The sequence below is a fragment of the Sus scrofa genome, chromosome 17 (genome assembly GCF_000003025.6).
Source record: "Sus scrofa isolate TJ Tabasco breed Duroc chromosome 17, Sscrofa11.1, whole genome shotgun sequence".
Lineage (NCBI taxonomy): Eukaryota > Metazoa > Chordata > Mammalia > Artiodactyla > Suidae > Sus > Sus scrofa.
Genome location: NC_010459.5, coordinates 14607296 through 14744600, shown reverse-complemented (window position 1 = coordinate 14744600; position 137305 = coordinate 14607296). Strand labels below are relative to the sequence as shown.

The 137305-nt window shown below is 43.1% G+C and overlaps 1 protein-coding gene and 1 non-coding gene across 6 annotated transcripts; both read right to left on the bottom strand.

The window, feature by feature from the left end:
- On the bottom strand, window positions 38519-133878 carry C17H20orf196 (chromosome 17 C20orf196 homolog). 5 transcript variants are annotated; one of them, XM_021078200.1, is made up of 4 exons: window positions 133684-133796; window positions 131702-131739; window positions 125037-125217; window positions 38519-39417 (listed from the first exon to the last, which is right to left on the bottom strand). In XM_021078200.1, the coding sequence occupies exons 2-4, from the start codon at window positions 131729-131731 to the stop codon at window positions 38969-38971; spliced, it is 660 nt and encodes a 219-aa protein (XP_020933859.1). In that variant the 5' UTR covers window positions 131732-131739; window positions 133684-133796; the 3' UTR covers window positions 38519-38968. The 5 variants fall into 5 exon arrangements, 3 of the variants coding, with proteins under 3 accessions (XP_020933859.1, XP_020933857.1, XP_020933858.1); XR_002340114.1 differs by lacking the exon at window positions 131702-131739 and having other exon boundaries at window positions 133684-133822; XR_002340115.1 differs by lacking the exon at window positions 131702-131739 and having other exon boundaries at window positions 133730-133805.
- TRNAD-GUC lies at window positions 51738-51810 on the bottom strand. The gene has a single exon. It is a non-coding gene; the product is annotated as a tRNA-Asp (tRNA).

The window sequence follows — 137305 nt, the reverse complement described above, 5'->3', positions numbered from 1 at the left end:
CAGCAATGCCAGATCCAAGCCACGTCTGAGACTTACACCACAGTTTCCGGCAACGCTGGATTCTTAACACACTGAGTAAGGCCAGGGATCAAACCTGCATCCTCATGGGTGCTAGTCAGATTTGTTTCTGCTGAGCCACAACAGGAACTCCCCATAAACCTATCTTAAGTGAAGATAGAAACTTTAAAAATTTTTTATTTTTTATTTTTTTTTTTGTCTTTTGTCCTTTTAGGGCCGCCGCACCCGTGGCATATGGAGGTTCCCAGGCTAGGGGTCTAATCAGAGCTGTTGCTGCCAGCCTACGCCAGAGCCACAGCAACGCCAGATCTGAGCCGCATCTGTGAGCTACACCACAGCTCACAGCAACGCCAGATCCTTAACCCACTGAGCGAGGCCAGGGATCGAACCCACAACCTCATGGTTCCTAGTTGGATTTGTTTCTGCTGAGGCACAACGGGAACACCATAGAAACTATTTTTTAACCCACTAAATTATGAGTAATGCAATTCCATATAGCTTGCATGTAGATACATGCAATAATAAAAATTAACATCTAATAAAAATTATTAATAAAACAATTAATAAAAATTAACATTTCTCAAAATAGGTCGAAAGATAGAGCTATAACGATTCAGGTGTGACAAAACAGGGAATGTTCCTCCTCAATTTGTAGTTTGCAGAAAATTGGAGGTACTAGATGAACAAATGCTCTTATTTGTTCATACTGGAGAGAAAGCAAGACATGGATAGTGAGAACTGGTGGGGTAACTATGATTCTGATGAGAGGATGAGAGAATTAGGCTCTTGACAAATCTATGATCGCATATCGACATATCACATGGTAAAGATCCAGAAGGGAAAGTGCTTGCTGGTCTCTCATATGTTCCTCCTCCCAGCACACACACACACACACACACACACACACACACACACACACACACACACACACACACACTAGCAGACACTACTGGTTTTCTACCCATTTCCTTAATTTCCCTCATTCTTACCATCTTGGCACACACCAGCTTGATATCCATTGGCCAGGACCTGCATTTCTTTGCCTGATGGCTTTTTCTGGCCACCAGAGCCACTGGTGCTATGCAGATGGCAAGATGGAAGTGCTGAGGAGTTGAGGCCCCCAGGAGCAGCCCTCACGCAAAGGTGAGGAGTATAAACACCCCAGATTCAAAGCTCCCTCAGAAGTGTGTGTTCTCTGTAGGCCCGAAGATTTTCCCAGTGGTACTGACTTTAGTTCACACAGTGGAAACTTTCTTGATAGAAGCTCTTTATCAGAGTTCACATCGTCGGTCAGTGGTAATGAACCCAACTAGTAACCATGAGGACTTAGGTTTGATCCTGGGTCTCCCTTAGTGGTTTAAGGATCCGGTGTTGCCGTGAGCTCTGGTAAAGGTCAAAGATGCGGCTCAGATCCCACGTTGCTGTGGCTATGGATTAGGCCAGCAGCTGCAGCTCCAATTTGATTCAACCCCTAGTCTGGGAACTTCCATATGCTGTGGGTGTGGCCCTAAAAAGAACCACCCCCCCAAAAAAAAAGAAAAAAAAAAGAAGCTCTTTATAGCTGATCTTTCTTTCCTGTTTTGCTTCTCCATGTCTCCAAGTGCTCCAAAATAATTGCTTTCAGTCAAATCTTTATCTCAGGGTCTGAATGTGAAGGAAGCTGAACTATGGCATATATATATATATCCACAAACCTATAACAGGCTGTTATAGAATTTTTTTATTATGTCTGACTTTTGGCCGAAACCTCAAAATGAGGCAGCATGGGTTTTAAGTACCTATATGTTTCAAAGAGAGGAGCCAGTCACATTTCTTTAAGACTTGTTAACAGGAGGCCAAACGGGCACAGTGGATGTCACTTATTGTGTGAGGAAAACTACAAATACAAACTTAGACATGCACAACTATAAAGGGACTGGTTGGAGAAAGAACTTTTTTTTAAAATTTATTTTTTTGTTTTTTTATGGCTGAACCCTAGGCATATGGAGGTTCCCAGGCTAGGGGTCCAATCGGAGCTACAGCTGCTGGCCTATACCACAGCCACAGCAACGAGGGATCTGAGCCATGTGTGTGACCTACACCACAGCTCACAGCCACACCAGATCCTTAACCCACTGACCGAGGCCAAGGATCAAACCTGAGTCCTTTGGATTCTTTTCTGCTGAGCCACAATGGGAACTCCCAAAAAAAACTTTTTGAGGAGAGCTTGTAGAGAGCCCTGTACTGTTTCATAATGCTTCCTTCCCATCTCTGCCAAATGAGGCACCACAAGAAAACAGCTCCCGTAAAGTGGGGGTGTCTGCAGGAAGGAGACTGACATCTCATTTCCTCATTGGATGCTTGCTCTGCTGCAGAAACCCTTAGACTCCCTCCAAGGCCACTAGAGGAGGGTGGTAAGGAGATCATAGGGCAGTTTAACTTGTGTCCCCAAGAGTGTGAGGGTTATGTGAGCAAGGTAGAGATAGGCTGGAGGTTGGCTGGAGGTCAACTGGAGCAGCCTCCGTGGCTAGCTGGGGAGAGAGGACAGTGGTGGCTGGAGCATCTGCATGTCCAGAGTTTTTCCCTGGGCCAAGTGGACTTCACAGAATGTTGCTGGTCTCAAGTCACCGCCCCCCGCCATCACCCCCCCCCACCACCAAAAGGCCCTGCTTGAAGGAGGAAGGGAATCCCTGGGATGTGCTAATGATGGTAGCTGAGAGGCATTGTGAGAGATCAGAGCACAGTGCATCACCCCTGTCAAGGCCTGGGAGAATGAGGAAGTTGCCATGGAGACTCAGAAGAAACAACAAAGTCCCCTGTGAAGGAATTCCCTTTGTGGTGCAGTGGTAATGAACCCAACTAGTATCCATGAGGACTTGGGTTCGATCGCTGGCCTCACTCAGTGGGTTAAGGATCTGGCATTGCTGTAAGCGGTGGTGTAGGTCCTAGATGCAGCTTGGATCCCGTGTTGCTGTGGCTGGGGTGTAGGTCGGCAGCTGTAGCTCCGATTCAGCCCCTAGCCTGGGAACTTCTATGTGGTGTGAGTGTGGCTATAAAAAGAAAAGAAAAGCCGTTGTTTCTACCTGAGATATTGTTCAAGGATCAGGAAGGGAGCTTTGTGAGAAATGATTGAAGGCAGCTGTGAGGGAAGATTGAAGCTGTTTCCCGAGTGGAGCTTCCAAGTTCTACACGTTCAAATGGCTTAAGTGTAACAGAGGATAGACAAATGCTTGCACATTGTTTACACATATGAGTACTGCAGTATAGGGGGGAGTGCTCCAATGGGACCAGAAATCATGAAGAAGTCTCAAGAGGTAAAACTGATGGGTACAGAGTAAAGGAGAAAAAGCACAGCTCCTAAGATAGGGCTAATGCAAAAGATGGGAGGTGGTTTGGAGTTGTGCCAAGCCCAGAAGCAGAGGGGAAACTGGGGTAACTGTGGAGGTGTTTGACTGGGGTTTCTAGTGGAAGCTCAGAGGTGGTTGGTCCTCCCTCCTCCAGCACTTGTACCAAGTAGTGAGTTAGCAGAGAAGTAAGGATCTGTATCCTGTTCTGTTGGGTGCTTTCCACCCCTTAGGAGCAACCTCTTTCCATCTCTGATGGCCTGATGTCCAGGAGACTTTTTTTCCTCTTCTCCTGAAAAAGTCTTCTCTGTATAATACTCTTCAAAAAAAAAAAAAAAAAAAAAGGATTTTTTTTGGAAGTTTGGATTCATTCCAAAATATGTGTTTCAATTTGTGGAATTTCCAGCACCAAGTCAGAAATAGCAGTCATGACCTGGAACTCACAATACCTTCAGGCCAACACGTCTGATACCGGAACCAGTCCTGTGCTAGTTGTCTTGAGGTCTCCCTTTCATATTCTGTCCGCTGAATTCCCCTGACCCTTCTTGCCACACTCAGCCTCAGGAGTCATATCATGTAAGTTGGTTCTGCCTCATGATTCTGAGATATCTGGTGGACTTAAAAAGCTGTCTTTGCTCTGAGAGGAGGCATTCTTTTGCTGATGCTGCATTTTTAATTATTTATGGTGAAGATTAGAGCATACTAACTCCCAGGCAGGCCTCTCCAATACAAAAATGTCTTCTGTAGATGTAAACTCCAGGAAAACTCCATGTAGGCTAATTCCGGTTTTATACCTATGAATATTTTATTTCCCAATATTTCATAATGGTCCACAAGGAGCCATTACTGCTAAGTAAATATGCATAACCAGAAACCTCCCAAGATGTAATTGCCCATATATTTGTTCTAGGTAACAAAGATGTGTGAGATATAGATAGATGGATAGATAGAGATGGATATCATATACAAATACGTACGCACACACAGTGAGGCACTTCTTATCTATACTGATAACTGTTTACAGTAATTATTAAAGGATTGTTCTCCATCTCTCTCTCCCCCCCACTGTAACTTTTCTTTCTTTTACATTCACTGGCAAAGCTGAGAAAAGAGAACCAAGTAATATTATACTGTCATGTAAACACAGTATTGTTTGAAACTGTAAATGATCAGTGGTTGGGCTCTTTTAGAAGGAGTGTTATCCTATCAAGTATGAGAATAAATATTGGAAGAGTATGGTGGAGGCAGACCTCATAGCTAATTTACGAAAGGAGGAAGAATCTTTGCAGGCATAGGACTCACAGGGCAAAGTGGTGCCAGGGTTCTGCAGACTAAAGCAAAAGTCTCAGGGTTCATCAGACCTGAGTTGTGAGCCAGCCTCTAGCCTAGAGGTGGAGGAGGAAGTGATGGGCATCTGAACGATCCCACTGAATCTTTAGCCCAAGGAGAGATTGAAGAAAAGCCAGATCATCATAAGGGACAGGAGCAGCTTCAAGGGAAGTGGTTGAGTCACCAAAAAGTGAACTGAATTCCCCCTGCTCCTGAATTCACCCCAAAAGCCATGAAATTGGATAGACAAAACTTCTCCAAAAGCTAGAGCAATGGTTTGTTGCATAATAAGCAAATATTTTCTTGTGAAACTGGACATTGTTTTGACAGTGGAAATGTAGAAGGAGAAAGAAATCAAGAAGAGTATATTAAGAGAGAGTGTCCCCCACACGAGTTCCTACCCTCTGCTCTAGGTGTTCTTGGATGCTGCTACTTCTTGATCTGAGGGAAAAGGACACAAAGAGGTGATGCAAGCCTCAGAGGAGGCATGGAAACGCCTAGTCCTCTTTTCCATTTCTCTTGGTCCCTCTAAACAAAAGGGTGACTTCAAAAGAACTTTGGGAGGCGAGGAGGAAGTAACTTGGGGACCACGTTCTCTCTTCTTGTCTTTCTGCTCTAGAGTAAGCATCCGAATGACCTAGCTTCCATCGTCTTCCTGTTTCAGTAGCTGATAACATCCCACCATAGTAGCTCTAAAAGCAAAGTGGGAATTTTAAAATGCATGATTACAAGGTGCTAATGAACAGTGGAAGGCTCCAAACCAATATTACCCCTGGGGCCATTTCAGAACAATTTGCCCTAGAGACATCCAAGGAGAGAAAATCTACCAGCAGAATGTCAGACATAGTGAGAGGTTGCCTGGGGACCCACTTCAGTTAAGAAACTTCTCAGAATCCCTCAGCTCATAACCTGAGTCATGTCCACCCAGTGGACCAATTCTGCTCTCATGCCTCATGGAAATAATAATTCCCAGAATTATATTCATGAGTTGGTGGGGCTGCTGAATAGACATTTCTGTGAGTATTGCAAAGTGGGTAGTGAGAAGGGCTCCCAGAACTCCTGGGAGGAGGGTGTAGATCTTTTCTTACCTTGGTTCCCTGACAGCACGGATCCAACCTCAGTGGTTAAGGAAATATTGATCTCGAGGTGTCATGTGACTGCCTCTGCTGATCCCAGCTATCCAAAACTGGCACACTTTACCCTGTGCCTATGGGCTCAACCTTGTCTGAATCTTAGGACCTCTCCTATCCTCTATTAGGAGAGATTCAGAGGTCAGCATCAAGCCACATTTTCATAGGGTTGGGCTCAATCTGGAGTTACTAGTTACTTGCCTGTAATTAGTTGTCTTCTTCTTCTTCTTTTTTTTTTTTTTTTTGTTTTTTAGGGCCATATCCTTGGTATATGAAAGTTCCTGGGCTAGGGGTCGAATCAGAGCTGCAGCTCCTGGCCTACGCCAGCCACAGCAACTCAGGATTCAAGCTGCGTCTGAGACCTACGCCGCAGCTCATTGTAACTCCGGATCCTTAACCCACTGGGCAAGGCCAGGGATCAAATCCGAATCCTCATCGATAATAGTCGGGTTCATTACCGCTGAGCCACGATGGGAACTTCTGTAACTAGTGTTATTTCTGATTCATCTCTGACTTGTCCTCAGTCACCTGTGATTATAAATTATATAATGTATGATTGAGTTTGGTACCTCATTCTTATAAATGGTACCTCCATATTTTTAGGTGCTTTGCTGCAAACCTCAAGGTCATCCTTAATTCCTCTATTCTCTCACAGCCAATAGTTAATCTTCACTCACATGGCATATAGAAATTCCAGGGCCAAGGGATCAGACCTGTGCCACAGCCTCAACCCAAGCCACAGCGGTGACAACACCAGATCCTTAACCTGCTGAGCCACTAGGGAACTCTTTCTTAATTAAAAAAAAATTTTTTAGTTAATCTTTTAGAAAATCCTGAAGACTCAAAATTGAAAATAAAGAGTTCCCTAGTGGCTCAGTGGTTAACAAAACCGACCAGTATCCATGAGGATACGGGTTTGATCCCTGGCCTTGCTCAGTGAGTTAAGGATCCGGCGTTGCTGTGAGCTGTGGTGTAGGTTGCAGCTGCAGCCTGGATCCTACATTGCTGTGGCTGTGATGTAGGCTGGCAGCTATAGCTCCTATTTGACCCCTAGCCTGGGAACCTCCATATGCCTTGAGTGTGGCCCTAAAAAGACAAAAGGCCGGAAAAAAAAAAAAAAAGAAGAAGAAATCAAAAATAAGTCCAGGATCTAACTACTGGTTTACAGCTCTAACTATTACAGCTGCTGCTCCAAGTCTCCATCATCCTTCAACCAACTAAACAAGTCCTCGCTGCTCAGTGCTCTCCCTGCCTCCACTCTAGTCTCTTTATAGTGCACACTTCGTATAGCAGCCAGACGGGGAATGAAATGCTTGTGTCCTGTCACTCTTCTGTTCAGAGTGCCCCAGTGGCTCCCACCTCCATCACAAGCCCGCTGTCCATGACCTGGCTCCTTTTACCTACTCACTTCTCCTCCCACGTGCCCTGATGCACTCCGCTCCAGCCACACAGGCCTCTATGCTCTTCCCAAAACATCTCAAGCACCCTTCCGCCTCAGGGCCTTTGCACTTACTTACTGTGTCTGCATTCAGGGCCAGAGATCCACACACTCCCTCCCTCCTCCAGGGCCTGGCTTCAATGCCACCTTTTCGGTGAGGCCCTCTCAAACTTCGCCCCTTCTCCTTTGCCAGCATTCCGAATCCTTCTTCCTGATGTATTGTTCTCCAAAGCACTTAGCACCCCTAGGAAAACAGCACACTTGTTTTACTCATTTTTTGCTGCTTACCTCTCTCACTAGAATGCAAGCTCCATGAGGGCAGAGGGCAGGTCCTTTTCATTCTGGACTCTATTCCTGGCACCAAGAACAGGGCCTGGCACAGAGTGGCTGCTCAGTGCATGTTGTTGAGTGAATGACTGATACACAGCCAGATGTGGGAATCCGTATTAGAGACATTCAACCAACAGGAGCGGGGGCGGGAGGGTGGTGGTGGTCTACTTTTGAGAACATTGAAACTCCGACATTGGGAGTTCCCTGGTGGTCAAATGGTTAGGACTTAGCACTTTCACTGCTACTGCCCAGGTTCAATCCACAGTCTGGAAACTAAGATCCCATATCAAGCTGCTGCACACTGCACCCCAAAATAAATAAATAAATAAATAAATAATAAAATAAAACATGTGGCATTACTTTGCTAGGTTAAATTCAAAAGTTAGATTATTTTTAAAAAAACCTACTCAATTATGTTCCCTGGCATTTACAATGTTTGGGTATTTGCTATGGGCTACAGTTATTCTTTTTTTTTCTTTTTTCTAGTGCCACATCCATGGCATTTGGAAGTTCCCAGGCTAGGGGTCTAATCCAGAGCTGTAGCCACTGGCCTACACCACAGCTCATGGCAACTCCAGATCCTTAACCCACTGAGTGAGGCCAGGGATCGAACCTGCAACCTCCTGGTTCCTAGTTGGATGTGTTAACCACTGAACCATGACGGGAACCCTGGCTACAGTTATTCATAAATGCTACTAGCTGTGTGTTTCTTTTCTTCTTTCTTTCTTTTTCTTTCTTTCTTTTTCTTCTTTTTGTCTTTTTAGGACCACACCTGCAGCATTGGAAGTTCCCAAGCTCCGGTTGATTCGGAGCTGCAGCTGCCAGCCTACACCACAGCCACAGTATCACTGGATCTGAGCTGTGTCTGTGACCTACACCACAGCTCATGGCAATGCCAGAACCTTAACCTACTGAACAAGGCCAGGGATTGAACCTGCATCCTCACAGATACTAGTCAGGTTCATTACCACTGAGTCACAATGGGAACCCCTGCTGTATATTTCTTATTTATTAAAACATTTTAAGAAATCCATAATTATGAGTAAAGAATTTCTAATTTTTACCTTCAGGTCCTAACAATTAATATTTTTTTTGAAAATGATAAAGACTACAATGAATGAGAAGTTTTTTGAGAGAATAAAAAGGTTAATGAGAGTCTGTTCTGAAAATTTACCTAGGTTCAGTCTTGTTCCTGGAGGGCAAATGATGGTTTCCTAGAGGCACTGGTTTCTATAGGAAGCAGATACTCAGTAAATGTCACAGGCTAAAGAAGCCACGGAGAATTGTTTTCATTTGCCTTGTCTCCGTGTTCTTAATTTCTTTTAAAACATCATTTTGCCTTTGTCTTGGTTGATGGAGTCAGCTCATTTGTCCATGGAGGCGTAAAAGAATGTGGCAATCTGAGCTGCCCTTTGCCTGTGGGATCAGCAGTCTCCCACTCTGAGGCCCAAAGCACCCAGGGCCAAATAGCAAGATCTGTGGCTTCCTGTGTGCCAACTGTAGGTTTCCCAGCCCAGACCAATTTAGGTGGAAAAAGATGTGATCCAATCATATCAAGTTCTCCAAGTGCAGTGATTGCTCTCTTGAGAATGGATTATTCTTTATTGTGTCTGCAGCAGATGGCTTCTGGTCCTGGGAGGTTGGCAAGCACAAGCCTGAGCTTAACTACTTCAATTCAAGTCAAAATGGAAGCCTCTTCAGCTTCTACTAGCAGAAACCAAAGTTGTCCTTTGTAACCAGGACAAAGCCAGCAAAGAGTTCACAATGCTTAAACTTTAATTATTTTTTGTTTGTTTGTTTGTTTTGTTTTTTAGGGCCACACATGTAGAATATGGAAGCTCCCAGGCTAGGGGTAGAATCAGAGCTGCAGCTGCCAGCCCATGCCACAGCCACAGCAACAGAGGATCTGAGCCGCATCTGTGACCTACACCACAGTTTAACGCCAGATCCTTAACCCTAGGCCAGAGATCGAACCTGCATCCTCATGGATACTAGTTGAGTTCATTGCCACTGAGCCGCAATGGGAACTCCACAACTCTTAAACTTTAGAGAGTTTGACAACAATCATCCTTTGTTCCACTCACATTTACATATGTGGCTAGAGGAGAGGGGAAATAAAATTAAATTTTAATTTTAGATTAAATGGACCACTCATTCTGATGTAACAAACATTTTCATACATGGCCTGTGATATTATAATTTATAATAAGAAATTTAGATTTTGTCTCTGTCCCCAGTTTCGGCACAGATCTCCTAAAACCTTTAGTATTTCCTAAGTAAGAGCAATAAATGTGTCTTGATATTCACAATAAACCCCTTTTGCCAGAGTTCACGTTAAGAAGGTGACTTTTGAAAGCATCTCAGGATGACGGCTGGTTGCTCAGGGAACCAACCACATGATTGGAGGTTAGAACTTTCAGTCTCATCGCCTGACTCCCAGGGAGGGGAGAGGGGCTGGAAGAAGAATCCGTTCATCAATTATGACTATGTAATGAACCCTCCATAAAACCCCCAAAGGACAAGGTTTGGAGTGCTTCCAGGTTGATGAACCAAAATGCTTCCATGGGCCATCACGGCAGGCCCTGGACTCCATGAGGACAGAAGCCCCTTTGTCTGAGACCTTGCCTTGAGCATGTCTTCATCTGGCTCTTTATTTGTGCCCTTTAACATCTATTGTAAAAACCTTGGAATCTAGTGGGTAAACTGGTTTTCTGAGTACTGTCAGCAACTCTAGCAAACTAATCGAACCAAAGGAAGGGTTCCTGGGAACATATGATTTATAGTCAGTGAATCAAAAGCATAGTACAAACTGGACTTGTGATTGACACCTAAGGTGGAGGGCAGTCTTGTGGAACAGAGCCCTCAACCAATGGGATCTGATGCTATTTCGGGGTTGAGAGTGTCAGAATTGAGTTGAATGGTAAGACTCCCAGTTGCTGTCCTAAAATTGCTTGAAGCCTGGGGAAACCCCAAGTCTCCTTCCCTCCCCCCAACTTGAACTGGTTCCTCAGAATCTTTTGGCCATAGGAGGGGAGAATTGAACTTATATTTTAATTTTAGGTTAAGTAGACAGCTCCTTTTGATGTAATAAACATACTCTGAGCTGCTAATTAGACGTACAGGTAGATGTAGACATAAAAGATGTAGCTTATGTAGATGTAGATGCTATTATAGATGATATGGTTTATATAGATATTGTAGATGTTGCTGTCATGACATAGATGTAAATGCTAATGTAGATATATAACAAAAATACAGGTGTAGATAGATATCAACATAGATGCAGATGTGCTTGGCAGAGCTGTAAACATGGATGTAGACGATATAGATGATATAGTTAAAGTTTTCCAACCTCAGCAGTGATCTTTTGGGCTGGATAATTCTTTGCTGTCAGAGGCTGTCCTGTACATTGTCCTAGATGCCAGGGGCACTCTTTCCCCCACCCTCAAGCTGTGACAATCAAAAATGTTTCTGGATGTTACCAGATGCCTCTTGGGTGTAAGAGTTGCCTGGGTTGAGAACTAATGACATAGATGATGTAGATATTGATGTAGATAGAAGCATAGATGTATTTTTTTTTTTACTCTTTTTAGGCACACCTGCGGCATATGAAAGTTCTCTTCCACCTGCGGCATATGGAAGTACCTGGGCTAGGGGTCAAATGGGAGCTGTAGCTGCTGGCCTAGGCCACAGCCACACAGCTATAGCCGCAGCAATGCCAGATCTGAGCCACATCTGAAATCTTGTGTTGCAGCTTATGGCAATGGTAGATCCTTAACTTCTCATCAAGGCTGGAGATCAAACCTGCATCCTCACGGACACTATGTCAAGTTCATAACCTGCTGAGCCACAGTGGGAACTCTAAGCATAGATGTAGATGATGCTGAAGATGAACATGAAAATGCAGTTGTGGATGATAAAGATGCAACATAGATGTAGGTAAAGTGTATGTAAATATAGCGATAGATGGTGATATAAGAATACATATAAATATACATACATGTAGATGACTTTTTATTTTGTTTAATTTATTTATTTTTGGGGGGGTCTTTTTGCCATTTCTTGGGCTGCTCCTGCGGCATATGGAGGTTCCTGGGATAGGGGTCAAATCGGAGCTGTAGCCGCCGGCCTACACCAGAGCCATAGCAACTTGGGATCCGAGTCTCATCTGCAACCTACACCACAGCTCACAGCAATGCCAGATCCTTAACCCACTGAGCAAGGCCAGGGATCGAACCTGCAACCTCATGGTTCCTAGTTGGATTTGTTAACCACTGAACCAAGATGGGAACTCCTAGATGACTTATTTAATGTAGATAATGTAGATGGTACAAATATAAATTTTTTGATCTGGGTAGAAAAATGTAAATGTTAATGATGCAGATATGGGAGTTCCTGTCCTGGCTCAGTGGTTAACGAACTTGACTAGGATCTGTGAGGATGCAGGTTCGATCCCTGGCCTCGCTCAGTGGGTTAAGGATCCGCTGTTGCCATGAGCTGTGGTGTAGGTTGCAGACACGGCTCTGATTCCGTGTTGCTGTGGCTGTGGCGTAGGCTGGCAGCTGTAGCTGCAATTTGACCCCCAGCCGGGGAACTTCCATATGCCGTGGGTGCGGCCATAAAAAGCAATAAAATAAAATAAAATAAAATGATGTGGATGACATAGATTAGGTATAGGTGATGTGATAGCTACCTAGATAGATCAATATAAAAATAAATTTCCCAACTTGAATTTAAGTTCTTTGAAATTTGCATATTTTCATATCTTCCAGAGTAATTTGGAGGTGTTCATTAATGACCTGTTGATTGTTTAATTAGTCCTACCACTTAAGAGCTAATAAACTTCTCTTTGATATTTCAAATATGTTTTCTATGAAGAAAAGAGATTATCTTCAGGAAAGTTTGTGATAATTTAAAACTCCAAGTTATAAATAAATGCTTGTGGATATACGTTTAATACACTTAAAAATATCCTGCACATATTTTCCCAACATTCTGTTATGAAAAATTGCAAACATGCAGAAAACTTGATAAAAATTTACAAATAAAGACATATATTGGAGATCCCTTTGTGGCGAAGCAGAAATGAATCCGACTAGGAACCATGAGGTTTCGGATTCGATCCCTGGCCTCGATCAGTGGGTTAAGGATCTGGCGTTGCCATGAGCTGTGGTGTAGGTCAAAGATGCAGCTCAGATCCTGCGTTGCTGTGGCTGTGGCCTAGGCTGACAGCTGTAACTCCGATTAGACTGGTAGCCTAGGAACCTCCATACGCTGCGGGTTTGGCCCTAAAAAGCAAAAAACAAACAAACAAACAAACAAGACATATATACACACCACTTAGATTTAACATTTACTAATCTATATCTTGCCATCTATCCACCATTTATCCATCCATTACTCCGTATTACTTATTGATGTATTTCAAAGCCTAAATACATTTTTAATTGATTTCCTGGAAGACTAAATTCCTGAAAAGCGACTTTTGACTTTATATAATTATATACGATTACCTTACATATGATAGTCATAGGATACGTGGGGTGTTCTGCAGAACAAGTCCTTGCAGTGTTTAGGAAGTCAGCCGGACATTTGTTAAAAGTTTGGAGCTGAAATTCAAGCAAGGATAAGCCCAGAGCTTATTAAGGAGAAACACTGAGAATAGGGAGGCCATGGCATTTTTCTCGCCTCTCTTTTGGGAGAGTTTTCAGACCATGACTAAGCAGCTTCCTGTCAGGAATGGTTTAGCGTAGTGTTGCCTGAAGGCAAAGACGCTTCCCTGATGATCTATTAAGGTCCTTTTCAATGGAGCCAGCCGATTCTGAGATCTCCCAGGCTCTACCAAAGGCTAATGATCGGGGTGAAAGAAGAAAAAAAAATGATCAAAACCGGAAAGACGTCAGACTTTAAGCTATCCCTTCATTAATAAGAGGTCACATCAGGCTCAGATGGCCTTTCAACTCCTTCGGTGAATCTTGGTAGGATGTTCATACACCAGACAACTGAGTAAATGTTTCTGCTTTCACCCAGGTCCCAGCCTTTCTTCGCATTAAGTTGCCAGCTCACAGCTGACTGACTCACAGTTTGTGCTGCGGCCATTCATAGTCCTAAAGGAATTTGACCTTTTCCTTGGAGATGAGAAATACTATATTTCATCAAGATCACAGAGAGACACCAGTGAGTGATGGCGTGGAGTGAGATCTTAATTTTCTGCTCAGGAATTGAACCTAGGCAGCCTGGTTGAAAACCAGGAATCCTAGCCACTACACCAGCTAGAGGCTGGAAGCAGAATTGCCCTGACTTTTGCCCCCCGTTGAAAGCAAGATGGTTTCAAGGAGGCAAAGACTGAAAATGGGTATAAAGTTTGTTGTTGGAGACACAGTACAATGTGTGGGAGAGCACACAGAGAAGTAGTTTAATTCAGAATTAAAGAGTAATACGCACCCTAACGAAGAGGGCGGGGGTGGGAGTCCCCCCTCAATGAGGAGCGCACCAGAGAGGTGATTTAAATTATTAATATAAGACAGTTCCTCTGGGAGTTCCCGTCTGGCGCAGTGGTTAACGAATCTGACTAGGAACCATGAGGTTGCAGGTTCGATCCCTGGCCTTGCTCAGTGGGTTAACGATCCGGCGTTGCCGTGAGCTGTGGTGTAGGTCGCAGACTCGGTTTGCATCCTGAGTTGCTGTGGCTCTGGTGTAGGCTGGTGGCTACAGCTCCGATTAGACCCCTAGCCTGGGAACCTCCATATGCCACAGGAGTGGCCCTAGAAAAGGCAAAAAGACAAAAAAAAAAAAAAAAAAAAAGACAGTTCTTCTGGGTCTTTGTTTACCTTTAGCCAATTATCTTGTTTTATTTCTCACATCTGACTAGACACAGGCCCCTCCCTAATATGTGTGCACATCTTTTGGCAAAGATGGATTCCAGAGCAAAGGGTGCCAGGACGGTATCAGGACTTATTATGGCCTGGCACCCCCTCCCTTTCTGACCCCTAGGAGTCTTATTGTGCCTGTGTAATTGGGGAGATCTCCTTGACCCCAGGAATGATAGAAGTGGTCACCTTATCTTTCCACCCCAGCAGAGTTCATCTCCTGCAATTAACTTTCTCCTTGAAGTGTCAAAGAGAAACAAGGCCCCATTTGCTTGGCCTAACAAGTCCCAGCTGTTCTCAGTCCAGGGGCCCATCTACCTCCTACCTCATCTACAAGCCCCAAACTCATCATGTTTAGCAAATTGAAAATCTCTCCAAAATAAGGACCTGTCTAAATTGGAGTTGCCAAGTATCTAGAATGCTTGCCGAGTGCATGGAAATGACAGTCCTTCAGTCAGTGAGATTTATTCAGTTATTCCAAGGCTGTGGTCAGGGTCTGAGCTGCTAACATGTTACCAGGCAGGGCTGAAAGAGGTTTGCACCACAGAATGACCCCATAACTCTGGAGAGAAGAGCTACTGAACAATAAATAGTGAAATTCAGTTTGGGGGAGGCAAAGGACATACAGCTCCTGGTTGATTCTGGGAAGATTTACCCTGGGCCTTGAAGGGCTGGGGAACAGAAAGTTTGTCCACAGGTCTGGAGGATGAGAGAACACTGCACAGCAGAGGCTCAGGAGCCCCTGCCTGTATCACCCTGGGCCTTGACATTTTGTACACACCAGCCTGACTGTCAACTGCCAGCATCTGCCTATTTGTCTAGGCTTTGTCTGGTGGTTTGGGTCTGCTCTGCCCAGACACACAGCAAGCCAGAAGTGCTGGAGATTTAGTGCCTTCCTAGCTATAGCCTTTGACCACAGACAGGGAAATGCTGCTTTTATACCCTAGTTCCCTAACTCTTTGTACCAGACAACTGCACTGGCCCCCCGAGTTTCTCCAATAGGGTCATGTTCTAGTGACCACAGTGGCAACTTCCTTAAGAATGCACCTCCTAGGAGTTGCTGGTGGCTTGACAGGTTAAGGATCCCGTGTTGTCACTGCTGTGGCTTGGGTCACTGCTGTGGCTCGGATTTGATCCCTGGCCAGGAACTTCTGCATGTTGCAGTTATAGCCAAAAAAAAAGAATGCACCTCCTATTGGCTTCCTTCTCTCCCCTCTCTCAGTTCTCCACTCCCTTACTGCAATAAACCATTCAAACTTGAATTTGTGCCTCAGAGTCTGCTTCTGAGGGAACCTAAAGTAAGACACACAGGGATTTCCCATCATGGCTCAGTGGTTAACGAATCCGACTAGGAACCATGAGGTTGCAGCTTCGATCCCTGGTCTTGCTTAGTGGGTTAAGGATCCGGTGATGCCGTGAGCTGTGGTGTAGGTTGCAGATCCCGAGTTGCTGTGGCTGTGGTGTAGACCAGTGGCTACAGCTCTGATTCGACCCCTAGCCTGGGAACCTCCATATGCCAAGGGTGCGGCCATAGAAAAGGCAAAAAAACAAAAAATAAAAATAAAAATAAATAAAGTAAGACACACAGGCAGTGGACAAATGCTCTGAAGGTCCCTCTGGCTCATTATTTTCTATCTTGTAATCCCTTAAGGCAATCAGAAAGCAGAGAAGACAGGCCCTCCAAAATATCCCAACACTTTTACCTTAGCCCAGAAAACTCAAGGACATCTTTCCCTGGGTACAAAAAAATTCTGTGCCTTTGGGAACAGTGACAGCTCTGGTTTCATATTCCTTAACCCCGCAATACCACCTCCCTTCATAGACTCTGAGAGCCATCAGAAATACACTGAGAGAGAGCAGTGGCAGAACCCTAGCTGTTGCCTCAACAAATCTTCTTCAGTCTAGCTCATCTCTGCCCCAATGTGATATTGATATATAGCAACATGAAATAATTTCAAGTGCAAGTCCAATCACTAATGGAATCCTTGTCGAAGTTTTCATGCCTTGGAAGCCACTGGGCTCACACTGAACGTCTGAGAGAAAGTCAGGTGGACAGACTGATCTTTGGTTGTCCCCCCTGCCCCCCGAGAAATTAAGCCAGGAGACAAGCACTGAACCATTAGGACACAGAAGACCCTGTTTCCCCTTCAATAGGGTTAAAGCTTTCCAAAACAGCACTTGGAATAGTGCTGTTTGTCTGGGGATGTAATCCATTTTTGAAGACAGTAGGAAATAGCTCCATGTTTTCTAGACATAAAATAACCACCATTGTCTATGTCTATACACTAACAGAGGTTCAACCCAGGAGGGGTCGTTTGCCATTGTGGGAAGATAATTAGCATCCTAAGGCCTTTTTGTCTGTGATGTGGGTCATGGAGGGAAGAAGGTTCACTTCCTGCTTAGACGTTCAGTGTGAGCCCAGTGGCTTCCAAGGCATGAAAACTTCGACAAGGATTCCATTAGTGATTGGACTTGCACTTGAAATTATTTCATGTTGCTATATATCAATATCACATTGGGGCTTAGCAAATCAGATGTTCCCACCCAGGATTTTTAATTTAGACTCAGGGACAGCTTAGAATTCCACGGCAGCAGAGGCATCAGGGGAATTGTATGACTGTCCCCTGGACAGCTTAGAATTCCATGGCAGCAGAGGCATCTCAGGTCCTGGCCTCTGCTGTGGTGATGTCCATCAGCCAGAGTGACAGCAGGGCCAGAATTGGGACATTCAAGTCAGACTGTCTCTGCAGAATGACTTTAGCTGTTTTTCTACTGCCCACCCTCTCTCTGATTCTGCCTGTTTTAAAACCTGGTTATCCAGCCTTCTGGTCAATTCTGTCAGCCACTCATTATCCTTCCTCTAGAGTCAGCCCGAGACTACTTCTGTTATATGCAATCCAGAGCCCTGAGGTTCACAGAAAGTGATATCCCCTAGTGTACAGAGTCTCTCCAGTAGGTCAGAAACCTGGCTTGGGTCCAGGGGCAACTGGCTATCCACATAACTAATCAAGGGGGCTTTACCTCCTTCCCTGCAAAATGCTTGATTGCATAATTGTTAAGTTTCCTTTCCCGTTCTAAGACTATGATTCTCCTTGAAGTATTAGACTGCAAACCCTCAAAACTGCTTGAGTTTCTGCATTCGTAGTGGTAAGGAGAAGGTTTTTTTGGGGGAGGGGGATGCCTTTATTGAAGCCCACAGGTGGATCTGGTTCAAATCAAATAATTAAAGAATATCTCAAGTCTCTATGTATGCATATGTCCCCAAAGAGGTGATTGTATTTGGTAAAGTTTATTTGGGGCATGTCAAGGCCAAGGAAATCCATGGTTCATCTAACAACGTTCATAGGTGTCTGCTATATAAATGGTCCCACCGGACACAAAGAATCTGAGATGATAATCCATCTCAGTACTCAGTACTGAACAATTTTGTACTCAGTAATCTGAACAATTTTGTAGCCATGAAAACAGTCCAGGGAGTTGGAAATGTGGTCATAGCATGCATAGATCACTGGGTTTGGTGGAGAGAGTAGAAGTTATCTGTTTTTAAGCCCTCCCATGGTCACCCTATAAAAAATTCAGAGAAAACCCAATTGAAATATCACTGGTCAGGGAAACGCTTGCAGTTAATGGTAAACAAACCTATTTGGAGAACGGTTCAAAACAGGTTTTAAAGGAGAGGGAGACTCTAATAGGTTGAAAGAGGCTTGAGGTATGTCACCCCAAAGCAAAGGTAGATCCTTGTTTAAATCCTGATTCAAATAAAACTGAGAACATGGGCTGTGTATTAGAGGGTATTAAGGAGATAAGGATCATTATCTTAGGGGTATTAATGTTACTGTCATGTTTTTTTCCCCCCAAGTCTTCATCCATTAGAGATACATGCTGAATTTATGGGTGAAAGAAAAGAATGTCTTGGATTTGATTTAAAATACTCTAGCACAGTACCACTCAAAGTTGGCCTGCAGATCAATGCCAGTTTGCAAATTGTGTGTTGTCTGCGTTAAGTGCAGACGTTGGCAATGAGTGTTTACACATTGTTATAACACATTGCATTGTCATGGTATCCAAGCATGGACCAGGGTAGAGCCCAGTTTGGTTATTGTTGAACTTGCCTGGTGAACTGCACATGGCATGAGCAGGAGCTTCAGGCACTGGTGCATGACAGATTGGAAATTAAATGGAAGCGTTCTCACCACTGATAGCTTAGGAGAAGTGCTTTAAGCGATCCCATCATGGCTCAGCAGAAACGAATCCAACTAGGAACCATGACGTTTTGGGCTGGATCCCTGGCCTTGCTCAGTGGGTTAAGGATCTGGTGTCCTGTGAGCTGTGGTGTAGGCCAGCAGCTGTAGCTCCAATTAGACCCCTAGTCTGGGAAACCTCCATTTGCCGTGAGTGTAGCCCTAAAAAAGCAAAAACAAACAAATAAAAAGTGCTTTAACTCACACACAAAGGGGGCAGGGTGGATAGAGATAGATGAAAAAGAACCACAGAAAGTTGATGACTCTAAAATTAGGTAATGGGCACATAGCACAATTCTCTTTACTTTTGTGCAAGTTTGAAAATTTACATAATTTGATTGATTAAAAAGTTTTAAAACATCCAGCCTGTTAATGGAGATATTTTAAATCTGTACATTTTCAGTGCGTATATTTATACATAAACATAAGTATATATGTATAATATGTATGTATTTCAAATAAAATGATATAGAAATGACAGAGAATACATAGCTCAAATAGCTTATATAACACATGTAACTTTATTTCACAGAAGTCTTAGGCAAACAGTAATTTGCTAGATCACAAGCTTGGTGAGCTTTTATTGCATAATTATAATAAAGTGATTATATAATAAATGTCTTGAGGCCAAGGATCCTTTGAGATACCACTTCTGTGTCTCTACATTTACGGCAGAGTAAATGGTCCTTAATGAACACTGGCTGATAGGCTAAACTCAGGAAATGAATTGTTAGGAGTAGTTTAATTCTCCATGCAATCACAACACACCACCCAATCAATCTGAAAATCAGTTTCCTGAATCCACCCTCACGGAGATTTGTCATGGAACATTTGAGACTGAGTGGGACTTGGAGCTTTGCTAATGTCCTCATTTTGCAAAAGGAAATGAAGGCCAGAGAAGTTATATGAGCCTCGCTGGATATCCTGATTGTTAATGGCAGTGTTGTCGCCTTTGATGCCTACAATTGGACTGTTTCTTCTGCCATGATGTTTCTCAGAAGGTACAAATCTACTTCCCATTCCCTGATTCTTGCTCCTGGTTTAAAATTATCTTGCTCCTGGTTTAAAATGATATAGAAATGACAGAGAATACATACGGTTTCATAATGCCATTTGCAGCAACATGGATGAAACTAGACAGTCTCATACTAAGTGAAGTAAGTCAGAAAAAGAAAGACAAATACCATATGATATCACTTATATGTGGAATCTAAAATATGGCACAAATGAACCTGTCTACAAAACAGCAAGAGACCCACAGACATGGAGAACAGACTTGTGGTTGCCAAGGGGATAGGGAAGGGAGTGGGATGGATGGGGAGTTTGGGGTTAATAGATGCAAACTATTACATTTAAAATGGATAAGCAATGAGGTCCTACTGTATAGCACAGGGAACTATGTGCTAAAACATGATGGAAGATAATATGAGAAAAAGAATGTATATAAATGTATGACTGGGTCACTTTGCTGTATTGTACAGCAGAAATTGTAAATCAACTATACTTTAATAAAAACAAAAAATTATATGGTTTCAGTTGTAGGAAAGAGAAGGATGCTGTCAGCCTGGTTCTGTTACTGACCAGGGTTCTTGACCTCCTTAATCAATAGAAATGATTGATTTCTAATGGCCTCCTTAATCAATAGCCCAGACAAGAAATTCAGGCAAGCTTTACTGGGGCTCTTGCTGCAGCAGGGGGGAGCAAAAACAAGTAACAGATTCCCTTGCTCACTCCTTGGTGGGGAGGAGGTGAGCTTGTTCCTTATATAGAGTGAGGGTAGGGGCGAGTCCAGAGGTCAGGCTGGAGTGGTGTCTTAGATGGTCTGCCCATCCCCATGGTGGTGCTGAATGCAGGGATCATGAGCAGTACCCTGCTTTTGCTCCCAGCTGCTCAGAAGTGGCAAATGGCTTTTTGGTCTTTGTGTACCTTGCTGTTCATATTTTGCCCCAACTGCTCATGCATGTAGTTATTTTTCATCCCTTATAGTTTCTTTGTATTTTGTTGTTAGAGGAGATGTTTGTCCAGGTGCAAGCACTGCAGCAAAGTGTCCCAGGTCCCAGGTTTCAGCCTGTTTCAGCTCCACGAGGAGGCTACATAGGAGAAGTGACTACAGGACAAGTTCGTGGCATGATCAGTATTTATCCAGCACGGATCTGTGCCTCTGGCCTTCTCTTTGGGGAAGGAAGATGTACACATGTTAATAGTCAGAAGATGGTCCTGCTGTGTAGGATTAAAGCATAAACGGGTGGCTTTTTCAGAGCCGTGCAGCTGTAGAAGGGATGGAATGCTTTGGAGGCCATAGCACTTGGATGTGAGGTCTGAGAACCGAGGAGAGGGCAGAACACCTGGGGTACAATAGCACAGACCTGGGTTCGTGCTTCACCCTGTTGGTTTTGAAGAACTTAGAGGTTTCTCTGGGGAACAGGACAGCATCCAGTACTGACTGGACTTAGAATGACCAGTATGGTAGCAATAGTGTGTGGGAGGAGCTGGCAGCAGGGAGAACCCTGAGGAGAGCCTACGGAGATGAAAGTGTGGAGCAGGTGATGGCAGTGGGAAGAGAGAAAAGGCAGATGTGAGAATATTTTCTTTCTTTTTAGTGCTGCACCTGCGGTATATGGAAATTCCCACGCTGGGGTCAAATTAGAGCTGCAGCTGCCAGCTTACACCATAGCCACAGCAACACCAGTTCCCGAGCCGCAGCTGCGAACTATACCACAGCTCAAGAAAATGCCAGGTCTTTAACCCAGGGATTGAACCTGCATCCTCATGGATACTAGTCAGGTTCGTTTCTGATGAGCCACAACGGGAAGTCCCAGATGTGGGAATTTTGATTTTCAAGTTAAAAAAACAAAACAAAACAAAACTCTAAACCCAACACCCCCCCACCCCCGCCAAGAAGATTTTGTAATATACCGGGTGCTTTCCTAACTCCAGGCAAATCTGACGGCATCCGAGCATCCTGAATTAGGTATTATTATTATTTCTGTTTTACAGATGAAGAAATTGAGGCAAAGCAAGATAACATACTGATAACATGCTGATAAAGGGTCAAATCAAGGTTCACACCCAAGCAGTCTGGCTGCTTGTCTCAGCTCTTCACCATGATTCAGGCTATAGTGAATTAAAGACATTGAGAGGTAAAAGTCACGACCAAGCCACACTTTAACAAGCCCAGGTGATTTAGAAAATGTTAACGCCATTGACAAGTTAGATACATTAAATGAGAATATTAGCCTGGGGGAAAGCGGGGTCTGTACACTTGGTTTTAAATACATTTTGTTTTAAGTTGGAAGGCCATGTCTGAGTAGAATGGCCTCTGGGAAACTGCAGCTATAGGACGGGAGCTCGGGAGAGATGTGGTTGTCAATTTCTTTCTGTCAGCACTTAAAAATGTTCATTCTGACCTCTGTGATTTCAGATGAGAAATCTGCTGTGGTTTGAATTGGCATTTGCCTGTAAGAAATGCATCATCTCTCTCTGGTTGCTCTTAAGATGTTTTTCTTTACTTTTCAGAAGTTTAACTATAATTCTTATTTTGGCTGCGTCTGGCATGAGAAAGTTGCTGGGCCAGGGATTGAACTTGTGCTACAACAGTGACCAGAGCTACAACAGTGACAACACCAGATCCTTAACCTGTTGTGCCACCAGGAAACTCCAATTATGATGTATTTTGATAAGGCTTTTTTTAGATTTGTTCCATTTCAGGTTCACTTAGCTCTGGAATCTGTAGGTTTCTGTCTTTCTCCATTATTTCAGCCATTGTTTCTTTTCTTTTTTCTTTTTCTTTTGTTTTTGTTTTTTAGGGTCGTACCTGTACCATATGTAAGTTCCCAGGCTAGGGCTAGGGGTCGAACTGGAGCTACAGATGCTGGCCTACGCCACAGCAATGCCATATCCAAGCCTTGTCTGTGACCTACACCACAGCTCATGGCAACGCTGGATCCCCAACCCACTAAGCAAGACCAGGGATGGAACCTGAGTCCTCATGGATACTAGTTGGATTCTTTTCCATTGCACCACAACGGGAACTCCCATAGCCATTGTTTCTTTGCATATTTGTTTGGTCCCACAATTTTTCTTGTCTCCTGCTGGGATTCTGATGATATAGATGTTAGAGCTTTTGTTACTGTCTCACAGCCCACACCTTGCTCCCAGTTCTTTTAGCTGTTTTCCAGATTGAGAAAATATGAATTGTCCTCAAGTCCAATAATTCCATCTTTTGCCATCTTCATTCTACCAATAAGCTCATCCCATGAGTTTTTTTTGTTTGTTTTGTTTTGTTTTTGTCTTTTTGTCTATTGAGGGCCGCAACCCACGGCATATGGAGATTCCCAGGCTAGGGGTCTAATCGGAGCTATAGCTGCCGCCTACGCCACAGTCACAGCAACACCAGATCTGAGCCGCATCTGTGATCTACAACCACAGTTCACAGCGCTGGATCCTGAACCCACTAAGTGAGGTCAGGGATCAAACCCAAAACCTCATGGTTCCTAGTTGGATTCGTTTCTGCTGTGCCATGATGGGAACTCCCTTTTTTTTTTTGAGTTTTTTATGTTAGTGGTTGTACTTTTCAGTTCTGTAATTTTCACTTCGTTCTTTTTGTAAATTCTATTTCTTTGCTGAGGTTTTCTATTTTTTTCATGTTTCTAGGGATTTCATAATTACTTGCTGAAACCATTCTATGGTGTCTGCTTTAAAATCATTGCCAGATAATTCCAACATCTGATTCATCTCACTGTTGATGTCAGTTGAATATCTCTTCTCACTCGAGTTGTGATTTTTCTGGTTCTTGGTGTGACAAGTGACTTTTTAATAGTATTCTGGACATTTTGCACACAATGTTAGGAGACTCGATCTTATATAAATCTTCTATTTTAGTAGGCAGCCATTCCATTTAGTTTCTTTGTTTTTAAGTCTTGCTTTTTTTTTTTTCTTTCTTGGATGTGCCTATGGCATATGGAATTTCCCGGGCCAGGGATCAAATCTGAGCCACATGTGCAACCTATGCCACAGGTGCAGCAATGCTGGATCCTTAACCCACCATGCAGTGTGAGATGGCGGGGAGGGATGGAACCCACAACACCACAGAGACAAGCCGGATTATTAACCCACTCTGCTACAGCAGGAACTCCAAGGCTTACTTTTGTAGGCTATCATTTCAATGGCAGTTTAGTTTCCTGAGCCCTTGCAATGTTGTTATGGTCCACTCTGTTCTTCTGGCTCTGCTTGAGCTCCCACTAGATCCCTACATGTGATGCTTACATGGGTAAAGGTGCTTCCCTGGGCTATTGGGTATCATTAGGCAGATGTAGGGAGATGCCCTGGGTCATGTTCTGTCACTGCATGGAGGGCTGGAGCCTACTGGCACTACTGGTGCAAGTGGAGCAGCCTGCCTGCTGTCACCTGCTGTGGGGCAGTGGATGAGCTTGGTACCTGGTTTCTGGTTCCACTGATGTAGGCAGACTGAGTCCACTGCTGCTGGGGGTGGGGTTGGGCATGGGGATTGGTTGGCCCTCTTGCATTTTGCTGTTGCCACTGCTATCGGCAGATCAGTCTGATGCTGTCTGTGACTGTGGGATGGGAGAGAACTCAGAAACTCATTTTCAATTCCTGCTGCTGCTGTGAGCGGGTTGGGTCTATTGTTGCCACTGGGTGTGAGTCTCCACACTTAAGTCCTTGCTATGGTTCTCTTTTCCTGGTCCCTGCTCCAGGGAGAGAAGACTTTTCTTCTTTCCTCCTTTCCTTCCTTCCTTCCATCTCTTTCTTTCTTGGTTATTTGCTTTCTCTTATTTTTTCTTCCTCTCTCTCACTTTCTTTTTTGTCTATTATTTGGGGGTCTGTCACCTGTTGTTGGTTTCAGGTTGCAGGCTGGCTGGTGTCCGGGTTCTATGGAAAATAAAAGAACACGCAGAGAATTCACCGTGTGTTATGCTTAAGTCATGACATCCTCAGCCAGCCCACTCTCTTCGTTCCACCTTTAGAGTTCTTGTGTGACTGTTGAATGTTCTCCATGGCTTTTAGTTATATTTAGAGGGGAAGAGCCAGGAAAAATGAGTCCATGTCATCTTCTCCTGGAACTGAAAGTTGCCTCAGGATGTTGAGCACATGTTTGTTAGTTTAAGGCACTGCTGCCTGCTGCTGTAAAAAATCGCCACAACCTTAGTGGCATAAAACAACACGAATCTAATATCTTTTGTTCTGGCGGTCAGAAGTCCCATAATGAGTCTGTGGGAAAAATCAACATATTGGCAGAGCTGCATTCCTTTGGAGGCTCTGCAAAGAACCCGTTCTTTGCTTTTCCAAGGAATGCTTTCTGAAACCCCTTCCAGCAATGGCATCACTCTGACCTCTGATTCCATCGTCACATCTTTTCTGACTCTGATACTCCTGCCTCCCCCTTATAAGGACCCTTGGGGTTTTATCAGGTTCACCTGGGTAATGCAGGATGGCCTTTCCATTTCGAGATCCTTAACTTAAACCTACAAAGTACTTTTTGCCACAGAAGGTAACATATTCTCAGGTTTCAGGGATTAGGACGTGGACATCTTTAGGGGCAAGTCATCTGCGGACCACTGTCACGATATTTTTGGGTTGGCTTGTTACAAAGCTAATGGATACGCCTTTGCTCCCAGCCCCCCCAACTCTCTTCCACAGAAGCAGCAAGAGTTACGTTTCTTCTGCATGTCTCCAAGGACATTTTATGCATCTGTCGCTGAAATTCAGCCTCTCTCTGTCGGTGCCAAACTGAAACACAGGGAGAGTTTTGGGCAGAGGAGGAAAAAGATAGATTTTTATTGCTTTGCCAGGCAAAGCGGGGTTTGCACTAGGCTAACACCTTAAAAACTGTGCACCCCCTTGGAAAGAATTTCAAGGAGTTTTATAGTAAAAAGGAGAAAAACAGGTTTTCAGATAGGAATCAGGGCTGAGATAAGCATGCACTCTTCTTTCATTGGGGGAACCTTAGTCATGAAAGCTGGAGTCAGGACATCTCAGCGTGATCCTGATGGTAGCCTTCTGGGTTATTGCCTAGAAATAGAATACTTGCCAAAAAGGCATATTGATCAGAGAGTAGAACAAACCAGGAAAGTTCCTGAAAAACATCACATGCTAATAATCTTTAACCCACAGGCAACTGTGCTCAGATGTCTAATCTTTAGTTTACAGGTAATTGTGCTTAGGGTGCAATTAAGTCGGGAGAACGACAAGGAAAGCCACTAAGGTGTTCCATTTTAAAGTATTCATTTCTAAAAGAAGCCCAAGGAATATAACTTTTTTCTCTTAGGTGTCTAAGACGCCTATATTATTATGTGTATTCCTTGAGAGGGAATCAGGATCCTGCCCCAAGGCTGAACTATTGCTTCTGGACTGTTCCTTCCTTGTCTTTGCATCCCCTTCCTTCTCAGATCAGCAACTGTCTGAATCTGCCCCTAGGAACTCAGGGAAGACCTTGGTGGTTGAATGAGGCCCATTTCCTAAGAACAAGAAGTATGGGACCCAGAAAGGCTTTTGTGCCCAGGACCCCCAGGGACCCTGCTCAGTTACACATCCACACACACTTCTCTTCTGCCTCCATTTCCTCCCACACAAATGGTAATTTACTACATAGGCTCTTTCTCCCAATTAATAAGAGCGTTCGGAGATATTTCCACATTAGAATAAAAATAGCTTCCTAAATCTTTTTATAGCTCGATGGTAGTCTGTGATGTGGATACGCCATAAATTCATTTACCCATTCCTTCCTGTGGGACATGAAAGGACCTGCTGGAATTTGGGACAGTGGTGGCTGACAATGGCCTTATTTTCAAGGGAGGTGGGTGCTAGTCACAGTCATGGCTGAGCGGGGCTTCAGCTGAGCAGCAGTGATGTAGAGACCCGATTAGAAAGGGATAACAAACTGGTGAGCACCTCACAATTTCACTGTGCTTGTAATTTACACAGTGCTTTCAGACATATTTTATATTCATACATATTGAATATAAAAAGATCACTAACGGAGTTCCCGTAGTGGCGCAGTGGTTAACGAATCCGACTAGGAACCATGAGGTTGTGGGTTCGGTCCCTGCCCTTGCTCAGTGGGTTAAGGATCCGGTGTTGCCGTGAGCTGTGGTGTAGGTCGCAGACGTGGCTCGGATCCCGCGTTGCTGTGGCTCCGGTGTAGGCTGGTGGCTACAGCTCCGATTCGACCCCTAGCCTGGGAACCTCCATATGCCGTGGGAGCAGCCCAAGAAATAGCAAAAAGACAAAAAAAAAAAAAAAAAGATCATTAACTTATGAGAACCTCATAAAGACTGTGAGACATAACAATCACCTGTTATTTGGACTTGGAGAGTAGATGTATGGTTGCCAAGGGGAGGGGAAGGGAGTGAGATGGATGGGGTGCTTGGGGTTAATAGATGTAGACTATTGCCTTTGGAACGATTAGCTATGAGATCCTGCTTTGTAGCACTGGGAACTGTGTGTGATCACTTATGATGGAGCATGATAATGTGAGAAAAAAGAATGTATACATGTATGTGTAACTGTACAGCAGAAAACTGACAGAACACTGTAAACCAGTTATAATGGAAAAAAATAAAAATCATTAAAAAAAAAATCCCCTGTTATCTACAATTTGGAGATAAGTAAATTTAGGCCCAGAGAGGTTGAGTGACATGTTTGGGGACGCACAGCAGCAGAGCCATCTCAGGGTCTTCTGCTTCCAAATTCTAGCATCGTGTGTCTTAGCTATTTCCTAGGCCCAGAAGATGGGAGCAAAGGAAGAGGAGGAGCTAGACAGAAGGTAAACAATTAAATAAAGGGTTCTGAGTTGTATGCATGGGTATATGTATATATGTGTGTAACTTTTTTTTTTTTTTTAAGATAAAGGAAAGCTGTAAATACATGATGGAAGTGGGAGAGGGCTGAGGATACAAGACAGTGGGAAGAGAATGGGAAAAATCAGAGGAGGGTTATCCTTGCTACCAGGGTGCTTAAACCAGAGCATCTGAGACTTCCACACCTTATGTCTAAATGGGCCACACATTTTTTTTTTTTTTTCCCAGAGCTGCACCCACAGCATATGAAGGTTCCCAGGCTAGGGGTCGAATCCAAGCAGTAGCTGCCGGCCTATGCCATAGCCACAGCAATGCCAGATCCGAGCTGCGTCTGTGACCTACACCACAGCTCATGGCAACGCTAGGTCCTTAACCCACTGATCTAGGCCGGGGATCCAACCTGAAACCTCATGATTACTAGTTGGGTTCGTTAACCACTGAGCTACAATGGGAGGTTGATGCATCAAGCATCAATCAGGATCCCCGGGGCATCTTACAGGGGTAACTAGAATGCTTTCACAGCTCGAAACACAGGAATTACATTCCCATGAAATAACAAAGTGTGCTTAGGGCATCTGACATTAAGCTGCAAATGCTGAAGGAAATACAGGAAAAAACAACAGAGGAAGGATCCTAAATCTTGTTCCATGTGAATGCACCACCTGGTGAGGCAGCAGTTGGAAAAGAGTCTCTTGGGTGGATTTGCAAAATTCTTGTTTCAGCTGCTCATAAAACCGCTTTCTCCAGTGCACAGCTTTCAGGTACTTAAGAAAAAAGCAATGAAAGAAAAAGGCCAGTGGGTTGCAAAGAGATAAAGAGAACTGACTCTGGTCCACAAGCTATTTGCTTAGAGAACAATTTATTCCCAAAGGGCTGTCATTCAGGTCTCCTTCACACGGTTTCTCTGAACTGAACTTGCTCATGGAGGTTGTGCTCTCTGACCTGTAGGGAACGTGAGTAGAAAGAAAGTGGAGTCTGAGAGAGTCGCCCCCCTGCAAAGTGACCTAGGAGAATGGGAATAGACAGGAAAGGAATTTAAAAAATATTTTGTGGCATTCCCGTCATAGCTAAGTTGTAATGAACTTGACTAGTATCTTTGAGGATGTGGGTTCAATCCCTGGTCTTGCTCAGTGGGTTAAGGATCTGGTGTTGCCATAAGCTGTGGTGTAGGTTGCAGATGCAGCTCTGATTCGACCCCTAGCCTGGGAACTTCTATATACAGCCCTAAAAAAAAAAAAAAAAAAAAAAAATTGCGTCAAAGTGCAGACAAAAGACAGCTGGTTTGTCATTTATTTGGATGTACACAAACCAACATGCAAATAGCTGCTCTGTCTTGCTTCCATTGAAGTACTTTATTTTTATTTACTTATTTTTTCTTTTTGGCCATGCCTGCTGCATGCGGAAGTGACCCGAGCTGCTGTAGTGACAACATCAGATCCTTAACCCACTGAACCACAGAGGAACTCCTGAAGTATTTTGAAGTTAATTACAACCATTAAGACATTACACTGCTGAATCCTTCAGTGCACAGCTCTAAACAATATGGGCATTGTCCTGCATTTTTTGTTTTATAAATATGTGAGCGCCCATGATTGCTAGCCTGGACGTGAGCCAGATAGAGCTCATGTTCCTTTGGTGGGGGTGGGAGATGGAGAAGTGCTGGTGCTGTAGGACTTTATGGAAGGTAGCCCCCCCAACAGGTGGAGGAGGGGTGGGAGGGAGCGGTCCCAAAGCCTCTCAGAGGAAGGCCCACTGTGGGTGGCCCTGGTGTGGGAAGAAGGACAGCTTTCTGGAGCAGAGAATGAGAAGGCTCACTTGGGGTTAAGTATGGGCTCTGGCACCACCTCCACTACCTGTTGGCTCTCTGCGACTCCATTTCCCCATCTGTAAAATGGGGCCAATAATAGGGGTGTTCAAAACGATGGTTGACACTTAGGAAGAAATCCACAGTCCTACCCCAAAACCTGTTGGTTAAGAAGGTGGCATGTTGAGCAACTGAGATGCCACTGTGGCTTCAGCAAAGAGAGTAAGGGTGAAGCAACGGGATGGCCAAGACCAGCTACTAGACGGAGGGCAGCGAGATGCATGGAGAGGGTCTGTGGCAAGGTTGGGTCTATATTTTTAATTTTTCAGTTACTTATTTAATTGCAAAGGTGATACTTGCTTTTATTTTGGACTGCCCATGGCCCCACATCTTTGTTAACACTGAACAGGATTGATCTTTGCAATTTCCTGCCAATCCTATAGATTCTAAAATGGCAACACATTTTAAAACCTGCATTTCTGTGATGGCTTACATCAAGTGGCTATTCATTCATATTGTCAACTGAAAAAAAAAATGCACAGTCTAAAAGTTGCGAGTTATGTTTGTTTTTTTCTTTTTAGGGCCATACCTGTAGCATATGGAGGTTCCCAGGCTAGGAGTCTAATTGGAGCTATAGTTGCTGGCCTACGCCACAGCCACAACCAACGCCAGATCTAAGCCGCCTCTGCGACCTACACCACAGCTCACGGCAATGCCTGATCCTTAATCCACTGAGAGAGGCCAGGGATCAAACCTGCAACCTCATGGTTCCTAGTTGGATTCATTTCTGCAGCGCCACGATGGGAATTCCTCGGTTATGTTTTATTCAGGGAACCTGCTGAGGATTATAGCCTGGGAAATAGTCTCTCAGCTCTGAGGAACTGCTCCAAAAAGGTAAGGGAGGAACAGATATATCTAGATATAGATATAGATACAGGTATAGACATAGATATAGATATAGGCGTTTTGCTGAAAAAAATCCTTAACACGTACGAAGTTCCTGTGTGGCTGAAAACAACAACAGCAACAAACAAACAAACATGTTGAATATCAAAAGATTACTGCTAATCACAAAAAATAGGCATCTCAATGATGTTAGTGCTTTGGTACAGGAAGATGCAAGAGTCTCGGCTCATCTCTTTTGATATGCACCTTAACAATCTAGGGAGAGTATCCTGTTTTCCTCTGTTCTGAATCCCCTCAGGGCTTACTCTCAGGCTGGCTGCAGTGGCTGAGGGCTTGGCGACTGCAATAGTCATTGTTTACTAAAATGCCAGGCAGCAGGTTTTGTCCACAATATGCATTCTTCTTTTTATCGTCAATATTTATTGAAATATTTATTTGCATTTTTTCCATGAAGTACTTATTCATGTTCATAGTTCATTTTTCTGTTTGCCATTTTAGCATTTGTTTACAGAAACTCGTCATATATAATTATGACATTAAACTCTTGTTTTTTTTTTCTTGTTTCTTATTGTCTGAGAAATTTTCTTCTCCAAGTCTGTCTCTTGTCTTTCAAGATTGTTTTTTATTCTTTTTAAAATAAAATTCTATTATTATTATTAAGATTTCAGGAGTTCCTGTCGTGGCTCAGTGGTTAATGAACCCGAATAGTAACCATGAGGTGGCAGGTTTGATCCCCAGCCTCGCTCAGTGGTTTAAGGATCTGGTGATGCCGTGAGCTGTGGTGTAGCTCACAGACTTGGCTCAGATCCCACATTGCTGTGGCTGTGGTGCAGGCTGGTGGCTACAGCTTGGCTTTGATCCCTAGCCTGGGAACCTCCATATGCTTCTGGTGTTGCCTGAGAAAAGACAAAAAAAGAAAAAAAAAAATTTCATACATAGAGGAGTTCCTGCTATAGCACAGTGGGTTAAGAATCCAGCTGCAGCAGCTTGGGTTGCCGAGGAGGCAAGGGTTTGATCCCTGGCCTGGCTCGATGGGTTAAAAATCCAGTGTTGCTGCAGCTGTGGCTTAGGTTTCAGCTGTGGCTTGGATTCACTCCCTGGCCTGGGAACTTCCTTATACCATGGGTACGGTGATAAAGTTAAAGAAAATAAAATTTCATACATAGAAAAGTAGAAAGACTAGTGAATCTCCATAAATTCATTACACAGATGTGGTAACTGGTCTTTTTTTGTTTTGTTTTGTTTTATTAGGGCCGCACCTGAAGCATGTGGGGGTTCCCAGTCTAGGGGTTGAATCGGAGCTGTAGCTGCTGGCCTACACCACAGCCATAGCAACATAGGATCCGAGCTGCATCTTTGACCTACACCACAGTTCACAGCAACGCCAGATCCTCAACCCAATGAGCGAGGCCAGGGATCGAACCTATATCCTCATTGATGCTAATCAGATTCGTTTCTGCTGAGCCATGATGGAAACTCCAAGATGCGGTAGCTGTTAACATTAGGTCATATTTGTTTTATCTTGTTTCTGTTGAAGTATTTTAAGTATTATAATTTTTTAAATTTAATTAAAAATTATAGATGTTAAGACATTTACCCCAAATTCTTCAGGATATATCTCTAAAAATAAGGACTTTTTCTTATAAAACCACAAGACCCATTGTCACCTATTTATGATATTTTTCACTCAAATTTTTTTTAATTTTTTTGTAGTCAAAGCTGTCAGTATTTTACTGTTTTGCTTTGCTATTTATTTTAGGAAAAGCTTTCTCATGCAAGATTATAAAAACACCTTTATTGTTACCTTGAGGAGCCAAATACTCTAAGACCACTTGCTAAAAACTCTAGCTTTTCCTTATGGATTTGAAATGCTACCTTCATCATATATTCAGTTTCCATCTGCATCTATATCTATATATGGGCTGAAATCTTTTTGTCTGTTTTTGTTTTCTAGTTGCTTTAAGCACTGTGGAGTTAAATTTTTTTCACATTTGACAAGGCTAGTTCTTTTTCTTTCATTTGCTGGCTATTCATGCTTATTTGGCTTTTTAAAAGGATTTGCACTATGACTGCAGGGTAAAGAGAACAGAAAAGGTAGATGTGGGTTGTCTTGATGGAAATTTCTTGCAGTATTCTAGGAGAGAGAGGGTAGAATAGAGAATAGAACGTGGAAGATACCAGAGATTGTATTCCAAATTTCAGTCTTTTTCCAGTAAGCTACTTCTATAATTACTGACACAGTTATATGCTATCTACACTATTATTAAACTTTTTCACTAATTCAATTCACTTTTTTTTTTTTTGTCTTTTTAAGGCCGCACCCACAGCATGTGGAAGTTCCCAGGTTAGAGGTCAAATTGGAGCTACAACTGCCAGCCTACGCCACAGCCACAGCAATGCAGCATCTGAGCCATGTCTGCCACCTGTACCACAGCTCATGGCAGCACCAGATCCTTAACCCACTGAGTAGGGCCAAGGATTGAACCCTCGTCCTCATGGATACTAGTAGTGTTCATTACCGCTGAGCCACAACAGGAACGCCTCAATTCACTTTTAAATTTTACTTTTTTCATTTTTTAAGGTTTTATTGAAATACAGTTGATTTACTGTGTTGTGATAATTTCTGCTGTATAACAAAGTGATTCAGTTATACATATACACATATCCATTCTTTTTCAGATTCTTCTCCCATATAGATTATCACAGAATATTGGGTAGAGTTCCCTGTGCTATAGGGCAGGTCCCCATTGGCCAGTCATTCCACAGACCACACTGTGCATATGCCAGTCCCAAACCCCCAGTCCATCCCTCCTCTCCACCTGTCTCCTTTGGTAACCATAAGTTTGTTTTCTAAGTCTGTGAGTCTGTTTCTGTTCTGCAAAGAAGTTCATTTGTATCCTTTTTTAAGATTCTGCATATAAGTGACATCATTTGATGTTTGTCTTTCACTGTCCGATTAACTTCACTTAGTATGATAATCTCTTAAATTTTAAATATTTATATCGTGTATCCAATAATATCTGTAAAAGCATAGATCAATCAGATACAGTAGTTTTGTTTTTCTAAAATATTAAGCTGAATAGATAACAACAAAGATAAATATTGTTTGCCCAAGTAGCACCTAAAATTTTTTCATGTACTACCAGTAGTTTGAGAAATGCTGGTCTGGAGTTCCCGTCGTGGCGCAGTGGTTAATGAATCCGACTAGGAACCATGAGGTTGCGGGTTGGTCCTGCCCTTGCTCAGTGGTTAATGATCCGGCGTTGCGTGAGCTGTGGTGTAGGTGCAGACGCGGCTCGGGTCCGCGTTGCTGTGGCTCTGGCGTAGGCGGTGGCTACAGCTCCGATTCAACCCTAGCCTGGAACTCCATATGCGCAGGAGCGGCCAAGAAATAGCAACAACAAAAGACAAAAGACAAAAAAAAAAAAAAAAAAAAAAAAAAAAAAAGAAATGCTGGTCTGAGCAAACCAGATCTTCATTCTTCGAACCAAATCAGTTCTTTGCAGATGCAAATCCACTCAGCCTGGGCTGGCTTGTAATATGTTGGATGCTGGTTGACAGGTGGGGTTCAGTTTATAAAAAACTTCCAGATGTTCATTTATAAACACTTTTCTGTGTGATCCAATCAAAAGTTTAAAAAGTAATGTCAACCAGCTATGACAGAAGAAATAAAAACCATTAGAAAGAAATAAAAATTAAAAGTTTGAAAAGTAAGCTTTTAAAGTTTTTAAAGCATTGGAGTTCCCACTGTGGCTCAGTGGATTAAGAACTTGACATAGTGTCCATGAAGATGGGGTTCAATTCCCGGCCTTGCTCAGTGGATTAAGGATCTAGAGTTGCTGCAAGCCGCGGCGTAGGTTGCTGATGTGGCTTGGATCTGGCCTTGCTGAGGCTGTGGTGTAGGCTGGCAGCTGCAGCTCTGATTCAGCGCCTAGCCTGGGAACCTCCATATGCTGCAGGTGCGGTGGTTAAAAAGGAAAAAAAAGTTTTTAAAGCATCACTACATTATTTTGTGCTAATGACTGATAATAAGATCTCTTATATGTGCCCTTACATATGTATGTAGGTCATGCAAAGAAACAGACTAATGGAGTGAACAAACTTAAACCACGGGTAGCATTTCTCTTCCTTATGGTTCTGAGGGGCCTGCAGGCAAGTCCATCCTCATGCAGACCTCTGAAAAGGGCTGCAGATGATATCCTAGATAGAATGTCCATAGGATGGTAAGATGTCGGTAAAGTGACCTGTAGGGCAGAATTAAGACAATAATACCAGAGACCAGAGCCTTAATTTGTATTCCTTCGTTTTTATTAAAGGTAAACAGAGATAAACGGAAAATGCCACCCTAACCTTATGAAGATCAAATTAAAGAGTGAGATTGCAGAGAATCAAATATTTTGTACTGACCTGTCACGAGCACTTACTCAGATACAAGCAAACACATACCACACTCTTTTTTTTTTTTTTTTTAACCCTAAGGTGGTTTTGGCTTTTAGACTTCTAAATTCTCTGCTTTCAGGGTTTACCTTTTTTTCTGAGCACCCATAGCACTGATATTAACAAGAGTTACAAAGTCACAGATACTAAAATCTCACTGCCAAATGCAAGCTGCTGCTCCCCAGCATGGAGATTCAAATAACTTGTGTCTTTTGTCCACTAAAAACAGTATAAAATAATCCAGTTCCCTTCTGCTGGTAGCCATGGAAACTAATTTCTAATATTTCAGTGACTGAATAATGATAAAAACTAAAGCGTTCCAAGGGCAGTTATGGATTTGCTTCACATCAAAAAACAATAAAGTTTGGAGTTTCTGCTGTGCCACAGAGGCTCTGGTCTCTGCTGAGCTGTGGGTTCCATCCCTGGCCCAGCACCGTGGGTTAAAGGACCTGTTGTTGCTGCAGCTATGGCATAGTTTGCAGCTGCGGCTCAGATTCAGTCCCTGGCCCAGGAACCTCCATATGCCATGGGTACCGCCGTAAAACAAAAACAAAAACCCCAAACCAAAAAACAATAGAACTAGCAACTTCAAAATTCAACTTTCACGTTTTCAATTATTTCACTATTATTTAGGGGCCACGTGAATAAGAGAAAGATGCAGATGACTGCTTCTCAGAGGAAGATCTTGAGTTTTGTTTTCTCTTAGGCCTGTTCATTTCCTGCTTCCTTCTATTTAGGTCTCCTTCCAGAGCCTGCATTTTGAGGTGGAAACTGTTCCTGCCTCTGAATGTCCTACAACTAGAATCCTTATTATGTAAGTCCTTTTTTTTTTTTTTTTTTTTTTGCTTTTTAGGGCTGAGCCCGAAGCATATGGAAGTTCCGAGGCTAGGGGTCAAATGGGAGCTGCAGCTGCCCGTCTACACCACAGCCATAGCAACTCGGGATCTGACCCACATCTGCAACCTATACCACAGCTCAGGGCAACACCGTATCCTTAACTCACTGAGTGAGGCCAGGGATTGAACCTGCATCCTTATAGATTATAGATACTAGTCAGGTTCATTACCACTGAGCCACAATGGGAACTCCTAATTCCTGACTTTTTTTTTTTTTTGTCTTTTTGCTATTTCTTGGGCCGCTCCCACGGCACATGGAGGTTCCCAGGCTAGGGGTCTAATTGGAGCTGTAGCCGCCGGCGTACACCAGAGCCACAGCAACCCGGGATCCGAGCCGCGTCTGCAACCTACACCACAGCTCACGGCAACGCCGGATCGTTAACCCACTGAGCAAAGCCAGGGATCGAATGCACAACCTCATGGTTTCTAGTCGGATTCGTTAACCACTGAACCACGACGGGAACTCCTGGAAATCTTATATGGAGTCTTATGCCAATTATATTTCACCTAGAGTTTCTCAAAATCTAACTGCTCAGTACTGGTCAGCTTCTCTCGCTTTCCTCCCAGTCAAGCAATATAACCCTTTCCGACGTCGTGTAGTTCTGTTTGAAGGAGCTTTGAGGGAGGGATTAGCACAAGGCTTCCGATTACATTTTCAGGGAGCTCAGGGCCAGGTGATGTCCCTCCACCAGCTGAATCTCAAACGAACGTTCAGGACATGGCCCCGGAGTAAAGCCCCCGCCAGCGCAGACCTGCGGGAGCGATTTAAAGCTGCTCACTGGGGAAGCAAGGAGAGGACAGGGTGAGGGGCCAGCTCAGAGGGTAACAGAGGGTGCTGGCAGGCAGGAGGCAAAACTAGTGAGGGGACGGAGTCTGCCTGGGCAAAGGATTCCCTTTTCTTTTCTATCACAGATTGACAGGGCCACATCTGTCGGCATAGCGAACGTAACTGAGTGTATGGAACACTTTGCGGGTGGAGTATGTTTGTATTTCCTGACCTTTCACATTTGCAATCTGGTGGAGATAAATGACTTTAAAAAATTGCAAATCTCTGATGTTATTTTAGATGGTTCAAATGTTCCTTCTTCACCTAGTTAGTGGTATAAAACAGGAAACTCTGGCTTTGGAAAGGCAAGGGTATGATTAAAATGTGATGCACTTTTTTTTTTTTTTTTTTTTTTTTTTGGTTTTAGGGCTGCACTTGCAGCATATCTAAGTTCCCAGGCTAGGGGTCGAATCAGAGCTACAGATGCCAGCTTACACCACAGTCACAGCATCGTGGGATCTGAGCAGCTTCTTTGATCTACACCACAGCTGATGGCCAGATCCTCAACCCGGTGAGCGAGACCAGGGATCAAACTCTTGTCTTCATGGATGTTAGTCGGGTTCATTACCCTTGAGCCACAACGGGAACTCCCATGATGCACTTTTTGGAACCATATTTATTCATTTTTCCATTTAAAAAAAAATGCAGCGTAGTTATTTACCATATTGTGTTAGTTTTAGGTGTACAGCAAAGTGTTTCAATTATAAATACATACATATGTATTTTTTTCAGATTCTTTTCCTTTATACTCAAATACTGAGTATAGTTCCCTGTGCTATGCATTAGGTCCTTGTTGGTTACCTATTTTACATTTAGTGGTTTATATATGTTAACCTAAACTCCTAATTTATTCCTCCTTCCTTTCCCTCTGGTAACCGTAAGTTTGTTTTCTATGCTTATGGGTCTGTTTTGAATATAAATTCATTTGTATCATTTTTTTTAGATCCCACATATAAGGAATATCATATATTTGTCTTTGTCTGGCTTACTTCACTTAGTATGATAATCTTTTTTTTTTAAATTAATTTTAATATTTCTGAAGGTAAACATACAGGAGCACTAGGAGGTTTTGTTTTTTTTTGTTTTTTTTTTTTTTTTGTCTTTTTGCTATTTCTTTGGGGCCGCTCCCACGGCATATGGAGGTTCCCAGGCTAGGGGTCCAATCGGAGCTGTAGCCACTGGCCTACGCCAGAGCCACAGCAACGCGGGATCCGAGCCGCATCTGCAACCTACACCACAGCTCATGGCAACGCCGGACCGTTAACCCACTGAGCAAGGGCAGGGACCGAACCCACAACCTCATGGTTCCTAGTCGGATTCGTTAACCACTGCGCCACGACGGGAACTCCAGTATGATAATCTTTAGGTCCATCCATGTTGCTGCAAATGGCATTATTTCATCCTTTTTATGGCTGAGTAATATTCCATTGTGTATATGTGCCACATCTTCTTTATACACTCATTTATTGATGGACATTCAGGTTGCTTCCATGTCTTAGCTGTTATAAATAGTGCTGCAGTGAACACCGGAGTGCATATATCTTTTTGAATTATAGTTTTCTCTGAATATATGCCAAGAGTGGGAGGCTAGGTCATATGGCAACTCTATTTTTCATTTTTAAAGCAACCTCCACACTGTTCTCCATAATGGCTCTACCAATTTACATTCCCACCAACAATGTAGGAGGTGGAGCCATATTTAAACCTTTGCATTATTTTGGGACATACATCCTCTCTCTCTCTTTTTTTTTTTTTTTTTTTTTTGTCTTTTTGCCTTTTCTTGGGCTGCTCCCTCGGCATATGGAGGTTCCCAGGCTAGGGGTCTAATCGGAGCTGTAGCTGTCGGCCTACGCCAGAGCCACAGCAACACAGGATCCGAGCCGCGTCTGCAACCTACACCACAGCTCACGGCAACGCCAGATCCTTAACCCACTGAGCAAGGCCAGGGACCGAACCCACAAACCTCATGGTTCCTAGTTGGATTCGTCAACCACTGCGCCATGACAGGAACTCCGGGACATACATTCTCAATCACATGGTCACAGTTTTACAACTTGATAAAATTCTTATACTTGCTTCAGTCTAGGGCTTTATATTCCTCAAAAAAACGCATCAAACAGGAAGCCTGTTCTTTTAAGTCAGGTGCTTCCAGAAGTAGACTCTGCATCAATAGATTTATTAAGGAAAGGCTCCCAGAAGACGCAAGTAGGAGAAGGAAGACAAGGAAAGGGAAGGAGCCAGGCAAGAGTGAGGTTTCATGTGAAGCCCCAGCCCTGGTCTCATCAGGAGGGGAGATTTTGAACTTGAATTATGCCTCAGAGCTTGCCTGTCCTGGAGGCAAGGCAGCCAGGCTTTTGGACTCCCAAACTAGTCGGTCACTGGCCTTAGGTCATAGGGTGGGTGGGAGGTAGGGTGGCCATGGAGGCAACAGAATCCCAGACACTGCTGGTTCTCCATTTGGGCTGAACTTGCTCCTGGACCAGATCGCAGATGCCAGCCTTCTCTTGCAAAGCATTTACTTGGCCTGAGAACTTCTGGGTGGAGCACCAACAGTATCCGCCTCTGGGCTCCCCTCCAAGTGCCTGCTCTCACCACCAGGCACCAGTTATAGGTCTTTCATCACGTTCTGCTGCAAGAGAAAGTGAATGATATCTTTTGAAAGTCCTGGGGTCAGTTTTCCATCCTCCAGAGATGCACTTTCTTCTCCTTCTCCTGGTGGGCAGAAGTGAGCGTCCCTGGAATGCCTCTGTAGGACGGAGCAGCCGTCCCGGTTGAAGATGACCCGGGCCAGTTGAAAACTACGGAGGGTGTACTCTTGGTTCCCCTGGCTCTTCAGTTCGCTGATTTTCTGAGACAGGCACTGGCAGACAGATGTGGAGAGTGGATTTCCAGAGGCTGGCTGAGAATGGCCAAACACTTCATAGAATCTATCCAGAGATTCCCGAAGTCCATCATCCTCTGTCTGGGTCTCTGGCCAGCCCTTCACAGGATGGTTAAGCCAGAAGTTCTCAGAGGTCCAGGAATCACTCTGTTCAGTATTTAGGTTACTGGTGTCTGCAGGACAGAACACATTCCAACACTCAAACACATATTTCAAACTATCAGAAAGCAAAGCAAGAGCAGAAGCCGTTTCTTTTCAGTTTAACCCACTCAGTGTTCCTGAGTAACTGGCAATGGGCAGAATCAGCTGATTTCGGAATCTGTTCCCTCTATCCTGGGCTTGTCACTTGTTTGCTCAAAATAAGAACATCCTACTTGTATGTATCAGGGGCACTTCACGTGGGAGTCATATGGAAATTCAGGGCAGCTGTGAACTAGGCTGAAAAAAAATTATCTCTTATTTTCATTAACCTCTGCCTGAAATTAAGCATTTCACTCCATGATGAATGTAGGCAACAAACATGAGCAGCAAAACCTGTGGCTCTGTTATCAATAGTTCACAGCTGTTTTCATTCCATATTAAATTTTGTTGAAGATGTTTTAAAATACCATTTATGCTTATCACTGTGCTATGGCCCAAACTGTTTCCCTCCAAAATTCCTATGTTGAAACCCTAGACCCTAAATGTGACTCTAAATGGAGATGGGATTTTTAGGAGGTTATTAAGATTTAATGAGGAGAGGTCCCATCGTGGCTCAGTGATAACAAAACCGACTAGTATCCATGAGGATGCAGGTTTGATTCCTGGCCTCGCTCAGTGGGTTAAAGATCCGGTGTTGCTGTGAGCTGTGGTGTAGGTTGCAGACATGGCTTATATTTGGTGTTGCTGTGGCTGTGGTGTAGGCCAGCAGCTGTAGCTCTGATTTGACTCCTAGCCTGGGATCTTCCATATGCCGTGGCTGTGGCCCTAAAAAGCAAAAAAAAAAAAAAAAAAAAGATGAAATGAGGTCATAAGAGTGTGGCCCTAATCAGAAAGGACTGATGGCCTTATAAGAAGAGGAAGAGACTTGTGCCCACCTCACATATGCAGAAACCAAGGAAAGGGCCCAGGAGCATGTGAGACACAATGAACAGGTGGCCTTCTGCAAGCCAAGAAGACAGTTCTCACCCCAACCTGATCTCGGACTTCCAGCCTCCAAACTGTGAGGAAATACGTTTCTGCATGAGTCTCCAGTTTACAGTACTGCATTACAGCAGCCTGAACAGACTAAGACACTCCACTCTGAAACTACCCGAGTTATTAGTTGTGACACGATCGTGTTATGTAAGCATTAGCAAAAACATTCATTACAATATCAGACGCTTGATCTTTAAATATTTCATAACTACATTTCAATGTTGTCCCTTAGTAAACCTATGTATTTTACTTCATGCATTTAAAAGCATTATTCTGAGAAAGGGTTGAGAGGCTCCACCAGAGGCCAAAGGGATCCATGGCACAAACACTGCAAAGACCCGTAATGTAGGTGGTTCTGGGCATTTACATGGTTCAGACATTTTCTGCTCCCTATGGTAATCCCAGAGACCCCTTCCTCTAAACTGAAATGACTACCTTTGTGCTTCTTATTTTTTCTTATATTTCATTTCATCATGATTAAGATCAAATCATTAACTTATTTCAAAAAGAAAATTAAAAAACAAAATAACTGCTTTATGGTAAATATAATTGCTAAATCTTATATAACTACTTCATAAACAAAATCTACCTAGAGGGAGTTCCTGTCGAGGGAGCTCCCATCATGGCTCAGTGGTTATCGAATCCGACTAGGAACCATGTGGTTTCGGGTTTGATCCCTGGCTTCGCTCAGTGGGTTAAGGATCCAGCATTGTCGTGAGCTATGGTGTAGGTCGCAGACACAGCTTGGATCTGGCGTTGCTATGGCTCTGGCGTAGGCCGGCGGCTACAGCTCTGATTAGATGCCCTAGCCTGGGAACCTCCATATGCTGTGGGTGCAGCCCCTTTGTGCTTTTTAAAAGAGGAGTAACAAATAAACTCAGTGATTTAATAATAGACAACAAGAAACCAGAAATGAAGACAAGTCTAGTTCCCGATCAAACCTTCTGTACCTCTTTTGGCACCCTAATTTTTTGTTGTTGTTGCCTTTCTAGGGCCATACCCACGGCATATGGAGGTTCCCAGGCTAAGGGGTCTCTGTTGCTTGTCTCACCATAGCAAGTTATAGGAGAGAGACTGTTTAGTAAAACTCATGTTTTGTAAATGAGAAAACTGAAGCTCAGAGAGGTAACATTATCTACCTAGAGCCCAAACCCCCACATCATCCTGCCTCCTTTTCTAAAACTCCACCCACTGCATCATTCCATTTCCTTTGTCATTAGCAAGTACAAATATTTTTATTGTAACTACTAATTGAGTTAGCAAAGTTGAGAGTGTGTAGAATTAAAGCTGGTAATTTACTAAAACTTACAGCAGAATGAAAAAAGGAAAATACATTTTGATTGAAAGTATGAAATTTTAAAGAATTAAACTGGTAGCTGTATAAGGAATTCTGCAACTTGCAAATTAATTTTTTTTGTATAAAGTCTTTCCTAGAGCATATCAATAGAAACGTTCTTTATTTCAAAAGACCTAAGAGATTCTGATTCCTTAAGAATTAGGGTGCCCAGGAGTTCCTGTCGTGACTCAGCGGAAATGAATCCGACTGGTATCCATGAGGATGTCGGTTCGATCCCTGGCCTCGCTTACTGGGTCACAGACCCGGCGTTGCCTTGAGCTGTGGTATAGGTCACAGATGCGGCTCAGATCCCGAGCTGCGGTGGTTGTGGCGTAGGCTGGTAGCTGTAGCTCTGATTCAACCCCTAACCTGGGAACTTCCATGTTCCCCGGGGCACGGCCCTAAAAAGAAAAAAAAAAAATGTTGCTACAAGATACGGAGAGGATATTGAAGACCATGGTCGTCTTTTTCTTTTCCTCCAAAGTCAAGGAGGAGCAGAGGCCAGCTCAAAGTGGATCCCCTGGCCAAATCTGGAACAACGTGAGCATCAGTATAAATAATGAGAGTTAACGGACTATTAATCCATTTATTAAAACAGAAAACTACACAACCAATAAATAATTGAAAGTTTTTTTTGTGTGTGTGTGTGTGTGTGTGTCCTTTTAGGGCCACAAGTGTGGCGTATGGAAGTTCCCAGGCTAGGGGTTGAATTGGAGCTGTAGCTGCTGGTCTACACCACAGCCATGGCAACAGCGGGATCTGAGCTGCATCTGTGACCTACAGCACAGTTCATGGCAATGTTGGATCCTTTAACCCACTGAGCAAGGCCAGGGATGGAACTCGAGTCCTCATGGATATTAGTTAGGTTTGTTACTGCTGAGCCACAACGGGAACTCCATTGAAAGTTTTTTTTGTTTTTGTCTTTGTCTTTTTAGGGCTGTACCCATGGCATATGGAAGTTCCTAGAATAATTAAAAGTTCAATGAGGAACAGGATATTTACAGTCTCAGAGTACCTCCCCATTGAACTTATTAGTTTAATGGGAAAAAGAATAACTTTATATACAGTGGAGAAGCGTGGCAAATGTCACCTTACACAAGTGATCTAAGTGAGACAAATCAAAGTCACATGCCACCTAAGCAGGTGCAACAGGAAGACCCAGCATCACTTCTCAGATAGTCCTGCTAAAGATGCATCACCCGAACCAAGTAGGAGAAAATGACGGACAAAACCAAATCTAGAGCCGTTCGACAAAACGACTGGCCCCGACTCTTCAGAAGTGCCAAGTTCATGAAAACCAAGACTGCTAACTGTTTCAGACTGAAGGAGACTACAGACAGGATACCTAAATGCAGCACATGAGTTCCTATGGCTCCTTCTGCTCTGCAGAGCATTCTTGGGCCTTTTGAATGGAGTCTAAGGATTAGATGGTAAAAATGCATTAATGCTAATTTCCTGATTTCAATGGTTTCATTGAGGTTATGTAGGAGAATGTCCTTGTTTGTAGGAAAATCAGGGATGGTGGGCATCAGGTTGGCAGCTTACTCAAATAATTCATGAAAAAAAGTCACTTTTGTCGTACTTGCAAGTTTTCTATGAGTTTGAGATTGTTTTGAGAAAAAAAAAAAATCAAAACAAATCCCTGAAGGGATAATTGTTAAAATTTCTTTAGGTGGCCTACTTGAATATTCAAAAAACAGCCTAAGTCCAGTTCTTGCAAATGTAGTTGCCTAACAAACGGTAGTGCTATGAGAGGGGCAGGGGGAGGAGGGAGGGGAGAGGGCCCACAGGGCAGGATGAGGTGTCCCTTTCCATCTTCTTCTCCACAGATGATCTGGTCCTGGGATGTAAGGCAGGAAGCCAGGGGCTGGGAAAGGTCAATGGGAAGTGTGGGAGAGAGAAGGAGAGCCCAGTGGTGACACTGGGAAAGGTGGAGAGTTCCTGAAACTGCACATCTGGGGCAGCATTTTTTTTTTTTTTTTGGTCACATCTGGGGCAGGTGGAATTTCCTGGGACAGGGACTGGATCCAAGCCACAGCTGTAACCTCCGCAACAGCTGTGGCAACAATGGACTCAATGCACTGTGCTGAGCTGGGGATTGAACCCGGGTTGCCACAGAGACAATACCACCAGATGCAGCAGGAACTCCCTAGGGTGACCTTTTTTTTTTTTTAGCATATTTGGAATTTTATTTTATTTTAATTTTTTATTACTCAAATGAATTTATCACATCTGTAGTTGTAAGGGTGACCATTTTATAGAGAACGATCCAAGTAGCAGAGCATGCACTTACTGACCAGTCAATAACTTTGATATGCAGATTTACAATTTTTCATCTGTGTTTCATTTTTACATTACACCTATTTTTTTTTCTTTTTTCTTTTTTTCTTTTTAGGGCCACATCCCCAGCATATAGAAGTTCCTAGGCTAGGGGTCAAATCAGAGCTGTAGTTGCTGGCCTAAACCACAGCCATAGGAACGCCAGATCCAAGGTGCATCTGTGATCTACACCACAAACCATGGTAATGCCGGATCCCCAACCCACTAAGCAAGGCTAGGGATTGAACCTGTATTCTCATGGATACTAGTTGGATTCGTTTCTATGGAGCCACGACGGGAACTCCCTATTTCACTTAATTTTTGAAACTCAGTGTCCATCACAGAACCTAAACTAGCCTGTCTCTAGTTTTCATGCAAATGTTAAGCAGATGACAACTCATCTTCAAAGAAACCCTCCTTCCCCTTCCGAGAAGAGCAATGACAGGTAGAGTTGTGTTATTTACTACATCAGTTCTTGTGAACACTGTCTCCAGTCTGTTTCATTCTTTGATTTTCTTTTAAAATTTCCTTTACTGTACAGCATGGTGACCCAGTTACACATACATGTATATATAGTAAAGGAAATTTTAAAAGAAAATCAAAGAATGAAAGAAACTGGAGACAGTGTTCACAAGAACTGATGTAGTAAATAACACAACTCCACAGTAGAAAGCCATCTGTCTAATTCTGTGGCTATTGGGGCCATGTGGATATATCACTCTGTCTTCACCAGTATACTGAGCCGATCACTTCTTTCCTCATGTACCTATAGGTGGACAGAATGATGGATCTTTGATAACTTAGTTCCTGCTCAGTGGTGCATCCTCACAGCTGTAATCAAACCTGTTGATAGGGCTCAGGTTTGTAGGTCTCTCAACTGAGGACAATATGTCTACTTTAGGGACAAACTGAAGATGTTTTTGTGTCAGTAATAGGTAAGCAGTCCTTGCATTTAGTGAGTGGGGTCAAGGATATAAACATCCTACAATGCACAGGGCAGTCCCAGGTATCAAAGAATCACCCTTCCCTCAAATGCCAATAATGCCCTTTATCCTCAGAGAACAACACTTGCTCAAAGGATTCCAGAAGGAGTGGGGAAGGAAATGCAGAATCCCACTGCACTGTGATAGATCAGTTTGTCTCAAGCTCCCTGAGGCACCTTTGCAATTGATCCCTGTGCAGCGAATGCCCTTCTTGCTGGCACTGATTTGCACCATGCATTCCTTCCCTCTAGACCTGGAGGTGGCTTCCCCCCCCACAGTCCTAAAGGTTTTGGCATTATCTAAATTGGGTGGAATTTTCCTTTTAATTCCTTTTAATTTCAATATGCTTTCTATCATGAGTAGATTTCTTTAGGCTTTGTAAGAAGAAAGTGAGAAGTAAGGGGCTTGATACCACAATGTTTCTGCATGCCTTGCTTCAGGGTACCTATCCATCAGGACATCTGTTTGTTAAATTTTCTTTTGACCAAAGAGAGACGAGATAACATATAGGATGTTTGAGATTCACATAAACCTAAAACTATTTTTAGGCTCAGCAGTAACAAACTCAACTAGTAACCATGAAGGTGCGGGTTTGATCCCTGGCCCCACTCAGTGGATTAAGGATCCGGCATTGCCGTGAGCTGTGGTGTACGTCGAAGATGCAGCTCAGATCCTGTGTTGCTGTGAGATGTGGTGTAGGCCGGCAGCTGCAGCTCTGATTCAACCCCTAGCCTGGGAACCTCCATATGCTGCAGGTGCAGCCCTAAAAAGACAAAACAAAACCAAAAAAAACTATTTTTATATCTTTAGGAATCACAGACGCTAATTTGAGTTCAGTAATCCAAAACAATCAATTGGCCTGGAGCATTTGAGATTAATAGTTGCATTCTGCGAGATGCCATTAGCCTTCAGAAACTCAGATGTATAATGGGGGTTTCTTCCAGTAAATCTTTCATGGCTACTTCTGTGGTTGAGAAATTTCGATAAAACATTTTAGCCTTCAACTTTAACAAGTTTCCTTTAAATGGACTTGGTATTTAGAACTGTGTCTCCTTCATGCCTCAGCATCATAGCTGCCCACTCTGTCTTGTTTGTCCAGAGTTTCTTTTACCAGCAACTGCTAATTGGGAGGATGTGTGGTTTCAAGGCTGTACAGAGCAGAAAGAGATTTAAGACTTGATAAAAATATGGAGAATTATCAGGACTTAAGGACAGAAGGAATATGTGGTGTGCATAGTCTACACTGCTTGGAGGGGAAGCTGCCCCTTTCTCAAGGCGTTGCCCAGTACACTCCTAAATGTGGCCTTGCTGCCTTGGTGTGTCTGTCGGAGGCTCCCTGTGTTCTGTGTGGCTCTAAGAAAAAGTCACAGGCATGAGAGGAAGGTGAATGGGAGGCGGGGGGCATGTCCTGGTCAGCAGTGGTCACTTACTAGCACACTTTGGAGGCACTGACTCATCTCCTCATGACAGCAGTCGGAGGCCACCCAGGTCTTGAAATGGTGACACTGCCAATTTTAGCATATCCTTTGTGGCCCAAGGATCTGGGGCACCCCTCTGCTAGGCTGCCTCTTCCTACTCTGGATCTTTCTTTTCCTTCAAACCCTCTTCTCTTCCTCTCCATCCTGCCACCCCACTCCATACTCTGTGGAGGAAAAGAAGCGTAAACAGGATCACTGGACAAACAAGAATAAGTCCTACCTCCAGCCCTTTGGGCTGCAGGGAAGTCTGGAGCTGACGCGTCTGCATCCTTGCCTTAAGAAGTCTGGCTTCTGGAGTTCCCGTCGTGGCGCAGTGGTTAACGAATCCAACTAGGAACCATGAGGTTGCGGGTTCGGTCCCTGCCCTTGCTCAGTGGGTTAACGATCCGGCGTTGCCGTGAGCTGTGGTGTAGGTTGCAGACGCGGCTCGGATCCTGTGTTGCTGTGGCTCTGGCGTAGGCCAGTGGCTATAGCTCCGATTCGATCCCTAGCCTGGGAACCTCCATATGCTGTGGGAGCAGCCCAAAGAAATAGCAAAAAGACAAAAAAAAAAAAAAAAAAAAAAAGAAATCTGGCTTCTTTCCTGACCATTGACTGCATCAAGAACATTCCCTCTTCAGAAGCTTTGCACCTGCTGTTCTTCCACGTGGAACATGCTTTTTCCACATAATTACATGACTGGTTTAGGTCTCTGCTCAGGTTTTACCTTCTCAGGGAGGCCTTCTGTATTAGTCAGGACCAGCTAGGTTATGTTATGTAACAAAAAAGGCCCAAATCTCAAGGGGGCATAAAACAACAAAGAATTCTTTCTTTCTTTCCTTCCTTTTTTTTTTTTTTTTTTTTTTTTTGTCTTTTTAGGGCTGCTCCGGTGGCATATGGAGTTTCCAAGGCTAGAGGTTGAACTGGAGCTGTAGCTGCTGGCCTACACCACAGCCACAGCAATGTGGGATCCTGAACCCACTGAAAAAGGCCAGGGATTGAACCTGTGTCCTCATGGATGCTAGTCAGTTCCTTCCCCCTGAGCCATGACGGGAACTCCACAAAGGGTTATTTCTTAGTACATGCATGCTGTGTCCTACGACAAGTAGATCTGTATCATCCTTGCATTTACCCTGAACCCAGGCCAGTGGGGCAGCCACTCAACCTTGCTTAGTGAGTACAGCAGGGGGAAAAGAGCATGGTGAAGCAGACAGTCACCAGGAGAGCTCTGTCATTTCTGTTCACATATCATTGCCAATGTTAAGGTGTATGGCCAAACCCTGATTTCAAAAGAATAAGGAAGAAAAATTCTCGTGTAGGGGGAGGTGGAGATTACTGGTGAACAAGAATTCAGTCTGCCATCCTTGAGCACACTATTTAAAACTGCATTTCCTTTACTCCTTAGACCCTGGCAGTCCCTATTTCCCTTATCTGCCTTACACTTTCTATAGAAAACTAATAGCACCTAGAAGCTCCCATTGTGGTCCAGTGGTAATGAACCCAACTAGTATCCATGAGGATGTGGGTTTGATACTTGGCCTCACTCAGTGGGTTAAGGATCTGGCATTGTTGTGAGCTGTGGTGTAGGTTGCAGATATGGCTCGGATCTTGTGTTGCTGTGGCTGTGGCGCAGGCCCGTAGCTGCAGTTCCAATTCAACCCCTAGCCTGGGTATGGCCCTAAAAAGAAGGAAAAAAAAAAAAAAAGCACCCCCCCCCAAAAAAAAACACAACCTAATAGTATCTAATACAGGATTTGTTTATGGCCTATCTTCCCCCACTCAAGGTTTTTTGTCTCTCTTGTTACCTATTGAAGCCCCAGGGCCTAGCACATCTAGATAAACTTTTAAAATTTCTGGGGTTTTGTTTTACTTGGTGAGTTTTATTTTCAGAGGAACATGTAAATGTGTATTATTACTAAGGTGACCAGTATTCACTAGGGTGACTGGGATGTTTGCCCAGGACAGACCCAGTTATCTCAATGAATTATTAACAGCACCCCTTCTCACTCTCAAAAGGGCCCTGGCTTACACACTCCATTACGTGAATACATGCATCATGATACACTGCACATATAAACTGATGCTGGAGGAGGGGGCAATAGAGATACACACATGTCTGGGTCAAGAGAGATACACACATATTGGGGTGGGGGGACTGAGTTCTGATGACAGAAATAACCCCGGTCTGTGGCATAAATAACATGTCTATGGAATTTTGTTTTGTTATTTTGCCAAACCATCTGCGGATCTGTTCTGCTGTGCTCCAAGACACTCCTCTTTCCCTTTCCCTTCTATTTCATACTTGGCATTTTTCCTACCCCTGTGCTGTCCAAGACATTCTGGATGACCATCCTGCAAGTGAAGGACCTCAGTTCACTCTATCCCATGAGCAGCCCCCACCCCAGGAATAACAGCCGCACCGGAAGCAACTTACTTCCTATCTTTTTTTTTTTCTTTTTTGGCCGCCCCAAGGCCTATGGAGTTCATCAGCCAGGGATCAGATCTGAGCCATAGTCACAAACTATTCTACAGCTGGGGCAACACTGGATCCTTAACCCACAGTGCGGGGGCAGGGATTGAACCTGTGTCTCAGTGCTCCAGAGATGCTGCTGATCCCACTGTGCCACAGTGGGAACTCCACTTCCTATCATACCCATGACAAAAGATCAGTCAGCTTCAGCCTCATTTTGCCTGAGTGCAACGTGGACAGTTTACACATTTTAGAATTTGCAACGGTTACTTTAAAGGACAAAAACCACATACTCAGAAGGGTTGTAGGGTATAGACATCAAGATATTTAACCCAAATTAATACTTCAAAGGATGGATGGTCAGGTGTTTTTGAAACCATAGTCTAGGTCTGTACTTATTTACATCTGAAAGTAAAAAACTGGGTGACTCAGCCATGCTGTCACCTTTCATCCTAATGAACAGATGCAATGGGCAGAGGACAGAAGCCTCTAAAAGGAAACAGTTGAGAAATAAAATGAGAGCTGGAAAAATACAAATATCTGCGTGATGGGTGAAGAGCCCTAAAATTAGGTGCCCAGGGCAATTAATAAAGTCAATTTCCTCTGTCTCATTTGTAAGCTGTCTTACTTTTACCTTGGCATTTGATCTTTTTTCTTTTTTGCTTTTTAAGGCTGCACTCCCAGCATATGGAAGTTCCCAGGCTAGGAATTGAATCGGAACTACAGCTGCCAGCCTATGGGATCCAAGCTGTGTCTGTGACCTACACCATAGCTTACAGCAACACTGGATCCTTAACCCCCTGAGCAAGGCCAGGGATCGAACCTGCAACCTCATAGTTTCTAGTTGGATTCATTAACCACTGTGCCACGATGGGAACTCCTGGGGTGTCTTTTCTTAAAAAATTAAAATGTTCTGGAGTTCTCGTTGTGGTGCAGTGGTTAATGAATCTGACTAGGAACCATGAGGTTTCGGGTTCGGTCCCTGGCTTTCATCAGTGGGTTAAGGATCCGGCGTTGCCGTGAGCTGTGGTGTAGGTCGCAGACGCGGTTCAGATCCCGAGTTGCTGTGGCTCTGGGTAGGCCGGTGGCTACAGCTCCGATTCAACCCTTAGCCTGGGAACCTCCATATGCCATGGGAGTGGCCCTAGAAAAGGCAAAAGGACCAAAGGGAAAAAAAAATTAAAATGTTCTGAAAATTACAGGGTGCTGTAATACCCAAGTTCACACCACTCCAAACTGACAATTAACATATTGCCATATTCGCTTCAAGTCTTTTTTCTTATTAAAGAATTAAACAATTCAATTAAAGCTGGCCACTTCTACATAGAAGTGGATTTCTTCCAGCCCATCATATACCTTACATATTTAAGTATCCAAAAGCAAGACAGCATCTTTGTGTATGATGGCTGTTTTATTTTCCATACACAAAGTTTGGCTTTTTTTCATTCAACCTTAAGATTTTTTTTACTTCTCGTTGATATATTCATACACACACACATATACATATGAATCTGCTTTATAGTAAGGATTCTAATATAGGGACCTATTGCATAGTTTTTCATCCATTCTCTTGCTGAAGGACACATAGGTTATGTCTAATTTTCCACTATCGCAAACAAGGTCTCAGTGAGCCCTTGTGCTCATAGCCCTTCTGGAAACACATCTAGAAGTGGAATTGCTGAGTTGAAGGAAACGAGAGTGAGAGTGTCCGGTTTCACCAGATCCTGCCAAATCACTCTCTAAAGTGGTTGTAGCATTTACAGTCCCACCAGCAGTGTCTAGGTTTTCCTGCTTCTCCACAGCTTTGCCAAACCCTGATACTGTTTCAAGTGGTATCTACTTTAATAGGGTCACATTTCCCTGATTACTTGTTTGGCTGAACTTCTCTTCAGAGACTTATTGGCCATTCGGGTTTCCTCACTTTGAACTGCCTGTTCATATTCTGTACCATTTTTCTTTTGGGTTTTTATCACTTTTCTATTTTCTTAATGGTGTACAAAATGCATAGCAAAGGGTATGGAGAAAAGGGAACCCTCTTATACTGTTGGTGGGAATGCAAATTGGTTCAACCACCATGGAAAACAGTATGGAGGGTCCTCAAAACAACTAAAACTAGAATTACTATTTGATCCAGCAATTCCACTCCTGGAAATCTATCTGGAGAGAACCATGACTCGAAAATACACATGTATTCCAATGTTCATTGCAGCACTATATACAATAGCCAAGATATGGAAACAACCTAAATGTCTGACAGAGGAGTGGATAAAGAAGATGTGGTATATATACACAATGGAATATTATTCAGCCACAAAAAAGGTCTGAAATAATGGCATTTGCAGCAACATGGATGGACCTAGAAATTATCATGTTAAGTGAAGTTAGATAGTAAGACACAAATGTCATATGCTATCACTTATTTGTGGAATCTAAAAAAAAGGATATACTGAATTTGTTTGCAGAACAGATACTGACTCACAGACTTTGAAAAAATTATGGTTTCCAAAGAAGACAGGTTGGGGAGGATGGGCTGGGGGTTTGGGATGGAAATGTTGGGTTGTGATGATTGTTGTACAACTATTAATATAATAAAATTCGTTGAGTTAAAAAAAGAATTGATCTCATGATTAGATTATTCCAGTCTGAAGGGATTTTTTTTTTTTTAATGTAAGGGTTTAAAAAAAAGACTTCATGAGAAGCTTCAAGGTCTTTTTTTGTTTGTTTGTCTGGCCATGCAGGCAGCATGCAGAAGTTCCCTGGCCAGGGATCAAACCTGGGCCACAGCAGTGACAATGCTGGATCCTTAACCACTAGGGCACCAGGGAACTCCCCTATTTTTAAGGGCAAACCTTCTCAATCAAAACAACCCTCATGGTGTCACTTATCACTACCAAAAAGTGATGCTGTTTTTCTGCTCTATTTAATAAAAAAGTCATAAACCGCGCCTGGTCCAGGGGCAGGGAACACATCTGGCTAACCAAGAATCTGAGCTAAGGACCAAGTCTCCAGAGTCACTTAATGAAGGGATTGGCAAATAGAACACAGAAAAGGCTAATCTGCTCATTAATTTTGTTAATTAAAATCATCTTCAAATGGCTATCATTTGCCATAATGAACACCAGTGATAGATAGTTTTGCATGTTGATGATAATGGGCCAGGCAGGGCCTCCCTAGATGACTGGGAACCACAGGCTTAGATCCTAAAAATGCTTAATAATTCTCTTCTTACTATGAGACTGAGGCTTTGCCTGAGGCTTGATTTAAAACGTCTCAGTTTTGGGAGTTCCTACTGTGGCTCAGCAGAAACAAATCCGACTAGTATCCCTGAGGATGCGGGCTCAATCCCTGGCCTTGCTCAGTGGGTTAAGGGATCCAGCCTTTCCACAAGCTGCAGTATAGGTCGCAGACATGGCTTGGATCTGGCATTGCTGTGGCTGTGGCGCAGGCCAGCAGCTATAGCTCCAATTCAACCCATAGCCTCAGAACTTCCACACACTGCAGGTTCGGCCCTAAAAAAGCAAACAAACAAAAAAACTCGGCTTTGCATTTTGTAAAGTAGTAACCAAGTTAATGGAACAGAACCTGACCCTTTCACAGCTAGAGAAGCTGAACCTAGTTCAATTCTCTCTTTCTGAACCAGGACTTTTAGCTAGGGCTGGAACAAGAACTGCAAGCCCTCAACCCCTGGCCATGTTCTGGGGACACAGGGCCCTAAGAAGGGACAGCGAGGGCATCAGACAGGAACCTGAGAGACAAGCTCCTTCTGGCGCCAGTGGGAATTAGGTGCTTCATGGTAACATTTAAAGCAATCAAGTGTTTTCCCCCCAAATGGTTTTAAAATCTCATTTACACGGGATGTTTCAGGAGATTTGTTTCATATCCTGGCCTAGATAGTAAGGAACAATTGTGAGCAGAAAGGAAAAGCAAATGACTGGGATTTAGGTTGCTATGGCAACACTGCTATTTTTGAATACGGCTGTTTACTGCAGCAGAGTTAAGTTAAATGTGAGCAGCTAATTAAGATGATGCTTGAAACTTTAACCTTAACCTTCACTGTAAGAAAAAAGCAGCACTTTAAAAACAAAGCTTGAAGTGTTGCTAGAGACATATTTAGCAAGATCACTCCTCTTTGCTGGGGAAGCAGAAACCTAATCCTTTTTCCTTGGAGAGAAATGAGGGCCTACTCACAGTCTGTCCAAACCTACAAGTATTTCCTAATTTTAAGATTTAGGAGTTCCCTGGTGGGTCAGTGGGTTAAGGATCTGGCATTGTCACTGCTGTGGCACGGGTTCGATTCCTGGCCTTAGAACTTCCACATGCCACAGATGTGGCAAAAAAAATTAAATATAATATGAAGATCTAAAGGAGTTCCCATTGTGGCTCAGCAGTAACAAACCTGACTAGTACCCATGATGATGCAGGTTCTATTCTTGGCCTTGATGAGTGCGTGAAGTACCTGGCATTGCGGTGAGCTGTGGTGTAGGTCCCAGACATGTCTCCAATCCCGTGTTGATGTGGCTGTGGTGTAGGCCGACAGCTACAGCTCCGATTTGACCCCTAGCCTATGATCTTTCATATGCACATGTGTGGCCTTAAAAAGCAAAAAAAAAAAAAAAAAAATTTATAGAGAAACAGAACAGAATGCCTATCAAGACAAAGCCAGTTCTACCAGCAGTGAGTTGACACCAGCAGTAAGACTTGCTGAGTGAGACATGATAGACAGGAAAGTCTGATGTTTTTCTACACCAGCAGTATTTTTGTTAGAGGCATATTTGTGTAAACAGATTTCACTCCACATCAAATCAAAGTTATCTATGTAATAACATACTGAATTGTAAACAAATACACCAGAATGTAAATACATGGCTGAATGTTCCTCCTTCAACATAATCACCCCGGGGGAGCCAAACTCATTATTTTTAAAATGCGAACATGCTAGAGCCACTTAGAAATGTCTTCACTGGCTCTGGAAGCTTCTTCAGGGTGTCCTCACTGGGGACAAATCTCCATCCTCAGAGGGCAGAATTACCCTTTTGGAAAATGTTAAGAGGATTAGGAATGAAATCTGATAAATAATGTGGGTGCTCATGCAGAATAACATGGCATGGGTTAAAAAGCAAGGTTTAGCTCCAAAAAGAGATTTTTATGTTTTTACATTTTATGCTTTTATGTTTCACACACTGCATCTGAAAGGGGTTCTCTCAAAGGAATTCCAAAGTCAGGTCTAAGTGATGGCAGGCAGCCTGGTTTCCATGTACATATATTTTCAAATTTGTTACCTTAAAGGACAAACTAATGCAGATTTAAGCTCTGGCCTCTGTGAAAAAGCTTAGTCATAGATGATCAGAAATCTGATTTTTTGTGTGTGTGTGTCTTTTTTAAGGCTGTACCTGGGGCATATGGAGGTTCCCAGGCTAGGGGCTGAATCGGAGCTACGGCTGTCAGCCTACACCACACCACAGCAACGTAGGATCCGAGCCACATCTTTGACCTACACCACAGCTCACAGCAATGTTGGATCCTTAACCCACTAAGCGAGGCCAGGGATCAAACCTGCATCCTCATGGCTCTTAGATTCATTTCCGATGAGCCACACAGGAACTCCAGAAATCTGAATGTTTTTGTCCCGACAGATTAGATGCTGGTGAGTGTGGACTTGGTGTTTAGAAGACTTGAGTTCAAGTCCTACCATGGCCCATTACTGGCTCTGTGGTCTTGGGCAATTTACTGAACCTCTCTGAATCTCAATGTCCCCATCTGTTAAATGGGGATGATGGTAGCTCCTGCCCCCTAGGACTATTATAAGAATTAAATGATTTATTAGTATAAAGGCTAGCAATGCAGTAAGTGCTCAAAAAATATAAGCTACTTTTAATTATCATAGTGACAAGAGTAGTGCCCCCAGCAGAGGTGTTACAAGTAAGTATTACAGTATTTGTCATCTAGCATCTGGGATTTTAAAGAGTGAACTGTAGGAATTCCCATTGTGGTGCAGAAGAAATGAACCCAATTAGTATCTATGAAGACATGGGTTTGAACCCTGGCCTTGTCAGTGGGTTAGGGATCTGGTGTTGCTGTGAGCTGTGGTGTAGGTCACAGATTGGCTCAGACCTGCTGTTGCTGTGGCTATGGTGTAGGCCAGCAGCTGCAGCTCTGCTTTGACCCCTAGCCTAGGAGCTTCCATATGCCATGGGTGTAGCCCTAAAAAAGTAAAAAAAAAAAAAAAAAAAAGAGTGAACTGTAAATGCTCCTATATGTCTACTCTGCAGTGATACATGCTTATCATAAGCAAAGTCCAGACAAACAAGCATTTGTTCCTGACTGGAAGAACAGCACCTTTACCCACAGTCCCATCTTAGTGTCAGCATTAATGGGATGAATCATAGTGAACATCACCATCCCACAGCAGTAGGACAACGACTGCAGAGAGGTCCCAAGTGCATGCTCTACAAAGCAAATATGATCCCAATGTGGGTGGAAACAGCAGGTGCCTCAGTGTGTGGGCATGACAAACCCAGAAGCCTGGGCTGGTGGAGCCCTCCAGCTGTCCCCCAGCATGTCCCCCCAAGGAGGAGCAGCACTAGAGTGTGGGTGGCAATGAAATGACTCAACCTCCAGGGAGCCGTGGTGGTGGAGGTGGTTTTGGAAGTAGATGGAAATCAAGTGAAGAGCTTCAGGGGAAGGTTTTAGCTAATAAATACATTGGAAAGAAAGGAAGCAGACTATATTAAAAAAAAAAAAGGTTGAGAAATTAGGAAGAAAATATCTAGGGTTCACAGAATGACTGCTGGCTGAGTCAGAATTGTAGTGCTGAGTTCAGTTCTAAATGGCAAGATAAGAGTGGGAAACAGAATGAGAACAGTTATAGGAGATAATTCTCCATCTCCTTCCCTCTCCCCCCTTCTCTCACTGCACTGACTGATGAATCTGAAAAAGGTCAACACTTTGAACCTCCTCTGCTATAGCAAATAACTCCAGAGAACATGGAAAACTCAGAGGAAGTGACAAAAAAGCCATTAACACAATTTTAAAATAGCATAATATACAAGCTACGCAGAAAAGGCCTATAGACAGCAGAGAAGTGAAAGTTGGGGCTGACTAGATGACAGAAAACATGGGATATGAGGGGTTTGGGATGTATTTGTGTTGAAAATGTTTCTAACATGGGAGTTCCCATTGTGGCTCAGTGGTTAATGAATCTGACTAGGAACCATGAGGTTGTGGGTTTGATGCTTTTGTTAAAGAGAGAAAATAGGGACGAGAAAGTCTGAATAACGAACAGGAGACACCAAAAAATAAACAGGTAAACTAGAAAAGAAACAAAAAAGTTTAGAAAAAAGTAAAATTGTAATAATTGGTATTTATACCTCACTAGATGGGTAAAACATGATTAGATGCTATGGGACAGAGAATTAAAAAATGGAAATTAGATTTGAAGACATTACACAGAATTAAATGCAGAGAGGCAAAGAGGTGGAGAAAAAAATCAAGAGATGTGTAGGTCAAAATGAGATGTTATAACATGCATCTATTTGGAATTTCAGCAAGAGATCACAGAATGTGAGAAGAGCAATGCACAGTGAGTTAACGAGTGAGAATTCCTTAGAACTGATAAAAGCATGAATTCTCAAATTTAGCAATCACAATGTTTTGCAAGTGGGATAAATAAAAATAATTCTACGGCTAAACACAAGATAAAACTGTAGATTATTAGAGGCAAAAACAGAAATCCCAAACCACTCATAAAGAAAAGAGAGATTACCCATAAATGAATGATAATTAACCTGATTGTTGATGTCTCAGTAGCAGCAACACAAGCAAAGGCTGTGGAATAATATTTTCAAAGTTCTAAGAGAAAATAACTGTCAGCTGAGGGCCACCCAGGAAATGGTGAGGAAATTAAAGCAGCAGTCTCTTAACTGGCCATTTAACAAAATGATACATATCATAGCCAGACTGTCCTCATAGCCAAGGCTCATTCTCTAAGTGCTTATTAAAATGGACAATATTCCTATCACTTCAGTCCATTTCTGGAGATTGTATCTGAAGGCAGAGGAATGAGCTACATGGAATTTTCATGTTTTCTATTCCTTTGATGATTCATTAATACGGTCCAGCTATCCTTGAAACAGTATTCCAGTGCTAGATGTTGATCCCTTAAAAATACACCTTAAAGGTATAGCTCATGTCCACTCCATATTTTGTTTCCAAAAAGTTTCATTCTGTAGTGAGTTAATTACACAAAAATCATTCAACTTCAAAGTTGTTCTATGGTTTTATTAAAAAATGCAGATGCTCTTAAGATTCTGTAGATGCTATTTTCTTCTCTCTTAACCACCTGTTTCCAATTGTTTTTGAAAAAAGATATATATTTTATAAAAATTGTATCTCAATTTTTAAAAATATCTACATATACATATTCTCTGTCTTCAACAAGTCTTTAATGTGACATACAGACATTAAATTTTTTATTTTGTTTGTTTTTTTTTTAGCCTTGCCTGATTCCTGAGCCAGGGATTGTGCCTGTACCACAACAATGACCCAAGCCACAGAAGTGACAATGCTGGATCCTATTTTTTTTTTTTTTTTTTTTGGTCTTTTTAGGGCCGTGCCTGCGGCATGGAGGTTCCCAGGCTAGGGGATGAATTGGAGCTGTAGCAGGTGGCCACAGCCACAGTCACCTGGTATCCGAGCCATGTCTGCGACCTACACCACAGCTCATGGCAACGCTGGGTCCTTAACCCACTGAGCAAGGCCAGGGATTGAACCTGCATCCTCACGGATTCTAGTCAGATTTGTTTCTGCTGAGCCATGATGGGAACTCCAATGCTGAATATTTAACCACTAGGCCACCAGGGGACTCCAGACATTAAGTTGCTGGGTTTTTTTTTTTTTTTTTTTTTTTTTGTCTTTTTGCCATTTCTTGGGCTGCTCCCACGGCATATGGAGGTTCCCAGGCTAGGGGTCGATTCGGAGCGATAGCCACTGGCCTATGCCAGAGCCACAGCAACGCGGGATCCGAGCCGCATCTGCAACCTACACCACAGCTCACGGCAACGCCGGATCCTTAACCCACTGAGTAAGGTCAGGGATTGAACCTGCAACCTCATGGTTCCAAGTCGGATTCGTTAATCACTAAGCCACGATGGGAACTCCCAGATATTAAGTTTTTTCAAAAAAAATTCTCAAATGGTTTTAATGTTTATCTAGCATCTAAAATTCAGTTAGGTTCAGCTGCCCTAAAATAGTTGGAACATAACTTGATTATAATGGTTATTAAGCAAGTTTTTTTTTTTTTTTTTGTCTTTTTTTGCTATTTCTTGGGCCACTCCCGCGGCATGTGGAGGTTCCCAGGCTAGGGGTCCAATCGGAGCTGTAGCCACTGGCCTACGCCAGAGCCACAGCAACGCTGGATCCGAGCCGCGTCTGCAACCTACACCACAGCTCACGGCAACGCCGGATCGTTAACCCACAAGCAAGGGCAGGGGCCGAACCCGCAACCTCATGGTTCCTAGTCGGATTCGTTAACCACTGCGCCACGACGGGAACTCCCGCAAGTATTTGTTTTAATGAATGAATGAATGAACCAGCAAACTAATAAATATCTATGTTATTTATGGTTGTAGGTATACCGTCGACTAAGGCCAGAAGTATAAAAAAAATTATAAGAATTATATAAAAAAAAACATGCCGGATGTTTTAAGCATTTTAAATGCCTTATCTTACCTCACAACTCTGTGACGTTAAGTTGACTGTTCTTGATCTTTAGTTGTAGCCAATATAACTCACTTTGGCTGGGTTAAACAGAAAGAGAGGTATTGAGAAGTACAAGACAGTTCATATCGTTGTTGGGAGAGCTGTAGAAAGAGATTCTAAGACGAACTCCTCAAATCACCCAGCAGAACTGGCCAAAGGAGCTAGAGATACTGCTACAGATGCTGCTCCAAACTCAGTTTCTGCTTCTGTTTGGGAGCTTCTCAATCAGGAAGCTGCTGGCTGAGTAAGGAAGCTCTTACTGCAGCTGCCAGTTCTAGAACTTTGCTGCCTCTGCCCTTAACCACACCAAAGAGAAACGAATGTCTCAGGCCCCACCTTTCTTCCCAACTAATCTAGGTCTGAATTCAGAGGCTTATGGGAATGCATTTGATTGGCATGTCGAACGCATATCCAGAACATGAGATGCAAGAGATCACAGAATGAGAACTTCCACCCTCTGTAAGGTAAGAAATCATGCTAAGAGGAGGTTGAAATCAGCATTATGTGAGCTAATTGACAGACTCACAGATAATGAAACTGAGGAACAGGGATTAAGAACTTGGTCAAGGAGTTCCCTTCGTGGCTCAGCGGTTCGTTCACCAACTAGGATCCATAAGGATGTGGGTTTGATCCCTGGCCCTGCTCTGTGGGTAAAGATCTGATGTTGTCTTGAGCTGTGGTGTAGGTCACAGATGAGGCGCGGATCCCGCGTTACTGAGGTTGTGGCATAGTCTGGCGTCTGTAGTTCCGATTCAGCCCCTAGCCTGGGAACTTCTATATGTTGTGGGTTCGGCCCTAAAAGGCAAAAAAAAAGAAGAAGAAAGTATCTTGAAGGGCATATCCTGAGTTGCAGCTCAGCAGTTTAAGAATTTGACTAGAATATCTGTCAAGATGTGGGTTTGATCCCTGGTCTCATTTGGTGGGCTAAGGATAGAGCATTGCCGCAAGCTGCAGTGTAGGTCACAGGTGCAGCTTGGATGTGGCATTGCTGTGGCTGTGGCATAGGCTGGCAGCTGTAGCTCAGATTCAGTCCATAGCCTGTGAACTTCTATATGCCGTAGATACAGCCCTAAAAAGAAAAAAAAAATCCTGAAGTTATTTTAAGACTTTCTAATGGAACATCTTCCTGAGTCTACTTTCATCATAAAGTTTGAGATACACTCTTGGATGCAACAGAATGATGGTTATTTGGTCTCTGCTTAGAAGGCTGACCATTATATAGCTCTTATGGCCTGGAAACCTTAAAATTAAAACCTGTGGTGTATTCTCTGTTATCTGAAACTGGATTTTCACACATCCTTAGCACAGTTTGATCTATCAGTCAGTTTGTCTGTCTGTCTATCTATGTATCTATCTATCTAACCATTTCTGTCCATCCACGCACTCACCCATCCATCTCTCTATGACAATGACCTAGATAGCAGAATTAAAACATTAAACTGCATCGAAAATAAATGTATCAGTAAGTACAGACTAAGGCTGAGAGGAGTGAGAAGGGTCATTTCCAAATCATAGGATGGAAATGTTGAAAGTTTCCCACAAGGGAGAATGTGTCAGCTATTTTTTAAAGACTATAATTTGGAACAGAGATGCTTCTGTGGGAGAAGAGAGAAAATGCTTCATTTGACATGACAAGTTATAAATCACCAATCTGTCAGTTTGGGAAGGGTAAATATTTGCTGAAGGTTAAGTACATGACAAAGGTACTCATTAAATCTAAAGTAATTAAAAAGCTCAATTTATCATCACATATATCTACTCTAGCTTTAATGAGCATTCAGCTTCAACCACCATGAGCCATAGTCCAATCTACCTGCTCAGTACAGAAGGAAATGATAAATGTCTTCAGCATGACTTCCAACAAAATGAGTCTGAATTAATTATTCTGTGTGCAAGTAAAAATGGATTTGGTTAAACACATGAGCCTGCCTGCCAAGGACATCAGCCAGATGCTGGACTGAATTTCATCTTAATTAAATCTATATCAGACTGAATCAGTGACATGTGCACAGAAGTGGCACTGCTTAATACTTATTTAAAATTAAAAATTTTTTTTTTTGCCTTTTAGGGCTGCCACCCCCAGCATATGGAGGTTCTCAGGCTAGGGGTTGAATGGAGCTGTAGTTGCCAGCCTATGCCACAGCCACAGCCACAGCAACGCAGGATCTGAGCCACATCTGCAACCTGCACCACAGCTCATGGCAACGCCAGATCCTTAACCCACTGATTGAAGCCGGGGATTGAAGCCACATCCTCCTGATCCTAGTCGGGTTCCTTAACTGCTGAGCCATAAAGGGAACTCCCTAAAACTTATGTTTTAATTTTTACGTATTTTTCATATTTATTAAAGTAACATGCTCAGAGATTTTATTTTTCATTTTTTTGTCTTTTCTAGGGCTGCACCCATGGCATATGGAGGCTCCCAGGCCAGGGGTCGAATTGGAGCTGTAGCCGCCAGACCACGCCAAAGCCACAGCAACGCATGATCCGAGCCACGTCCGCCACCTACACCACAGCTCAGGGCAACGGTGGATCCCCAACCCACTGAGCGAGGCCAGGGATCAAACCCAAAACCCCATGGTTTCTAGTCGATTCGTTAACCACTGAGCCATGACGGGAACTCCGGTATGCTCTGAGATTTTAAAGTCAGGTGAGGTTAAAAGTCTGACAATGAGCAACAACAATTCTCTGCCTTCTCCCCAGTCCTCAGGGTCTACATTCCAACTTACTGTTCCTCCTGTTTTTTTTTAAACCTTTTTATGCCCAGTGGCCATGGTCTTGTATGATAATTTATCTTAGACACTATATGTTGATATCATTAAGCCTCATCACACATATATATATATATGCTCATGTGCACAGAGGCTTATCTTCCCCTGTTCTCTAAATATAAGTATGATGATTTTTTATTAAATCAACATGCACTGTTTAAGTTATTATAACTACACAAAGTTGACCGCTGCTAAATGTACCCAGAGTATGTTTCCTTTACTGTATAGTATTATTGTTTCTGTGCTAAATAGTTATTTCTCTTTTGCATTTGCTTGCTTCACTTTGTAACTATCCCTGCCTCTACCCACACCCTCTGAGAGCCTCTCAGAGCAATTTCCATATGTCAACCTGGCAGAAGAGCCTTTCAGTTCCCCAGCCTCCTGGGCCCTTGCCTCTGTGAACTCTCCTCCCTGCTCCATGGCTGTTGGCCTCATCTCTCCTCTGCTGCTCTCCTAAATTTTTGGTATTACTTCTATGATGATTTCCTCTACCCCATTTGCTGTTTTGCTTTTTGCAGATTTCTTCTGCTCCATCATTGTCTCTGTTTCTTCTGAGTTCTTTATTTCTTTATGGGGGATTTCCACAAATACATAGTCATCTCTGGCTATGAGTCCATAATTTAAGGGTGAGGCATTAAAACGCTAATTGGAACCTCTTGCCATGGGTTGGGCTTGTTGACTGGGTGGACTTCATATCGGGCAATTGACAGTCATTCAGGTTTTCCAGAGATGGATCTTCTCATCTCTGAACTGAAAGAGAGTGATGGATGAGGATGCTGTTTTGGACAGGAAGGTCCAGATGGTCCTCTTTGAGAAGATGGCATTTAACTGGAGCCCTGAATGCACTGAGGGAGGAAGCAGTGTGAATATCTGGGACAGATGGGTTCCAGATAGAGGAAAGGGCAAATGCAGAGTCCCTGAGACAGAAACAGGTTTAGGATGAAGACCAGCCAGGAGGCAAGGGCAGAGAAAGCAACGAGGAGACAGAAGGAGTCATGTGCGTTTACAATTTACGGAGACAATTTTCACATAGACCTTGTCAGAGACATTAAAAGCCTAATATCAAAATATTTAGTGATATTTTATAAAAATGAATCTGGATCATTTCTTACAGTATTTGACATCAGACCAAAAAAAAAAAAGAAATCACTGACTTGCCTTTGTTTAATCAGATAGGCTAACAGTTAAGTGACATTATTTATCCCTCTTCAGTCTTGTGAAGACTGTGAAAGCTGAAAAATCTATATACCTCATACACACTTACACTAGAGACTCTGAATAAGATATAAATCTGGTCACAAATCTGGGTGCAATCAAAGAAAGCAGCTCATGTTGTTGAGAAAAATTGAAAGCTTAAAAAAAAAACAGTTGCCAAGGCAACGAGAAAAAAAATTAGACAGAAAATATATTTTCCATCTCAAGCACTATTACATTCAGAAGCTAAGTATCTTCCAGCCCTGCTTTCAAAGGTTTATTTAACCTTTATTCAGTCATTCCTGGAGATGGAGCAAGAATTGAGACTCCATAGAACCCGGGCCTTTATCAAAGCTGGGCCATGGCGCGGTGCCATAGTAAAAATCACTTTAAGAGAGGAGGATAAACCCTCTGGTTCACAAGCTGAGGCAGAAGAACAACTTTCTTCACTTGAAATTATCCTGCGACTTTTCCTGTATGACACAGGTTTACAGAGAACTTCTACTTATGAGCTAGACACCAAATGATTATTGAGAGACTGGAAGGTCAAATAATGTGCTGGAGGAGTTCCAGATCCTTCCCCTCGAAGTTCTGTAATTTCAAAGGGTGACTCAGAGCTGACATTAAACACCATCTGTGCTCCCACCAGCTATTGCACTGAAAGCCCTGCTGCCTGCAGACTGCTAAGCACTGCCTGCTTCTCCCCTCCCAGAGACCCCGCTGCTCCTCGGGCACCTGGTGCCCCAGTTCTAAGGAGCCCCTGCAGGTCCCTGGGCAGAGCTGACCACCCCAGCCCAGGGCTACCTTATTCAGTGCAAGGCACCCAGCAGCTCCACCCCATCCTACTGAAAGCCTGCGCCTGGCTATTTTCTTTTCTGACTGTGGCTTCCTAGGGACCCTGTCTTATCCATAGTGCGCTGCTAGGACCAGCACCAGCCTGGGGAAAATGATTTCAGCGAATGGGACAGAATGAATTAGTACACTGCTCTAGATTTCAGTGATAAAGAACAATCCCCAAATACTATCAAAATAAGTAGCAGGAAAAATCTGGAAAGCTGGTGGTGGGTAGAGGGAGGCAACTGAATCTGGCCCCAGCTCAGGCCCTGGCCCGCCTCAGGACTACTGAACCTCTTCCGTTTTCAAACTGTGTCTGCAGAAAGCCACCTGTGTCCTGAGAGATGGTAGCAGGGGTTCCACACAAAAGGAGGCTTGATTTTCCAATATGTTCAAGATGGTGGGGTTAACAGCATCAGAAAGGTCTTTTTTTTTTTTTTTTCTTTTGGTTGTGCCTGTGGCATGTGGAAGTTCCCAGGCCAGAGATCAAACCCAAGCCACAGCAGCTGTCTGAACTGCTGCAGTGACACCACCAGATCCTTAACCCGTTGCGCCATGAGAGATCTTCAGGCAGGTCTTTTTTCCATAGACCTTTACACAAAATTGTCTCACCTGGAGAGGATCAAAGGAGATGATGCAGGCCAAGAGCCAGATAAATGCTGACTGTGGTTTCCATTATTGTTGCTCTTCTCATCCATCTACACTCCGCAGATTTTATTTTTAAAAATTTTTGATTATAGTTAATTTACAATGTTCTCTCAATTTTGATGTACAGCAAAGGGACCCAGTTATACATATATATATACATTCTTTTTCTCCTATTATCCTTCATCATGTTCCAACACAAGTGACTGGATATAGTTCCCTGTGCTATACAGCAGGATCTCCTTGCTTATCCACTCCAAATGCAATAGTTTGCATCTACTAACCCCAAACTCCCAGTCCATCCCACTCCCTCTTCTTCCCCTTTGGCAACCATAAGTCTGCTCTCCAAGTCCATGAGTTTGTTTCTTTTCTATGGACAGGTTCATTTGTGCCATATTTTAGATTCCAGATATAAGTGATATCATATGGCATTTGTCTTTCTCTTTTTTACTTCACTTAGTATGAGAATCTCTAGTTGCATCTATGTTGCTGCTAATGGCATTATATGGTTCTTTTTAATGGCTGAGTAGTATTCCATTATACATATATATCACATCTTCCTAATACATTAATCTGTCAATGGCCATTTAGGTTGTTTCCATGTCCTGGCTATTGTGAATAGTGCTGCAATGAACATAGGGGTGCATGTATCTTTTTCAATGAAAGTTTTTCCTGGATATATGCCCAGGAGTAGGATTGCTGGATCATGTGGTAGTTTTATATTTAGTTTTCTGAGGTACCTCCATACAGTTTCCATAGTGGTTGTACCAATTTACATTCCACCAATAGTGTAGGAGGGTTCCCTTTTTTCCACACCCTCTCCAGCATTTGTTATTTGTAGACTTACTAATGATGGCCATTCTAACCAGTGTAAGGTGGTACCTCAATGTAGTTTTGATTTGTATTTCTCTAATAACTAGTGATATGGAGCATTTTTTCATGTGCCTGTTAGCCATCCATATGTCTTCTTTGGAGAAATGTCCATTCAGGTCTTCTGCCCATTTTTCTTTTTTTTTTTTTTTTTTTTGTCTTTTTGCTATTTCTTGAGCCGCTCCCCCGGCATATGGAGGTTCCCAGGCTAGGGGTCCAATCGGAGCTGTAGTCTCCGGCCTACGCCAGAGCCACAGCAAGGCGGGATCCGAGCCGCGTCTGCGACCCACGCACAACGCCGGATCATTAACCCACTGAGCAAGGGCAGGGACCGAACCCGCAACCTCATGGTTCCTAGTCGGATTCGTTAACCACTGCGCCTTGATGGGAACTCCCTTCTGCCCATGTTTCAATTAGGTTGTTTGTTTTTGTTGAGTTGTATGAGTTGTTTGTATATTTTATTTTGTAGATTAAGCCCTTGTCAGTTGCACTGTTTGCAACTATTTTCTCCCAGCCCTTTTGTGGTCTTTTTTTTTTTTTTTTTTTTTTTTTTAACGTTTCCTTTTCTGTGCAAAAACTTGTAAGTCTGATTAGGTCCCATTGGTTTATTTTTGTTTTTATTATATTGCTTTGGGAGATTGACCTAAGAAAACATTTGTAGGGTTGATGTCAGAGAATGTTTTGCCTATGTTCTCTTCTAGGAGTTTTGTGGTATCTTGTCTTAAGTCTTTAAGCCATTTTGAGTTTATTTCTGTGCATGGTGTAGGGTTGTGTTCTAGTTTCACTGATTTATATGCAGCTGTCCAGTGTTGCCAGCACCACTTGCTAAAGAGACTGTCTTTTTCCCATTTTATATTCGTGCCTCCTTTGTCAAAGGTTAATTGACCAGAGTGTCTGGGTTTATTTCTGGGTTCTCAACACTCTGTAGATTTTCTTTTCTCATAATGAGTATAGATTACTTTTAATTAAAAATTAAAGCTATTTTACTAAAAGAAAGTCAAACTAAAACATAACCTAGTTGGATGAGTTTGTATTTTTCCCCTGTGTTATTATAGAAATGGTCTCCTCCCTAGTTCTTCCTCTGCATAAAGTTACACACTATTAGGTTCTCTATCAAAAAAAAATTTTTTTGGATGTCCCGTGTGGCTCAGAGGTAATGAACCCAACTAGTATCCATGAGGACTCAGGCTCAATCCCTGGCCTTGCTCAGTCAGTTAAGGGTTTGGTGTCACTGTAAGCTTTGGTGTAGGTCGCAGATGCAGCTTGGATTCTGTGTTGCTGTGGCTGTGGTGTAGGCCAGCAGATGGAGCTCTGATTTGACCCCTGGCCTGGGAACTTCCATATGCCTTGGGTGTGGCCCTAAAAAGAAAAAAAAATTAACTTTAGAAAGCTATTATTTGAAGAAAAGGACTCAGAGAATAGGAGAACCACTCACCCTTGGGGTGGGAAGGCTCTATGACCCTCCTGCCCTCCATACCCTCCGACCCCACCCCAACTCCGGCAGACAGCACTATTCTAGCCTCCAGGAGAAGACTGGGTTTGAAGGGCGACTCCCAGTCTGCTTTCCCCAAAGTTGAGCACTGACTTTCCAACCATGGGGGCACAGATACCACATCTGCGAACTCACCCCTAAGCAGATATCTGATTTCCTCAGGTCAAAAAAGATAAATGGAATCAAATGTAAACACACATGAAATTTTGTCTCCTCAATGCCAAGGACAGCAGGCACATCTGAGATGAAGGGAGTTTCAGGCAAGAGAATGATAGGGCCACCACGGTAACTGAGCATAGGCCAAGGGTTAGAATAAAGGAAATGATAAAGATGCAAATCCAAACTTTATCCTCTTTCTCTTTTCTATAACTATTTCTACACTAGCTTTTCTATAGCTATTCTGTGTGTGTGTGTGTCGTGTTTGTGTGTGTGTTTGTCTCTCACACAGGCACACAGCACAGGACTCACATTAGATAGACTCTGTTCAGGACAATCATTTATAATAACACAGTTAAGCAGAGGCTCAGAGATAATACAAATGTCACGAGGCCTCCAACCGGAGGTGAGCTGAACAAACAATACTCCCATTAAGGTATTTTAAAAGGTCAAGAGAAACTGCCTGTCAGTGTTACGGGCATGATTTTTCTTCCTACCAATGAATAATCTCATTTAAATGAATATCATTGAAACACTTTAAGAGTCTAAGGAGAAACTAGGGACAAAACTCAGAGGAGTGTGGAGCAAAAAACTAAAAAAAGTCAGGAAAGAGAGGAGAGGAGTTTGTTTTAGGACCATTTTAAGAGGAAGAAGCAAAAGTTCAACACTGTATGGCATGTGCACCCAGGAGCCTGACAGATGGGGAGCTCTGAGTTGTGACAAGGACAGATAAGTCAGTGACACAGCACTGGCGCAGGGAAGGCAATTACCACCTGGTTCTAGAAACATAAAGAACAGCACAGCCTTGGACAACTGCCCAGAAACCTCTATCTAGAGAGGCAGATCTTCTGTAAGATTCCCAAGTAGAGAACTAGAATTAAAAAGATTTTAATGTCTGAAAGATGTTAAAGTCTAAAAGAGCTGAAAGATCTCATCCTGGAGTTTCCTGGTGGCTCAGTGGGTTAAGGATCTGGCATTATCACAGTTGTGGACAGGTTTGATCCCTGGCCTGGGAATTTCTGCATGACACAGGTGTTGACAGAAAAACAAAACAAAACCCCTCAAAACAAACTCATCCTGCTTTCAGGATGAGCTTGAGGACAATACCATTAGTAAACAGAATGGTTCTATTCTGGAAGGACTCTCATCTTTTCAGTGATTTGGAGTACAATGTATCCACCACACATGCTAATTTCAGAAATTTAAGAGAAGCTTGAGTTAAATATCATGACATACAGCAAGGCATGAAGGCCCAGCTCTTCATCTACGTTACCCCCTCACTCACAGAGAGTAAAGAAAACCAAGGCAGTTTCTACTCTACCCAAGAATCCTTTAAAAATGTGGAGAAGCCTCTCCTAGACTTACTTCCATTGCTCTTAAGAAATGAAAAAAAAAAAAAAATGGGGGAGACACAGATAGGGAACATGAAAGCGATGGCATTATAAGAAAAGCAAAAGAGGAGTTCCCATTGTGCCTCAGAGGTAACTAACTTGACTAGTATCCATGAGGATGTGGGTTTGATCCCTGACCTCACTCAGTGGGTCAAGGATCTGGCATTGCTGTGGCTGTAGCGTAAGCCTGCAGCTGCAGCTCTGATTCGACCCCTAGCCTGGGAACTTCCATAGGCTGGAGGTGTGGCCCTATAAAGACCAAAAAAAAAAAAAAAAAAAAAAAAAGAGAGAGAGAGAGAAAGAAAAAAGAAAGAAAAGCAAAAGAAAATACAGCAACATAGAGTTTCTCTTTGAGTGGGAGGATTATGGATTACTCTTTTTCTTCTTTGTGCTTTTTTAATATTTCCTAATCTACAATAAACATGTAAGCAAGGAAATTTTTAAAGAGAGAGATCAAAGGGATTAGAGAAATCAAATTGAAACTACTCAGAGGAAGCAATACAACTACTGCCACTTAAAAGCAAATGCTTATTCTGCTTCAGGCAAGGTCTCTGTTCATTCTCCTATTTCTTCAAGGGCAATGGTCATTTGTCAAATATTTATTAAATGTGCACCAAGTGCCTGACCCTGGATGGAGAAACGAAAGGTGGGACTGTTGTCCTGTACAAACTTGTAGTCAAGAAAGTATCAAAAGAAATAAAACACCTAGTGGAGAAATAGGAACCCTTCTCCACTGTTGGTGAGAACATAAGTTGGTGCAGCCACTATGGAAAACTGTATGGAGGCTCCTAAAAAACTAAAAATGGAACTACCATATGATCCAGCAATCCTACTCCTGGGCGCATATTCAGACAAAACTACAATTCAAAAGGATTCATGCACGCCTATGTTCATAGCAGCACTATTCACAATAGCCAAGACATGGAAGAAACCTACAAGACCACCGACAGAGGAACAGATAAAGAATATGTGGTATATGTAATGGAATATCACTCAGCCATAAAAAAGAATCACATAACGCCATTAGTAGCAACATCAATGCAACTAGAGATTATCACACTAAGTGAAGTAAATCAGAAAGACAAATACCATATGGTATCACCTATATGGGGAATCCAAAATATAGCAAAAATGAACCTATCTACAAATCAGAAACAGGCTCACAGACATAGAGCACAGACTCGTGGTTGCCAAGGGGGAGAGAAGGTGGGTGAGAGATAGACTGGGAGTTTAGGGTTAGCAGACGCAAACTATTACATATAGAATGGATAGACAATAAGGTCCTACTTTATAATACAGGGAACCATACTCAATATCCTGAAATAAACCATAATGGAAAAGAATATAAAAAAGAATATATATATATTAAATATATATATTATATATATATATATATATACTTGAATCACTTTGCTGTACCTCAGAAATTAATCAATATTGTAAATCAATATGCTTCAGTTAAAAAAAAGAAATAAAACACGTAGAGCAATGGCTGTAATAAGAGCTTATTAGAGAACAGAGTCAGAAGTGCCATAAGAGTTCACTGAACGGGAAACCAGAGCTGGCTCCTCAAGGAAATGCAGATTTGGATTAATTCCCACAGTTCTCCACAAAATGATCACAGCAAGGTGAAGTGTCTCAGTGGTTTCTCTTGGTATTTAGTACGGTTCTGTTTAAAGACAACAGAGAACTTGCGTGCCCTTGAACCTTTCGTCAAAATCTAACTGTAAACATCTACCTTCTCTCATGAGTTGGCACAAAAATTATAGCAATATCCTATTTTCAAAGTGATACATTTTTGGAGTTCATGCTGTAGCTTAGCTGGTTAAGGACCTGACACTGTCTTTGTGAGGATACAGGTTTGATTCCTGGCCTCGCTCAGTGGGTTAAGGATCCAGTGTTGTCACAAACTGTGGCACAGTTTGCAGATGCTGCTCAGATCCGCTGTTGCCATGACTGTGGTATAGGCCTGCAGGTGCACCTCTGATTCAACTCCTAGCCTGGGAATTTCCATATGCTGCAGGTATGGCTGTAAAAAGAAAAAAAAAAAAAAAGGATACATTTTAAGCCTTTTATTAAATTTTGGAGTTCCCGTTGTGGCTCAGAGGAAACGAATCTGACTAGCATCCATGAGGATGCAAATTTGATCTCTGGCCTCGCCCAGTGGGTTAAGGATTCGGTGCTGTCATGAGCTGTGGGGTAGGCCGGCAACTACAGCTCTGATTTGACCCCTAGCCTGTGAACTTCCTTTTGCCATGGGTGCGACCCCCAAAAGATAAAAAAATAATAACAATAATTAAACTTTTTATTAAATTCTAACATATATATATATATATATATACACACACACACACACACATAGTAAAGTGCCTAAATTAGAGTTCAATTTTCACAAACTGAACACATTCACGATAACAAGAGCTCAGATTACGAAACGGAAGAGCACCAGAACCCCAGAAGCCCTTCTTGTGACCCTTCTAAGGGTTACTGTCCCTCTGACCTCTAACACCTAGACTTCATCATCTTTTTCATACTGTGTACGGATGGAATGACATGGTACATACACTTGGTACCTGGCTCCTTCCACTCAGCCTTCTGTTTGTGATACTCATCCATGGTGTTGTGCAGAGTAACAGCAGCCAGTTCATCTTCAGTGAGGTACATGTTGCACTGTATGACCACACTACCATTTAACTGTCCATCTATGATGATGGACATTTGAGTAGTTTCTAGTTAGGGTGGTTACAATTAGTGCTGCTATGACTATTTCAGTGCATGCCTTTCCACCAACATAGGGATGCCTTTCTGTTAGGTCTGTATCTGGGAGTGAAACTGCTGGGATGCAGGGTATACAAAGGTTCAGTTTCTAGAAATACTGCAAGTAGGTGTCATAGCTTATCTGAGAATTAAGGGCCCATCTCTGCTTTTGCTTGTTTCTGGCTTTAATGATGAAGGCCTACACCATGCCTGGTCCAAATCTGATCTATTGCTGGAGATGGAGAGCCCCCAACCATTCTATTTTCATCTCCCTTAAAAGTATTGTCTTCATGGATTTCTCGTTGCGGCGCAGTGGAAACAAATCCAACTAGGAACCATAAGGTTGCGGGTTTGATCCCTGGCCTTGCTCAGTGGGTTAAGGTTCCAGTGTTGCCATGACCTGTGGTATAGGTCGCAGATGTGGCTTGGATCTGATATTGCTGTGGCTGTGGTGTAGGCCAGCAGCTGTAGCTCTGATTGGACCCCTAGCATGGGAACCTCCATATGCCGACAGTACTGCCCTAAAAAAAAAAAAAAAAAAGTATTGTCTTCATAGATGTTGCCTACACTAATTTTTTTTCCTAAAAAAGGGCTATTAACTAAGAAGTGCATAAGAAATTATACTGTTGTTAAGGGAAAATTATATTATAAAGGACAAGCTGTCTGGTAAAACACAACTTACAATTACAATTATCTTCAAAATAAATCAAATTATCCATACAAACCTAACCACTCACTGGTAAATTAATGTAAAATATGGCAATGTTGAGCTTTTAATTACTTCTATTGCAAAATCCCCAAACCTAAACTTCGGTTATCAGGCAGAAAAGAGGCAATTAGTTTGCAACAGATGCATCAGTAAAAACCTGTTATAATGTAACCCCAGAGTTAATAGTTTCCAAGTTTATGAAGTCCATCTGTCCAATTTTTTTCAGGTTTTCACTTTAGATCCTACTAAGATAGTCCCTCCAAACTAATTGCTTTTTGTTTTGCTCTTGATCAGGGCCTTCTTCTAATATTTCCAGCATATAAGCTTCATAAGAGCCCTGTGATCTCACATCCCAATTTTAATTTCTTTTCCAGAACATTTTTTTTTCCAGAATATTAAACCTAAAACCAAAACAAAACCAAACAAAACCCAGCAGATGAAGAGATGATTGAGCATGGTAGGGCTTAAATAAATTAAGCCTTCCGGGCTGTGTTGCTACTTCCTATTTCCAAAAAGTAATATTTTTCAGGTTATCGAACATCATTTGTGACCTTTAAAAAGAACTCCCTGAAGCTATTCATTCATAATAAAATCTAGTTAAACTATTACAATGGTGAATAATGTAAAATGATGCCAGTTTTCAATTATAAGACCTGATAAAGCTTATGCATTTTCAATATCACTGAAGAGGTTTGAAATGGTCCAAATAATAATCAAATATATTCTGCTTGGCACCATCAGGTAAAGAAAATGTTTATTTGTTTTTACAAATAAACACAATAAGATGAGAAATGAGAAACAGAATAATTTGAAAAATTCCTCCAATATTATATTCCCTATGGAGATTGGGAGAAAAGGGAATTTTTCTTGGTACAAGACCTGCTCCCATTCAAGTAGAAAGGGGGGGGGGTCACTGTACTGATGGGAGGGTGGGGTCAGAAAGAAAGGACCCCTTAAAAGAGTAAGGAATGACTTGGGCCCTCATGGCACATAGAATCCCCACTTCGCCAGCCTCCCGAGGTTATGACATGTCACAGAATATTGTGATCAATATGCTTATTCATTCAATAGGCATTTATGAAGGATCAATTATACACCAAACACTGTTCTACAGTCTAGAGATTCTGTGATGAAGAACACAGACAGAGCTAAAGATCTAGAAGAGGATGAAAAACAAGGAAAAATAACTCCACAGATAAATTCTAGTAAGTGACATAGAGTGCCTGCCCCCAGAGAATATGACAACAACTAAATCTGGATACTACAGGGAGAAGGGAGGGGGGTGATACATGTGATAGAATTAACAAGTGTAAAATATGCTGACTCCATTATTCATAACCAACATCATCTGTAGCCAGGTAGGTGATATTTATTGCATCTTTCCATTAGTCATTTTGACACAACTAATTTTTTTGAGTACTTGTTTTTATACCAACCACTTGGAGACACCATAAAGGAATGCAGAGTTGAGTAGAGTGTGCTCTCTCTTCAAAGAGTGGATGATCAAGTCTACAGAGGAAGCAGTAGTCCCACAAATAACCCTCCAGACCACAAAATGAAATGCCCGGCAGTGAAGCTGTAAGGAAATCTAACTGGAGGTGGGGAAAACTGCCGAGAGCGAGGGTATCCAGGCTGGATCCTGTGAAGACTCAGCACTTCTCCAGGCACAGAAGGAGGGAAGGGCATTCATGGGAAAGGGAATAGACGTGAAGAGCTGAAAAGAGGTGCAAAGTTCATGGCTTTTTTTTTTTTTTTTTGTCTTTTTAGGGCCACACCTGCAGCACATGGAAGTTCCCAGGCTAGGAACTGAATTAGAGCTACAGCTGCCAGCCTACACCACGGCTACAGCAACATCAGATCTGAGCCATGTCTGTGACCTACATCACAGCTCACAGCAATGCTGGATCCTTAACCCACTGAGCAAGGCCAGGGATCAAACCTGCGTCCTCATGGATGCTAGTCAGATTCGTTTCCGCTGAGCTATGAAGAGAACTCCGGTCATGGCATTTTTGATGAGCAGCCTGGAGACTGACTAAGCAGCAGTGGAGGGTACCATAGCGATGGGCATGAGGGCCTAGGGGTGGAGAGATGGGTGTGGACCAGACCGCAACAGGCTGTGACTCAAGGCCGAGTGGGGGCTGCAGATCAGGGGTACCTCGGGGCATTATGCAGACATTTTCTGTCTATTCTCTTGTCTAGATCCACTTTTTCCTGGCTCTATCCTGCTCTGCCCTGGGAGGCTGACCACCGCACAGATGGGCACCCTTGCCCTCTGTCTTGGAATTGGGAACCAAAGAGAGGCCTGGCAGGAGATCAAGGATGGAGAAGGGTGAGGTGGGACTGCATCCCTGGCTCCCTTCCTGGGTGGTTGCCATGGCAGGCAGCATCCTTCCTCCAAGCTCGTAACTCCCATCAGGCAGCCCACTCAAGACAGTTCCTATGAGCACACTTGCTCAGGCCCCAGCCCTGCTTTCCCTCCTGGTTTCCTCACACCTGCTCACACCTTTGTACATAATCTCTTTATTAGGCTTTCCTCAAATTATCTGGTTGGACTGTGTTATCTGTTCCCAACCAGGACCTGAGCTGATGCAGTCATGCAGCAAGGAAATTGGGCATTGGTTGACGAAGGCATTAGTGGCAAATGTAGAGAGGGAGATACTTGTGGGAGAAGGAGGGGACGAGGGACAGGTCATGACAACAGTGAGGAATGGGGTGGAGGGAGGTGCACTGCCAGACTAGTCATAGCCCGAAGCATTTACATGAAACCTGCCCTCTGCCAGGCACTATTCCACAGACTCTGTTAACTCTGTAAACTCACTTAACTCTCACAGCTTCCTTATGAGGCATCCATTTAATGGATGAGGAAACTGAGGCACACAGAGGCTGAGTGACTTGCTCAAGGTCCCAGGCTAGTAGGTGGTGAAGCTTGGATTTAAACCCAGGGACGGCTAGTACCAGAGCCATGTTCTCAACCTCTGTGTTAGACTGACGGCTCTGGCTGGGGCAAAGAAGGGAACTTTAGAATTCATGATCTTGGAGGAGGAAAGGCAGTGGGGAGAACAACTCTCAGGTAGGCCATCTGTGTAGACTGCTGAAGGAAAGCTACTTGAAGAAAACCTATACAAACTGCTTCAGAGAAAAATGCAGAATCTTGTATCAGATGGTATCAGGCAGCAGAAATCTAATAAATAAATCAATCAATTAATTAAAAGACCATGTCCAAATAAATTGTAGTCAAGTCCTCCATAAAACTGTAATTATTTTATGTTCCTAAGAAACCTCCCATTATCAAAAGACTTCACATGATTATTTCAGTATGGGAAAAGGAGGACTGTGGTTAGAGCAGATAAGACTAGATAGGTCTTTTCCTTTTCCGGTAGGAGCTTCCGCAATGAAGAGCTTAATTATATTTTGTTACCATCTAAAAAGAAGAAATGACTTACTGGATCACAGACTAACTAAAAGCAAAACCTGAACAGCACAAAAAAATAGTCTTCAGGCAGGTTCGCAACCAAGGAAGATAAAGAAAAGTTCTGGATGTCCGGTGGCCGCAGGCTACTCACATAGTGCAACCCGGTGACCTGTGCTCCCTGGGCAGCCGCTTCCTTCCTCCAGGCCCAGGGCTCCCTCCCCCGGCGCTCACATCAAAATGCCCAGTGGTCCAGGAAACGCAAACCATGCTTCCCACACACTCAGATGCATAATAACCAGAAACTGAATTCAGTAAGAACAAAAACTTATACTGAAAGGAAAATACTGATCAATAATGTTTGTTTAGGGTCTCCTGCAGCAGCAAAGATAATGAAATCAGCAGTGCTCTGGCAATCAGGAGTGTTGTGATATGTAACTATAGCCTGGTGTGTCCCTGACTTCTTTTCAACGGTATCTCATCATCTTAACTCACTATCTTAATTTATTTTTTAAAATCTTTTTTACTGCCGCACCTGCGGCTTAGGAAAGTTCCCGGGTCAGGGGTCGAATCTGAGCTGCAGCTGCAGGCCTAAGCCATAGCCCAGCAACACCAGATCCTTAACCCACTGAGCGAGGCCAGGGATCGAACCCCCATCCTCACAGAGACAACGTTGGGTCCTTAACTGGCTGGGCCACAACAGGAACTTTTTAACTCATAATCTTAAATAACTCCAACAGCAATGAATTCCTTTCCTTAGGGAGGAAGAGAGGAAGGGAAAATCCTCCTTAGTCAGACTCGCCTATTTTTCATTTGCACGGTGGGCTTAGAGGTTGTAATGAGGAATCCAGTAAGGAGCTCTTAGAAACGTTGCCAGGGGCCTGCGGCCACACAGTGGGTGTCCAGTGAGAGTTGCTCACTGCATGCCTCTGCCTATCCTGTTCTTCCTGCACATCCTCAGGTGGGGTTTCATGCACAGTAAAGATGGGGCTGCAGAGAACCCTCCTGAGCAGGGGAGCTGACTATACAAGTCTGAGGCTCAGGGAGAGCGGGCACCAGAGGAGCTAAAAGATCACCGAGGGATTGGGCAGAGGGTGAGCTCAAAGAGGCCCGAGGGCTGAGCCTGAGGTGCTCCAGGGGTTGGAGGTCAGTTACAGAAGCCAGAACCCAACGAAAGAAGCTGAGCAAGAGAAGCCAGTGAGGTGTGAGGAAAAGCAAGGGGAAGGGGCATCCTGGAAGCCTGTTCTTCACTTGGCTTCCAGGAAGGGGGCGATCAGTTGTGTCAAACGTGCTGTTTGGTTAAATACGAAGCAATAGCAGTGGTGTGGGGTGGGGTGTGGAGGGAGGGGAGGCAGAGTGGGTTGGAGAGAAACCAGGAAGAATGGAGAGAGCGGGTCAGACAAGCTAGACTCATCTTTCACAGCCCTTTGCTATAAAAAGGAGCAGAGAAATGGGGCAGTAGCGGAAGAGCAATACCCAGTCAAGGAAGGATTTCTTTTCTTTTCTTTTCTTTTTTTTTTTTTTTTTTTTTTAAAGATGAGAGATTTTGTGCTGCAAAGAATGAGCCAGTCAGGAGGGGAAAAATCAATGGTGTAGGAGAGAGGAGATAATTGGAGGTGAGATGTTCGTGACTAGGAGAGAGATGGGAATTGCACAAAGTGGAGGCAACGACCTTAAATAGGAGCACAGACAATTACTCACTGTAACAGACAGGGCCATCTGGGGACAGAGGCAGGTGGCAGGGAGATGAGAAAATTCTTTTCCTGTTGTTTGAATTTTCTCAGTAAAATGAGGAGCAAGAAGGAAGGTTAATGGTTCATAGGGTGATCCTTAATGCGGGCAGAAAGGACCCTGCTTCCTCTAGACTCTGAAAACAAGCAGCCTCAGGCTGGACGGATGGGGGCGCCTAAGACCCCTGGGCAGCCCAGCTCCCGAGTGAGAACTGCCGAACCCATTTTGGTGATTGATTCCCACTGTGGAGTTGACTCTTGTTGTAAACTGAGCTACAATTTAGTTTCAGCAAAACAATATAATGCATAACATTTAAATTAATGCTGATAATTTTTTTTCTTTTTTAATGGCTGAACTTGTGCCATATGGAAGTCCCTAGGCTAGGGGTTGAATCAGAACTGCAGCTGTGACCTACACTGCAGCTTGGGGCAATGCCAGACACTTAACCCACTGAGTGAGGCCAGGAACCAAACCCACATCCTTGCAGGGACGATGTTGGGTCCCTAACCCACTGAGCTACAGTGGGAGTTCCAATGCTCTTAATTTTTTACTTTTGTTATTTATTGCTTTGGTTTTATAACTGTATAATTATAACTGCACAATAAGCCTAAGGCTTTTTTTTTTTTAATTTTAAGCAATCTTTTTTTTTTAATTTTTTTTTTTGCTATTTCTTGGGCCGCTCCCGCGGCATATAGAGGTTCCCAGGCTAGAGGTTGAATCGGAGCTGTAGCCACTGGCCTATGCCAGAGCCACAGCAAGGTGGGATCCGAGCCGCGTCTGCAACCTACACCACAGCTCATGGCAACGCCGGATCCTTAACCCACTGAGCAAGGGCAGGGACCGAACCCACAACCTCATGGTTCCTAGTCGGATTTGTTAACCACTGCGCCACAATGGGAACTCCCTATTTTAAGCACTCTTAACCATACACACACAACTTAAATCTGTGATGTGGTGAATATGTTAATTATTTTAATCTTGGTAATCATTTCACAATATATATCAAATCATTACATTGGACACTTTAATATACACAATTATATTACTGTCGCTTATTCTTCAATAAGGCTGTAAAAAAAAAATGCCGAGTCCATTTCTAAGGAGAGGAAATAGTTGGGAGAACCTGACTGAGCATCCAAGAGAGGTCAAAAAAGGCAAATCTCTAAGGAATCAAGACCAGGCAGAGAAAAACTACTAATCCTTCAACAACACTTAAAAAATTAAAAACTCTTGGTTTATTTGCTCTCAATTTCCCTAGTGAACCTTTCCTACTCAGTGAGAAAAACACAAATGTTCTAATAAGGAAAATAAGCTAAGGATATTTACAAAGAAATCATAGGTAAAAAATGTGAATGGCCAATCCATACGAAAAAAATGTTGCATTTTATCTATAGAGGCAGAAAGCAGAATGGTGGTTGCCAGGGCTGGGGTGAGGGAAATAGGGAGTTAGTGTTTAGTGAATATAGCGTTTCAGTTTGGGGAGATGGAAAATGTTCTGGAGATGGATGGCGGTGATGAAACAACAGTGTGAATGAATGTATGTATTGCCATTTTTATTTTATTTATGTATAAATAAATACATTTGCTGTATTGTACATTTTTATTTTATGTATGTATGTATGTATGTATTTTTGGTCTGTTTAGGACTGCGCCATGGCATATGGAGGTTTCCAGGCTAGGGGTCCAATCAGAGCTGTAGCCACCGACCTACACTACAGCTCACAGCAACGCCGGATCCTTAACCCGCTGAGTAAGGCCAGGGATCGAACCCACAACCTCATGGTTCCTAGGTGGATTCATTAACTACTGAGCCATGATGGGAACTCCAGCTGTACATTTTTTTAAAAAATGGTTATTATGGTAAATTTTATGTTATGTGTATTTTACCACAAATTAAAAAAAACTGCATTTCATGGCAAAGAAATGTGAATTAAAACAATGAGATGATACTTTGTGCCTATAATGTATCCTTGGTGATGCCACTGGGTGGGCACATATAGCTGTGAAACAGGAGAGTGTTATCCAGAATGCAGGAAGAACAGCCGCCTCCCAGCTTGCTGGATGGAGGATAAGCTGTCATTTTTTCAGAGGGTCATGGGACTCATATGCTTTTGACATTGTAATTTAATTGTCAAAAGTCTATTCCAAAGAAAGAGCAGCCAGGCTCAGATTATCTAAGTGCATAGTATCCAGCCACTGCAGGCTGAAAGGCCAGGAGGGATCACCAACAGGCAACAACTGGGAGGTGTGTCCAGAAGATACACAGCTCAATGAATGGGCAAAATAAAGCATAAAACTCAAAGGTGCTAGAAAATGGCATGCAATAGAGAGTTTCCTGGGAAGTTCCCATTGTGGCTCAGTGGTAATGAGCCCAGCTAGTATCCATGAGGATACTACCTGATTCGACCCTTAGCCTGGGAAGGTCCATATGCCAAAAGTGTGGCCCTAAAAAAAAAGAAAAAAAAAGTGAGTTTCCTAGCAGAAATCAGAAATGATTCTACAATCAGAAACAGGAGGAGCTGGAAGGAGAAAACGTGGGGGAGAGGATGGAAGAGGTCAGTCTGGATATCATTTTTTTTTTTTTTTTTTTTTTGTCTTTTTGAGGGCCGCACCCACGGCATATGGAGGTTCCCAGGCTGGGGGTCTAATTGGAGCTGCAGCTGCTGGCCTATGCCAAAGCCACAGCCACAGCCACACCAGATCCGAGCCATGTCTGTGAGCTACACCACAGCTCACGGCAATGCCGGATCCTTACCCCACTGAGTGAGACTAGGGATCGAACCCGAAACCTCATGGTTCCTAGTTGGATTCATTTCCGCTGCACCACGATGGGAACTCTGTCAGTCTGGATATCATTTAAAGGGATCGGTACAGTTGAGCTGCATCTCCCCCAGCACACACCATAAACATGCTCATTCTCAGAGCTGCTACTGCTGGTGTGTCAGCCAGATGCAACACAAAGCACGTGGAACACTGATGTTCACAGTGGCATTATTGGTAGTAAAAATAATATTAGGCAGCAAAAAATGGTTAATAAATTATGACATGTCTATATAACGAAATGTTTCTCAGCCATTTAGAATGATATTTTTGAACTTAAATGATATCAGAAAAGGCTCAGAGTATAATGTCTATAAATAGACAACTCGCAAAATTGAATCAGGCTGGAGTTTCCTTGTAGTGCAGGGAGTTAAGGATCTGACATTGTCACTATAGCAGCTCAGGTCACTGCTGTGATACAAGTTCAGACCCTGGCCCAGGAATTTCCACATGCCTCAGGTGTGGCTAAAAAAAAAAAAAAAAAAATGAATCAGTTCTATGGACAATAGCCCTGTATAAATGTTGATTTTTCTTATTGATAGTTGTACTGTAGTTATATAAGAGAATGCCCCCACAACCCCAAAAGAGTATGGAGGTTCCTCAGAAAACTAAATACAGAACTACAATATGATCAAGTAATCCCACTCCTGGGGATATATCCAGACATAACTACAATTCAAAAAGATACATGCACCCATATGTTCATGGCAGCACTATTCACAATAGCCAAGACATGGAAACAACCTAAATGTCCATCAATGGAGGAATAGATAAAGAAGATGTGGTACATAACACACAATGGAATACTACTCAGCCATAAAAAGAATGAAATAATGCCATTTGTAGCAACATGGATGAAACTAGAGATTCTCATACTAAGTGAAGTAAGTCAGAAAGACAAATACCATATGATATCACTTATACGTGGAATCTAAAATATGGCACAAATGACTTATCTGCAAAACAGAAACAGACTCACAGACATGGAGAACAGACTTGTGGCTGCCAAGGGGGAGGGAGAGGGAGTGAGTGGGATGGACTGGGAGTTTGGGGATAGTAGATGCAAACTATCACATTTAGAATGGATAAGCAATGAGGTCCTGCCATATAGCACAAGGAACTCATATCCAGTCACTTGTGATAGACATGATGGAAGATAATATGAGAGAAAGGATACTATATGTATGTATGACTGGTCACTTTGATGTATGGCAGAAATTGACAGAACATTGTAAATCAACTATATTTTAAATTTTTAAAAAATTAAAAAAATAAAATAGGTAAACAACAAGGTCATACTATATAGCACAGGAAACTTAAAAAAAAAAAAGAATGTCTCTTTTTAGGAAACACACACTGGCCTAAAGTATTTATGTGTAAAGGACCAACATATATTCACTTACTCTCAAATGACTAAGAGAAATATATATATAGAGAGAGAATGGTGAAGCAAATGTGGTAGAATATTTTCAATAGGAAAATATGGGGGGAGGGTATATTTTTTTAGAAAAGCAAATAACCCAATAAAAAAGATGCAATGATTATATGCACACAAATGTATATGGAATGGATGGTCAACAGGAACCTGCTGCATAGCCCAGGGAGCTCTACTCAATATTCTATGATAACCTACATGGCAATGAATCTGAAAAAGAATGTATATGTGTGTGTGTATGAATTGCTTTACTAAACAGCAGAAATTAACAGAACATTGCAAATCCACTATACTTCCATAAATTTCTAAAAATGAAAAAAGAGAGCCAATGATATGGACAGATAATTCACAGGAGAATAAATTAAAATGTCTAAGAAAATTACACAGGGTGATGCCCAAACCTTACTAATAATCAAATGCAAATTAGAGCAATGAGTTATTTGGAATCCTGTCAGCAAGGATGTGGGAAAACAGATATTCTCAGACATTTCTGGTACAGCCTGTTGGAGTGTTATCAGCACTTATGCAACAAATTTGGAAATGTAGATGCCCTTTGATGCAGCAATTCCACCTTCTAGGCATCTATTCAACACAGTTAAAAAAAAAAAAGGTACGAAAACTTATACATAGAAAATGATCCTTATTTGCTTAAAAAAAAAAAGCTACAAGTAAATCACGAAAATGGTAATGATACTAAGGATTATCTCCAGATTTTAAAAAGGAGACTGTCTTCTTCTCAGCACTGCTTTAAAAAAAATGCTTTTTAGACAAGCATTGCTTTAAAAATTTTTTAAAACACTGCTTTTTAAAAAATTGCTTTTACACATGAAAAAATGTTCAACATCTCTGATTATAAGAGAAATGCAAATCAAAACTACCATGAGATACCACCTCACACCAGTCAGAATGGCCATCATTACTAAGTCCACAAATAACAAGTGCTGCAGGGGGTGTGGAGAAAAGGGAATGATCCTGCACTGCTGGTGGAAATGGAAGCTGGTACAGCCACTATGGAGAACAGTCTGGAGATACCTTAGAAATCTATACATAGAACTTCCACATGACCCCGCAATCCCACTCTTGGGCATCTATCCGGACAAAACTCTACTTAAAAGAGACACAGGCACCCGCATGTTCACTGCAGAACTATTCACAATAGCCAAGACATGGAAACAACCCAAACGTCCATCAACAGATGATTGGATTAGGAAGATGTGGTATATATACACAATGGAATACTATTCAGCCATAAAAAGAATGACATAATGCCATTTACAGCAACATGGATGGAACTAGAGACTCTCATCCTGAGTGAAATGAGTCAGAAAGACAAAGACAAATACCATATGATATCACTTAGAACTGGAATCTAATATACAGCACAAATGAACATTTCCACAGAAAAGAAAATCATGGACTTGGAGAATAGACTTGTGGATGCCCAGGGGGAGAGGGAGGGAGTGGGAGGGATGGGGAGCTTGGGGTATCAGATGCAAACTATTGTTCTTGGAATGGATTTACAATGAGATTCTGCTGAGTAGCATTGAGAACTATGTCTAGATACTTATATTGCAACAGAACAAAGGGTGGGAAAAAAATGTATACATGTAAGTGTAACTTGGTTCCCATGCTGTACAGCAGAAAAAAAATAAAATAAATGCTTTTAAAAAATATTTGAAATATTCAAACGAACAGTAAACATGCAAAAGTGAAAACAGCAAACCCCCATGTACAGCAACCATAATTGATGGTAACAAGTTATAAGAAAATAAGTCATTAAATGTATTTGAAGACCATCCTAACTTCTTTCTACCCTTTTCAGCCTAGAATTTCTTCTTTCTAAGCTTTCTTCTTTAAGCTTGTCTACATTTTACAATGATAACATATTACCCTAGTAACAAGCACAAGCATCTTGAGAAGCAGCATTGAATGGAAACAAAATCATTTGCACACACTCAGAATAGCTGGGGGCTTTGGTAATACCATCTATTTATTACTGTAGAAACTGGGGTACTGCCAGACTGGCTGGCTCTTGGTCATTTGGAAACCAGTAGCTTTCATATTTGAATGCCCAGGTAACTTTTCAGTGGATCAATTCCTGGTGAAACAGCAGTGGAAACATGACTGAGCTGGGAGGAAGGCCTGTGCTGATCACCTTTCTTTCTAGTCCACCCTTACCGTTGAGGAATTTAAGTTCTAGAGTAAGTGTGTGACGTGCTCAGGACCAGACCCGGGGTCTCATATGGGGGCGAAGAGAGAAAGGGCTCTACAGCAGCCTGGCACGGGATCTCTCTTCTTCCCCTTTTTGGAAAATGAGGACTAAGAGATGCAGACCACTTTGAGGACGTGTTTCAGGATGTTCTGCTGAAAAAAGGTTCCCTCTTCAGATTTTCTACCTGTTGTGTGTGCCTGGTCAGTGGCCCCTTCAGTGGACACAGGCACTTTTCCCTGATACTGGACCCCTGGTCTTGTAAAGGTTGAGATTTATTCATCCAAACCCAAAAGCCCTCTTAGTGATCAATCCCTGCCTCCTGGGGTCAGCTCTTTGGCCCCGCCATATGATAAGGAACTATACAATTGGCCTCATTGCCTGGATTTAGGGACATACACAGGCACAGCCCCACAGCTCTGAGTTTTCATTTTATATCAATAAAGTAAATGCCAGCAAATATCAGTTCACTGACCCAACATGACAGACTTTCAGGTGAATTTCACCTGACCAATGTGGTGGCCAAGATTCCAGGAAAACCTCTAAGGATCCCCATCTCCTGGTATTTACACTTTTTTTTTTTTTTTTTTTTTTTTTTGCTTTTTAGGGCCACACCCGCAGCATATGGAAGTATCCAGGCCAGGGGTCAAATTAGAGCTACAGCTGCTCTAATAGCCACAGCAACTCAGGATCTGAGCCACATCTTTGACCTACACCACAGCCCACAGAAACACTGGATCCTCAACCCACTGATCGAGGCCAAGGATCAAACCTTGGCTTCCTCATGGATCCTAGTCCGATTCATTAACAGCTGAGCCACAAAGGGAACTCCTAGTATTTACACTCATTTTTTTTTTTTTAATCTTTTTGCCATTTCTTGGGCCACCCCTGTAGCATATGGAGGTTCCCAGGCCAGGGGTCCAATCGGAGCTGTAGCCACTGGCCTATGCCAGAGCCACAGCAACGCAGGATCTGAGCCGTGTCTGCGACCTACACCACAGCTCACGGCAACGCCAGATCGTTAACCCACTGAGCAAGGGCAGGGACCGAACCCGCAACCTCATGGTTCCTAGTCGGATTCGTTAACCACTGCGCCACGACGGGAACTCCACTCCTAGTATTTCCACTCTTAAAGAGCCTCCTTTCACACTGTGGCAGGGTGGGCCTGTCCGACCCATAGAGTATGGCAGAAGTGATCGCCCTTTGCTTGAGACTAGGTTATAAAAGGCACCATGGCTTCTATTTTGAGCCTCCACCCCCAATCCCCACTTCTCTCAACTCACTGGAGGGGAAGTCACCTGCCATGTCTGGAGGACACTCAGCAGCCCTGCGGAGGAGCCACCTGGAACCTGAAAACTCCAGCCAGGAGCCACATGAGTGGATCTTCTCAGCAGATTCTCCACCTCCAGTCAAGGCTGTGGCTTAACTGCAACCTCATGAAAGACCCTGAGCCAGAGGCCCCCAACCAAGCTACTCCCAGATTTTTGACCCCTGGAAACTGTGAGATAATGTTTAGTGTTTTAAGCCATTAAGTTTTGGGGTAATTTGTTACCAATCCTAACAGGGAACTGAACTTGCCATCCTCAATGCCAGTACGCTGCAACACAGGTTGTACCAAAATGTATTTTAGAGGTTAAAAAAATCTTGGTCAGGGACTTCCACATAATGTTAATGCCCCTTACTGACTAGATTTATAATTGATGGATCCATAATTTTTTTATTTTCCCAGTTGATTAAACTCAGATAGAAAAAGATGATTCAAAGGACTACAGATTGTTGCCAGAATGTCTGATACCCGAGCTAACTGTGTGTTTCAAAGTAGGTCTGGGAAATGCTTTATTTTATGGGGCATTTGGGGTGCTGCCTCCCAGCAGGCTCCCCCTAACCCAGCCGCTGAAATCCTCTGTGCAGCTCTCAGACAGCTGGCTTTGTCATCCCTGGGCTCTTTGTCCAGAACGCTGTAAATCAAATGCCCAGGCTAAAGCTTATACATCAAACCTGGAGATGAAAAGACAAGACAAAAGAGACATAAATAAAACCTTTCCCCTATGAGACGGTACGGTAGCAGGCTAAGTGGCCATTTAATATCAGCCCAGAGTCACATTTTCCCTTCTTTATCTTATGAACTTTACCTGGACTTCCACAACCATTCTTTTTTAAACCTATCCATGACCAATAACTCTGAGTCGGCTGATAGAAATACCACTGTGGAAAAATGGCCTCTCATCTGAACATTTCAGAGGCTGGTTTCTTGGGTTTTCAGTCACTGAAGGGTAAATTCCAAGACAGCAGAGCCTGTCTAGATCACACGTTTCCCCAGTAGCTAGCACAGTGCCTGCTCACTCAAGAGCTGGTGAATAAATGCAGTGGATTTACCTGCCCTCTCTGAAAGCCTGTGGGTCAAAGGGTATCTGTTGAGTGCCTATGGGTATAACGTGGTACAAGGAGCTATGAGGGCCATGAAAATTAACATGGTATAGACCTGCAGCTCTGAAAAAGACTATCAAGTCCCCATGTGTGTCCACTGGAATCCAGTAATTCTTTTTTTGTTGTTGCTGGTTTTTGTTTTTGTCTTTTTAGGGCCACATATGGAGATTCCTAGGCTAGCGGTTGAATCCAAGCTACAGCAGCTGGCCAACACCACAGCCACAGCAACTCGGAATCTGAGCCACGTCTTCGACCTACAGCACAGGTCACGGCAACCGAGGATCCTTAACTCTCTGAGAGAAGTCAAGGATCAAACCTGCGTCCTCATGGATATTAGTCAGATTCGTTTCCGCTGAGCCACGACAGGAACTCCTCCAGTAATTCTTGAGGCATAAACATAAATGTGTAACGTTCTTAGCAAATTATGTACTGTTTTAAACATTCTATTGAGTTCCTAGGGTGTCTGAAATCAATAAGCATTCACTGAGTAATTATTACACGTGATGAAAGCACATGTACGAAGCTGTTACAAAGATGAGCATTAGAGTTAATCAGCAAAGTTTGGGACTGAAAATTATGGATAAGGGTAAGAGTATAAATAATGGATAAGGGTAAGAGTATAGACACTTTTTTTCCTTCCAATGTTCCATATTTTCAAATTCTCCTAAAATGAGCATGTATTGCTTTTAAAATTGGGAGAAAATAAATGGGACTCCTAAAGGCGTGGAATGAGGTGAAAGGGGGAAAAATATGAGGCAGGTCAACGAAAGAAAAAGAGTCAGGGAAAGGCACCCTCTGCGGGTGACGAGGGAGAGCACATGCTTTGGAGCCTGCAGGTTCAGGTTCAAATCTCAGCCCTGCTGCAATATTAGCTGTATCTCTGGGCAGGTTATTTTGTCTTTCTGAGCCTCAGTTTCCTAATCTACAAAACAGGGATCATAGTGTCCTCTTTAGGTAGAGAATGAAGGTTAAGTGAGATAAATCGCTGAAGGCTATCAGCACGGTAAGGGCAGGGGAAATGGTGGCTATTATTTCCAGATTATTACGGGTGACAGTGAGTGCTATCTGATACAACTTTTAGGATTACCACAGCAGCCTCCAATTTCTCTCCTGATAACACAGTTGAAGAGCTCTTTCCTACTCCATTCTTCTACCACCTTCCTTTTTTACTCTGCCTTTTTTCCATTGCTTTTGTCTCTGCCCGTTGGAACCAGTAATGCCCACTGGTGTGCTTAGATCTGCAGGTGGGATCGAGTTTAGTGAGGCAGGGCCAGGCCATGTGAGCCAAGGTTCCTGCAATCCTACCAGCTCAGTATGTGATCTCAAGCTTCTTAATCACTCTTGGCAACCCCGTGTCATCTAACCTATAAAATGGGGACAACATCTCTGTTTTTACTTACCACAGAACAATCATAGAAAAAAAAAATCTAAGTCAACATCTCTGGCAATGACAGAATAACTGGTACCAGGCTTGCCCTTCTGCTGTAAACAACTAGAAAAACAGGACGAAATGTCTAGAACAGGGAGTTCCCATTGTGGTACAGCAGAAACGAATCCGACTAGTATCCATGAGGATATAGGTTTGACCCCTGGCCTTGCTCAGTGGGTTAAGGATCCAGAATTGCTGTGAGCTGTGGTGTAGGTCTCAGATGCAGCTTGATCCCATGTTGCTGTGGCTGTGGTGCAGGCTGGCAGCTATAGCTCTGATTCGACCCCTAGCCTGGGAACTTCCATTAAAAAAGAAGAAAAGGAAAGAAAGAAAGAAAGGAAGGAAGGAAAGAAATAGATCTTGACAGTGTCAGGGTGGTTGAAGTGGCTCGCTCACTTAAGATGAGACTTCTGAAGTTCCCTGGTAGCCTAGCAGTTAAGGATCTAGCATTGTCACTGCTGTGGTGTAGGTTCACTCCCTGGCCCAGGAATTTCTGAAAGCCTCGAGCACTGCCGAGAGAGAGAGAGAGAGAGAGAGAGAGACAGAGAGAGACAGAGAAGAGACAGAGAGAGAGAGACAGAGAGAGACAGAGAGAGACAGAGAGAGAGAGACAGAGAGAGAGACAGAGAGAGAGAGAGAGAGAGACAGAGAGAGAGAGAGACAGAGAGAGAGACAGAGAGAGAGACAGAGAGAGACCTTCTGCTACTTCTCCTGATGGCAGTGGCAGTGTCAGCAGTTGTCTGGAAGGAGGTTTTGGCCAACCTGGGCAGTGTGCCTAGCAAGAGATTAAAGATGCAGTGTGCCACAGGGCTGCTGCTCAAGTTCTAGGTTTGTGTTTCCTGAGGTTAGAGGTGGGTGTCTGAGGAATATGTGCAGGTCACCAGCCAGCGGTACCCAGATATCTGCATTGAAGGAGAATTATTTCTCAACCAATATAAAGACACAGCATTTTCCCTGCCAGTTTTCAAGCTAGTGTTAATAGGTTTAATAATTGTTGGCAAGGATCCTTTTGCTTCTTCTGTAGGCAAGCTCCTAGTATCTGGCAGTACTGGCAGTGGGGCCAAGAAAATAAAGTTGATGCATAGATGATGGTCTCCTTTTTTTTTCCCTCATTTTTTAAGAAAATAAGGTCTATGCATGGATGAGGGTCTCTCTCCCTCTCTCTCTCTCTCTCTTTTTTTTTGCCACAGCTGTGGCATATGGAAGTTTCCAGGCTAGGGGTTGAATGGACTACAGCTGCTGGCCTACACCACAGTCACAGCAATGCCAGATCTAAGCTGCACCTGCAACCCACACCACAGCTCACAGCAATGCCAGACCCTTAACCCACTGAGCAAGGCCAGGGATCGAACCTGCATCCTCATGGATGCTAGTTGGGTTCTTAACCCTCTGAGCCACAACAGGAACTCTCTCTCTCTCTCTCTTTTTTTTTTGGTCACACTCAAGGCATATGGAAGTTCCTGGGCCAGAGATTGAACTCGTGCCACAACGGCAACCCGAGCCATAGTAGTTTAACCTGCTGCACCAGCAGGAAACTCCCAATGGTCTTCTTGAGCAACATGACTTAGAACCAGTGTAGGTCAACAGACGCATCTGAGATCATTTTGAGTGAGGTACCTGTGTGGTCTAAGCTGGAATCTGGTCACCTTCCATCTATGTACAGCTTGTTCAAATTCTGTTTGTTTTCGTTTAGGGCCGCACCTGCTGGCATATGGAAGTTCCCAGGCTAGGGGTCAAATCGGAGCTGCAGCTGCCAGTCTACGCCACAGCTCATGGCAACGCCGGATCCTTAACCCACTGAGCAAGCCAAGGATTGAACCTACATCCTCATGGATACTAGTCGGGTTTGTCACTACAGAGCCACAATAGGAACTTCCTAAATTCTCTCTCTTTTTTTGGCTGCCCTGTGGCAAAGGGAGCTCCCCAGCCAGGGGTCAGATCCGAGCTGCAGTCTCGAACCTAAGCTGCAGCTGGATCCTTAACCCACTGTGCCCAGCTGGGGATTGAACCTGCGTCCCAGAACTCCCAATACACTGCTGATCCTGTTGTGCCACAGTGGGTACTCTGTTCAAATTCTTGACAATAAAATTAAACTCAGCGAGCAGTTGGATTCAATCACACGTATCAGTACTGAAAACTCTTTTACATTAAGGGAATTTTACAAGAGCGTGTAACTGACATTATGAAGGCCTGTACTGAAGACAGCAAACTATGTTAGTACAGACCAGATGCTCTCTTGGCAGGCACACTGAACCTCTTGGAAAACCTCAAGGCAAGACAGTTTTTCATAGCTGGCACATTTTAGAATTCTGCACATTCGTGGAGCACAATAATACTGCATAGCTTTTTTTTTTTTAATTCCCCAAATCCACTCAGTTAATAGTTTGTTTTGTTTTTGTTTTAATGCAGACATTACTACTTCCATCTTTTTTTTCTTGGTCATATGAAAAAGTAGAAAATTGAGTTAAAAGAGTTCTCTTGTAGGGCAGTGGGTTAAGGATCCAGTTCTGTCACTATAGCAGCTTGGGTTTGATCCCTGGCCTGGGTACTTCTATATGTCCCAGGTGTGGCCAAAAAAGAAAAAAAGAAAGAAAGCTGAGTTATAATTTGATTTTTTTTCAAAGATGTCTGTTAAATCTATTGTGACTTTATATGAATTTTTCTTTTTTATAGCTTAACGTTGATCTTTTTGGGAGTGTAACCTGAAGTTCTCAAATACTTTATAAAAGTTTTATCAGATCTCTCTAATTTGGTCATATCCAATTTATATAGTTTTAAAAATACTGCTGATTGTGAACAACACCCTAATACAAGATTATAACCTGGGTACATAATACCCAGATTATGGTACTCTGGGTACAAGGTTAGTACAAATCTTATACCCAGAGTACTCTACCAATTTCTGTGTATGTGCGTGTGATTACCAGAGAACTACTAAAAGGCCAACTGCTTTTTAAATCATGTTTTGTAGTTTCAGGGGTCCTGCTTTGACCAATTTAATGAGTTGATTAACCAGGCTTTCATATTTAGCTCAATAAAAAATGAAGCAGATGGAAGTTAAAAAAAAAAAAAAAGAAACAGATCTTGAAAGGATAGAGATGATGGAATGAGCAGACAAGAACTTGAAAGCTGCTATTATAAATATCTCAAAGTTTTAAAGGAAAACATGAACACAATGAGGTAAGAAATAGGAAGATGTGTGATAGTTTGTAAACTGGCCCTTTATGTTGTCAAGCATTTTAGTCATAATATTGGTTCTTGAGTAAAATGTGATACCACAGAAAAAGTATGCACTAGGAATCAAATCAGGAGAATAAGTTCCAGATCCACTTCTGCCACTAACTTGCTATGGTTCTCTTGCATTTTCTGGAGCTTGGCTCCTCATCTGTGAAATGAAGATGTGGACCTAGTTGATATCAGTGGCTCAATCTTCCTGATTTTATTTATTGATTTGTTTCTGCTTTTTAGGGCCGCACCTGTGGCATATGGATTTCCCAGGCTACAGGGTGGAATTGGAGCTACAGCTGTCAGCCTACACCACAGCTCATGGCAATGCTGGATTCCTGACCCACTGAGCAAGGCTGGGGATCAAACCTGCATCCTCATAGATACTAGCTGGATTTGTTTCCACTGTGCCACAACAGGAACTCCCAATTTTCCTGATTTTAGACTCAGACTGCCTCTTGTTTACCCACAGAAAATGGATCCTTGAAGCGCTGACATTCACTTATTCAGCATTCACTTGAAATCAACCTTTTTTTATCAGTCAGATATTCCAAACCTGGGTTTGCATAGAGCTTTACTATTTCTGGGTAGGATCCTCAGTGATTCTTCAATTTAGCTACCCAGGGAATCTTTATTTAAAATAAGAAAATTGTGATTCGAGGAAAATATATCTTTTTGGAGCTACATTTACAATAAAGTAACTTAAGAATTTTTAAAAATTAATGTAGTTAGAGAGTAGAAATTTCTTTTAAAATAATTATATTTGGGAATTCCCATTGTGGCTCTATGGTAATGAACCCACTAGGATCCATGAGGATATGGATCGATCCCTGGCCTCGCTCAGTGGGTTAAGGATCTGACAATGCTGTGAGCTGTGGTTTAGGTCTCAGACTTGGCATGGATTTGGTGTTGCTGTGGCTGTGGCAGAGGCCAGCAACTGCAGCTGATTCAAAGCCTAGTCTATGAGCTTCCATATGCTGCAGGTGTGGCCCAATAAAGAAAAAAAAAAAAAAAAAAAGTTTGTAGTCAATTCCATGACCAAATTCTACCAGTTATACCATTATTTTTATTTTTAATTTTCATTCATTAATTTTTTTGGCTGGCCCCATGGCATGTGGAAGTTCCTGGACCAGGGATCGAACTGGTGCCACAACAGCAACCAGAGCTGCTGCAGTGAAAACACCAGATTTTAACCTACTGCGCCACAAGGGAACTCCTGCCATTACTTTAATACAAAAACAAATTCCTAAGTACAGGAATAGAAGGGGCCATGGCATCCCATAAAGTGAGGCAATACTGAGAAGGAATCTGCAATGGTCATAGGTGGTTGATCGAGAGTCTGTCTTCTGGAGTTCCCATTTGTGGCTCAGTGGTTAATGAACCTGACTAATATCCATGAAGATTCGGGTTGGATTCCTGACCTTGTTTGATCCCCAGCAATGCCTGCAAGCCGTGGTGTAGGTAGAGGATGCAGCTTGGATCTGGTGTGGCTGTGGCTATGGTGCAGGCCAGCAGCAGCAGGTCAAATTCAGCCCCTAGTCTGGGAACATCCATATGCTGAGGGTTCGGCCCTAAGAAGCAAAAAATGAAAAAATGTCTGTCTTTTAGAGCAGGAGTTGGCTAACTTTTTCTGTAAGGGACATAAGCCTGTATGAAAGTAGGCCTTGAGTCAGATCTGGTCCATAGGCCATAGACTGATGACCCTGGCTCTACAGTCTTATCCAGTCTCCACCTCAGACTTTACTGAATTATAATCTGTATTTTAACCCAGATTGTGACTGATATGCACATTTTGAGAAGCACTGCTCTAAGGCAGTGGTTTTTAAGCCTGGCTGCATCTTAGAACCACCTGGGAGCTTTTAAAAAATACCAATTCCCTAGGCTACCCTCCACACCAATTACATCAGAGCTTCTGGCAGAGGGTCTAGGCATCAATAATATCAGTAAAGTTCCCTCCCAGGTGACACTGAAGAGGCTCACTTAGTACAATCGAACCAACCATCAGGCTCATCTGCTAGCAGAGAAAGAAGGCCAAAGCCCCACTAAGCTCACTTTCTCTCAGAGATGAAGGATTCCAGAACTACAGAAACCCTCAGGAGCAGGAGTGGTGTAAAACAACAACAGATAAAATTCTTTTTTTTTTTTTTTGGCTGCACCTATGGTATGTGGAAGTTTCTGGGCCAGGGATAAACCCAAGATACAGCAGCAATGATGATGGATCCTTAATTACTAGGCCACCAGGGAACTCCTAGATCAAATTCTTTTTTTTTTAATTTTCTTTCATTTTGTAGATCAAATTCTTGATGTCTCCGTCCAGTCTTCTAGTGGTGTGTACCATTAGAAAAAGTAATCTTGGAAATACAAAACTTATTGAAAAGGATATTTCCAACTTCAGCCTCAAAAGTTGAACCTTGAGCTAAAAGTAGACAACTCAATAATCTTTTGTGACTTTGGAATTAAGTTAAGGAATTGATTCTATAGGCCTGTGCTCAAAAGTATTTAAAATTCAGGAACATTCAAGAGAAAATATACGGATATTCCTAAATAAACCACCCTCGAGTGCTCAGTACTTTTCTCAAGTTTCTTGGTTCCCATACAACAGTTTCACAGATGACAAAAGAAAGAGGAGGTTCACTTAGTACAATCAAATCAATCATCAAGCTCATCTGCTAATGAGGAAGAAGCCCAATGCTGTACTATTTTTTCCAATATTAATAAATACTGAACACCTTGAAAGATGCTTCCTGGGTTGATATCCAGGCTGCCATGGAGGAGAAGCAATAATAGGTATTTTGAAAAAAGCTGCCTCATTTCTTGGTATAAAGTCCAGAACAACCACTTAACTCAGGGTTGGTTTTTTTTGTTTTTTTTTTGTTTGTTTGTTTATTTTTGCTTTGTGCTTTAAAGAAATAGTACTGTAAATATATGATGTTTCTCCAATTGCTCTTTTCGGATATTTGCATTTTCTTCTCTTCCAAGGAAAAGCATAGAAGAGGCTCTTCATCACAGAATTTACTTCACAACCAAAAGAAAAATGTGTTAATTTACTACATTAATACCAAAATCCTTCTAGCCTCTAGGCACATCACCTATCAGAGGCTTTCCTGGCCATCGTGTTTAAATTGCACCCCCATCTCTTACAATGCATGCCTTTTCTTCAGAGTGCCAGCTGATACATTATTTATTTCTTTGTTTTATTGTGTATCTACACTTTCTGTACTCCCTCCAGCCAGGACCCTGGTAATGAGAAAGAATAAAATTCCTTAAGGAGTTCCCTTCGTGGCACAGTGGAAATGAATCCGACTAGGAATCATGAGGTTGTGGGTTTGATTCCTGGCCTCGCTCAGTGGGTTAAGGATTTCTGTGGTGTAGGTTGCAGATGCGGCTTGGATCTGACCTTGCTGTGGCTGTGATGTAGGCTGGTAGCTGTAGCTCCGACTGGACCTCTAGCCTGGGAACTTTCATATGCCTGGGGCGCAGCCCTAAAAAAAAAAAAAAAGCTCCTTGAGGGCAGGGTCTTTATTTTGTTCACTATGTATGCACAGGGCCTGGAACATAGTAGATGCTCAAGAAACACTATTTGAAAGGATGAACAACATCGACTACACTTTAAAGAATCCAGTCATCAGGGGTTCTGGTAAACAACTCAATACAATATGGAAAAAACAAAAGACCTCAGTGTGCTGGTGAGGCATCAACACCCTGTGAGTGAGATACACATGGAAAAGTTACTTCCCATTAATCTAAGGATTTGCTCTATAAAGCAGACAGACAATTTAACTGAATCTTGGTATAATCTACTAAAAATATGATTCACAAACTTTCCCAAAATCTCTCCATCAGAGATATAATCGACAGAAAAAATAGCCAGCCACCCACCCATTCACTTGTTCAAACAGAATTTTTTTTAATGAAGGACTCTTAAATTTCATGCATCATAATCTCTAAGCAATAGTTATTAATATTTATTACCATTTCCAGTGCCTATTAAGTACTAGGGCACAGTAAGCAGTGCCTCATACACTCTATACAACAACATGTCCCACCCAATGGCCTATAGACATAATGCCATGATGAAATTCTCACTAGTCCATGGCCAAATGTGAAAACTGGTGTCTACAGAAGGCTAATCTTTATTTTGGGATTAGGTTTTTCTTCCATTCTATACATTAAAATATTTTTCTATGAGCAATGAGATCCTAGTATAGCTCAGGGAACTATATCTAGTCACTTGTGATGGAACATGATGGAGGATAGTGTGAGAAAAAGAAGGTAGATAGATAGATAGGTATGACTGGGTCGCTTTGCTGTGCAGCAGAAATCGACAGAGCATTGTAAATCAACTATAATAAAAAATAAATAACAAATAAATAAATAAAATATCTTTTCTTTCATGAAATGATGGGAGATTTGTGTAGTGACTGGTACAGGCTTTTTAAAGATCTTTCCATGACAAAATACAAAGTTGAGGCAAACTCTGTTGGTCCTCAAAAAAGAAGGAGGATGAGAAGGAGAGAGAGGTGGAGAACCCACACAGTGCCAAATGTTCCCTGGGGGGCAAAATCATCACTGGTGTAGAGTGAAAACTTGAGTTATCTATGCAAATCAGGGGGGATGGATGAATTTCTATAAGACACTGCATAACAGTAGCTAGGAGAAAATTTGTCCTGGAGTATAGCTGGATCTGCTGAGGGCCAACTGTACTGAGCCATTCTGGTGGTAAAATGACAGTCCCTTAAGGAGCAAGCTGGACTGTGGCACTGGGGACCTGCCTTGGGCAAACAAACAGCTTTTCCAACATGGACCCCAATAATCAAACACCTGACCCTAAGGATGTGCCCAAAAAGAGGAAAAGGGATTTAACTGTAAACTCAGAGCAAATAAATCTAATTCTAAGGATCTATTTAAGGAAAGCCATAGCTGTCAATGCTATCAAGATTTATTCTAGGGAGTTCCCTGGTGGCCCAGCAGTTTAAGGATCCAGTGCTGTCGCTGCTGTGTGTAGATTCAATCCCTGGCCCAGGAACTTCCACATGCCATGGGTATGGCAAAAAAAAAAAAAAAAAAAAAAAAATTTTTTTTTACTCTAAACAGTAGTTAGTGTTAACTTCATGGAATTAAAACAGGTTGTCTATTTTTGTGTATATTCAGAAATATATTATGTATATTCAGATCCTTTCTACGATTTAGTCATACATCTAGTTCTTTAGCGATTTTTTAAAAATGCTGTCACTTTAATGACTTATGAACACAGTTTTAGAAAGAAAAAATCCACCCCAACATTTCTCACCTCCTCTTATGAGAAATTCTTTTATAGTTCTACCTCTGGAAGTACATTCCAATGATGTATGTGCCACAGGTCTGTATCTGCCACTTTGGAAACTCATTAAATAATGCCATCCCCTTAAATTTCCCCATGGCATATTAATTTGACATTCTAAAACAAATATTTTACCATGAATTAACTCCCAGCAAATAGTAAGATCAATTTAACTAAACTGGCTTCTATAACACTTCCACCATCTGTAAATGGGTTTTTAAAACATTTTTATTAATTTTTTTTATTTTTTGCTTTTTTTTTTTAGGGCCACATCCATGGCATATGGAGGTTCTCAGGCTAGGGGTCCAATCAGAGCAGCAGCTGCCAGCCTATGCCACAGCCACAGCCACACTGTATCTGAGCTGCATCTGCGACCTACCCCACCACTCACAGCAATGCCAGATCCTTAAGCCACTGAGCGAGGACAGGGTCAAATCCACAACCTCATGGTTCCTAGTCAGATTCACTTCCACTGTGCCACGACAGGAACTCCCTCTTATCCGTTTTTAAAAAGCTGTTTTGGGAATTCCCACTGTATCACAGTGGGTTAAGAATCCGACTGCAGCAGCTCAGGTTGTTGTGGAGGCACAGGTTCAATCCCCAGCCTGGTGCAGTAGGTTAAAGATCTAGCATTGCCAAAGCTGCTTAGGTCCCAGCTGCAGCTGGGATTCAATTCCTTGCCCAGGAAACTTCGATATGCCACTAATGTGGCCATTACAAAAAATAAATAAAAAAAACACCTCTTTTGTTAGTCACTAGTCTTCATCATAAATATTCTCCTCTAAGGTCTACCAAATCACTAATTAAAATAAAGCAAAAGGAGACAGAGAGACTCAGCACCAGCATGTCACTGCACAATGATGGGAAGTTGGCTTTCCTAGCCATCTCGCCTAATGCACACTGATCAGTTAAGGTATCGACAGTTCTTATTCGTATACCGTGTTTTTGTTTCTTTATACCCAGGGGATATAAACTGAGTAACCCAGGGTGGGAGAGAGTACAGAGTGGCAGGGATGGTTGCCAGCCCTCTGTCACCATTGTCTCCAATAGAATGCCGAACATTGCATCTTTCACTGCAAGACATGCTTTTCAGACCTGAGAGCAAGTGCATGGTCTGGTAACCATCACCTGTAATTTTCTGCCTTGAATCCTCATTCTGTTGATGAGCATACTGGCTTAGAAATCAGCTGGAGGGGGGGAGTTCCCTGGTGGCCTAGTGGGTTAAGGATCTAGCGTCACTGCTGTGGCAAGGGTTTGATCCCTGGCCCAGGAACTTCTGCATGCTATGGGCATGGCCAAACCCCACCCCCCAAAACCTGGCTAGTAGCCAAGTGCCAGGACAGTGCCCCCCCCCCCTCACCTTCAGCATGAGCCCTGCAAGGCTGTGCTCTCCTTGGTTGGTCTTTACCTTGTGTCCCTTTCCTACACTCAGCCACATTTGACTGTGCTTAAATTGTGATTCAAAACTGGGACAATGCTACCACTTCGGTTTTTTTAAAAAAATTGAAATCCAGAAATATAGTATAAACTTCTAACTTCTGGAAACATTTCTGAAAATATTATCCATCCCTAACATAGGATACTGCATTATTCAAAGCAGTTTCATAAGTTAAAGTCCTATTTCTGTGGGATGTTCCCAATTTGGCAGGCGAGATACCCTAGAACTATGCGAACATTACTGGAAAAGTGGTGCCAGGAGACTTCCTTTTAAAGATAAAGCCTTTCTTGTAGTTCTCACTGTGGCTCAATGGAAATGAATCTGACTATTATCTATGAGGATGCAGGTTTGATCCCTGGCCTCACTCAGTGGGTTAAGGATCCGGCATTGCTGTGAGCTGTGGTGTAGGTGGCAGACACGGCTCGGATTTGGCGTAGGCCAGCTGCAGCTCTGATTCCACCCCTAGCCTGGGAATCTCCATATGCTCCAGGTGGGCCCTAAAAAAAAGACATAAGTAAATAAAAGGCTTTATTCACCACCAGCACACAACTCTCTTTTCAGTAAATAAACTGCCAAAGAGTCCTTGAATATGTAGCATCTCTTGGGTTATTTGTTGTTTTTTCCTCTGCCTTCAAACACTTCAAGTTTGCCAAGTCAAAAGGAAACACTGCATGCAAAACTGAAGAAGATCCTGCCTCGAAATGTAAATCCCTGTCAGATGCACCAGCACATGTATCCATGTATCCACACCAGTCGCAAAATGTCAAGGGCGCTGTTGTTCACGAACAGGTGCAGATACCCTCCCCTCGGGCAGTGTCTGAGACGGAGCTCCTGTTAGGCCCTCACTGAGATGCTCTCGTAGAGATCAGCTCCAAGACAGTGAAGAACCATACAGGATGCTGCAGACCCGAACAAACAAAACTAGCCTGCAGTGACCTTAACATCAAGTGGAGGAGTTCCCGTCGTGGCCCAGCGGAAATGAATCTGACTAGCATCTATGAGGACGCAGGTTGAATCCCTGGCCTCACTCAGTGGGTTAAGGATCTGGTGTTGCCCTGAGCTGTGGTGTAGGTCACAGATGTGGCTCAGATCCCACATTGCTGTGGCTGTGGCGTAGGCTAGCACTACAGCTCTGACTCGACCCCTAGCCTGGGAACTTCCATATGCCTCGGGTGGGGCCCTAAAACGACCAAAAAAAGAAAAAAAAAAAAAATCAAGTGGAAAACACACAGGAGACTGATGGGAAGCTAGATCACTCTTTTCTGGAACTATTCTAATGTTTTGCATTAATTTAATGCTTCAGCCATCAGAAAAGGCAGCTTCCTCTTTTTTTATTTTAATTTAACTTAATTTTAATTTTATTTTATTTTATGGCTACACCCAAGGCATATGGAAATTCTTGAGCCAGGGACTGAATCCAAGCTGCAGGTGTAACCTATACCACAGGTGGGGCAATGCCAGACCCTTTTACCCACTGAGCAGGAACAGGGATTGAACCCACACCTGCACAGTGCATTTGGCTTCTTAACTCACTGCGCCACACCAGGAACTCCAAGCGGCTTCCTCTTTTGATCAAGGAGATGGGAGACAGGCTTCCAACTCCTGCATAGCAAGCCCACCACCACCTCCTCTTGTCATTCTTGCTTTGCTCCTTTAAATGTTAAATTCAAGGCCTAGGCTTCTGGGGGTGTTCTCTGAAACCACATGCTACATTTGAAGCACCCTTTTGTTTTTTCCTGTGGGAAAAAAATTTCCATTTTCTCTATCAGATTCTTGAAAGGACCTTCAGTCAAACAAGGTTGAAGGACAAATGTCCTCAAGGCCTTCTGGTCTTCAAGAATGTCATACTGACACCTCACTGTAACATCCGAAATTGACAGAACATTGTACATCAACTATAATAAAACACTTAAAAGAATGTCGTATTGAAATTCAGGCCCTCTTGAGTTACAGGTGTTGTGGGCTTACTGAGCACATGCTGGGGGTAAGAGTAAACCCAGGACAGTGAGAAGGGAAGGCCTGGACTGGTGATGAAGGTGGATGGGAACCAGAGCAAAATGCAACCTATTTCCTTTTGCCCTGGCATGTGTGTGATAGAGAACTAGATGGTATAACCATCAGAAGAAACCTTGAGAAGCCACCACTGCATTATAAGGGGGTAGCCTGAAGTAGCCATTTGGCTAAGGGGTGGCTTGGCGTATCGTGGTCAATGGCAAAGCTCTGGAGTGAGTCTGAGGAATTTCCCCATAGCCCTTGTTAAATAAACTAGCTGGTCCTCAGTTTTCTCAACTCTAAAATGGGGATGAAAACAGCATCTCCCCCTTGCTTCTTGAAGAATTATCAGCAATGGAGCAAGGAAACAACAAATGTCAGCTACTGTAACTACTATTTGTAGGTGACTTTATAATGGCTTTGTAAACTTTTTTTTTTTTTTTCTTTTTTGGCTTTCCCACAGCATAGGAGGTTCCTGGGCCAGGAATCAGATCCAAGCCACAGTTGTGACCTAAGCCCCAGCTGCAGCACACCAGATCGATCCTTAACCCACTGGACTGGGTTGGGGCTCCAACCTGCGTCCCAGTGCTCCCAAGACGCCACTGATCCCAATGCATGACAGCGGGAACTCCTCCCTTTGTAAACATTTTGTATGTGACCTTTGCAGTAAACTCTTCCTGAGGGTGACAGATGTATTATAATCTTCATGTTAATTCTTCTCTTTAGGAACTTGTGGCCACATGTCCTAAAAGAATATTCTTAGCTCCGCCACTTAACTAATTCAGAGGTTCTATTCTCAAAGGACCAAAGCAAGTTTATCTCCTCCAAGTTTTTCTAATGTCCTATCTTTTGTAGCTATCACATTAAGTCTACAAGGATTTGAACATTTCTAAGCTCAACAGACAAAATGACAAAGTGCATTTTCCAACCTCTGCCACTGGTAACGCTTATTGGCTAAAAATGTCTCTTATGTGTATGACGATTTGAACTTCTGTCAGTGCTTTCATAGCTACTCTATTTTATTTATGTAGTTCTTTATTTATTTATAACCCTAACTTTTCCCATTGAGGATGGAAGGTGGCTTTAAGGACACACAAAATCACAAGACAGCATAAAGTAAAGATGGAGCCGAGGAAGAAAAACAAAGAACATCAAAAGCCTGGGAACTGGGAAGAAAAAGGTATTTTTCCCATTTCACAGAGCAGGAAACCAGGGCACAGAGCCACTAAGTGACTTCTTGAAACCGTGTGGATTAAAAGCTAGAAATACCTGAGATAAAGGCAGTCCTAAAATGATACCCTGGGACTCGGCAGTACGGGAAAATTAAAGCAAAACAAACTAATGTCAAAGAGACCACCAACCAGCTTAGCAAAACTCGGAGAAGTCCTGAGTGTAGATGTGGATGGCACGTGCAGGGGAGGTGGCACTGACCTGCGTGATGATGCTCAGTGACACCATTCTAAGAACTTGCTAAGCATCATCTCACTGAACACTCACCACAGTGCCTAATGATACAGACACTAGGTTTTCGTTATGTGTTTTTTTGTTTTGTTTTGTTTTTTCCATTTTAGGGCCGCACCCACCGCATTATGGAAGTTCCCAGGCTAGGGGTCAAATCAGAGCTGTAGCTGCTGGCCTACACCACGGCCACAGCAATGCAGAATCTGAGCCGCATCTTCGATCTACACCACAGCTCACGGCAACACCGGATCCCCGGCCCACTGAACGAGGCCAGGGATCGAACCCCCATCCTCATGGATACTGGTTGGATTCCTTTCCCTGCACCACAATGGGAACTCCCAGATACCAGTATTGTTCAGAGTTCGTAAATGAGGAGGATGAGGCCCAGAAAGATAAAGGAACCTGCCCAAAGTCATGGAGTGAATGTGTGGAAGATTTGAACCCCGGCAGTCTGACCAAAGCCCACTCGCAACCTCCAGTGTCTCCAGAGACCAATGCAGACAGAGGCCACCAGCAGGAAGGCGGGGCCTGGAGGACCAAGGACATCCTTCCACAGAGCTGAGACGGTGAGAGGAGCAGGCATGGTGAGGGGGTCGAGAAAGTGCAAGGAAAAATGAGAATTCAGCTAGAAGAGAAAGGAACTCAGAATCTAAAGCCCCATGCTGGACTGTTATTTGTTTGGATCTTAGAGCTCTCTGGGCAAGAGAAATTCCTTCAGGTGACCTCACAAGAAGTCAAGACACTGACTTGTTCCCAGAACGAAACATCTCTGAGATAACAGGATAATGATGATGATGATGATAAATAATAATATTAACAATGTTTGCTTTTTTCTGGAGTTCCCGTTGTGGCTCAGCAGTAATGAATTCAACTAGTATCCATGAGGATGTGGGCTCGATCCCTGGCCTCACTTAGTGGGTTGGGGATCCGGCGTTGCTGTCAGCTGTGGTGTAGGTTGCAGATGTGGCTCAGATCTGGTGGTGCTGTGGTATAGGCTGGCAGCTGTAGCTCCGATTTGACCCCTAGTGTGGGAACTTCCATATGCCAAGGGTGTAGCCCTAAAAAAAGGTTAAAAAAAGCTTTGTTTTTTTCCCCTAAGGTAAGTTTAGCACCATCATTTAATCAATTAGTATGTACTGAGCACATACTAACTATCAGGCACTGCATTAGGCATAATGACTTTGAACACAGGACTTTATACAGCAGGATGTGGGTTTGATCTCCGCCTCACTCAGGGGGTTAAGAATCTGGTATTGCTGTGGCACAGGTCAGCAGCTGCAGCCTCAATTCGACCCCTGGCCTAGGCATTTCCATATGCTGCAGGTGTGGCCCTAAAAAGCAAAAAAATAAAATAAAATAAAAAGCGCTCCTATTTCTCTCAACTCTAGGGTACAGGCGGGCATCACCCTCCCAAACTATTCCTATTATGGGACTTGGGTGAATTGTTCTGTTTTTAGTACAGGGCACCTCCTCTTCTTGTGTCTTCAGGAGCCACTCCACTTCCGGTTCTTTCCTGTACACTCTGAGCTGTGGCTTCTTCCTTCTGTCAGAACCCCTCTAATTTGGCCTTTCAGGGATGAGTAAAACTATCTGCCAAATACGTCCAATTCTCTCCTCCCTGGGCCACTGACAGGACTGTACTTCCTGGCTCCTTTGTGGAAATGGGGCCATGTCATTCATTCTGGGCAATGGTGTGAGTAGAATTCTTGGTGCTTGTCAATTCCAAGAGGGATCACTCAATTGCCAGAGCAGGGCTGTTTGGAGTTCTTTTCTCCCTCCACATGACAATGACAACATGTGAGATGGTGGCAAGGTTCCTGTGTGATAAGCCATCCTAATTGCCCAAAGTGAACATGTAACACGAGTGAGAAATAAAACTATGGAGTTTAAAGTCATTCAGATTTGGGGAGTGCCCTGGTGGTCCAGTGGTTAGTTAGGACTTGGTGCTTTCACCCATGTGGCCCAGGTTCAGCACCTGGACTGGAAAACTGAGATCCCATATCGGGACCCTGCATGCTGCAGCCAATAAATAAATAAATAAATTTTAAAATCATTCAGATTTGGGGGTTGCTTGTTATCACAGTATAACTTACTGACACAGCCTTTCTGTGAGGCTCAAACATTCTGGTCCTGAGTTATCACCCCATCTCCTTCTCCAGGAAATAGACAGAGATAGAGATAGAGCCATACATAGACAAAGACATATAAAACTTTTTCTTGTTATTTCTTAGATTTTAAAGTGGGAGGAAGTGGGTGAAATGAATACTCTACCAAGCCACCTCGATCCAATCTCTATACATAAATTATTTAAATACGAAAGTTCCAGCCTTAAGAGCCCGCAGAGAAACTCACTATATGAATCTGGAAATACACAGATAAAAGATTTTTTAAATCTACAAGATAAAAGCACAAAAGACATCTTGGGATATAAAAAGCAATGTGATGGAGTTCCCGTTGTGGTGCAGTGGTTAACGAATCCGACTAGGAACCATGAGGTTGCAGGTTCCATTCCTGGCCTCACTCAGTGGGTTAACGACCTGGTGTTGCCGTGAGCTGTGGTGTAGGTTGCAGACGAGGCTCGGATCCCGCGTTGCTGTGGCTCTGGCGTAGACCAGTGGCTACAGCTCCGATTAGACCCCTAGCCTGGGAACCTCCATATGCCGCGGGAGTGGACCTAGAAAAGGTAAAAAGACAAAAAATAAAAAATAAATAAAAATAAAAATAAAAAGCAATGTGCTTTATATGAACTTGCAAGATAGGATGGGAGGCATCTTTGCTCTAGCTCAAGGTTTCTCAACCTCTGAACTATTGACATTTGGGGCTGGAAAATTCCTTGTTATGGGGGAAGGGCTATGCATTGCAGGATATTTAGCATCATCTCTGGCCTCTCACCACTAGATTCCAGTGGCACTGCCCCCTATCCATTTCTTTTTTCTCTTTTTAGGGCCGCACCTGCAGCATATGGAAGTTCCCAGGCCAGGGGTGAAGTGAAGCTGCAGCTGCCGGCCTACACCACAGCCACAGCACTGCAGGATCCAAGCTGCATCTGCTACCTATACCACAGCTCATGGCAATGCCAGATCCTTAACTCACTGATGGAGGCCAGAGCTCAAACCCATACTCTCACTGATACTAGTTGGGTTTGTAACCTGCTGAGCCCCAACAGGAACTCTACTCTTCACACAGTTTGAAAGCCATTAATGCCTTTAGGCATTGCCAAATATCCCCTGGGGGACAGAGTCACCTTTAGTTGAGAACTTCTGCACTAGCCGTAATCACAAATAGACTTAAACCTTCTCCTACAGAACTGGACAACAATTTTCTTTCATAAGACATTAGATAGTATCATGTTTATGTACTGATGCAACTGAATCCAAGACAATTAGTCCAGGTTCTCATGTTCAGGCCAATGATGATGTCTCTCCACCTTTTCCAGAATTACTTCTGGGACATGGCCTTGGGCCTGTGACTGTTCTTTTAAGACTTAGACTCAGTTAAGGCAAATTCAAAGGAATGTGGTTTACCCTATAGCAAGATAGCCACTCATCAACCCTTTTCTGCCCCGTGTGTAAGCACCATTCCTGAATCAATTCCACTCCTGGGCATATATCCAGGGAAAACCATAATTCAAAAAGGTACATGAACCCCAATGTTCATTGTAGCACTATTTACAATAGCCAAGACATGGAAGCAACCTAAACGCCCATCAACAGAAGAATATTGGATAAAGAAGATCTTGTAAGTATATGATGGAATATTACTCAGCCATAAAAAAGAACGAAATAATGCCATCTGCAGCAATGTGGATGGACCTATAAATTATCATACTAAGTGAAGTAAGTCAGAAAAAAACAAATATTATATAAGATCACTAATATGTAGAATCTAATAAAAACGATACAAAAGAACTTAAAAAACAGTAACAAATTCAAAGATTTCAAAAACAGACTTACAGTTACCAAAGGGGACATAAGGGGAGAGGAATAAATTAGGGGGTTGGGTTTGATATATACACACTACTATATAATATAAAATAGATGGATAACAAGGACTTAGAGTTTAGCACAGGGGAATCTACTCAATACTGTGTAAAAACCTATATGGAAAAAGAATCTGAAAAGGAATGAATATATATACATGTATAATTGATTTACTTTGCTGTAAATCACTTCTATTTGTTGTGTGTGGCTATGAAACTTGCTCTGCCTGATTTTGTCCCCTCTTATTTTATGTTTGCATATCTTATTTCCCCAACAGGAATCTTGTGTTTCGAGTATTTTATATCACCCCCAATCCTCGTTTGCATGGAGCTTGATGCAAAGACGACAGAGCTTAAAAAATGTTTCATCGGACGAACAGACTCTTGGTCGCCAAAGGGCAGCAGGGTGGGATGGACTAGGAGTTTGGGGTTAGCAGATGCAAATTATTATACATGGAATAGATAAACAATAAGGTCTTACTGTACAGCTCAGGTAACTATATTCAACATCCTTTGACAAATCATAATGGAAAAGTATATATATTTTAAAAAGAATGTATATGTGTGTGTGTATATATACATATATATATATATATATATATATATAAAAGAATCACTTTTCTATGCAGCAGAAATTAACCACGACATTGTAAATCAACTTACTTCAATAAAAATAACTAACCTAAATAAATAAATTACTGTTTCATTTCACTAGTTAGCCTTCTAACAAACATGCCATATCATACTTTCTCACAGACCCAGCTCTGCTTAGAGCCACCTCAGATTAACTGAGATTCTTCATCATAAGATCATTTGTAGACACTACTTAGAAGCATCTTCAAATAACAAGTCAAATCACTTTGCAAATGAGAAGGCATCTGTTAATAAATACAACATTTGAGATGAAGAGATTATATGAGATAGGATTAGATAATTTGCCTAAAAATATATCTGAAGTGAGCAGAAATAAAATACACTGTAGCAAATGCTAGGAAGTAATTCTATAGATACTTTGGGTTGATGTTAAAAATAATAACTTCCCTGGGAGCTCCTGTTGTGGCTCAGTGGGTTAAGAACCCAACATAGTGTCTGTGAGGATGCAGGTTCGGCCTTGATCAGTGAGTTAAGAATCTGGTGTTGTCGCAAGCTGCAGCATATGTGGCAGATGCAGCTCGGCTCTGGTGTCGATGTAGCTGTAGCATAGACCATCAGGTGCAGCTTTGATTCAGCCCCTGGCCTGGGAACTTCCATATGCCGTGGGTATAGCCATTAAAAAAAGAGAAGGGGGCTTCCTTTCGTGGCTCAGCAGAAATGAATCTAACTAGCATCCGTGAGGATGCAGGTTCAATCCCTGGCCTCGCTCAGTGGGTTAAAGATCCCGCATTGCCGTGAGCGGTGGTGTAGGTCGAAGACGCAGCTTGCATTTGGTGTTGCTGTGGCTGTGGTGTAAGCCAGCAGCTGTAGCTCTGATTCGACCTCTAGCCTGGGAACCTCCATATGCTGCGGGTGCGGCCCTCAAAAAAAGAATAACTTCTCTGTTAGGGTTCTGTCCCAGTACGAATCACCTTTTTGCCTAGTACTAGCAACATGAAGAAGTAGAAGGAATTCAGTAATGAAGAAATGGGAGTCCAGAAGCATATCCAGAGGTGGCACTGACAGCAGTAATGACACCTCCACTCAGTATCCTGAACTCCAGGTGCCTCTCTCAATTCTCAGGACAACCTAGCAAACAGGCAGTGCTGTCATTCCCCTTCTACAGATGAAGAAACTGAGCAAAGCAAAATGCAGCAACTTGCCTAAGGTCAGAAAGCTTGAAGGATATCTGGACAATTTAAGTTTTTAGCTATTATGAGTAAATCTGCTATGAACACTCATGTTCAGGTTTTTGCACAAATCTAAGTTTTCATTTTTCTCAGATGAATGTCCAAAGTGCAACTGCTGGACCACGTGATAACTGTATGTCTAGTTTTTGGGTCTTTTTTGGCGTTTTAGCGCCACACCCACACCATAAAGAAGTTCCCAGGCTAAGGGTCAAATGGGAGCTGCAGCCACAGCAATGCCAGATCCGAGCTGAGCCTGCGACCTATACCATAGCTCACGGCAAAACTGGATCCTTGACCCACTGAGTGAGGCCAGGGATCGAACTGGCATCCTCAAGGATCCTAGTCAGGGTAGTTAACCACTGAGCCCTGAATGGAACTCCATGAAAGATTTTTAAAATCTCATACCTTTTAATGTGAGTATAATTTCATCAAATAAGGCATATTTAAATTCTTTGTTCTTATCTTTTCAGAAAAAGCACAACTTTTACTTGGCAAATGTGAAAAAAAATCAGATTGTATTCCTTATACTTATATTCTAGCCTGCGATCAATCAAGCAAGCGAAAAGATGCCCTCAAATTATATAACAATGGGTATAGTAAATAGACCTAACATTTATGGTGTTAAGTTAGATTCTCAGATTTCAAATGAATAAAATAATCTCTAACAGCATTAAATTTAAAGGTGCAAAAGTCTCTTCAAAGAATGAATTACAATGGATTAACAAATCTGGCACATTTAGATTCTTTTTCTAAGGCTCAGGAACAAGAAAAAATTAGCCACTAGAGGGCAGTATACTCATGCTCCATAGCAAGAGCCTGTCAGGCACATCTCTAGTCTCCAGAGCCAGAGCAGCAGCTTAAGCTGCTAATCACTGGCTAAACACATGAGATATTATTTTACCCAATTTACCCTAAACTCTACTTCTAAATGGCATTGGCCCATGGCTAACTTCCCCATCTTTTTTATCTATACTGTGCCTAACATGTCCTAATATTTTCCAAAAAGTTCTTTGTAAAAGAAAATTCTGGACATATAGCTGCTGAATATATTGTGAAGAAATGGGGCTAAAACCCTTTCCTTGTTTGTTTTTAGAATGTACTTAAATTTATATTTGGCTGTATTTTTTTAAGCAGGAAAAAACTCACATTGGTATAAAATATGATAATAGTTTCCTTAAGAAAATAGCTTTAAAAGGCAGTCTTGAAAGGTATCCTTGACACTGTAATCTCATGTACTATAATTAGAGAGTATAATTCGCTGAAAAAATAAATGGAGGAAACAACCTTGCTTAGAACATACTTTCTTCATGATGGGGAAATGTAGTGATAATTAGAAAATTATACCTCCTCACAGATACTTATTTTTCTGCTGTTTTCTTTTCAAGAAAAAAGTTGGGGGCTTTGGATAGGGACCAGTTTGGGCTAGTCTGAACACTTTTCAAGTGAGACTTGAGCAAATCTGCAGGGTTTATGTGAGAGTGCATGCTATTCACTTTGGAAACTTCCCTGTCCTATAGTTAGCACATAAAATCAACCAACCACAGCTTAAATTTGATGGTAGAGTTATAAACTGGTGATCAAGGTACTGTGATACTCTACCTCTATTTTTTAAAATTTCTTTTTAGGGCCGCACCCACGGCATACGGAAGTTCCCAGACTAGGGGTCGAATCAGATCTGCAGCTGCCAGCCTCCACCACAGCCACAGCCACAGCAGACCCGAGCCGAGTCTGCCACCTAGACCACAGCTTGTGGCAACACAGGATCTTTAATCCACTGGGGGGGGAGAGCAGGGATCGAACCCACATCTTCATGGATACTAGTTGGGTTCGCTACCACTGACCCACAACAGGAACTCCTCTACATCTATTTTTAAATCTCATCAAATTTCACTTAAATGTGTTGTTCATGTATTCATTCAACCAGCCTTCACTGAGCATGTACTGTGTGCCAGGCACTGAGCCCTTATTCCCCACTCTAGGGTCTACGTTTAGGAGGCAGCAGCTGCAGGTACTGTGCTTAGACCAGGCAGAGAGCAAAACAAAACCCTGACAAGCAATGAACTAAAAAGCACTCATCCTTAAAATTACGTTCCAATAAATTGAGTTTTTGTAACTTTGAGGATGTTAGAAAACCCAGCTCCATGAAAAACTCCAGGGAGCTTGTGGGTCATGAAAGGGCAGCCACTCAGCAAACAAAGAGCATGATTTACAACTTCAAAGGGCAAGAGCCAAGAATAAGAGGCGTTTGGAGGCCAGATGAGAATGTTTCTTATAGACAGAAAGAGTTATCGAGGGTTCCATCCAGTCCAGCAAAGTTAAAAATCCCGACTTAGTTTCTTTCCTTCAGTGTTTTTGTTTGTTTGTTTGGATAGGTAAGAAGTAGATTTATTGAGAGAGACAAAGTGTGGGCCACTTCAGAAGGAGACAGGCCCTTTCTTTAGTTTTAACATAAGAAGTTGGATCCTGGAGTTCCCACTGTGGCTCAGAGGTAACAAATCCGACTGGTATCCATGAGGACAAGGGTTCAATCCCTGGCCTCGCTCAGTAGGTTAAGGATCTGGCTTTGCTGCGAGCTGTGGTGTAGGTCACAGACTCAGCTCAGATCTGGCGTTGCTGTGGCTGTGGTCTAGGCTGGCAGCTGTAGCTCTGATTCAACTCTTAGCCTGGAACTTCCACATGCTATGGGTGCAAACCTTAAAGCAGCAAGAGAAGAAGAAGAAGTTGGATCCTGCTTTGTGTGAGAAAATTATCTGGAAAGGCAATGGCTTCTTTCCTAATAGTCTGCAGGTTGTTAGAGCCTCTCCAGCAATGGGATGAGAGGTTGAGGGGGGAGCTCAGGGGGCCGTGAGCCAAAGCCAGTCAATGAATCAGAGTCCTGGCCACCCTGAGAGGGTGCTACGACTAGTTTGAAGATACTCTGAGTTAGCAGAAAGAGGCCCTCAGGCACTTTCCCCAACAGGGAACTACAAAGAGTCAAGGCTCATTATTTACTACTCAGCACTGACTCAAACCTTGCTGTTTGCATTTCTTTTAAGTTCTGCCTTGAAGTCAGTGTGTCCCAGATTTGAGTCTCGGTTTTCCACAATTTGGAGGGTGGGTAACAGAAAGACTATACTGTTTACTTCTTGTGGTTGTGAGACTCAGAACAATGCCTGTAAAATGCACAGCACAGTGTCTGTAATGCAAATGTACAATAAATGATAAACCACTCCTCTTCCTGTCTTTCCTTCATTGTACCAGTCTTCTTTCTTCTACAATTATATGACAAGGAACGCCACTAGTGACTGTTTTCGCCAAATTGTTTTTTCTTTCTCTCTTTTTTCTTTTTTGGCTGCTTCATGGCATATGGAGTTCCCAGGCCAGGGATCAGATCTGAGCCGCCTATGCCACAGCTTTACCCACTGTGCCAGGCTAGGGAAGGAACTTGTGGTGCCACAGCAGGAACACCACCAAGTTGTTTCCTCATATTTTAAGAAGCACACAGCTGAGTAACCAGGCATGAATGATGTTCCCTCAGAGAAGCGCCTGATGAGAGCTAGCAGGCCAGACATGGGTCCAGTATACCTGGACTGAAAAGATAAATGCCTGTTGCTGCGGCTCTCACAGGAACACTGCCTGTTTTTAAAAACTTTAACTGCAGGCAGAGTACACAGAAATAAACAACTCTTTTCTCCCATAACAAGTGTCCTTGAAACTCAAAAGTGAAGATGATGAGACGGCACAGATAGCAAATAGCATTCCTCAGCCTTGATCATAGTCTAGTCTCAAACTATTATCATCTGTACTGACTATATACCATTATCTGCAACTTAGCAATCTAAAATACCCAACTGTACACTTTGGGTTTTGTTTTTTTGTTTTCTGCCTTTTAGGCACACTCGCAACATACTGAAGTTCCCAGGCTAGGGCTTGAATCGGAGCTACAGCTGCCAGCCTACACCAAAGTCACAGCAGCTTGAGATCCAAGCCGCGTCTGCAACCTATACCACAGCTCATGGCAATGCCAGATCCCCAACCCACTGAGCGAGGAGGCCAGGAATCAAACCCACAGCCTCATAGATACCAGTAGGATTTGTTTCCACTGTGCCTCAATGGGAACTCACAGAACTACATTTTTTTATTTAAAAAAAGAAAAGATAGGAATTCCTGCTGCAGTGAAGTGGGTTAAGGATCTGATGTTGCTGCAGCTGTGGTGTAGGTCGCAGCTCTAGCTTGGAATCTTATGCCTGGTCTGGGAACTTCCATATGTCGTGGGGTGGTTGAAAAAGTTAAAAAAAAAAAGGAGGGGGTAGGGTAGAATTCCCTGGTGGTCTAGCAGTTAAGGACTCAGTGTTGTCACTGCTGTGGCTCGGGTTCAGTGGTTCAATCCTGGGACCAGGAAAGGCGAAGGAAGGAAGGGAGGGAGGCAGGGAAGGAAGGATAAAAAAGTCACAGTTAGAGGTAGTCTGTACAGAGAGTCCCCAAGGAAAAAGGAGTTGCTGGGTTACTATGTGACTTTGGGTGGCTTTTCTTCTTTAACCTGGAATTCAACTTCCCCTTACAGAAAATGAGACAACTAGGTGAGCCTGGTGGTTTTCAAACCTTTTTTTGGCCTGGACATACTTTCTTCCAATGAATGCCTATCTGCAAGTGCACAGTGTAAACTAGCTGATATGCATGAGCAAGAGTGGAGAGTCCAGGGCCCTGGAAGCTCACTACCATCTCCCAGTCCTGACCTTGGAGCTCCCAAAGTGCTGCCTGCAGCACAGCTGGAAAACCACTGGCCCAGAAGCTGTACCACTTTTTAACTCTGTGGGCCTTAATCACTTATGGTTTATCCTTCACTCCTTGGGCCATGCAGCTAGGACATATCACTGCCTTCCAACAATAGCAGGCAAAGAGTTCCAAACCCATTTGGAACCTAAAAACTAATCCTAGATGGCTGAATCTGCATAACTCAGTTCAGGAAGTGGTAACAAATGCAGAGATGCAATGCCCTAAAGAATATTCAAACTTTCTAAATAAAACTCATCAACTTGATATGTGATAGGAAGTTATAGATTTTGTTCTATGATTTCTCAGATAACTGCCTCATTGGGCTCATTCTTCCCTTCCTGACTGGTCCAGATTAGAGAGGGCGTGATCATTAGACTTTAGGTTAGGTACCATTTAATGCAGCTATAAAGAAAATGTCTTGTTCTGGCTTAGCAGAAACGAATCTGACTAGTATCCATGAGGACGCAGGTTCAGGCCCTGGCCTTGCTCAGTGGGTTATGGATCCAGCGTTGCAGTGAGCTGTGGTACAGATCACAGACACGGCTTTGATCCCATGTGGCTATGGTGTAGTCCAGCAGCTACAGCTCTGATTTGACCCCTAACCTGGGAAATTCCATATGACACAGGTATAACTCCCCCAAAAAAAGGAAAGAAAAGAAGTTTTTAACTTTATTTCCATGTCTGAAATATACCCTGACTCCTTTTTAAAATAATACCACATCCAGAATTCTACAATTATTATGTAAATTCTATTTTGAGATTCTGAATTTAAGAGCTTATAATTTTTTTTTTTTTTTTTTTACTTTTTTAGGGCCAAACTCTGGGCATATGGAGGTTCCCAGACTAGGGGTCAAATTGGAGCTATAGCTGTCAGCCTACACCTCAGCCACAGTAATGCCAGATCCGAGCCATGTCTGTGACCTACACCACAGCTCATGGCAATGCCGGATTCTTAACCCATTAAGCGAGACCAGAGATCGAACCCGAAACCTCATGGTTACTAGTCAGATTCATTTCTGCTAAGCCACAATGGGAACTCCAAAGAGCTTATAATTTTTTATGGTAACAAATTTTCTGGAATTACAAAGGAATAGATACCCAGGAATCACAGGAAGGAAAAAATAATATACTTATCTACTCTTTTTTTTTTTTTTTTTTGTCTTTTAGGGCCGCACCCACGGCATATAGAGGTTCCCAGACTAGGGGTCCAATCGGAACTGTAGCCGCTGGCCTACACCACAGGCACAGAAACTTGGGATCCAAGCTGAGTCTGCCACCTACACCACAGCTCACAGCAACACCAGATCCTCAACCCACTGAGCGAGGCCAGGGATCGAACCTGCACCCTCATGGATCATAGTTGGGTTTGCTAACCACTGAGCCACCATGGGAACACCATACTTATCTACTCTTAAATATTAAATTCCTTGGATGAAATGCATAAATACACAAGTTATACAGTGGCCTTGAAGACTGGGATGTTGATAGATTCCAAAAGAGTAAAGGGCATCAAATCATTATTTACTTTATACTTAGAGCCACTTGTCAGCAGGAACTTTAATCATCAAAGACACTGTGTTTAATCTTCGATATGCTGTATACATTCAACCGATTTTCCCAACTCTTAGACATTCAAGTTGGAGGACAGGGCTGCTCCACATTACAAGATCAAAGCAACAACTGCAGAAAAGCTGTGTCCTACACTGGAATGCATCTTGGGAACTCTCCAGGACAAAGGTTTGAGAGACTTTGATGAGACACGCCACAGGAGCTACCTAGAGTTTATCAAGCTAGAGCAGCAGCTTCTGTGACTCTGCATTTGAGAGGTTTCTCCAAGGCTATTTGCCACTTCATTCTGTAATTACCTTCTGGGGTTTTTTTGCTTTTTTTTTTTTTTTTTTTTTGCTTTTTAAGGCCTTGCTCCCAGCACATAGAAGTTCCCAGGCTAGGGGTCAAATCAGAGCTACAGCTGCTAGCCTACACCACAGCCATAGCAACACCAGATCAGAGTCGCATCTGTGACCCACACCACAGCTTGTGGCAACGCCAATCCTTAACCCACTACATGAGGCCGGGGATTGAACCTGCATCCTCATGGATACTAGATGGGTTCTTAACCTGCTGAGCCACAAGGGGAGCACTCCCTCCCCCCTTTTTTTTTAATTCTATCGGAGTAGAGTTGATTTACAATGTTGGCTTAGTTTTAGTGTACAGCAAAGTGAATCAATTATACACAGACACTTATCCATTCTTTTTCAGATTCTTTTCCCATATATTACAGAATATTGAGTAGAGTTCCCCGTGCTATACAGTAGGTCCTGGGAGTTCCTGTTGTGGCTCAGCAGTAACGAACCCGACTAGCATCCATGAGGACTTGGGTTTGATCCCTGGCCCCCCTCAGTGGCACTGCCGTGAGCTGTGGTGTAGGTCACAGATGTGGCTAAGAGCTGGCGTTGCTGTGGTGTAGGCCAGCAGTTGCAGTTCCGATTCAAACCTTGGTCTGGGAACTTCATTATGCCGCAGGTGTGGCCCTAAAAAAACAATAAATAAATAAATAAATAAATACGGTAGGTCCTTATTGGTTATCTATCTTATACACAGTAGTGAGTATATGTTAATCCCAAACTCCTAATTTATCCTTCTCCCCCACATTCTCCCCCGCTGTTTTCTATACGATTTCCTTGAGCCCAGGAAGCAAAGAGAAAGGAACCAAGTATCTAAGAGGCAGGGAGTTCAAGTGTATCTATAGGTATGCACTTGGGACTAACTGACAGCTTCAGTTCACTTCTCTGCAGCGGGCTGGAGCTGACCAGGGAGGGGAGCACACCCTTCAAGGAGGGAACCAATGCAGCGGGGGCATGAGGGCTGACTCAGCACAAAAACAGGCCCAACAGGAAGGGCAGGCCTGTGTTAATGAGTAGTTAACACCAGCAGGGAGGGGCCTATACTCAGCTGGCCTGTACCTGCCAGCTGTTAAAATAGAGAATCCTGGAGGTCCCGTTGTGGCGCAGCAGAGGCGAATCTGACTAGAAACCGTGAGGTTGCGGGTTCCATCCCTGGCCTTGCTCCGTGGGTTAGGGATCCGGCGTTGCCATGAGCTGTGGTGTAGGTTGCAGACTCGGCTCGGATCTGGCGTTGCTGTGGCTGTGGCATAGGCTAGCAGCTACAGCTCCGATTAGACCCCTAGCCTGGGAACGTCCGTGTGCCGTGGTTGCAGCCCTAAAAAGACAAAAAGACAAAAAGACAAAAAAAAAAAAAAAAAAAAATATATATATATATATATATATATAGCAATCCTGCTGAATTGGTTGTTAAATACTTTGAAGAAATGCCACAGACATCAGATAACACAGTGTCCTAAAAAGGAAGTGCCAGAGACTTGAGTGGAGTTGGCAGGAAAATGGAAGGGGACCAGGACATTTCAAGGGGACCTCACAGAACGTGAATCAAATTGTGTTTCAGGAGCCCCTCTTGGAGGTGTGTGTGGGCCTTTCTGCCTGACCGCCCCACCACCACCACCACGAAGGGCGGAGGGAGGGAGTCTGGTCATCCTGTGCCTGGCCCAGGTGACAAGTAGTAGTTGTGAGAAGTGGTGAATCGGTCTCTTTTTGTCACTTCAGGGTGAGCTCTGTTTATTTGGGTAGTGGACAGAGGTGACCAAGGCTTTGAGGTTTTCCTGACTAATGCTCTCGATTCTTATCAACCCAATGGCTTCTTGGAAAGTGCTCTTCAGTCCCCTGGGGCCCAAATCTCCTTCCACAGGGCATGCACGGTGACAAGAGCAGAGGAGGATACACTCTGCTGAGCTCAGCAGCATCAGTGGGGGTGGGGGTCATGACCCCTGGAGAAGAGACAGCCCTGTGGGAGGTGAAGTACAAGGAAGTGTTGCCGTGTTGGGCTGGGGCTGGGGAGAGCGGGTCAGTGACAGGCCCATAGCAGAGGTCACTGCACAGTCACATAGGGGTCCTCACAAAAGGAGCCAAGCTGGAGCCCCACAAGCGCTGCCCACAGTGAGTACTGGGGGCGGGGGGGGGGGGGGTGCCAGTGCTGGATCACCCTGGTGACTGTCAATGCCTAGGAGAGTAATTCCCTAACAACACAGCAGCAAACAAGCAAACCAAACGCAGGCTGGCCTGGGAACAGGCTGTGTTCAAAAGCTGAGGAAGAAAGACAGCCATCAGAACACCAGCAGAAGCGATGTGGAGTTCCCCTTGTGGCGCAGCAGAAACAAATCCGACTAGTATCCATGAGGATTCGGGATCGACCCCTGGGATCGCTCAGTGGGTTAAGGATCCAGCATCGCCATGAGCTGTGGTGTAGGCTGCAGATGTGGCTTGGATCCCATGTTGCTGTGGCTGTGGTGTAGGCTGGCAGCTGTAGCTCCAATTCAACCCCTAGCTTGGGAACTTCCATATGCTGTGCATGTGGCCATAAAAAGCAAAAAAAAAAAAAAAAAAAAAAAAAAAAAGGAAGAAGAGCAGCAATGTGGAGATGGCCATGTCTCCAAGCAAACTACGGATCCAGAGTTACTGGAACTACATTAAAACGTGGACAAGTCTCCTGAAGGACAGTGGGGGAAAGAGCCTGTAACCACAACCACCTAAGGACAGGCAGTAAGGGGAGGAATGGGGACTCGATTTATAAGTAGAAAATGAACCCTGAGGTGGGAGATGGTCAAGAGAGCAAAGCGGGGAGTTCCCACTGTGACGCAACAGGACCAGTGGTGTCTCTGCAGCACCAGGACACAGGTTCGATCCCTGGCATAGTTACTGAGGCTGCAGTATAGGTCCCAACTGGTGCTTGGGTCCAATCTGTGGCCGGGGAACTTCCCTATGCCAAGGAGACAGCCGAAAAGGAAAAAAAAACTTAAGAGGGCACATCGGGCTGGGCAGTCCAGGCCGTAACTCCCTCAGAGTTTAGGACTGTCCCCTCAAGTTCATGTCTTGGTAACAGCCAGACTGCCAGCAACAACCTAAGTTTACTTTGTAAAAAATTTCTTTTTCACAAAAGGCAGCTCTGGAAATGTTTACAACAAAATAAATACTTTTCATGCTGGGTGAACATCTGTGATATCAGAAGGAAGTTCCTTTTGATGGATAAACCTGAGCCCAGTTATTTCAGTGTAACATAAACTATCCAATACCACGCTGTTTTAAATAAACAGACGGCTGCCTTCCATTTGATCCCAGCATAATCCTCGCTTCCATCAGGGCTCAAAGAATTTTTTTTTTTCCTTTTTTTGGCCTCCTCAGTACAAATAGAGTTCCCAGGCCAGGGACTGGCTCTAAGTCACAGTTGCGACCTATGCCACAGCTGTGGCAGGGCCGGGGATGGAACCTGCGTCCCAGCAGCCCAAAGATGCTGTGATCCCATTGTGCCACAGCGGGAACTCCATGGCTCAAAGATTTCACGTAGTTCTTGGGAACCTCCAGGTAATCTGGTGTTACTGAGTCATAACAAGTATTGTGAGTAATAAATGGAATAACAGAGAAAAGTACTAAAGAGATACAATGAACTTCTTTGCAGAACAGATACTAGGGAGTTCCCGTCGTGGCGCAGTGGTTAACGAATCCGACTAGGAACCATGAGGTCGCGGGTTCGGTCCTTGCCCTTGCTCAGTGGGTTAACGATCCGGCGTTGCCATGAGCTGTGGTGTAGGTTGCAGACGAGGCTCGGATCCCGCGTTGCTGTGGCTCTGGCGTAGGCCGGTGGCTACAGCTCCGATTCGACCCCTAGCCTGGGAACCTCCATATGCCGCGGGAGCAGCCCAAGAAATAGCAACAACAGCAACAACAACAACAACAGACAAAAAGAGGCAAAAAGACAAAAAAAAAAAAAAAAAAAAAAAAAAAGAACAGATACTGACTCAGAGACTTTGAAAAACTTATGGTTACCAAAGGAATCAGGTTGTGGGGCAGAGGTGGGGAGTGATGAGCTGGGGGTTTGGGATGGAAATGCTATAAAATTGGGCTATGATGATCATAGTACAACTATAAATAGAATAAAATTCATTGAGTTAAAAAAAAGTACTGAAGAATGGCCAAATGTACAGCCAAAGAAAATTATTTTTATTTACTTATTTATTTTTGCTTTTTACGGCCGTATCTGAGGCATATGGAGGTTCCCAGGCTAGCGTAGCCACCAGCCTACGCTACAGCCACAGTAACACAGGATCTGAGCTGCGTCTGCAACCTACACCACAGCTCACAGCAATGCCAGATGTTTAACCCACTGATCCAGGCCAGGGATCAAACCTGTATCTGCATGGATCCTAGTTGGGTTCGTTGCCACTTAGCCATGATGGGAACGCCAAAGAAAATTATTTTTAAATATTCAAGTCTGAGTAAAATAGTAGCAAAACCTAATATCTCTCCCTAAAATAACCCCCTCCCAAAATGAGCTGTTTGTTCTATTAAACTAACAAACTTGCCTACATTTATTTCTGGCAGCTTCTTATCTCAAGGGTATTAGCCTCTTGGTTATTTTCTAGGTTAGAAAAAACCAAGTTTTTTTCAATAAAAATATAACTCAAAACACTGTCTTTGGCAGTTCCCATTGTGGCACAGTGGGTTAATGATCCTGCTTGTCTCTGTGGCATTGCTGGTTTGATTCCCGGCCCAGCATAGGCTATAGATGGGGCTCAGATTTGATCCCTGGCCTGAGAACATTCATAAGCTGTGAGCATGGCTGAAAAAGAGAAAAAACAAACAAAAAACACCGCCTTTGGACAGAGAACTATGTCCTATGATAAACCATAAGAGAAAAGAGTATTTACATATTCTTTTATATATAAAGAATATGTGTGTGTTTATATAAAAGAAATAGATCTATTTCTTGCTGTATAGCAGAAATTAACATTGCAAATCAACTACACTTCGAGTTTTAAAAAATTAGATAAAAACAAACAGGAGTTCCCGTCGTGGCTCAGTGGTTAATGAATCCGACTAGGAACCATGAGGTTGCGGGTTCGATCCCTGGTCTTGCTCAGTGGGTTAAGGATCTGGTGTTGCCATGAGCTCCAGTGTAGGCTGCAGACGGATCCGACTAGGAACCATGAGGTCGCGGGTTCGGTCCTTGCCCTTGCTCAGTGGGTTAACGATCCGGCGTTGCCATGAGCTGTGGTGTAGGTCGCAGACGCGGCTCGGATCCCGAGTTGCTGTGGCTCTGGCCACCAGCCTACAGTGGCTATAGCTCCAATTCAACCCCTAGCCTGGGAATCTCCATGTGCCGTGGGAGGGGCCCTAGAAATGGCAAAAAGACAACAAAACAAAACAAAAAAACACTGCCTGTGGATTCACTCTAGCTCTGCTATTTACTAAGTGACACTGGGAAAGTTTCTAACTTCTCCAAACTTCCATGTCCTTATGTATGAAATAGGGCTGATTTCTACTTCTTTGGTTAGTAGTAAAAAATAAAAGTGGCAAATTTGTGAGTCACTTAGTGTGGAGCCAATGACACACAAATCTTCCTAGCAAGTCCTCCCAGATCGGAGCAATCACTGCTCAGGCTTTCTAAGACTTCCGGTACCCCACTGTGCAAAGAGGAACGATCACGCACAGAACCTTCCTGGGGGAGTAGTACAGCCAGTGTGAGTGCTGGAGAGGCTCAGGCGGGAGAGGAGACTGGACCCTAAGGATGGTTCTACGTGGAAAGGTCAAGCTTGGGGTCAGGGAGAGGGGGGGTAGTGTGAAAAGGGGTGAGGGTGCGAAGCCTAAACCGGAAGAAATCAAGTTCAGCAAACAGGCACACCTCCAAATCTCTTTCCTACCTGCCCTTGATTCCTTTTTTTTTTTTTTTTTTTTTTTGTCTTTTTAGGGTCACACCTGTGGCATGTGGAGACTTCCAGGCTAGGGGTCCAATTGGAGCTGTAGACACTGGCCTAGGCCACAGCCACAGCAACGCAGGACATGAGCCACGTCTTTGATCTACACCACAGCTCATGGCAATGCCGGATCCTTAACCCATGGAGCGAGGCCAGGGATTGAACCTTCATCCTCATGGATGCCAGTCAGATTCGTTTCCGCTGAGCCATGACAGTAACTCCTGCCCTTGATTCTTACCTTGAACCTTTCTTTTAGGTTACACCTGAGCACCCTTAAACAACAACCTCCCTGTAAAAGCTAACATTTGAAGCTGTTTGTTTCTTAGTCTGGGCTACGTTTTTTTTTTTTTTTTCCCACTGTACAGCAAGGTGGGCTACGTTTCAAATTGTTTTTTGAGAGATTCTGATGGTGACACATGAAGACCCTGGATACCTTTTAACTGAGCAGAGCCAAGAGGGCCTTCCCAAGACAGTCCCCTCCCCCACATCCTCTGCCTTAGCTCCTTTCCCAAGTACCTAGATAACAGTATCTGATACACATTTCCTGAGTTGTTGTACAGATGCTAAAATCCCCACCAAATGGAAGAAACTAACTACCTGATCATGAGCAAGTAGCCCGCAGACTTACTGGAGCCTGAGGATTGATAATGCTCACTTCTGTGGCCCTGCCCTGTTACTTCACGATCAATGAATCAGAGAATTATGCACGGGCTCACCACATATCCTGTGACCCCCTCATCCCTCATCTGGCTTTTAAAAATGCTTCCCTGAAACCCATGGGGGAGTGCAGGTGGTTTTGAGCATGAGCTGCCCGTTCTCCTTGCTTTGTACCCTGCAATAAATACTGCACTTTCCTTCACCACAACTCAGTGTCAGTAGATTGGCTTTACTGTGTGTGGGCAAGTAGACCCAGTTTGGTTTAGAAACAATCTGAGGGATAGGGCAGAACCCAAGCAGGGAAGAGAGAAAGTGAGAAGAATCAGGACTCTTCAGACACACGGTGACTCACCCGTGTGTGTGTCTGTCTTGACAGAAGTGGTGCAGAGTTCAGGCTGCTGCACAGTAGTCTCTAACTTTCTTTGCACACATTAAATGGCCGACAGTTCTGCCCTATTTCCATCAGCTACCCATTTTGACTTTTCTTCCAGGAGGCAGGTGAAATCTGACCATCTTCTCCTCCTACAATGACCATGCCATGGAGTTAAATGCAGACTTCACCTAACTCAGTGCTGCCTATGACTCCCAACCCTGACACATGGAACTTTCCAGAGTTATCCATAGCCAGCCTTAAGCTGGGGAGGGGAGGGGAATGGAGATGTTTTATGTTGTGATCAACTTCAGCCCTGAATCCATACAGACCTGTCTCTTAATGAAAGAATAATAATAGCAGTTAACATTTAACTCATTCATTCTTCATATAGTACTTGCTAGCCTGGAATTTATACTCCAGTGCAGGGAGACAAACAAATAAATGAAAAATCAAATACATAAAATGCCCTATGGTACAAGTGCTGGGAAGAATAAAGCCAGGGAAGGATATGATGAGGGCAGGTCAGCCTGAAGGCTCAGCAAGCTGGGCAGTGGCACAGGCCTGGCCCAGTTTGGGGGCAGCGCGGGGGAGGTAAAAGCTGAGGTCAGAGGTGGCAGGCCCAGGGCCCCAAGGGCATGGCACCAGGTAAGGCATTTGACTTCTCCCTGAGTCAGATAAGAAGCCCTGGCTGGTTTGCACCAAGGGCTAACAAGATCTACATGCAACGTGGAGAGGAAGCTGGAGGAGCATCAGAGCAGATGTGGCAAAAGCTAGTTAGGAGACAGACAGATGACAGTGGCTTGGACCAGGGTGGTGGCAGCAGAGATGGCAACAACTGTTCAGATTCTAGATTTATTCTGAAGGAGAGGTGACAGGATTGGCTCATGGCTGGCTGGATGTGAGATTTAAGAGAAAGAAAGAAGTTGAGGATGACTTTCTGTGTAGGTGAACAGAAGGACAGAAGCAACTTTTTGAGATGAGAAGGCCTCAAAGAACAGGTGTTATATGTATGTATGAGGAGGAAGTTGGAGAGGTGGTAGAAGATTTGGGGATTTGGTTTAGAATATGTCAAATGGAAGAAGTCCAACAGAAATCTAGGTGATGATGACACGTACATAGATGGTCTAAATGTCACGCCAGAGATCCAAGCTGGACAGAGAAATCTGGGACTGAGCAGGGTGTTGAGGGTATTTAAGGCCTGAGATCAGATAAGCTCACTGAGGAAGTGAGTGATGACAGAGAGAGAGCTAGGGCTCCCCAACACTGACAGGCTGGAGGAGCAGAGAGCAACCAAGCAAAGGAGACTGAGAACAAATAGAAAAGTAAGAAAAGGACCATGAGATGCTGCTCCCAGAAGGCCCAGTGAAGAAGGAATTCCAGAAGGAAAAGTCAATGTTGCTAATACATCCAGAAGGAGAAGACTTGAGACGTGACTGCTGGGTTTAACAATATGGCGGTCATGATCTTGACAAGCGTTATTTCCACGCAGTGAATGAGACGGAAGCCAGGTTGGAGGGGTTTAGGAAGAACTGGGGGTAGAGGCACTGGAGACAGCAGAGACAGCTGACTCTTCTGAGGGTTTTCCTGTACAAGAGAACAGAAGAATGAGACTAATTTGACAGGGATTGGGGGTCTAGGCTGGGCATTTTTGGAAGATGGGGGCTATCACAGCATGTTTGTTGGGGGAAATCAGTGAGGCAGGAGATCTCTGGAAATGATAACCTTGAATAGGTGAAAGCAGATGCACAGAAGTGAAAGGCAGGCAAGGATGGGTATCCCACAGAAGCAGGAGGGAAGGAAGCCGACAGATGTGGGTGTGAAGTCATTCCCTTCTGGGGGCTTCTGTTCTCTTGATGAAATAGGAAACTAAGGTTATCAGCTGAGAGAGAGGTTGAAGAAGATAAACAACTTTGCAAAGAGAATAGAAGATATTCCACAGTCATCCAGGAGGGTAGGAGGGTGAACATGCTTGGGAAACAGTGTGTGGTGGATGGGCAGCAAGGAGGTCCACTGGAGGTGGGAGGTCATGAACCTGAGAGGACCTTATCACAAGGATGTGCAGAAAAGGGAACTGTCACACAATGTCTGGAGGAATTAAATTGGTGCAGACACTGGTTTCTCAAAACACTAAAAAGAGAACTACCATATGACCCAGAAGTTCCTCTTCTGGGTATATATCCAGAAAAACAAACAAATAAACAAAACAAAACAAAAACAAAAACACTAATTGGAAAAGACACATGTACCCCAATGTTGACAGCAGCACTACTTACAATTGCCAAGAAACAGAATCAACCTCAGTATCCATTGATTGGTGAATGGATAAAAAAGATGTGGCATATGTATATACATACACAATGGGATATTAGCCACAAAAAGAGAATAAAATTTTGCCGTTTACAACAACATGGATGGACTTGGAGGTTATTATGCTAAGTGAAATAAGTCAGAGAAAGACCAACACTGTATGATATCGCTTATATGTAGAGTTCCAACTCAAAGCTAAAAAATAAAACACACTAGTGAATATAACAACAATGAAAAAAAAAACAGAATCACAGATACAGAGAACAACCTAATGGTTACCACTGGTGAGAGGGAAGGGAAAAAGGTAAGACAGAGAGAAAGGATTAAGACGTACAAACTTACGTACAAAATAAATAAGGATATACTGCACAACACAGGGAATATACTCAATATTTTATGATAACTATAAATGGAATATAACCTTTAAAAATTATGAATCACTATGTTGTACATTTGTACCATATAATATTGTCTATCAACTATACTTCAACAGAAAAATTTAAAACTAAATGGAGTCTGCACAGTGTGGTGGTATGTTAAGAGCACCAGGTGCTGAATTCATGAAGAGCTGGATTTCCAAGAGCCCATCACATGACAAGCATGATGCCTCACTCACTTTCACCCTAATTATGAGCGCCCCCAGCCCACAACAAGGCAGGAGTTACTATCTCCATTTTACTAATGAGGGGACCAACACAGAGAGGCCAGGTGAGGTGCCCAAGGCCAAGCTAGAGAAAGAAGCAGAACCAGATTTCACACCAGTCTAGGCCAGCACCCCCACTGGCAATGCCACACAAATGGTTGTCTCAACATCTGAGCGCTCCTTCCCACATTTAGGCCTTTATAAGGGTTTCCAAAAGAACTTTTTTCTATTTTCATTTTTTGCATGAAGTGTCTAGTTTCTGTTTTTGTCTTTTTGTTTGTTTTTGTCTTTTTCGGGTGCACCCACAGCATATGGAAGTTCCCAGGCTAGGGGTCAAGTTGAAGCTGTAGCCACTGGCCTACACCACAGCCACAGCAATGCCAGATCCAAGCCTCATCTGCAATCTACACCACAGCTCACAGCAACATCGGATCCTTAACCCACTGAGCAAGGCCAGGGATCAAAACTGTGTCCTCATAGATGCTAGTCAGATTCGTTTTCACTGAGCCACAAGGGGAACTCCCAAATGTCTAGATTATAAACAAATACTCCAATATAAATATTTCGATGGTCAACTCAATTCAAATGAATAACAGCTGCTTTCTTAGTAACGGAAACTAGAGCAGAGGTAGCAGGTTGGTAGGGAGAGAAAAGGTAAAATGGACTACTCTTCTGAGCCTAGAAAGAAAAAGGATAAGAAACGATCTAATACTTGGTCAGGAACTAACTTAATAAGAGACTGACTGATCCTGATTTCCCTACATCCTGAAAATCAAAACAGGATCAAGGAAGTTTAAAAAGTATTTTTTTCCCATAGAATTCTTTATTTTATTTTATTTTATTTTTTTGTCTTTTTAGGGCCACACCCATGGCATATGGAGGTTCCCAGCCTAGGATTTGAATCAGAGCTGTAGCCGTTGGCCTAAACCACAGCCATAACAACGCCAGATCTGAGCCGCATCTGCAAACTGCACCACAGCTCTCGGCAACACTGGGTCCCTGACCCACTGGGCAAGGGGTTGAACCTGGGTCCTCATGGATGCTAATCAGATTCATTTCCGCTGATGGGAGCTCCCCATGGAATTCTTAAAGACAATAATAGGACGCACCCTACTTATTGCCAAAGTTGAATTCATCATCATTTAGGCCCACATTTTCTTAGTGTACCTGAGTGTCTTTAAAAATATATATTTGGGTATCTTAATATTGACAAAAACAATAATAATAGCACAGAATAATGACAACTGACTGAGCACCTGTGTACAGCAAACATTGTGAAAAGTCCTTTACCTTGTTCCCTGGGTTAAACCTCACTCCATGAGGCAAGTATTTTAGTCACTACTTTGTAGATTCTGGAACTCAGAGGGCTTGAGAAACATGACCCAAGTCACACACCAGTAAGTGACCTGTGGACCTCCAGGCCTGGATTAGGCAATAAACAGGGAGGAGATGTTCTTTACAACCAGAGATGGTCACAATTACATCACAGAATTATCATTAAACTGAAATCATAGGAGTTCCTATTGCTCAGCGAAAAATGAACCAGACTAGTACCCATGAGGACTCAGGTTTGATTCCCGGCCTCAATCAGTGGATTAAGAATCTGGGGTTGCCTTGAGCTGTGATGTAGGTCGCAGATGTGGCTCAGATCTGGCATTGCTGTGGCTGTGGTATAGGCCAGCAGCTGCAGCTCCTACTTGACCCCCAGCCTGGGAACTTTCATATGCCAAAGTTGTGCTCCTAAAAAAAAAAATACAAAAAAACAACAACCCTTAAATCATAGACTTTCTGGCAATTCAGTCAGGGAATTAAAGAGAAGCTGTTCCCCAAATCCAGACCAGGCTTCATAAGAGGAAGACTAACATCCCTAGTGCTGTTAGCTATGACACAGGGCAAGCCCACGTGGCTCTCTTCTGAAGTTTTCAAAGAACAAAACCGAAAAACAATTCCACTCATTCCCTATTGAACCAAGTGTTGCCTGTGTCTGAATGAATTCTGGACAGAGATCAGAAAGGGACTCAGACAAAAGGGCCTCCAGGAAACAGCTCCCTGTCGCAGTTACACCAGGGAGGCTGCCTTTGAAGTCTCTTCCAACGGTTTTGCTTACAGAAGATGTTTTTCTTCCCAAGACAGTGGACCCAGCCATTGGACAAGAGAAACAAAGGATCCCATACCTGCCTATGTTAGGATTTTTGTGTTTGTTTTAAACTCTGCTTCTTACCTGGATCCACATCAGAAGAGCAAGGAAATGAAAGGGCTTCCTCAGAACTGAAAGCCTCGCTGCTGGCCTCCTGGCTGGGTCTCTGCAACACGTAATCCCTTATGTCACAAGCGGATGGCAGGTCCAAAGCATTGCTTCCCTCCCACTGGCTACTGGGGTGGCATCCTGGGTGGCCATCGCCCTGCCATGGCAAAAGAGAACAATTCAATACAGAAGGCATCGCCTAAGAGGAACCCCCAGCACAGTCATGGCTCAAAGCACCTCAAAGCCCCAATAACAGGAGAACCAGAATAATTTACTTTCCTGTCATTAATGGTCCTCCTGGTCTTCACTTTAGACCCAGTATTTGCTTATCCTGTTTCTTCATCAAGAGAAACAAATACTCACAGCACAGAAAGAAACCATGAATAACTTCAGCTGGAAGATGAGCCGCCTATCTGATAAGGATGAACTACTGCATGGCACTATAATCCAAGGACTGTATGAATAGCTAATGAAAAGGGGAACACCCCACATTTTAAATGGGACAACATTTTTAAACCATAGGTAGGGTCTGATCCAGATTTCATAAAGTAAAATACTCTGTGTGGGATGTGTGTATGAAATATATACAGACCTGTAGTGATAAAACAAAAAAAAAGTCTGGAGGGTAGGCATTCCTGTTGTGCCTCAGTGGAAACAAATCCGACTAGGAACCATGAGGTTGCGGGTTCCATCCCTGGCCTTGCTCAATGGGTTAAGGATCCGGCGTTGCTGTGAGCTGTGGTGTAGGTTGCAGACGCGGCTTGGGTCTTGCGTTGCTGTGGTTCTGGCACAGGCTGGCAGCAACAGCTCCATTAGACCCCTAGCCTGGAATCTCCATATGTCGTGGGTGTGGCCCTAAAACGACAAAAAGATAAAAAAAAAGTCTGGAGGGTATATCCCAGATTAATTTCAGTGGCAATTAATTCAGTGGTTTAATTTCTGGGTAGTGAGATTACAGGTGATTTGCATTTCCTTCTGTGGCCTTCAATTGCTGACACACTGGGACTGGGGAGCAAAGGTGAATGTGACAGAGGCCTCCTTCGAGTTACACAGGGACGATCCCAAACATAGGGACAGTGTTAACACGATGGTAAGATGGAGAGGAGGAGGTAGGCTTTTTGCAGGAAGGTGTCCCCACACATGGGGCAGGCTGGGCCATGGTGGGGGTTGGGGGGGGCAGCATGAGCCCCAGAAGAATCAGCTTGGGCAACGACAAGTGGCATGGGGTGTCAGGAGTTGAAAGTGAGAGAAGCAAGGACAGTTTACACACTGGGTGACTGGGGAAGGACAAACCCTGTGGTTTTGGATGGATGGTCATGGGGCCTCTGCCAGCTCTGGGAAGGGCAGCAGGGCCGGGGTGTGATCATGAACTTGGATACACACACTCTCTAGCTGAACTCTGGAGACCTTGAAGGTGGCTTATGGGTTCAGCATTGGGACACTTCTTGTTAAAAATTAGGGAGTTCCCGTCGTGGCGCAGTGGTTAACAACTCCCACTAGGAACCATGAGGTTGCGGGTTCGATCCCAGGCCTTGCTCAGTGGGTTAAGGATCCGGCGTTGCCGTGAGCTGTGGTGTAGGTTGCAGACGCGGCTTGGGTCTTGTGTTGCTGTGGTTCTGGCACAGGCTGGCAGCAACAGCTCCGATTAGACCTGGGAACCTCCATATGCCACAGAAGCAGCCCTAGAAAAGGCAAAAAAACAAAAAACAAACAAAAAAAGGTATTCCTGGAGTCCCTGTTTTGGCTGAGCAATAGTGAACCCGACTAGTATCCACGAGGATGCGGGTTCAATCCCTGGCCTCGCTCAGTGGGTTAAGGATCTGGTGTTGCCGTGAGCTATGGTGTAGGTCACAAATGTGGCTCAGATCTGGTGTTGCTGTGGCTGTGGCATGAGCTGGCAGCTGCAGCTCCGATTCGATCCCTAGCTTGGGAGCTCCATATGCTGCAGCAGCTCTAAAAAGACAAAAAAAAAAAAAAAAAAAAAAATTAGTTGTTTACCCTCCCTGGTTGATATCTACCTGTGGGTGCTGGGTTCTCTACTGGAGGGCTCTTAGCAGGGCATCCAGCCCTGCCCACGTCTCTGTAAAATAATTATGGGTCTGGGGAGATCTTGGACACTCTGCTACTCTGTCTCATGAGTTGTCATCAGTAAATCTTTTTTTCTTTTTCTTTTGTAGAAGGGGAGGGGTGAGTGCATGGGGCATGGCATGCACAATCTCTCCAGCCAGGGATAAAACCCGCGATACAGTAGTAACCCTAGCTACACCAGTGACAATGTCAGATCCTTAACCACTAGGCCACCAGGGAACTCCAGCAATAAATCTTGTTATATTTATTTAGGAACAGAAATAAGAGTCAAACTTAATACCTACATGGATCAAGGGGCTAAAGAGGTACCAAGAGTCAACAAAGAGTGGCAGCTTTGGTGACTGGGTTGCATCATCAACTGCATTAAAGCAGACAGGAGAAGGAACAGGTTTGGGAGGAGGCAGTATTCCAAATTATGGAATACTATCCAAATCTTAAAATGACAGTCAGAACTTGAAAGATGTATGTCTGAATGACAAAAGCAATTTCAGAATAACATGAATAATAATAATACGAGTAGTTAACATTTATTGAGTGCTTACTGGATGCCAGATGTTGTGCTAAAAGCTTCATCTACAGGTAATCCTAATTATTACCCTCACTTAGAGTCAGTCCCAAATACAGACAGAAGTGGAGTAACTCACCCCAAAACCCATCTAGAAAGTACCAACCTAGGATGAACCCAACTCCAAGACCTCCCAGCTTTCTGTGTTTGAAGAGCCTCCAAACTGCAACCCAAGCTACCACCTAATTTAGGCAAAGACCAAAGATAGGAGGTATAAAAACAAATCGACAGAGAGACCTGGCCAGATCCTTCTTGTTTGAGGACAACCAGTCACATGTTGTTGTGGACATTCACTCAGGCAGAGAATGAGCCAAGACATCAGCTGATTGCTTCTGAAAGGAGTGAAGTGACCAAGGTTCCCAAAGCAAGAACATCCTGTCTTTGCACATGTGCCACATTAGCCAACCAAGCCCCATGTTTCAGCAAACACCTCTGCTGCAGACATCTGTGGCTCCTCCTTCTGCCCTCATATTACCCAACACTGCTCTGGAGGCTTCTGGAAGGGAACAAACAGGTCAGTGAATGACATCCAAATATCCTGTCTGCCTACAAAACTGCCTTGAAATCAGCCATCAGCAGAAGGGGTCAATAGTGATATGAAATGAAAGGAGTCCAGTTTGCAAACAAATAGCGCCATGATGTGATACCTACTTTTTTTTTGTCTTTTTATGGCTGCACCCACGGCATATGGAGGTTCCCAGGCTAAGGGTTGAATCGGAGCTGTAGCCACCAGCCTACACCACAGCCACAGCAACCTGGGATCCAAGCAACATCTGTGACCTACACCACAACTCACATCAATGCAAGATTCTTAACCCACTGAGTGAGGCCAAGGATCAAACCCACGTCCTCATGGATTCTAGTTGGGTTCGTCAACTGCGGACCCATAACAGGAACTCCTCTACCTTTTCTTTTAGAATAATTTATAAGAAATATCAAGTACAACCCAAACTGGGCACTTGAACAAAAAAGGAAGGAAAGAAGGAAGGGAAGGGACGGAGGAAGGAAGGAAGAAAGAAAACTGCCTACTGAAAAGCAGAATGCTGTTTATTACAAAATAAGTGCCTGTGCATATACATTATTTGGGATTCGATGAATTTGTACAGGAGAAACAAGTAACAGGAACAGAGGAGACCTTTCTGACGGTCTGAAACCACCTAGGCTGGCAAGTAGAATGCAACAATTATCCTTTGCCCCCAAACTTTTAATATGTTGTTTAATTTCCTTCTCCAGAAGTGCTTGTTTTCTTCTCTTAAAACTGCTTTAGCAGTTCCTGCTGTGATGCAATGGGTTAATGATCTGGCTTGTCTCTGTGGCATTGGTGGTTCAATCGCTGGTCCAGTGTAGTGGGTTAAGGATCTGACATTGCTGCAGTTGTGCCATAGGCTGCAGATGCAGATCAGATTCGATCCCTGCCTCAGGAACTTCCATATGCCACAAGTGCAGCCAAAAAAAAAAAAAGGAAAAAAAAGGGCTTTAATGCCACAATCTAAATATTCTTTTCCAGGGAGTTCCCTTTGTGGCTCAGTGGTTAACAAACCCGACTAGGATCCATGAGGATAAGAGTTCAATCCCTAACCTTGCTTAGTGGGTAAGGATCCAGCATTGCCGTGAGCTGTGGTGTAGGTCGCAGACGCAGCGCGAATCTGGCATTGCTGTGGCTGTGGCATAGGCTGGCAGCTGCAGCTCCGATTCGACCTCTAGCCTGAGAACCTCCATATGCTGCAGGTGCAGCCCTGAAATAGCAAAAAAAAAAAAAAAAAAAAAAAATATATATATATATATATATATATTTATTCTTTTCCAGTACTGGGGAGGATAGGATGCCCCATGACTGTAGACACAAAAGGTTTCACAGTACATTAAACACCTGCTTACCAAGAGAAAGAGGCCGTTGCCCTACAGATTCTTACAGACTTAGAAAACAACTCAGTCAGGATATATGTAAACAAAAAAGTTTAATTTCATTTACTTTTTTTTTTTCAATTAAGGCTCTTTCCTCCCAATATTTTACAGGAGAAATTAAAAAAAAAAAAAAAAAAAAAGAATTAGTGGAAAGGAGTTCCCTGTGGCCCAGCAGGTAAAGAATCCGGTGCAGCAGCTTGGGTTCCTGCTGTGGCGTGGGTTTGATCTCCGGCCCAGAACTTCCAAAAAAACAAATTAAAAAAAAAAAAAAAAAAAAACAGCTGTCAAAAAAAGAAAAAAGGTAAGTGTAAAGAATTTTATACAATGACCATCCATACAACTACTGCCTATATTTCTTTATTCTTATGTAACTTTTTTTTTTTTTTTTTTTTTTTTTTTTGCTTTTTTGCACCATACCTGAGGCATATGGAGGTTCCCAGGCTAGGGGTCAAATTGGAGCTGCAGCTGTCAGCCTATGCCACAGCCACAGCAACATGGGATCTAAGCCACATCTGTGACCTACAGCACAGCTCATGGCAGCGCTAGATCCTTAACCCACTGAGCAAGGCCAGGGATCGAACCTGCATCCCCATGATACTAATCAGGTTCATAACCCACTGTGCCATGTCAGACCTCCCATTATGTAACTTATTTAAACAAACAAATTAGTTCACCCATTTCTTTCACCACCACCCCTACTTCTGGCAAAGACCAATCTGTTCTCTGTATCTATAAGCTTCATATAAATATATTTTATATATATAAATTTTTTAGATGCTACAAATGAGTGAGATCATAAAGTATTTGTCTTTCTCTGACTCATTTCACTTATAATGCCCTCTAGATCATTCATGTTGTTGCAAATGGCAAGATTTCATTTTTTTAATGGCTGAGTAATACATATTTATTTATTTACAGATATGTATACATACATATAAAAAGGATTATACTCCATGACCAAGCAGAACTTATCCCAGAAATGCAAAGTTGCTTTAATGTCAGAAAATCAAGCAATGTAATACACTACATTAGTAGAATAAGGGGCAAAAACCACAACAGACAGACACACAAATAATCATTTGACAAAGTCAGAAACCCATTCATGATCAAAACACTCAGCAAACTAGGAATGGAAGGGAACTTCCTCAATCTGATACAGGGCATTTTTAAAAAACCCATAGCTAGCATTGTACTTCATGGTGAAAGATTGAATTCTTTCAGTTCTTTTTTTGTTCCCAAGATCAGGAACAATTCAATATTATCCACTCTCATCGCTTTTATTCAGCATTTTACTGGAGGTTTCAACTGCACGAATAGACGAGAAATGAAATAAAAGCCTTCCAGATTGCAAAGAGATAAGTAAAACTATTTATATTAGCAGAAGACATGATGTTATATATAGGAAGTCCCAAAAAGTCCACTTAAAAAACTATTAGAAAAATTTAAAAAGTTGACAAGGTTGCAGGATATAATATCAACACAGAAAAATCATTTGCATTTATATATACTAGTAGTAATCTGATCATGAAATTAAGAATAACATTAATTTCATTTATAATAGTATCAAAAAGAATACTTAAGTATATACATTTAATAAAAAATGTGTAGGGCATGTACACTGAAAACTATCTAAAAATGTTTAAAGAAACTAAAGATCTAAATGAGTGGAAAGACACTCTATATTCACGGAATGGAAGACTTACTATCTCATTTATTTTTAAATTTTATTGAGGTAGAGTTGATTTATAATGTGTTAATTTCTTCTGTATAGCAAAGTAATTCAGTTTATATATATAACTGAATATATACACACACACACTTTTTATTATGGTTTATCACAAGATATTGAAGATAACTCCCTGTGCTATACAGTAGGACCTTGGCTTTTTATCCATCCTATATGCAATAGTTTGCATCTGCTAATTCCCAACTCCCAATCCTTTCTTGCCCCACCCCATCCCCTTGGCAACCACAAGTCTATTCTCTCTATCTGCGAATCTGTTTCTATTTCACAGACATATTCATTTGTGTGTTATTTTGGATTTCACATATAAGCGATATATGATATTTGTCTTTGACTTACTCTGGTTAATATGATGATCTCTATGTCCATCTATGTTGCTGCAAATGGCATATTACGTCGTTATTTTTCACAGCTGAGTAATAATTCATGGTATACATCACATCTTCCTAATCCATTCATGTGTTGATGGACATTTAGATTGTTTCCATGTCTTGACTATTTTAAATAGTGCTGCTGTTAACATAAGGGTGCATTTATCTTTTTGAATTATGGTTTGTCTGGATATATGCCCAGGAGTGGGACTGCTGGATCATATGGCTACTCTATTTTTAGTTTCTTAAGGAACCTCATACTGTTTTTCATAGTGGCTGCCACCATTTACATTCCCACCAACACTGTAGTAGAATTCCCTTTTCTCCACACCCTCTCCAGCATTTATTTGCAGACTTTCCAACCACGGCCATTCTGACCGGTGTGAGGTGGTACCTCACTGAAGTTGTGATTTGCATTTCTCTAACAATTACCAATGACAAACATCTTTTCATGTGCCTATTAGCTATCCGTAAGTCTTCTTTGGAGAAATATCTATTTAAGTCTTCTGTCCATTTTTTTTATTGGGTTGTTTTCTTTTTTGCTATTGACTTATATGAGCTGTTGATAAATTTTGGAAATTAAGCCCTTATCAGTCATATCATTTGCAAATATTTTCCCTCAGTCCATAGGTTGGAAGACTTACTATTTTAAATGGTAATATTGCCCAAATCGATGTACAGGCAAATGAAATTCTTGTCAAAATCTAAGTTGGCTTTTTTTTAAAATTGCAGATACTGACAAAACTGCTTAAAAAACTCGTATGGAAATGCAAGGGATCCACACAGACAAAACAATCTTAAAAAAGAAGAACAAAGTTGGAGTACTCATTCTTTCTAATTTCAAAACCAATCACAAGCTTCAGGAATCATGGCTGTGTAGAACTGTAATAAGGATAGACATATAGATTAATGGAATAAAACTGAGAGTCCAAAAGTAAAAGCTTACATTTATGGCCAATTTATTTTCCCCAAGGTGCTGAGATAATTTCACACGGTAAGAATGGTCTTTTCAATGCTGAGACAACTGGATATCCATATGCAAACAGGTAAAATGGCTCAAGTACTTTGGAAAACAGTTTAGCAATTCCTCAAATGGTCAGCGTTACAGCTGGATCTGGCAACTCCTCTCGTAGATATATGTACATGCTCAAGAGAAATAAAAACATGTGTCCACACAAACTTTATACAAATGTTCACAGCAGCCAAAAAGTGGAAACAATCCAAATGTCCATGAACTGATGAATGGCTGAATAAAATGTAGTATATGAAAACCAGGAATATTTTTCAGCAATAAAGGAACTAAGTTCCAATACATGCCACAAGAACTTTTTAAAACATTTTACTTAGTGAAAGAATTTAGTCAAGAAAGACCACTTATTGTAGGATTCCATTTACATCAAATACGCAAACTGACAAATCTATAGAGACAAAAAGTAGACTAATAATTGCCTAGGACTGGGGAGGTCCTCGTTGGGGGGGGGGGTGACTGCTAATGAGTACAGGGTTTTCATCACCTGGAGCTGATGGAAATATTCTAAAATTAGATTTTGGTTATGGAAACACAATTCTGAGGATATACGAAAACCCACTGAATTGACACCTACAGCAAGTGGAAGTTCCAGGCCAGGGATCAAACCCATACTGCAATAGGGACCTTCGACACAGGAGCAGAATGACAGATCCGTAACCCGCTGTGCCACAAGGAACTTCCAATTTTTATACTTTATGCAAATTGTATTATAATATGTGAATTATATCTCAATAAGTTTGTTTTTTAAAAAGAAGAACCAAAGCTCATCTAGACACGGCCCGCAAATTCTGGGACTTCCCCAAAGCTGTGGCTGAGACGCCCCATGTAATGGGAGGGGAGGAGTTTGGGAATGTGCCAAGGAAAGCAGCCATAACTTCCCAGTTTGGAAAGAACGGCTGAAGTCTCGTGGAGAGTCCTACCTTTCCCCCAATTCAAGGCACTCGAGCGTCTGCAACGAAAACTGACCTAGAAAAATCGCCAGGGCCCACTGACACTCACCACCCCGAAACAGCAGCGGCTTCCAACCGGAAGCGGAGGCCCCATGTTTATTACGGGAAAAGCGAGGTTGAAAGGAAGTCGCTGGAACCATCTTTGCTAAGGGCAGGAAAGACCAAGGGGAGGGAGTTGCGGCCATCTTGACTGAGGGCATGGGTATAGCCAATGATGCGTTCCACGTAGGGCTAGTTTCGGCAGTTTCTAGAGGTTTTATTGATGAGTGTGCTTGGTAGACGCTAAAGGGAACAAGAAAAATATTTTAAATTTTTGAAAACTTCAATATCTACACTTTGAAAAACATGAAAAGTAGAGAGATTTAAAAAGATAATGTTAATATTTCAATATGTTGCAGGCGGGTACTGCTGCACACCGCCAAAATGTCAGGACCACAGATAAGCGAATGAGGGTTACTATTTCCATCTCATCATATTCTTGAAAAAGCACTGTACACCTACAGCCTCCTATAGATGCCTACACTAGTATAGAACCCCATAAGTTAGGAATCTTATGCTCAGGATGAAGATTTTAAATAACACTAGCTGAAGTTCGGCGAACTACCTGCCAGATACTACAGTCTGGCTGATATAGTGACGTTTTGAAGTCAAATTTAAAGATACAATTAGAAGTAAAACGTTCCTTCACATTCAGACAAACCTAACACAGTAAATATAAATTCAGCTTTTGCTTCCAGCTTTGTGCTTTGATAATCAGTGTATAATTTTGATTTTCACTTTTTTCTATGTAATATATCTCATTAAAAACTCTTCCAGGGAGTTCCCTGGTGGCCTAAAGATTAAGAATCAGCCATTGTCACTGCTGTGGCTCAGGTTATTGCTGTGGCTCAGGTTCAATCCCTGGCCCAGGAATTTCTGCATGCCCCCCCAACAAAAAATAGAAATGATAAACTCAAATGTTATTGAATGAAATTAATTATCTGATTATACAACAATTTAGAATGACTTTAGGAGAGCCCGTCCTGGTGCAGTGGAAACAAATCTGACTAGGAACCATGAGGTTGCAGGTCTGATCCCTGAGGATCTGGCGTTGCCATGAGCTGTGGTGTAGGTCACAGACACGTGGCTCAGATCTGGCATTGCTGTGGTTCTGGCATAGGCTGGGGGCTACAGCTCTAATTAGACCCCTAGCCTGGGAACCTCCATATGCCACAGGTGTGGCCCTAAAAAAGACAAAAAGACAAAAAATAAAATAAAATAAAATAAAATGACTTTAAAATAACAAAAGAAAATTCCGATCATTCACTGCATTCTCAGTTTTCCTGTCTCTTTAGTCTTGCTTAGTCTCTGTTTCTCCATTTTTCTTTGTATTTCTTGGCACTGACATTTTGAAGAGTACAGTTCAGTAATGAGTAGAATGTCCCTCAATTTGAGTTTGTCTGAGGATACACCTGGTTCTCAACGGCACTGAACATTGCTGATCACTCCCTCCTTCTGTAAAGCCCTTGTCCCTGAGCTTCTCTGATACCGCTTTCTTCTAATTTTTCTCTTTCCTCTCAAAAATTCATCTACAAGCTCCTTTATAAGCTCTTCTTTCTCTTCAATGTGGGCCTCTGTCAGGGTTCTTCCGTCTTCTTTTCTTGTCCCTTCTACGCAGATGATTCCCAAACCTCTAAGCCTAGGCTCCTCCTGAGGTCCAAGTTAACACACCCTCCAGTGCATTTAACTCACCCTCTCCCTCCTCCCAATCACCCTGTCCTGTTACCTGAAAAATGGGTTCACCTCTTAGTGGGTGTCAAACCATAATACAAGCCAAAGATTGAAAGAAAGAAGGGTTTATTATTTGCAGCAAGTAAGGAGAACACCAGAATCTTTCCCAAAGCAGTGTCTCTTTGACCTGCAAAACTGGGGGATCTTTAAGCTAAGGTACGTGCTTATTCATGAAGGGACTTGAGCAGTGTATGCATATTCATGAAGGGGCTTGAGCAGAGGATTCCACGTAAAATTGGGGCAAAGGTCAACAGAGTCCAAACTTTAGTTGATTGAAGTTACAAGTGTCAGCAAAGATTAATACATCATCCCTTAAATTCTAGCGGGTTGAATGCACCATGAGGGGTTAAATTCTGCAGAACAGCTCAAGAAAGTGTTTCATGGTAATCTTTAAAATTGGAACAAAACCAGAAGTCTTCACAACAGATTTTTTTTTTTTTTTTTTTTTTTTTTTTTTGTCTTTTTGTCATTTCTTGGGCCGCTCCTGCAGCATATGGAGTTTCCCAGGCTAGGGGTCTAACCGGAGCTGTAGCCACCAGCCTACGCCACAGCCACAGCCACACAGGATCCAAGCCGCGTCTGCGACCTACACCACAGCTCACGGCAACACCGGATCCTTTAACCCACTGAGCAAGGCCAGGGACTGAACCCGCAACCTCATGTTTCCTAGTCGGATTCGTTAACCACTGCGCCACGACGGGAACTCCTTTACAACAGATTTATTGTCTTTGTTATTGTTACTTCTCTTGCCTGATAATTCCTGTCCTCTTTTGTTCCCTTAAGATCATTAATTACTGAATCTTGTTCAAGGGCAAGTATTACTGCCAGCCTTAGGCCAAAATGGCTTCTCTTATGTCAAGAAAGCCTTGCCTGGTTCTCTTTCTGGGGACCCCCACCCTATCTGCTTACACTCCCACTCAAAATTTCCTGTGTCATTGAGTCAGACCATTTAGTTGCCAAAGTCAGAAACTATTTTTACTCTCTTTGTCGGCACCGTTGGCATTTCCCAGGCCAGGGATGGAATCAAAGCTGAAGGGAGCTTCGACCCGTGGACCTAATCCACAGCTGTGGCAACTCTAGATCCTCAACCCACTGTACTGGGCTGGAGATCAAACTGGCAATGCCACAGAGACAAGCTGGGTCATTAACCCCCTGCACTGCAGCGGGAAATCCTAAAGATAAAATCTTTTTGTCCTCCTTTGTCAGCATATCCCATATCCATCAGCATTCAAAGCCTTGGTCTATATTAACTATCTCTTTTTCTTAAATTAAAACACAGATTTATTTTTTATTTTTCAATGCTGGCAATTATAACCCACTATGCCATGCCATGACCTAGTAATGGTTAGGATTCCTAGTTTAAAAAAGTTCCTTAAAAATCTATGCAGGAGGAGTTCCCATTGTGGCACAAATCCAACTAGGAACCATGAGGTTGTGTGTACGATCCCACACAACTCGCTCAGTGGGTTAAGGATCTGGCGTTGCCGTGAGCTGTGGTGTAGGTTGCAGACATGGCTTGGATCCTGCGTTGCTGTGGCTGTGGCTATGGCATAGGTTGGCAGCTGTAGGTCCGATTGACCCCTAGCCTGGGAACCTCCATATGTCTCGGGTGTGGCCCTAAAAAAAAGCAAAAAAAAAAAAAAAAAACTATGCAGGAGTTCCTGTTGTGGCTCAGCAGGTTAAGAACCTAACCTATCCATGAGGATAAGAGTTTGATTCCTGGTCTTGCTCAGTGGGTTAAGGATCCGGTGTAGCCACAAGCTGCTGTGTAGGTCACAGTTGTGGCTTGGCTCAGGCATTGCTGTGGCTGTAGCGTATAGCT

Coding starts and splice junctions, on each gene's coding strand:
- C17H20orf196 (XM_021078198.1), bottom strand. CDS start 133,807: ATGGGGCCTCCGCTTCCGGTTGGAAGCCGCTGCTGTTTCGGGGTG. Junction 125,218..133,762: donor GCCGCTGCTGTTTCGGGGTG/GTGAGTGTCAGT, acceptor TTGCCATGGCAG/GGCGATGGCCACCCAGGATG. Junction 39,418..125,036: donor CTCTTCTGATGTGGATCCAG/GTAAGAAGCAGA, acceptor TCTGTCCTGCAG/ACACCAGTAACCTAAATACT.